At 41.1% G+C, this 124,633-nt stretch overlaps 1 protein-coding gene across 1 annotated transcript; it reads left to right on the top strand.

Annotated features, from left to right (window-relative positions):
• The first annotated feature begins 34,783 nt into the window (after nucleotides 1-34,783).
• On the top strand, nucleotides 34,784-117,588 carry LOC126100542 (RING finger and transmembrane domain-containing protein 2). Its single transcript, XM_049911160.1, has 7 exons — nucleotides 34,784-35,132; nucleotides 64,382-64,720; nucleotides 79,941-80,057; nucleotides 90,838-91,015; nucleotides 115,712-115,865; nucleotides 115,952-116,167; nucleotides 116,947-117,588. The coding sequence occupies exons 1-7, from the start codon at nucleotides 35,006-35,008 to the stop codon at nucleotides 117,178-117,180; spliced, it is 1,365 nt and encodes a 454-aa protein (XP_049767117.1). The 5' UTR covers nucleotides 34,784-35,005; the 3' UTR covers nucleotides 117,181-117,588.
• The last annotated feature ends 7,045 nt before the right edge of the window (nucleotides 117,589-124,633 follow it).

Genomic DNA, 124,633 nt, shown 5'->3' with positions numbered 1-124,633 from the left:
GGCCGACAAGAGGTTCAAGAACTTACACCACATATAGCTCGAACAGCCAGTTTTTGAGCCAAAAATACCCTTTTTGAATCAGAAGAATTACCCCCAAAAAATAATACCATACGACATAAGCGTATGAAAATATGCGAAGTAGACTACTTTTCGTGTTGAAGTGTCAGTTATTTCAGATATTGTTCTAATGATAAATAAAGCAGCATTTAGTTTCTGAATAAGATCCTGGACGTGGGCTTTCCACAACAGCTTACTATCTACCAGTACATCTAGGAGCTTGAACTGTTCCGTCTTGCTTATAATATGACCATTCTGTCTGATCAAAATATTGGTTCTTGTTGAATTGTGAGTTAGAAACTGTAAAAACTGAGTCTTACTGTGATTTAGCATCAAATTATTTTCCACAAGCAACAAACTTATTTCATGAACTACATTATTTGACACTGTTTCAATATTACACACAAGATCCTTCACTATCAAGCTGGTGTCATCAGCAAACAGAAATATTTTTGAATCACCTGTAATACTAGAAGGCATATCATTTATATAAATAAGAAACAGCAGTGGCCCCAGCACCGACCCTTGGGGAAAGCCCCACTTAACAGTGCCCCATTGAGACTGAACATCACTACCACTCTCAATATTGCGGAGAATTACCTTCTGCTTTCTGTTCTTAAAGCAAGAGGCGAACCAATTGTCAGCTACTCCCCTTACTCCATAATGGTCCAACTTCTGCAGTAATATTTTGTGGTCAACACAATCAAAAGCCTTCGTTAAATCAAAGAAAACACCTAGCGTTCGCAACCTTTTATTTAATCCGTCCAAAACCTCACAGAGAAAAGAGAATATAGCATTTTCAGTTGTTAAACCATTTCTAAAACCAAACCGAACATTTGACAGCAAATTATGTGAATTTAAATGCTCCAGTAACCTTGTGTATACAACCTTCTCGATAACTTTAGCAAACACCGATGGCATAGAAATAGGTCTAAAATTGTCAAAATTATCAATGTCTCCCTTTTTATAAAGTGGCTTCACTACCGAGTACTTTAATCGGTCAGGAATCCGACGACTCCTAAAGGAAAAGTTACAGATATGGCTAAGTACTGGGCTAACATACATAGAACAATACTTCAGTATTCTGCTAGATACCCCGTCATATCCATGAGAGTTCTTGGTCTTTAGTGATTTAATTATTAACTCAATCTCCCTCTTGTCAGTATCATGGAGGAGCATTTCAGGTAACAGTCTCGGAACACTTTTTTCTAAGAGCGCTATATGATTCCCTGTTGGGACTAGGTTTCTATTTAGATCACCTACTATATTCAGAAAGTGATTATTAAATACTGTACATATATGCGACTTATCAGTAACACGGACATTCCCACTACGCACTGATTCTATATCCTCTACCTGTCTCTGCAGACCAGCCACTTCCTTTACGACTGACCATATGGTTTTAATTTTATCCTGAGACTTAGCTATTCTATCTTCCTACCACATACTTTTTGCCTTCCTAATAACATTTTTAAGCACCTTACAATACTGTTTGTAATGGGCTGCTGCATTTAGACTTTGACTGTTTCTAACGTTTTGATATAATTTCCACTTTGTTCTACAAGATATTCTTATTCCTGTAGTCAGCCACCCAGGCTGCCTGTTTGTGCTAGTACCCTGTTTTGAACGTTCTAATGGAAAGCAACTTTCAAAGAGCTTGAGAAAAGTCTTGAGAAAAGCATTATATTTATCGTCTACTGTGTCAGCGCTATAAACATCTTGCCACTCTTGTTCCTTGATGAGGTTTACAAATGTCTCTACAGCAACTGGATCAGCTTTCCTAAACAGCTGATGACTATATTTAACACGTGATGCAGCACAAAAATCTTTTAGAGTTAAAAATTGTGCATCATGATCTGAAAGGCCATTCACCTTTTTGCTAACAATGCCCTTCTAGTAATGAGGAATGAACAAAAATGTTGTCTATGGTTGTTCTACTATTCCCTTGCACTCTCGTTGGAAAGAATACGGTTTGCATAAGATTATATGAATTAAGGAGGTCTACCAGCATCCTCTTCCTTGCACAATCACTTATACAATTAATATTGAAGTCACCACATATAACTAACTTTTTGTATTTCCTATAAAGTGAACCAAGAACCTCCTCTAGCTTTAGCAAAAATGTTGTGAAATCAGAGTCTGGGGATCTATAAATAACAACAGTTAGAAGTTTAGCTCTGTTAAATTTAACCACACCTGCACAACATTCAAACACCTTTTCAGTGCAGTACTTTGAAACATCAATTGACTCAAATGCGATGCCGTTTTTCACATACATGGCTACTCCTCCACACCGCAAAGAGCTCCTCGAAAAGCAGCCAGCCAACCTGTATCCTGGTAAAGGAAGCCTCTGAATCATCTCCTTATTTAAGAAGTGTTCAGATATACCAATAATTTCAGAGTCAACATCTATAAGCAGTTCACTAACTTTATCTCTAATACCTTGTATATTTTGATGAAATATACTAATTCCCTCATTACTCGGATACCTAAGCTTTGTCAAAAGTGGTTCCTTTGTTAGAGAGACTCCCCTTAAGCAGGAATACCTATCAGCTGACTTCAATCTAAAAAAGGTGCAGCTCTAACACCCACTACTGCAGGAACTTTCCAATGAGTGATCCCACCAACCCCACCTATGCTGTCACCTATAAGCTTTGCCAACCTCCCCTTCCCATACCTGTTGAGGTGCAGGCCGTGTCTAGTGAAACCCATCCTGCTGATAGACTCCACCGACACCACTGAAATGTGACCCGTGCTTTCTGTCATTAGCGCACTCCCAAGTCTCATGTTATTACGCCTGACGGCTGTATTAAGATGAGGCCGATCGTGACGCTGAAACAGTTCCACGAAATTCACATTCGTGTTGCCAGTCTGAGTGGCTATCTTTTCCAGGTCACCATCTATGTTATACTCCCCATCCCTATCAATACTATTACCAACCCCACCCACAATCACTACCTGCTCCTCTTTAGTAAAATCCCTACATAACCCCCCTATGTTAACAGTCACCAGAGCCAACCCTGCATTAGGCTTCACAATGCTGGTGGCCTGGTACTCACTCCCCAGCACTTCCTGCAACTGCTGGCCTACACCTCTGCCATGAGAACTACCTAACAGCAGAACCTTCTTCTTCCTCTTCGACTTTGCAACTGTTCTAGGCACAGTAACTGCTGAGGTCTGCTGCATACTTCCTACATCTACAGCTACTAGAGATTCCTCTCCACTAGACTCTGACAGTTGGTCATATCTATTGTAAACACCAATAGTAAAACTATCTGAAAATCTTCTTCTCCTAGCAGATCTCTTGCCAACAGCCAGCTCCCATTCCCCAACCCCCTTCTCCCTCCTCATCCTATCTAGCTCCTCCTGTGCGTTTTTGAACTGCACCTGAAGGGCACAGATCTTACGCTCCTGCTCCTCTATCAACTTACTCTTGCTACATAACCTGCAGTTCCAGGAGAGGATCTCACCAGAATGTCCACTGGCTTCCCCACTGCATTCCCCCCAGTGAAAATACTTCGAACAAGTCTCATACCGCAATCCACTACTTACAAACCTATGGCAAAGCCCACACTTCTCACTTCTCCCTTTCTTGTTCCAGTCGCATAGTTTGCCGGAAGAACGACTGCCGGAAAGCCTCCGTGCGTGCTCGAATCTCTCTAATTTCACATTCGTGATCTCCTCGGGAGGTATAGGTAGAGGGAAGCAATATATTTGATATCTCATCCAGAAACGCACCCTCTCGAAACCTGGACAGCAAGCTACACCGCGATACAGAGCACCTCTCTTGCAGAGTCTGCCACTTGAGTTTGCTAAAAATCTCCGTAACGCTATCACGCTTACCAAATAACCCTGTGACGAAACGCGCCGCTCATCTCTGGATCTCCTCCCTCAACCCGATCTGGTATGGATCCCACACTGATGAGCAATACTCAAGTATAGGTCGAACGAGTGTTTTGTAAGCCACCTCCTTTGTTGATGGACTACATTTTCTAAGGACTCTCCCAATGAATCTCAACCTGGCACCCGCCTTACCAACAATTAATTTTATATGATCATTCCATTTCAAATCGTTCTGTGAAAAGCAATGGTCCCATAACACTCCCCTGTGGCATGCCAGAGGTTACTTTAGCGTCTGTAGACGTTTCTCCATTGAGAACAACATGCTGTGTTCTGTTTGCTAAAAACTCTTCAATCCAGCCACACAGCTGGTCTGATATTCCGTAGGCTCTTACTTTGTTTATCAGCGACAGTGCGGAACTGTATCGAACGCCTTCCGGAAGTCAAGGAGAATGGCATCTACCTGGGAGCCTGTATCTAATATTTTCTGGGTCTCATGAACAAATAAAGTGAGTTGGGTCTCACACGATCGCTGTTTCCAGAATCCATGTTGATTCCTACAGAGTAGATTCTGGGTTTCCAGAAATGACATGATACGCGAGCAAAAAATATGTTCTAAAATTCTACAACAGATTGATGTCGGAGATATAGGCCTATAGTTTTGCGCATCTGCTCCACGACCCTTCATGAAAACTGGAACTACCTGTGCTCTTTTCCAATCATTTGGAATCTTCCGTTCCTCTAGAGACTTGCAGTACACGGCAAGGGGGGCAAGTTCTTTCGTGTACTCTGTGTAGAATCGAATAGCTCTGCCAAATAGGGCATTCCTGGCCAAGAGGAATCTACTAATATCAAACATAAGCCTTTAATCTGAGGAAGAAATTTCTAGGAATGTAGATTTGGAGCACAGCATTGTATGGTAGTGTGACGAAGCAAGCTGGGATGATTTTAATTCCCCTCGTGTTTTGACATCTGCCTCCTTAAATTAATTTTTTTAACTTTTAACAATTTACCATTAACATACGTGAGTATAATCTGCATTTTAATAAAAGAGAAAGGTTGACCCTCAGTTTTAAAGAATTTAACACCAGATCAAATTTTGTGCTTAGTTTTATGTGTGTAATTGAATTTCTTATTTATTTTAACTATTCCTGGTTAGTATCTTTTGTTACAGGGTGAAATCAGTAATTGTTTCGTAACTTAAATTCTATTGTTGACATACAAACAAATGTAAATTCTGTAATAATTGTAAACATTTGGAAGAGGAAATGCTAGTAATCTTAAAGTATCTATTTGGATATATTCGAAAACATGTTAGCAAAGCCATCCCTTAATTAATTCCAAAGTAATTAACAGTTTTGTCAAAAGTATTGTTTGTGTAATGATATCTGTTAGTTTCATCATTTAAACAAATAATTCAGCTTAACCCTTGCAGTAGAAGAAACTGTTGAAAAGACAGAATTTTTCGATGTATTCAGTTAATTCAATAAATTACGTTTTAATTGTAATTTCTGTAAATTTAACATTGAACAAAGTGTAGTTTCAGTACATATTATTGTGATGATATATAAGGGCCCGAGTTTTGGTCATGAGACTGTCAGTCCGTGGATGAGTTTCAGATGAGGAACTTGCGTTGCTTAGAACGATGACAATGTATCAACTTAACAGTGAAATAAGTGTTAAACCAATAGGTCATGTATTAAAGCGATGACAGTGACTGTTCAATTTATTTGAAGGGCTGTCAACTATGTGGTTATGTTTTTGCTGCTCGTAGATGTTCAACAGAAAGCTATTGTAGCAGTATGTGGAGGTTCACCTGCAAACTATTAATGAGGCTTATTGTGAGTTTAAACAATAGTGCACTGGCCATACATATATAACTGTGTATTATTGGGGGGTTGTGCAAAGTGAAAGTAAACCATGGTGAAACACAAATGTGTACCTGTTGGCTACATTATTTACAATAGACAGTGTCCAAATTACAAACCCCATTTTTCAGCCAGTGTAGCAATGCAGTACGTCGACACTGAGGACAACAAATGAAATAAATAATGCAGGCAGAACCGCTACAGTAGTGAAACTCGGACAATGGGAAACCTGGAACAGAAGAAAAATGAAGCATATGAGATGTGATGCTACAGATTAATATTGAAAATTAGGTGGACTGATAAGATATGGAAATCAGAGGTTCTCCACAGAATTAGCCAGAAAAGGAATATGTGGAAAACACTGACAAAAAGAAGGGACAGGATGACAGGATATCTGCTAAGACATCAGGGAATAACTTCTGTGGTACTAGAGGGAAGTGTAGAGGGTAACAACTGTAGAGGAAGACAGAGATCTGAAACATTGTTTTTTGAAGTCTGTTGTCACGTACATCAAGAGGTCACATCTCAATCACATGATGTTCAGCTCAATTATACTAACCAGGACGAATAAATTGCATCGACATGTGGGTTTTAAAGGTTCTGTTTGGGTATTCCACAATTCTCACTTTTATGTGGGAGAATACTGAGTAGTGATTTATTCTGTATTACTCCATTTCCAACTTGAATTAATTATTGTAAAACAGACCACCATGGTGAGTTTGCAGGTTTTCAGAACATCAATTCATCCCAGTCTGTAGCAATTGATCAAACCCAGTGCCGCTTCCTGAACTTTGACTTCACAGAAAGTGCCCATGCAAATTTGGAGTGTGTATCTATAATCATTGGGATATATTTAAACCTTCCATTCGGTCATGAATATCCTCTAATATCCATGAGATCAGCCTGCCATAAATCATCTGATCCACATATTATGACTCATTTGCACGGGAACACGAGCAGGTCTGTGGAGTTCATGGACCAATGTCTTCATTATTATTCAATAATGCATCTCTCTCAGAGCTCCAGAATGATTGATATTATTTCATTTATGTGAGCTGCATTCCCTGCGGTGACTGATGCTGTCAGTCTTTGCAGTCAGTCTATGATTTCATTAGGATAATTGTGATGTGTCAGTGACTAATGTCCTGTTGCACCACAAAATAACAATGTAGTTAGAAGCAGGTGTTATGAGTATTATCTAGATGGTTATTGTGAACATTATAAAATGTGCTGTGGGCAGTGTACATAGGAAGATCCATTTGGACAACTAGGACCTGGTTGAACTTCTTGTATAATACTTAAGATCTGTCATTTCACAGATATATTCAGGTGCTGAGGTATTTTTTGAAGTTGCTGACCAAAGATTAGGAAAAGAGTCTAACTTGTCTGTCATCTTTTGTGTGACCATTTGCTGCACAGCTTCTGCTGATGTTTACAACATGACCATTAGTTGTCTACTAGTTTCGGCTTGTGCCACCCTCATCCTATCCAGCACCCTAGCCTGGATCGTACCAATTGGAACTTCACATTTGGTCAGACCTGATTCTCTGCATTTTTAGATGATACACTGCCGTGCATATGCAGGAGTCAAGTGATCATATGTAGGAATAATAGCAGATTAAAATAGAAATATGATGTTTTTCTAGTAGCTGCAGAACCACTTTTCCAGTTAACCTCCATTTTTCTCGGCTGTAGGAATCTGTGATGTTACGCCACTTCGTCTGTAATAATGTACCTGTAATAATGAAATATTATTTTAACCACTGAAAAAATTGCTCGTTGTAAATTACAGCTATAATAGTGATATGCTGGATGAGTTTCCACATGCCATATCTGAAAAAAATTGGTGGGACATATGCTAATTTAAAAATAAATAAATAAATATTAGAATATTCCTGCTTAGTTGATTACCTTAGTAAAAAGTTTCAAGAAATTTTGTTCGAAGAAGGGTACCTGAAATATAACTTATTTCTCAGATGTGTGAATTAATTTAGTAATTTCTCCAAAATTATGAAATAGACAGTTTCTGCTCACCTTGTAGCAGAGATGCTGAGTCGCAGATAGGCACAACAAAAAGACTGTCAGAAAATGAGCTTTTTGCCAATAAGGCCTTTGTCAGAAATAGAACATGCATACACATGCCCACAGTCTCTGACTGCTGAGACCACACTAGCACGCGCACACGCGTGTGTGAGTGTGTGTGTGAGTGTGTGTGAGTGTGTGTGTGAGTGAATGTGAATGACAATGCGAGCTAGACCTCCATCATGCCTTGTGGATATATACACTGATCACAGATTCTGTCAGCTGCAGACCACATGGGTGAAGTACAACTCGAGCTCCCTGCCGATGTATTTGAGTATTTGAACAGATGCTGATTGTTCATCCCATCTTGTCAAGTCCACAAATTAAATGGTGCCCTGCGAGGAAAGAGGTAATTTTTCTGTTTGGCCTGACGTGCATCCTTTGTTCTCTGCAGCTGTGAGACCATACTGTACACTCGATCAGTGAGGGGTGTGCACCCTCTGGGATCAGTGGTCAAGCTATTTACCGCAGTCATACAACTGCAGCATGTAATCATTTCAGAGAGCACCTCTGCAAGAATTTTAGTGTACCAACCATTGTCAGTAAATGTATTATTATGTAATAACGTGTTCAATCAATTACTGTCGCCTGAGCTTATACCCTGAACTTTGTGCTTGGGTATGCCAGTAAAAACTAGCTCACTACATGACAGACTTGAAAGCAGTAAAAATCACCTGTTTCCTTGTTCAGCACCATGCATTTAGACTTGAAGTAACAGCAACCAGAGAAATTGTGAAAAGAACATGTCCATCAATATGGACTATCTTGAAAGATGAATGTGTGTTAGAAATGATGAAAAACAACTGAAAAATATTTTGAAACTAAGGTCAATTTTTCAAACTATCTCAGAGATGTTGATGGAAAGCATGGGCAACTGGTGAAACCAGCAAACAATGCATCATTGTTATTTAACTATAAGAAATATTTCTCTGTTGTATTAATGGCTGTTTGTGATGCAGACTCTAAATTTGTCACCATGGATGTGCGATTGCATGATGAATGTGCCATCTCAACAGTATTTCAACAATCAGTGTTCTATAAGCAAATATTCTCTCAACCTGAACAGCCTACAAGACAAACACATACAAAAATGCCTGTGTTAGTATTTATTGCTGATGGTGCATTTCTGCAGTTGTACAGAATTGTAAGTCCATACTTTGGTCTACGACTTGATACGAAAAAAAAAAATTAGTCAACTATCGTCATTCTCGAGCAAGACATTTCGTAGAGTGCACATTTGGGATAATGGAAAGTAAGTGGGAGATCTTTCACAGGCTTCTGAATGTAGACATTGGTTTCGCTGTAGACACTGTTGAGGCATGTTTTATTGTACACTACTTCATGTTTTATTGTACACTACTACTTATGAAACAGAGTTAGTGTTCAATTTTTAGACAAATTGTTTGTATATCCACCAATTCATGAGGATATTCCACAATGAATACTCAGGTAAGGATCCAATTTACACTACAGAAATGTTTTTACTGGATACTTTGTACATGAAGGCACTCTTCCATGGAAGGTGGATTATGTTCACCAAATTCAATGTGCATGTTGTGTTAATTAAATACAAATAAAGGTAAACGAACTTACACAGTGTGTTTTGTTCCTGTGGTGTTGCACATTCTCCGCCCCTGAACACTGTAGTCTCTTCCTACCACATTGTCTTTTCAGATTTTTGTCAGCATATTCTTCAGATGTAAGTTCCACAAAGCAGGCCTCTCCCTAATTTCTGTAATAAATTTCTCCATATTGAAGTCCATTTCGGCTGATAGATCCTTTTGCATAAACTCAGCATTGTACAAATAATGAAATTAAAAGATTCTACCTGGAACCGATTCAATGACTGGCCGCAAACTGGCAATCTAGCGTGCATGCTGCTACTTGTAGCTGCACATAACTTTGATGACAACATCTCACTGGCTGGAAGCTGGTCACAGCACAAAGTACTGTCTGGATGGAACAGCTGACCAGTCAGCTGCATGTGTGTTGCTTGCACAGTATAAATCCACACCAGGTAACTGAAACCTCTGTGACTATTACACTGTAACTGTTGAGAGGCCACTGTGCACATGCAGAGGTACTGTTCAGTGCTATGCTTTTGGCTGCCTTCTGTTTGCCACATGTGTCCATTGTAAGTATAATACAAGTTTATGTGTCATTAATGTTTTTCTATGTTTTTGTCACTAGTGCACAGTGACTTCAGATTGAAAGTATGATGCCTGTTAGTACTTCAAAATTGAAAAGCCAAAAACTGAATAGTCAGTCTTGGGAGATTGTACGTAATGTTTCAATGTTTGTGGAAGATGAGTCCTCTCAGGGAAGGAACATTCTACTGCAGCAAGTTCAGCTGACAGTCAAAGTGGGCACAGGTGGTTCATGTAGCACTATCCAAAAAAATTAAGATGGAAGACAGGCCATCAGACCTGGGTAGAGGAAGGGAATTTGTAAATTCCGATAAAAAACAATAGTAGACATTGATAGTTTTGATGAGGTTGTTGTTAGGAGATTTGTTTACAACTTTTATGTAACTAAAAACTGGGTGCCTACAGTGGAATGAATTAAATAGAAGTTGAAAAAAGGTATTGATTGTCAACAAGCAGGCTCATATTATTAGAGAGATGTGACATCTGAGAAGAAAGAATTGTGTTTTTGAAGTAAATAAAAATTATTCAGGGAGGGAAACATGTAAGTGGGAAACCAGGGAGTAATAATACAATCCATGATCTCATCAAACTGTTATCAAAGGAACAATACCTAATAATAACTCATGCAGGCACTGAAAATGGTTTTATTCCAAATGCACTTGTTATGTGGAAGTCAAATAAAACAACTGGAAATTACCTTGACCATATGAATCAACAAAATTATCAAAAGTAGTTGACAGAAAAGGTGATTCCCAATTTAAAGCTTAACTCTATACTAATTCTTGACAGTGCTCCATATCACAACATTAAAATAAACCAAGCTCTAACATCTAATCCTACTAAAGATGATTTCAGAAAGTGGCTAACAAATGAATGTGTGGCATGTGCAATGAGTGCAGTAATAAACAACCAAGATAGGTTGAATTACTGAGTGTACATTACATGTGTGTCATTTCCTTGAACTGAGGAGTCATTGCTTTGTACCTACTTGTGATGCTTGCTGTATATGTGCATCTCTTCTCTTGATTATACTGAACTGTGTTAAATAAAGAAGGTATGTTAAAGGGCATATTGCGTGACTTGTCACCCCACAGTGGTGACCTTGATGTGCTGACTTCGGGCAGAATTTCTCTTCCAAGCCTTAATTATGATCTGATGTAACGACGATGATACCTGCACCCATCAAGACGGAGCAGCAACTGCCGACAATAGGTTCTGCTCTGCAGTTGCCTATTATGCCTGTGTCACCTCCTGCCTCTCCCAAACACCACATCAAGACGGGGTAATTAAATCTACAGCCTTTTTGGCCTAAGAGGCCACAATTGTGATTTGCAAAATTTGACACCATTTTTCAATTGTGCACATTACTAAGTAGACAATATTCTGCCTCACTGCTCTTGCCATGTTTAGGGAGACTTGTCTTGCAGTGATTTCTTGTCCCTCCAGAATTTCATTTGAAAAATGTTATGGACGATGATTTTAGTTTCAGGAAATCCCCATCTCAGCTACTATCCTTGCTCTGGGCCTTTGTGGGTCGAGAACTCCTTTCAGACAAGTCTCTGAAATTATTTTGGTTTCAGTGGCTCCTGCAGGCTTTTTGCAGTGTTTTATCCAAATTTCCTGAACTATCTGTGAATGAATTGGCTCTGAAACCAGTCGATGAGGCACTTTGATGTGGCAAAACTTAGTTTATGTTCAGCAATAGATGAGGTTATGGGTCCCTGTCCGAAACCACTCGTGTTCAGCCCAGCAAGTTATGTTTCGTGCTCTGAGCATTCAGGCGAGCAACCAGCATAACCACCTAGGGAGTGAATTGTCACTGAACTGGCAAGACTCAACGCCAAAATGACAGCCCCAGTAGCGGACAACATGCTGGCAATCTGCCTCCATTCCATCTCGAATGGTATTGGTATCATAGGCACATTAGAGGCAATGTTAGACTATATTCACCACCTTGCGGGTTCCCAAATGACAACAATAGACACATACAGAGAGAAGCATTGTTTCACAGGATGCAAAGGATAAGCATCAACTTATAGCTTTCCTATTTAACAGTCTATAAGTAAGACATATTGATAGAGGCATATGATTCTGACTCTACGGGATGATTTTCCCCCCTCCATGGCATTTCTTAATCATCAACATTACTCACCCCATGCTGGGACTGACTTTCTTAAATTTTTCTCATTGTTTACAAGCTTGTACAGTCTCCTGTAACCACACTCCCTTCTGTGTCGGACACCAGATGCCATTACACTGGCACAGAAGACATGAATTCTGTGCCTCCTGCATCTTCTACATCTCAGCAATTTCTCCCCATCCTGTGCTCACCTTGTTACAGAATTCACATGCATGCATTGTGCAAGAAGAATGCATTATGTCATTACCACTTACATGCAGATCTGTCTTCCCTTCAGAAGGACTGCACTAAGTTAAAGGTAGAGGTCGAACATTTCACTGCCACTGCGGATCGAGCATAGGCACATTGCCAGCAGAAACGTTCTACCGTGCATCACAGTCACACATCTGGAAAATCCGCCACACGCCACCCGTGGCGACTAATACCACAAAATTTAAGAGTGGCTAAAGCTGCCTTCAAAGCAATGCTGGCAGATGGAACAGTGTCTCGCTCTGACAGTACATGGGCAGCCCCATTACAGATGGTTTTTAAGAAAGACGATTCTTGGCATTAGTGTGACGACTAAAAAGGACCAAACTCACCACACCAGACTGTGACCCAATGCCGAACATGTTATGTTTCACAAGCTGCTTAAAGGGAGCCCTGTATTCAGCGTTATTGACTGTACTAAAGCTTTTCTGTAATCCCAGCGACAGAAGCTGACAACAATAAGACTGCCATAACAATGACTTTTGGGTTATTTCAACATAATGTCATGCCTTTGTCTCCACAATGCTGCCCAGATGTGGCTGCATTTTATGGACAAGGTTCTGCAAGGTTTAAATAACGTTTTTTTGATATGTGGATGATACTTTTTTTGTGAAAATATGATGGATCCTGTGTCCCATTTGTGTGCTGTATTCTCCCATTTGAAAGCATACAGTGACAAAATTAATAAAGACAAATGAGTATTTGCCCAAGGAAAAGGGTATTTCTCACCATGTATCCAAAGAAGGTATTTCTCCTACCCCTTAGAAGGTGGAAGATATTTTGCATATGCCCTTTCCCATCACATATAAAGACTCACGCAGGTGCATTGGAGTGATTAATTATTACTGGCAACACCTGCCGAGGCTTGTGGGAATTATAGAACCCGTAAATAACCTGATGAAAGACAAACGCACTTTCGTTGTCGGGAAGCTTTTGTGGACAAGTATTGCCAGGGAGGCCTTCAAAACCTTGATGTTGAACTTAACAAATGTTGTATTATTGGTTCATTTTGTCCCCCATACTCAGGTGGCAATTTTTTTATGCTAGCCAGTCTGCTGCAGGTGCAGTACTTCAGCAGTGGGCATCAGGAGCTTAACAGCCACTAGCATTCTTTTTGAAAGGTCTATCTCCACAGTAAAATGATTGGAGTGCATTTGATGCAGAGCTACTTTCTATATATCTCTTTAACATTTTTGACAATACTTGGATGACGTGGTAAGACTACAAATGCTTAACTTCACTTTTTCAGCAGGTTTCTGGATTAAATTCCCCATATCAAGTATATTATGCAGAATTTATCGCCAAGTATTCTACTGATGTCAACCCTGTCTTGGGGTCTGACGATGTTGTTGCAGACTGCTTGTCATGCAATTGAGCAGCACTGACGTGTGTTGACTGGACAGCTATCGCAACAGAAGAAGACTCCAATGCATTTTTGCAACAATGCCACCTTGATCCTGCAGCTACCAGTTCGAAACTTCAATATGTGCAATTACAGGACTCTCAGTGCCACTTATAGTGCGACGCATCTCTCAGTATGTTGAGACCTCTTATTTCATTTCATTGGTGGCAAGTCAGTTTTGATGTTTTACACACCTTGTCACATCCTGGCATTAATACTTTGACCTAGTTAGTGGCCTCCAAAGTGATATGGCTGGGAGTATTCAAGGACTGTAGAAGGAAAACTTTCTAAAGAATTTGAGGTCAACCAAGTGTTAAGACAGGGTGATGTGTTATCCACACTACTCTTCAACGCAGTGTTGGAGAGAGTGATGCGAAGGGTGGAGATTGGTAACCGAGGTGGCACTCTGTTTTACTGTATGCACCAAAATCTAGCTTATGCCGATGATGTGTGTATGCTGTCTAGAAGTTTGTAAGAAATGGAAGAAGGATTTGGCAGACTGGGAAAGGAGGCAGAAGAGTTGGGACTTAGAGTAAACAACACAAAAACACAGTATCTCTATGCTTCCAGGAAAAATGTTGTTGTTAAAGAAAACTATATTAAGTTGAACAGAGGCAATTATGAGAGATGTGAGAAGTTATAATACCTGGGAGTGCTGGTTACAGAGGATAGCAGAATAAGAGAAGAAATAAAATCTAAGATTGCTGCAGGAAATAGAGCTTACTGGGCCGTGATGAAGATCCTTCAGTCACGTAGCCTGAGCAGAAAATCAAAGGTGACTGTTTATCGAACAGTCCGGTGGTAAAGTATGGCTCAGAAACATGGAAAATTATTGTAGCATAAGAAGTGCTCTTGAGAAGATGGGAGAGAAAAATATTAAGGAAGATTTTTGGAGCTGTGTTTGAGACGGGGCAATGAAGGATAAGGAGAAACAAGGAATTCGAAGAACTGTATAGAAATCCTAACTTGATGACTGAAATTAAGTGTAACAGATTGAGATGGCTGGACCATGTAGAGCGAATGAAAGAGGATCAAGCTGTCAAAAAGTTTTACACAGGAAATCTAGGTGGCAAAAGGAGCAAAGGGAGACCCCGGAAACAATGGATGGAGGATGTGGAAAATGATATGAGAAAGACTGGAGTCAGGAGACCGAGGAAACTAGCAGAAAATCATCAGGACTGGGCTGTGATCATCAGAGAGGCCAAGGCCCTAGAAGGGCTGTAGTGACAAGGAGTAAGTAAGCAAACAGTATGCAAGGATTGTCAGCATTGGGCCTGAAGCTGCAGTCCATGTCAGAAAAATAAAGTACACGATCACACGAATTCTCCTGTGGATTCTTCCCCCTCACCTACAGGTCAATTTCCTAACATTCATGTTGACATCATAGGACCCCTCCAGTGTTCGGTGGGGTTCCATTACGTCATCACTGTAATTGACAGATTTATGAGGTGGCCTGAAGCTTGCGCAGTATTTTACATTTCTGCTTGCTCCATTACCAGGGCTATCATATCCACATGGTTTTGCACAATTCAGTATTCCAATGGCAGTCACTTCTGACAGAGTTCATCCATTTGATTCTCAATTATTTCATGGATTAATACATCTGCGAACTATGAGCTACCATCCCTGTAAGGGTGCACTGGCCCATCATGGAGAAGCTCAGATGGCTGCCCTATCGGTGGTTTTGCTGAGACTACATAGTACATTAAATGAGGATGCTAGATGATAAGTGGCACAATTGGTCTATGGTGAGGGCTTAAAGGTCCCAGGTGAATTTTTCATCTCATCCCCTCTGCATGATTGGGGAAAAGTTAAATAGTCACAGTTTCTGCAAAAATTAGAAGATTCCATGCACTTGCTGCATCCTCTTCCCCCATTGTGGCAATAGATTTCAACCACTCTTTTTTCCCAAAGACCTCACCTGTCCTAAGTTTTGGATCAGGGATGATGCTGTAAGGCGCCCATTGGCCCCCTTTTTTTCCCAGACCATTTACTGTGATCTCCCTCAACCACAAGACCTTCATTATTGATAAAAACAGAAAAAGTGTCACAGTCTCAGTTGATCATCTGAAGCCAGTGTTTACTGAGATGCAGCAGCTGCCTCAGTTCATGGAATCTCCAGCCAACCCACCTCTGCTGCCCTTACCATTTCCACCTCCACCTTCTGCACCCCAGACCTGTTGTGGCAGATATTTCAAGTGTGTTTGCCCTGAGGTCCGAGGTGCTCCAGGCTTCTGTCATGATAAGGTCTCTTAAACGTGTGGTCGAGCATAACTTTCCCAAAAAAGGGAGGGGGGGTGTTAAGTGGCATGTGCAGTGAGTGCAGTAATCAATGATGTAGATAGGTCGAATTAGTAATGAGAGTACATTATATGTGTGTCATATTTTTGAACTGAGGAGTCATTGTTTTGCATCTATTTGTGTTGTGATGCTTGCTATATATGTGCTCCTCAACTATGAGATTAGAGTGAACTGTGTTAAATAAAGGAGTTGTGTTAAAGTGTTTGTTGTGTGTCTTGTCACTGCACAAATGTATCCCATTCTTATATGACAAGCTGAAACCTGTTCTGCACGAGATTGTTCTAAGAGCCGAGCCAAGGACTGTCGAGTATTCTATCGATAATACACTACAAACTGCTGGTCACATTGCTTTACACCTTGCTCCTTACCATCCAAAATAAAAGCAACAGAGAATATTTGGTCTATTGTGAAAGATTGGGTGGCCTCAAGGAACGTTCTCTGCAACGTAACATCTGTGAAAACAGTTGTGCAATGAGAAATTTAATTCAGTAACTAGAGAAGATTGGAATCACTGAGCGACAATACATGCAGCAAGAAATCTGTTTCGACGATGAAACAGGTAAAATAACAACACATTTAGATGGCGTAGTTGGGGTAGTGAAAGTTATTATGGTGATTCTCACTCTGAAGACGATGGAGAACTGGGGGGAGTAATTGTGCTGCAGTGACTGAAAGTGAGGACTCACACTCAGTGGTTTCTGTTCAGCATGCATAAGCTTGATCTGAGCTCCATGGCAGCTCTCTGCACGACTTCGCCCACACATTGAGGTGTCTGGCACAGAGTGTACCCTTCCATGTAAACTTGGCAGCATTTGACAAGCTGCAAGTCTGGCCATTGCCACACTATTGTGCCATCACCCTTGTCTTTGCTCACATCACCTCAGACGAAACTAAGTATAATTGTATGGTTGCTACACTTAATGAGCAGATGGGTGTAGAAGTACAAGACATCCTAGCTGAGCAGCCAAGCACTGCAAAATACTTTTCTGTCAAGCATGTACTTCTGTGCACGGGCTAAAGAATGTGATCAAGAAATTTTAAGAAACTGGTGAATTAGATGGTGTAGCAGGGAGAGGGAGGCAACCAATTTCCAAGTTGTTGATGCAGTTGCTGTAGCTATAGCCAACCGTGCAGCATACACCTCACATTCTGCAGCCAGTGCTCAAGCTGTATCATGAGAACTGTCTCTCCCCAGGTCAACAGTTCAAAAGCTTTTGCAGCACATTTTACTCTGGTATCTGTACAAGAATCAGGATGTGCACCAGATCAATTCCCAAGATACGCAACTAGCAATGACTTTGTCGTTTGTCTTGTGGCATGCGTGGAAATGGATTACACGTGTCTGCAGATATTCTTTGGATGGACAAGGCACATTTTACTCTGCATGGTGCTGTGAGTGCACAGAAGTGTTGCATTGGGGATTCTTCTTCGCCACAAGTTGTGAGGGAACATCTACTGCACTCATCTTGTGTGATTATGTGGTGCAGTTTCCAAAGCTCCTTCATTCTCTGTCCATTTTTCTTCGAGGACATGACAGCTTGTGGCACTGTTAGGTGTACAGTGACATTTACAAGTTATAAGCATCTCCTTGCGCAAAGCGTGATTCCACCTTTGCATGAACACAAATGTGTCCACACAAGTATTTTCATGCAAGATGGGGTGACACCACATGGTGCTTGCCAGATGAAACATTTGCTCTGAGAAACCTTCGGTGATGACTCTATCATCTCTAGGAAATTTCAAGATGTGTGGCCTACTGAATCCCCCAACTTCAACCAATGTGACTTCTGGTTGTAGAGGTATCTGGAAGATTATGTCTATCAGGGATGTACCCAGACTCTTCCTGATCTGAAGGATAGCATATGATGACGTATCACTCTGATTACAATGGGCGTGAGCAACTTTGACCATGTTGTGTTACAGATGCAGCATGTAACAGAGTTGGGAGACCATATTGAACACATGTTGTAACCTGTGACCATATCATAAAAAATGTTCCAGACCCACTGTTATCACATGTTTGATCATTCCACCTCTATTTTCCTGCACCTACACCACATTCTGACATCTTATGACACCGTACTGTCACTAGGTGGCAGGAAGTGGAACTATTATTAGTTCAGCACAACCTGCAAGCGCACTGATTGATGAAATACCTGCAATGTGTGCAGCCCACACTGCAGCACTCACAACACAATCAGTTTGATAATAACCACCCATCACTAATGTTGATCAGACCTAACCAAATGGAGTTTTGTCTGATGACAGAACTTGTAGACATAATTTTTGTGTATGAGCAAACAAATGGAAGCAGCAGAGAAGTGGAAAGGCTGTATAGGATGAAATGTATGCACAGAAGACATCCAGCTGACACCATTTTTCCAAGATTGTTCCAAAAATTAAGACAGACGACTGAGGAGGACAATGAACTACACGGGCTCCCAGCTTAGAAGATACAGTGCTTGCCTGAGTGAGTGAGCTGCGTGCCAGCAGCACTTGATCAGTTGCAGGTGAAATGAATCTTTCTCACAGAACTATGTGGCAAGTATCATGGGAATTGCAGCTACACCTCCATCATCCACAGAAATTTCATGCTTTGACTCGCGTCATGTTCAGCCAGTGGTTCTTGCAGCACCTTACAGTCATTCTTCACTTTCGTGCTTACATAAGTTTCACAGGATAAGCCTGTTCCACCAGAGACAGAATGTTAAATAGTCGCAATAGTCATGTTGGGGGCAATGAGGATCCCCGTGTTACAATTGTGAAGAGCCATCAACACAGATTATCATCAACATGTAGGCAGGCATAGTCAATTATTATGTACTAGACCCTGTTGTGCAGTAGAATAATTTTATGTACATCTTTAAAAAGTTCTACCACAAGAGCTCAGAAAAAAGAAGATTAACTCTGGGCCTGTTTGCCAATCAGAATGTCAATAAGGTGTACCACCAAAGTAACAGATGTTAGGGCATGAGGTAAGCACAGGCACACAACTTCAGAAAGAGGCATACAGAAATACATACATTGTCGTGGTACATAACAAGGCACTGTGAGGTAACACTACACAACTTTACCATCTGAGCACCACTGCAAAATCAAACATAGGCAGAAAGAATCGAGTTAATCAGTCTGGAATAATTATTGAATTACCACAGGAAGGCTAGAAGCACTGATAGGTCTGATAAAAGAGGACAAATACAGTGCATAAACACGGACCCACCGAGTCATAGGCAGGGGCACAATTCTTTAAATAACAAGGCTTTCGGAGCTCAGGGACACATTTTGTCATGTTGCCATTCTGTCCATGTTGCTGGAAACAGAGAGGGTGATATTCTACTGAGTTTCAGGGAAACCAAAGCAAGCTGGTTGATGATGGCCAGCCAGACACCTGCTTGCTGACTTTGACACTGAGATTTAGCCAATCTGATGCATACTGCAGCCATAGCCTGGCGTTGCTACCTGCTGAGTCATTGTGGATGAAAAGACTGGTGTGCAGCCAGACCGCCTACGCTGCGGATCATCACAGTTGATCAGCAAGCTGTTATCTCCACACCGATCAGGTGCGGTTCCTCCACTCAGCCTCGTGGTCAACTCACCAGTGTCTGTTACCATCTTTGTACACCCACAGTGGATGGCCAGGTCTTAGTCTTCATGACAGCTGACTCCTGAACCACAGTCAAGTCTCCACGTGAGCAGACAGTGGCCTGTCTTCGAGAATGCTGAGGTGGAAGCATCATTGGGTGACAGAACACCTGGGCAGGCAACGCCTTCCTTGCCCCTCTACCACCACCATCACAGCACATGTCCACGGCACTCTCCTGTGAGAGCAACATCACAACTCACCAACAAGGGAACGGCACTTGTCATAATACGTGCATTTACACTTGGCTACTGACCACAGGTCTGATGACACTTATAACTCTGTACACTTTGCACGATAAATAAATGTTATTGCAGATACAATTGTGTCCACACTCTGGACTCAATCTCCTGTTCACAATGTGGCCCCAGTTCTCTGGGTCGCAACAGCCTGTATCAGTGTATACTGTGTTTATCAGAAACATATTACCCAGCTTCTTGGAATGTTGCTTACTTTTTATTTGTCAGTGGATGGGTTTTCAACATGATGGAGCCCCACCTCAAATTGGGCTGAGAGTTCTTGAACACCTGTATCAGACTTTCACCAAAAAAGTGCAGACAAGGTCCTGTTTCATGCTCAGCATGTTCACCTGATCTCATCCCACTTGATTTCTTCTTACGAGGTCATGTGAAAAGCTTTGTATATGAGATGCTTTCCGAGACTAAATAGGATCTACTAGCAAGATTTCTCGCTGCCTGCGACCTGTTCAAATGACACGGAATATTAAAAGGGATACAACAGACCTCTGTGTGGCAATGTCTGCATTGACACTGGGGGACACCATTTTCAGCAACTTTATAAATACAGCAGCTTGTGAAACTTGTGCACATAAATTTTATTCATTATTAGCGCACTGTAAGTTTAGGGTTTTCGGTCTCTGACATGAAGTTACGTGAGGCATTAATAATCTATCAACAGGACACTGAGGACTATTCAGTAGGAATTATTTATGTCATGATCGCATTCAGACATTGGAGCCCCTTAGTTTGAGCTCTGTTGAAGGCAAAGGTGGAACTTGAGTAGATTTGTTATTATATCTTTTGACTTTGTTGTCAGGTATTTTACTGTTACAAAAAGAAATGGACTAAAATATTTCCACGCTTCATGTTGTTTATTTAAATATATGTTTGTGGCTGGCTTAGTTCTTGTGAAATAGCTCTGAATTGTGTGTGAAGCAATTTAGCAAGCGTCATTGGTCAATATTTATATGGTTTCACTAACCCCATTTCAAATAAAGCACTTGAAGTATTAAAAGCCAAATACAAGACGTAAAGAAAACCTATAAATCTTGAACAGAAAGGTATTGAGGGAGACGTGACTATTGTACAAAAATTTGCACTGGAAATAAATAAAATAAACTTTAAACAAACCAATTTTTCGTTGGATGAGATGGCAGCTCGTAACACTGTGTTCCTTTTAGTAATTCTGGGTGCAATTTGACGTAACGTATGAAAAACATTATGCTTCAGCTTCCTAAAATATAAAAGGAAGAGTCGTCTTCCTTGAGCTCTTTATATAGTGCGTGAAATTCCCCTTTTGCCACTTAATGACTTTTTTTCAGGCCCACACGCTTCCCCACACCCCCACCCCCACCCCCTCTAAGTCTGTCTTCTTTCTCTAATATACATGCTATCCCTGCAAGCTGTAAGCCATATGAGTCCAATAAATGTCATTTTTGTATGAATGTGGATTCCTTGATCCATGTAGGTGCCTAGAGGTGCCAACTTGATTTTATTAGGTACTACATTTGACAGATAATCTTGCGTTTCCATCTAAATGTTTGACACTCCAAACCACTCCTATTTGCAGATGACATCACTGTATTGATTGAAGGTGGAAATAGAAAGGCTCTTAGGCTGTATGCTGAAGTCACGAATGAAAAGATTTCAGAGTGGTTTGTGAGGAATAAGCTACTGATTAACCCTTTTCTTCTTTTTTAAAAAAAAAAAAAGGGCCACTATACAATTCCACACAGCAAAATTTAAAATCTATTAAAAAATTTATTTGGCAAACCAAAAGAATTAATTGTCACTGAAACAGAATTGCTTTGTTTACTTACAAGACAATCTGAAATGGAATTCCCACATCACATTCTAAATTCTAAGCTACCTGAAATGACCTATGCAATGATAAATATATGGAACAACACAAGTGCTGAAGGAGAGAGGTATATTATGCACACATACTTTCCCTTTTGAGTTATGATGTCATATTCTTGGGAAATTCCCCTCACAGCATAACAACTTCCAAGAAACAAAAAAAGATTGTGAGGATAGCTGAAAATCATGCAAACCACAATTGGCTGGTGACTAGCCCCTACCCCTTGACTCGCTGAAACGTCAATCACAATGTCATTTCAGTCGGAGTATAGGTCATTAGTGGTACAAAACAAATACATAAATAACGTTGAAGAAACATACCTTAATTTTTGATGGCAAATGTACACCTCTTCGGATCATTCCTGCATATGAACTTGTCACATATGGCATCAAGGTCGAGTTTCATCGATTCATCTCTATGGGTGTTGAGAAGGGCGATGGCATTAAGACGATCCTGCCTCATCAGAGAACAAAGAAACGTTTTCACCCTCTGTAGACAAGAAAACGATCGCTCAGCGGTGCAGGACATTACTGGAATTGTCAGCACTACACGTATGAATTTCCCTAGTTCAGGCAGTAGGCCAAACTGGTGGTTTTCCTGTTTTAGATATTTCACTATGTCATCCAACGAACTAATATTCGCAGAATCACTACTTTGGAGAATCTCATGAAACATGCTTTGGTGGAGAAGCAAGTGTTCTTTGTCTATATTTGATTCGCAGAAAGATAAAATATCGAATGAATGTTTGTTATCACCAAGAAGAAATTGTTCAATTTGATTTACAAACGTGAATGATTGAGTTTTGAACCGTGATTCCAAGAAGCTGATGGATGTATCCATTGTTTCATAGTACAATCTTCTATATTTGTCACATACTTCAGTGAATGTTTCTACAGATGAATTGGTGGATTCATCATATTTCTTAGGGACTATTCTTCTACAGGGTAATTTTGGGGAATCAACATCCATATCTTGACATTTTGAAGTTACTTCACCCCAGAATGATTCAAAATTGTTTCTCATAAATTTAATAGAAGTTACAAGAGTGGAAATCATCTTATTGGCCTCCTTTGAGTGTAGGGATTTCCTCTGTAGTGCTATGTTTACGGTATCAATGTGACCAAACAGTTTTACCAAAAGTGATAACATGAAAAAGAAATCATATGTCTGCATATTAATCAAAAAGCCATTTGCTTTGACCCCAGTGTCTGAATTGTCATTTCTTGAAACATTTATAAAAAATTTCTGAAGTTCTGTATAGTTGGACAAAACTGAAGACATTGCCAAGTATCTTACGGCCCACCTTGTAGGACAGAGTGGTTTCAAATTTGTAGAGGCATCTGCATTCAGGTGAGCAAAAGGATCTAATCTTTTAGGTGAATCTCTAACAAAGTGTATTAAGTCCTTCATAACATCCAATACATTTTGACATTCTGGAACTGCTTTCACAGTGTCTTGTAGTGTTAGATTTAAACAGTGTGCAAGGCAGTGCACAAATATAGCTCTCTTCTCCATTTCCGTAAACTTTGCCTGGACACCATTATATAATCCGGCCATGTTAGCTGAACCATCAAAGCATTGGCCCCTACAATTTGATGTAGGCAAATCAAATTGTCTTAAAATGTCAATAATAATATCAAACAGGGCCAGAGCTGTGGTACTTTGTATTGAGTATAGCCCTAAAAAATATTCATTTATCTCTAGTGAAGTATCAAGAAATCTTATACAGATACTAAATTTCTCTTTGGTGGCTATGTCTGTTGTTTCATCTGCTATTATTGCAAAATACTCTGCACTCTTGATAGCCTCCAATAATTTTCTAAGAAAATATTTAAAATGGCCAAAATTTCGTTTTGAACATCATGGGGTGTCCATTTGTAAGTTTCGCACTGTAGCCATATTAAAAATAGCTGGTTATCTTCACATCAAAGGCGTAATAAATTGTCAATGTTACTTGTTTCATCAGTATGCCCACGTACTGCAAGCCCCGGCACTGCTAAATAACGGAGGAAAGATATGATTTTTAGTAAACACGCTCGGTTTTCATTCATTTGTGTCAGCTTATCTTTGGAAATCTGGCTAAATACATTTACAATCCATTTTAAGGATCTGAATTTCAGTATAGCTTCTTTGTGGCAGCCCAATGCTTCATGCACTCTCAACTTTTCTACCCCTTCCTTCCAGTTCGAAAAACCAGTTTCCATGAAAGTTTTTTCCATTTTGTGAGAAAACTGAAAACGATTTTCTTCAAACATTTTTATGCAAATTTTGCAAAAAAATAACAACTTTTACCTTATTGTAATCAATCCATGCCAATTGCTGTTTCCACGAGGGCTGATAACAGCGTTGTTCTTCTCTTTCTCCCCTCCCCCCAGTTGCCACTATCTGTGTCTTTGTTGTCACACACAGCACCACTAACACTGAGTCTAGCTTCACCATCGCTAACACTTGCCACATTATCACATTTCTTCCTAATTATAAACTTGTCCATTTTAAACTGGACAGTAAGGGACGAAAGATTAACAACTGAACCGAGTCACAGTAAGACTAACTGACCACTGGCGATGCCCAGCTCCGGAATATTTACGTTCGCTGCCAACATTAGCTGCGTCCTGCGTAACAGTATTGTGCGCCTGACAAGAAGTAGCCATGTAACAATAGTGTTGATTATTGTCAGGGCCGGCTCTAGGGAGGGGATGGGGGGGCGGGGGGAAGGGCGAACAGTGCCATAGCCCAGGGCGGCAGATTTTTGGGGGCGGCAAATCCATCTTGCGTAAATGAAGGAATGTGAGAATAAATTGGAAATACAAATTATTCATAAAATCTAGGGTCTCATTGAAAATTAACTATGGTACAGAAACAGTGTGCTCCGATTTACCATAGAAATGTTTCCTCCAACAAAAATGGTTTAAAATGTATTGCACTGTAAACGTATCACTGACTGCTGCTTTGATCTTAAAGACATATTCACAACAAAGAGATGAATGAGTGTGATATGTGAAAATAAGGCATCATGTATGAAATATATTGTGGGAAAAGTTGACTATGTCGAAAAGGTGGGGGGGGGGGGGGGGGGGGGAGGCGCTTGACATGTTTGTGCAGGGCGGCAAAATCCCTGGAGCCAGTGCTGATTTGTGTAGTGTTGTACCTAGTGATTGTCAATAGAATTTACAAAAATGAATGAAGGGTCTTTAACGTTACAAAGTCCTTCTAGGGATTGCCATCAAATTCAGTGTCACCATTGCTCATTAGTTTCTTTTACAAGCTGCCAGCAGGCTGCTGTGGGAGGAAGTGGAGCTCGTCCTAGCACCCAAAGCACTGCGAGCTCATCGTGAGCTTTCGTTCCCCGCATACCTCTGTACAGTAAAAGTGTACGAATAGTACAGATGCAGGGGACAAACCCTGTCGTAACAGTTCGTCATATGCAGAGGTTGGAGGAGTAGCAGAAAGGAACAGCTCGTAAAATTGGGATTTTTTTCCTACATAATCATTACATACTATTATGCAAAAATGTATGTGCAAGTTTTAACAGATATCCCAGTAAAGGATGAGGAAGGGGGAGAGAGCGGTGAGAAATGCATGTTTGAATATTGGAGGGGGGGTGGGGGGGAGGGGGGCAAGCCCCTACTTTTAACTTGTGGCAACACTGATGTGCCATAACATCTGTGGCGCGCAAAAACTCTTTTGGGCCAAGGCGGCCATTATGTTCTGTCTATGAGATACTTTCGATGTGTAATGACGTATATCTGAAGTGTGACAATAAATGCGCTAATTGTTTTAACAAGTGGATCAACGGGGTGTTATTTATAATGATAAGGACCCAAAATCCCCACACTGGTGACCCCGACGACAGTTTGTGAGCTCTTCCCGTGTTCTACGTGAGTTCAATAACAATAACAATCGTGTGTGTACAAGAGAACCTCTTGTATCGTCATGCGGCCTACACTATGAGGTGTACCGCCGTAGGATTTCTACGGTCAGAATCCGACCATGCCACCCACCTACACTATGCATGGACTCTATACATCGGACATTTTGAGGTCCTTCGACCTGCGAGTGGATTGCAGTACAACAACACTCACAGACGACGCATACGTACCGCCCGCCATCTTGCCTCAAGATCGCTCTTTCAAACATACAGGACAAAGTGTGAAAAGATATCCGGACATTCCACCGCTAACATCGCACGCTCAGGGGTGCGCAACACCCCTCAGAACTTTGCACCAACTGTCAGAGCAGCTGCTACATCATCCACGCCACAAATCGGTTCCACGCCTGGCTACGCACAGCCTCTAGTTTCTAATTGAACTGAACAGTGTATAGTGAATGTGACCTCTCCTAGTACCTCACCCACTTTTGCTAGATATCAGACAGCAATAACGACCGATCGGATGGGTGTAACAGTTTACGGGCCCCCGGGACTAACCCCCCCCCCCCCTCCCACCTCCCCCGGTAGACGCCATATTGACTGCTCCCGCACCTGTGGCTCTTACACACCCAGTGGTCATGGATTCCAAACCAACTAGGTTACCTAAACTGCCGACTTTTGCAGAAACATAGCCCAACACATGGTTTGCGTTAGTCGACTATTTTTGACGCCACAGGCAATGACTCAGAAGAATCACGCTTCGTGTGTTTTGCGGGACATTTGCATGACAATTTCGATTTGATCAGCCAGCCGCCTTCACCATAATATACGAACGCTCATTTGTGGAATGAGAAATGAAATAAGAAATGAAAGAGGAAGCCGCCTGGTAGAATTTTGCACAGAGCACAACTTAATCATAGCTAACACCTGGTTTAAGAATCATGATGGAAGTTTGTATACATGGAAGAACCCTGGAGATACTAAAAGGTATCAGATAGATTATATAATGGTAAGACAGAGATTTAGGAACCAGGTTTTAAATTGTAAGACATTTCCAGGGGCAGATGTGGACTCTGACCACAATCTATTGGTTATGACCTGTAGATTAAAACTGAAGAAACTGCAAAAAGGTGGGAATTTAAGGAGATGGGACCTGGATAAACTGACTAAACCAGAGGTTGTACAGAGTTTTAGGGAGAGCATAAGGGAACAATTGACAGGAATGGGGGAACGAAATACAGTAGAAGAAGAATGGGTAGCTTTGAGGGATGAAGTAGTGAAGGCAGCAGAGGATCAAGTAGGTAAAAAGACGAGGGCTAGTAGAAACCCTTGGCTAACAGAAGAAATATTGAATTTAATTGATGAAAGGAGAAAATATAAAAATGCAGTAAATGAAGCAGGCAAAAAGGAATACAAACGTCTCAAAAATGAGATCGACAGGAAGTGCAAAATGGCTAAGCAGGGATGGCTAGAGGACAAATGTAAGGATGTAGAGGATTATCTCACTAGGGGTAAGATAGATACTGCCTACAGGAAAATTAAAGAGACCTTTGGAGATAAGAGAACCACTTGTATGAACATCAAGAGCTCAGATGGAAACCCAGTTCTAAGCAAAGAAGGGAAAGCAGAGAGATGGAAGGAGTATATAGAGGGTCTATACAAGGGCAATGTACTTGAGGACAATATTATGGAAATGGAAGAGGATGTAGATGAAGATGAAATGGGAGATACGATACTGCGTGAAGAGTTTGACAGAGCACTGAAAGACCTGAGTCAAAACAAGGCCCCCGGAGTGGACAACATTCCATTGGAACTACTGACGGCCTTTGGAGAGCCAGTCCTGACAAAACTCTACCATCTGGTGAGCAAGATGTATGAAACAGGCGAAATACCCTCAGACTTCAAGAAGAATATAATAATTCCAATCCCAAAGAAAGCAGGTGTTGACAGATGTGAAAATTACCGAACAATCAGTTTAATAAGCCACAGCTGCAAAATACTAACACGAATTCTTTACAGACGAATGGAAAAACTAGTAGAAGCCGACCTCGAGGAAGATCAGTTTGGATTCCGTAGAAATACTGGAACATGTGAGACAATACTGACCTTACAACTTATCTTAGAAGAAAGATTAAGAACAGGCAAACCTACATTTCTAGCATTTGTAGACTTAGAGAAAGCTTTTGACAATGTTGACTGGAATACTCTCTTTCAAATTCTAAAGGTGGCAGGGGTAAAATACAGGGAGCGAAAGGCTATTTACAATTTGTATAGAAACCAGATGGCAGTTATAAGAGTCGAGGGACATGAAAGGGAAGCAGTGGTTGGGAAGGGAGTAAGACAGGGTTGTAGCCTCTCCCCGATGTTATTCAATCTGTATATTGAGCAAGCAGTAAAGGAAACAAAAGAAAAATTCGGAGTAGGTATTAAAATCCATGGAGAAGAAATAAAAACTTTGAGGTTCGCCGATGACATTGTAATTCTGTCAGAGACAGCAAAGGACTTGGAAGAGCAGTTGAACGGAATGTATGGTGTCTTGAAGGGAGGATATAAGATGAACATCAACAAAAGCAAAACTAGGATAATGGAATGTAGTCAAATTAAGTCGGGTGATGTTGAGGGTATTAGATTAGGAAATGAGACACTTATAGTAGTAAAGGAGTTTTGCTATTTGGGGAGCAAAATAACTGATGATGGACGAAGTAGAGAGGATATAAAATGTAGACTGGCAACGGCAAGGAAAGTGTTTCTGAAGAAGAGAAATTTGTTAACATCGAGTATAGATTTAAGTGTCAGGAAGTCATTTCTGAAAGTATTTGTATGGAGTGTAGCCATGTATGGAAGTGAAACATGGACGATAAATAGTTTGGACAAGAAGAGAATAGAAGCTTTCAAAATGTGGTGCTACAGAAGAATGCTGAAGATTAGATGGGTAGATCACATAACTAATGAGGAAGTATTGAATAGGATTGGGGAGAAGAGAAGTTTGTGGCACAACTTGACGAGAAGAAGGGATCGGTTGGTAGGACATTTTCTGAGGCATCAAGGGATCACCAATTTAGTATTGGAGGGCAGCGTGGAGGGTAAAAATCGTAGGGGGAGGCCAAGAGATGAATACACTAAGCAGATTCAGAAGGATGTAGGTTGCAGTAGGTACTGGGAGATGGAGAAGCTTGCACAGGATAGAGTAGCATGGAGAGCTGCATCAAACCAGTCTCAGGACTGAAGACCATAACAACAACAACACATTTGTGAAAGACTTTCTCGAGCTCTGGATGAGATTATTCATCATATCATTCACGAGGAACACCTGCACAACCTCACCTCATCGGGACTATGGCGACGACTCTGCGCCTTTGCACCTGGGGATTTGCTACCCGATACAGCATTATGGTCAATGTGGCTCGTCAAAATGTTGGAAGCATTACAACTACAGCTCCTGCCACTCACCAACAGCACCTTGGACGAGAAGCTTTCGGTTGCGGATCGAGCTTTCAGGATTACTAACAGGCGAGAAAACAGCATGAAGAGTCAGGGTAGTGATCTCAACAGCACGCCACCCCCCCCCCCCTTCCCCCTCCAGGATTCAGGCGAGCTCGTTTCCTCAGCGCTCACACTACGACAGTGGTGACATCTTCCCGCCGTCGCGGGGAACCACATACAGCCTCCACGACATCCGCCATGACAACCGACACTGCACTCCAGCGCTCCACAACGGACACAGCTGATACCAGGAGCTCTACATCACCCCCGCCTAACGCAGCCTGGCCGCTGTGTTGGTTCCACGCCAACTTCGGCGACGCGGCCACGAAATGTCGCAGCCCTTGCGCGGCGACAAATGCAGCTCGCGAGGCGCCATAGGCGTAGCATCTCGTGCACAGGAAAAAAGACGCCTTACAGTAGCAACAGCATCTAACACGGTAAGCGCCGATGGTTGTCTATTCGCTCTTGACCTCGTCTCAGGAACTAAATTCCTCGTTGACAGTGGTTCTGATATGAGTGTAATACCCCCAGCTCTCACACCTACCATGTTAACTTCCTCGCCCAGACTGTTACACATGGCTAATGACTCTCATATCAAAGTGTTAGGTACGGCACCTTTAACGCTCAAACTGTCAAAAGACTTGATGCTTTCGTGGACTTTTCATGTGTCACAGGAGACCTGTCCGGTCTTAGGCATTGACTTTCTGCGACACCACAAATTTTCGCTAGACGTTCCACGAAGTACATTAGTCCTCCAACCTTCACAAAAGACTATTGCCCTTACGGCCACTTCATCTGTATCACCCATTCGGTCAACTAACATTGACATATCACTATTGCAGACCGAATGTGCTCTTCTTGCGGCCAAGTTAACTAGTAAAAGTTGTAATGTGCTACTACAACGACAAGAAATCAGTGAACTCAAGCAAATGCAGGCCAAGCTCACCTCCCTTATCGAGCGTACCAAACAGACATTACAGAGCACAAAAACCGAACTCGCCTCACTTCGAGGTATTCACTCTTCGCACAAACCGGTGTGCGCTCAAATCATTGACTCATTGCACGAGTGTTCGAACGCTAACGACGCACCCCGCGCGCGAAGCATGGTACCAATCACGAGCGGCGCATGTCACAAACTCATTATGACTGAGGACCCTCCGGTCAGACACCGACCAAGACGCTTGAATCCACACAAACTCAAAGCGGCGAAAGCAATCATCTCGAACCTATTAAAATCAGGCATTGTACGCCCATCCTCCAGTGACTGGTCATCACCGATTAATCTCACACCGAAGAAGGATGGTTCCTACAGACTCTGTTGTGACTGTAGACGTCTTAATGACTGCACAATCATGGACAATTATCCAGTACCGAACATTCAGGACTTCGCTTCTCAGTTGGCAGGCACTAAAATTTTCAGAGTGTTGGACTGTGAGAAAGTGTATCACCAAATACCAATGTACGAACAAGATATCCCTAAAACGGCCATCACCACACCATTTGGCCTCTTCAAATACATTTACATCCCTTACAGATTGAAAAACGCCGCCCAAACCTGCCAGACGTTCTTACATACAGTGTTACGACCCCAGCCTTTCTGCTACGCGTACCTGGACAACATTTTGATCTTTTCTTCCTCTCGGGAGGAACACGAGCTTCACATCCGGACGCTGTTTGACACATTACAATCTCACGGTGTGATCGTCAACAAAGACAAATGCAAACTGAGACAGGATTCTGTTGTTTTTCTGGGACACATAGTTTCAGCCAATGGTATCCGGCCCACACAAAAGAAAATAGACATTATCAAACAGCTGCCGATACCAGAAACATACCATGAACTCCGCCGGTTCTTAGGAATGATCAGTTTTATCCGCTGCCACATTCCAAGAACCACCGAACTACAGGTCCCCCTCACAGACGCACTGCGCGGGCCACAAATGTCAGGCGACAGGCGCGTGCCGTGGACAGAGGTCACGCGTGCGTCTTTCAAAAAACTCAAAACCACACTCTCGGAAGCCATCATGCTTGCCCATCCACACCCGGATGCAACACTTTCGCTCACCACGGATGCTAGTGAAATATCTATCGGCCCAGTATTTCAACAACACAGAGGAGAGGTGGCGCAACCTCTTAAGTTCTTTTCAAAAAAACTTTCTCCCTCTCGGTGCAAATGGCCCACATTCGACAGAGAGCTCTTAGCTGTCTATGAAGCCATTAGATATTTCCTCGAAGACGTCGAGGGACGCCACCTCACAATCTTTACAGACCACAAACCTCTCGCCCAAGCACTCACAAACCCTTCAGCCGACCCACCTCCTAGGAGGTTCCGTTATTTCGACCTCATTTCACAACTAATGTACAAAACGTTCGAGGATCCGACAACATAGCCGCTGATTATTTCTCCCGGATCTCGGGCACATCTTCCTCGATCGACTTCGATGCTCTTGCAAACAAATGATGACTCCTTGGCGAGCATTTTATCTGACAATAATCACTCTCTGTGCCTGGCGCGCAAGACGATCCCCGGCACATGCTCGGAGCTATGGTGTGACACCTCCACTGGCGTGCCACGCCCCCTCGTCCCCTCCTCTTTGCATTGCATCGCTCGGTGTTTGATGCACTGCACGGTCTCGCCCACCTGAGCATTCGCGCAACTACGCGCATCATCACCGAGCTTTTCGTATGGCCTTCGTTTCACAAAGACTGTCGCGACTGGTGTCGCACTTGTATTTCGTGCCAGCAGTCCAAAGTTGGACGCCACTGCACGCCCCCCTCAGGCATCTTCTGCTCTCCTTCTGGCAGACTCTGCCACATCCACATCGACATTGTCGGCCCCCTTCCCCATGTGGATGGTTACCGATACTTGCTTACTTTTATCAACAGAACAACTAGATGGGTAGAGGCAACCCCTCTAGCCGATTATTTCAGCCGAAACAGTCGCCAACATTGTCCTCTTCACATGGGTCGCACGTTTCGGCTGCCCCGAAACCATTACTACAGACCGAGGCCGTCAATTCGAGGCTGTCCTCTTCACAAAAATGTGCGAGCTCTTCGGTGTCGGCCGCATTCGCACGACAGCCTACCACCTCCAATCAAACGGCTTAGTGGAACGATGGCACCGCACATTAAAGACAACGCTAATGTGCCACAAGGAACAGTGGTTGCACGCCCTCCCGTGGGTACTGCTAGGCTTGCGTTCCTTATATAAAGATGACCTGCAGTGCTTGGTGGCCGAACTGCTCTATGGCGAGCCGTTCACCTTACCAGCCGAGTTCGTCAAACCTTTACCGCTCCAAGATACCATTGAATACCCCGTGCTAATCGAGAACATACGACAGACGATACGAGCACAGAGAGCACACACTCCGAAAGCACACACTCTGCCTAAAACATTCGTGCACCAGCAGTTACACACGTGTGAAGCTGTGATGCTTAGGAACGATACACTGCGTGCCACCCTGCAACCCCCATACACAGTCCCTTATAGGATACTTAGGTGCTCGTCGAATACATTCGACATCTGTATCAAAGGTAAACCCTCGACAGTTTCAGTGTCTGGACTCAAGCCGGCGTGGTTCACTGCAGACAACAACACCTCCAGCAACCCGACGCCACCGACCACGACGGACGACGACCTCCACGCCGCCGCCTTCTCAAGGGACAACACGCCGGCCACGCCCCCTTCCCCAACGCCGGGAACCCTCACTGGGCAGACTCCAGGATCCACACCCTTCACCCCACCCTCTCCTGCTATGCCCGTCACACAGTTCTCCCCCGACATTCAACAACCCATTACCGTCTCCATCGACGTCTCACACTTTTCACTGTCTGACATCCACACTCCCCCCCGCTCCGCCGACGATGACATCTTCCAACTTTCCATTCTCATTCTCGACTTCTCACCGATCCCCAATTCCTTAGATCCTTCCTTCATTCAATCTTTCATTTCCAGCATGGGGACACTGTACGTGATGTACCTCGTGTCTCGATGTATTCCCCCCACCCCCCTCTGTCACCTCACGAACCGACTGCCGCATACTCCCACTGGTGTGGCACCGTGATTACATTTTTTCATCCAAAAGAGCTCGAACCCCGGCCCCGCCCCGCCCAGTTCCCCCTCCGGACGAAGATAGCGCGACACGTGCACCCTCCCCCCACTACAGCCAGAGCCTCGTGCTCCGCACTGCGAGGGGGGGGGGGGGGGGGCTCTGTGGCAACACTGATGTGCCATTACATCTCTGGCGTGCAAAAACTCTTTGGGGCCAAGGCGGCCATTATGTTCTGTCTATGTGATACTTTCGATGTGTAATGACGTATATCTGAAGTGTGACAATAAATGTGCTCATTGTTTTAACAAGTGGATCAACGGGGTGTTATTTATAACGATAAGGACCCAAAATCCCCACAAATTATTTGGGGGTGGGGGGCAAGGCACTGACCCCTTAAGGCAGCGCCACTGTACGTGCCCGTTGTGTATATGCACTTCGAGCGTCAAAAAAGTTGAAAAGCATTTTCGCAATTCCCGCGAAAAGAACAGTTGAGGACAGCCATCCGAGTTGAGATCACGTGACTTGAACTGATTTGAAGTGGCGGACAGTGACAGTGTGAATACACCTTGACGTGACGGACAGTGTGAATCGGCCCATAGATGTTACAGTTACACGGGGCAGTTAGTAGCTTATGTAACGTGAAACAAATAAATTACATTTATATACGACACAACCATACCTGTAAGCTTTCTTCTGTAGTCACAATTCTTTTCCAGAACGTTGTTGTTATTTGTTAAATAACAATAACATCTCTCATCGTTTAGCCAGAGCGAATCACTCAGTTCATGAAAGAAAACAGCGAATACCCACAAATCAAAATCTAATCTTGTGGGTGGAGAGGGAAAACCATACCTTGTTAGCACGAAATGAAGTACAATAAAATATCTGTAAGCGGACACAATGGGCACAAGACCTCTACAAAACCGCCACTTGTTTGCGCTGTGTGTGCTAATATCGTAACAAACTGCTATAGCCCTTATAAAAGTGTAATAGAAATGCCTGGAGAAATGAAATCTAAATCCTTAGAAGAAAAGATGTAGTTCTCGCGAAACCTTGATGGATCAATTTAGAGACTCTGTGTTCTAAAAAGAGAGATTATGGTGCGTACCAAGGTATCGAGACAGTCGTTTATCTCGCGCTTAGTAAGAAAATGTTATAGGACAGAATGGTTATAATTTTGGTAGGCTGTACCTTCCCCCATGCACTGCATAGGGGCTCGTGTAGATTAAAAGTTATATGTTTTCTTGAAGCAGTTCCTGTGTGACATGCTGACCGATTTTCCCTATGAGCCCCGTCATTATGTTATAGTGCGTTGACGCCCATTTTACTGCAAAGGATGAAAAATTCTCTACACATGCAAGATGAAGAAAGAAACGAGAAAATTCACTTGTTGCCTAAAGTATTTTACATCCCTTCGATAACTCTCATTAATCAAGGTCTCGTAAAAAAAGAAAAACTGGCATGATGGTGGTTACGATTTTCGGTGTTTTCTTATTAATTTCTTTGCAACAAGGATGCCTTTAGTAAAAAAATCGTGGAAAATATGATTACCAGCTACTCTTCAAATCATCGCAAATTGGGCAAGAATTCTGTATCAATCTCTGACGCACATAGTAAATAAAAGAGTCAGAGATAATATGCGATTGCAGGATTTGACACAGATGGAACTTGGTAATGATGTTTTTGTGTGTTGTGTGATGTGGACTGAAAGAGTGTTGTGTTCCACAAATACCGATCAATCAAACACAATGAAACGACTTTCCTAACACCTTAACAATGGCGCAGTCCGGTGACGGCAGAGGACCACCAAATATTAGCAGCAGATTTGGAGTGCCGTTTGCAATGTTTGGACATAGACAGGCACATCACGGTTTATTAATGACACATTCCGTAACGCCACTGGGTAAGAATAAAAATAAATATTCGAGAAAAATACAGTTCCTTTCTGCAATATAAATGTGATTTAACTGATGTTATCGAGGATACTTTCCTAAGTCGTGGATTGTTCAGTTCAGTTACGTATTATGGTTTGTTTATTTTGAAGGGTTTCGTTCACACTAACGGAACCTTTTCACATTGGCAAAAGTGATGCGTCGTCGATTTAGTTGACTGCATTTTTGTGTGTTAAAAACTATGTCAAGTGTTCAAAACCAGTTCTCAGAAGAGACATAGGACTTTTACACAATGAAGTGTTTTAGGCAATGACTCATCGCGCAGTATTCATTATACTGGATACAATACTTTTTTTATTTGACACTGTAATCCAATAGAGACCTAAAAACATTTTTTGCATTAATAACAGTAACCCTGGCCTGTAGTGACTAGTGTGATGCTGAACCATTGGTTTTATTATTATTATTATTATTATTATTATTATTATTATTATTTCTGTTTCTTTCTTTCCTTCTTGTACATTAATTGTAAAAATGACAGCAGCAGCAGTATAAGCAAAGGGCCTCATTATATTCAGTTTAAAATAGTTACCTTCATGACATTATTTAGTTACAATGTTTGTTTTATAAACCATTAGCATTTCCTCACAGGTGTGAAAAATGTCAGAACTTTTTTTTATTTTCTTCTACATTGAATCTCATTCACAATGTCGTATTATGAATGTAGTAGTCTTGTGTCTATTAATACAGACCATATAACAACACATTTTCTCCTGTAGCCCAAATGTAACCTCCAAGAACGTTCTGCACATTAACAAGAGAGATTTTTGCTCTCATTAAACTCAGCTTAGTTTATCACGATGTACACAAGCGAAAATTCCAAAAAATCTACGTCACAAATGAACAAACTTGCCCTGTTTGAATTGCTACTGAAGTTTGTTAGTATTGTTAATTCACTAAGAAACGATAAAATGTTTTTGCAGCTTGATAATTTGCTCCTCTCAATGCCAGCATAATGTTGCTCTTTAAATTCTTGTGCAACTGGATTTGACTCACTCACCTTGTAACGTGAAGTGTCCCTTTCCACCATAATGATGGCAGGTCAAGAGGAATATTCGATAAAGGTCATTGGCTATGACGAGTAACGTAATGCTAATGACTGCTGTGACATCACATTTTTGTGTTTATATTCACAGTTTTGTTGTTAGTTGACAAAGCCGATGAATGTGAAAAAAGCCTGTTTGTGGTGACAGATTGATCTGTAGCTTACCCTTTTTGCAAAAATCACCACTGATATCATTCTATAGTCAATGTGTTGTTAGCACCATTTGTTGCTCATTTTCTACATCACTGATCTAAGCTGACAACCTGTACCAGATATTCCTGTTTATCCATGATGGCAGCAATATGTCCTGGTCTGGACTCCACGAGATAGTGAAGCATTAGGAAGCCATCTGGCTCCACGACTGTTCACCCTTTGCCCAGAACTCATACAGATGACACAGAGCAGGCTCTAAGGAACCTGTGTATCTCTCTGTGGCATCACAGATGGGTATTAGCTGTCCATTCCCACAGTTTGGGAACAGTGAGACAGATTTACTTCCCGAAAGTAAGACACCTGCCGAGTGCTATGGCTGTATCTGCTGTTACAATCCACAATAGTTGATAGTGACTCCTGCCTTCAATGTTACGGCAAATGGCAGTTGTGAAGTGGTTTGCTCCACTGTAGACAAATAGACTTTTGTCGTAGAATTTATGCAATCCTAAAAGCTGCGGAATGGGTGTGGTGTGATCAGTGCGATAATTTACTTTTTTTCTGATTTGATAAGTACCCTTCCAAACATTACACAGATGAAATATTGCAGACCGTACAAGACACCCTTCATATACTAGAACACAAGAGGAAAGCATGCATTATTGTACTGGGTGCCAGTAGTGATGGGTACAACCAAATGAAAACAACAGAGTCAGTTGGTTGTTGGAAAACAGGCAACTCATTCGGTTGTAGTTTTAAGTAATGATTGAATTAGGCCTACTCATAAGAAAACTTATCTGCTCAAATTTGTAGCCATTGCTGAACTTTCAGGCCCACCAATACATCAGTTTAATTACGTGCATATGGAGCCAACTAATACACAGCAATATATTAACCATTTTTGAATGATGAAATGAAGAATCAGTCTATTCAGCACATACTTAAATGAATATGTATGTATAATGTTTTCTTTAACTATGGTGTACAGCCTGAGATGCCTTCACATCTAAGCTGTACCTCTGGGGGTTTGTGTGCCCTGGTTGTACTCCTGTTATAGTTCAACTAACAAAAGCGCTGCAGACTTCAATTGGAAGAATGAATGGAGAGCTCCGCCAACTAATACACTGAAGAATGATTTCAGTTGAAATAGCAGGTACATGGTTCAACTGACAGAAAAACTGCAGACTGGTTTCACTGAAAAGAAAGAAAGAATAATTCAGTCAACATGCACAACTGCAATGGACTGGGTCAAATATATTCATATGGTTTGTCTGATACACTGGTTTCTCTCAAAATGATGAATGAATAGCCATGTGGAAAAAAAAATGAATATTGGGAAAATTTAGCAACTGTTTTCATTGCATCTCACTGTGATGATTTCCAGTAATTACAAACACTTTGAATTTAGCCCTTGCCATTTGTTTGTGTGGGAAGTAAATATACTACGCAGAAAATTCCATTACCAACTATATATATAGGCCTACATGTCTTATTCATCTACACAAACCTGTTTACATTTAATAGCTTTTGAAAAGTAGCAGATATATTTCATGAGCATGATGAAATACTATTCATAATCGTATCTTGATACTTTAGTCTCGTTGTTAAACCATTACCGTAAACAGTCTTGACACCATGTTTGTACCCCTCTGATCGCAAGGGGCAACGTGGTACATCTCACATCATGTGCGCTGCCACCCAGGGCAGCAGGAACTGTGGAGAGATGGTGCAGGCTACAGCCACCTGTTACCAACAGGCATTCGCTCCCTCTTGTGTTCAGCTGCTCTCCTGACCATCCAGGAGGCTGGCTGTGCTCCTTTCTGTGCAACAGGCACAAAAATTGCTGGAGGAGGTGGGTGAGTGGGGTTAATACAACCTCTGATAATAAAGTTCGATGAATGAAGTCGGAACGGTCGATCGGACAACACTGGCAACTCACAACGCTGCACCTGTGTACCGGCCAGAGTTGACAACCTGTCCCCACCGCAGTTCAGTTGAGCATCGTGTGTGTTCTGTGTTAGACCTGTTGGACGAAGTGCTTGTTTACTGCATTTATTTTGAACTGAGAACAGGACAATGAACAAGTAAAGGATCAATTTAAAGTTTTGTTGCAAGCTTGGCAAGACACCAAAAGAAATGCATTCAATGCTGGTACATGTTTATGGGGATCAAGAACTGTCCATGAAGTGTGTGTACGAGTGGTACGCCCTTTTTCAAGGAGGCCGGGAAAGTGTTTCTGACAATCCCCGTGGCAGATGACCGGTGACTGCCTTCAGTGACAAAAATATTGAGAAAGTGAGGACATTAATCACGAATGACCGTCGATTAACTGTGCGCATGATAGCGGATGAAGTGCAGATGAACCGTGAATCCATGTGACAAATCCTTACCCGGGAGTTAAGGAAGAGGAAAATGTGTTGTAGTCTTGTGCTACATCGCTTGACTGACGATCAGAAGCAGGCACTTTTAGAGGCTTCACAGGATTTTGTCAAAATGGTGGATGCGACACCCAATTTCTTGAACTGTATTGTCACTAAGGATGAAACTTGGTGTCTCCGGTACGACCCTGAAACAAAAAGGCAAACCATGGAATGGCGTTGTCCAACATAACCTTGTCAGAAAAAGGTCAGAGCCGGAAAATCATGCATCAAAATAATGCCCATCACCTTTTCCAATAGTCAAGGAATTTCTACCTGAGGGAATGACTTTGAATGCTGCACGGTACATTGAAATTTTAACCCGTTTCATGCAATGTCTACACAGGTTACGACCTCAGTACGAACAAGGTTCTGGTTTTTGTTCACGACAACACTCGCCCACGCAGCCAATATTGTCAAACAGTTCCTGGCAAAAAACGGTTCAACTTGAACAACCACCATACTCGATGGATCTCAATTCTCCAGACTTCTTCCTATTCCCTCAACTGAAACTTGCTTTGAAAGGAAAGGGATTTAATGATATTCCTGACATCCAATGAAACGTGATGCGGCTTTTGAATACCATCCCAAAGGAAAACTTTGTGCAAAGTTTCCAGGACATGTATCACAGAGCTCAGCAGTTCATAGTTATGGGAAGGACTATTTCAAAGGGCAGTAAGGTAACTTAAATTCATAGTTCATCTACATTAATGTTACAGGACTGTTCACCGAACTTTCTTTTCAGAGTTTGTCTAAGTAGTAACCTTCTTTTTTCAGCACATCAGTTGGTATTCACAGATTGTACAGAATCCAGTAATGGTCTGCCAAGAGTTCCTTAGTGTGAAATGTGTAAAATGATATTTTCTTCAAACAATCTTAACATTTTCAGAAATATACTTTATATTCACCTCTCCTTGAAATAAGGTATGTTATTTGTCTCTCAAAATATTGGCAACCCTAATCATGGTTCCGGTATAATCATGAAGTCTGATCATTCAAACCAAGAGATTGGGTAAAAACATTCATATAACAGATGTAACGGTGAGAGACATGTCTATCAGTTGTCTTATATTAAGTGAAAAACATTCATATAGCTGATGTGGCTGTGGTAACTAGTTTCATTTGTTGGTTTTGTTCAACTGAAAAAACTGACTGGGTGAAAAACCAGTTGATTGTCTTGTCACTAGGTATCAGGCCATATAGGAAACTGCGGAAATGAGACGTGTGAACAAGGGCTTCTTGCACTGCAACAACACACCATATCCATTTAGGTGCTATTGGCTATTGTGAGTGGGGATAATAGTGACTGGAGGAACAAAATGACAAACTACAGCAGATTAACTAAATCTTTCTGTCATGGCAGATTGCGTTTTGTACATTGATGACTTTAAATATGCTCATTTAAACCTTGTCTGAGTTACAGACTGAACTCCAGGTGGTTTGATGCCAACTGAATATGAGCATTATCATGTGTCACAGCATATAATGTAACTCATTTCACCTTGTGTAACCATACTACACACACGAATGTCTCCACAAGTTGCCTCAGTAGTGGTTCTCTTGGAAAGCAGATGTTTCTGTTCCCAAGCTAATCTCTGTGACGTGTGATGGATCGATGTACATGTGTGGTGTAGTGCTGATGGGTTGTACAAGGTCTGTGATAGGGTCAGGAGTAACATTTGATATGAGTTGTCAGCTTTGGCCAGTGACGTAACGTTAAATGCTGCTGTCATATCACCTTTTGGTGCATGTATTAACAGTTTTGTTGTCTGTTGAAGCCAGTGAATATGAAAAGATAAAAAAACTGGTTGTGGTGACAGGTAGATATGTAGCTTGGCCCAAGGTACAGGTTAGGTTGGGAGGTAATAGTTGGGTTGTGAATTGGTGAAGGCAACAGTTATTTAAAAACAATTGGTTGTGGGGAGAGACTGATCTGTAGCATAACCTCTTTGAAAAAATTGCTAGTGTCACATTATAGTCACCGTATTGTTTACAGCATTTGTTACATGCTTCCTATGTCATTGGTCAAAGCTGATGCTCGTATTTGACATTGCTCTAAATGCTCTAAATCCAGTTTGATGACATCCAATTCCGCAGTTTTTATGTGGCTTCATGTATTCAGATAGTGACTTAATATAAATAATTGTTACATAAGAACTGGAACTCTAGACCACATTAAAGTTTTCACTCATTTTTGTGCATTTAATACTGTGATACTTTGGCTTCGGGATATTACACAATGACACTAGTGAATGAAAATAGCAAAATGAACCAACTTAATGAGCCTTTATCATCAGAATCAGCAATTGCAAGTAGAGGAAAAAAATACTGCATTCTAGCTCTTTAAAAAAAGTGCTGCAAAATACTGTTTTTCTCATTACTCCCTCTTAAGTATGCACATACAAAATTTGAACATTATGTTATGTATGTTAACCTTATTTTTAAGTTTTGGTATTATTCAGCAATTTTAGAGGAAACTTTTTTGACCATTCCTTTTGTTTGTGCCTCTGATCAATTTGCTCGTGTCCTTGTATAGGTTGTTTCTACTTTGGGAACAAACAGTGTGATTGACATGTCCAGACTACAGGGACAACAAGATCCACTGCGGATTAATAGAAACTGGGATACCACTGGTCTGCTTTGACCAATGATGCCATCACCATGCCGAAAACCCCTACTTTAAGCATATCCGAAACATCGAATGTAACACCGACAAATATACAAATACCATGCGAACCAATATCCGACAGAACTCAACAAAAGTTAGCAGAACAACTGCAGGATAAAAGAGAGTTTTGGTCAGGGGCAAACCAAAAATTCATTAATAAAAACAACACTGCCGTTCAAGGTGCAACAGTAAAAAGAACAAGTCACTTGAAACTGCCAAAAAATAAAACTTGACAAAACCATACAAAATATGCCATAAGATCATGGTATCCTAATCTCCAATTAACCCTAGACCAGGATGTGAGGAACAACTACAATAGCTTTTACCCAATCTCCAGTTCACCTATATAGCTCAACTCTACACCAGGATATCAGTAAAGCCCCCCTACAACTACAGAAGCCTATGTCCCATTCTCAAGTTCACCTATATAGCTCAAAAGTAGACCAGGTTATGAGTAACCATGCCTCCTCCCACTTCCAACTACAAAAGCCAGCATCCCAATTTCCAGCTCAGCCATATTGCTCAGCCTTAGGGTAAAAGTGCACTTACGGTGTCAGTGGCTGCTCTGTAATGTGTTTCAGTTGGTAACAGTATGTGTGGTGAATTATGGGAAGTGAACATGATGAATGAGGAGTCAGATAGCACAAGACAGTGGAACCCATGAGAAAATAAAGAACATCATAAGTGGATCAATGCTTTTTAATTAAATTGTGGGAGAAGGTAGATGAATCAATGTTTTTAATGAAATCGTGGGAGAAGATAGAGAGATCAACGTTTATTAATAATAGAGTAACATGTCCAATATGTTAATAAAGATTGAGCCACCACCCTTCTCTCATAATTTAATTAAAAACATTGATCTGCTTACTCAGTGATTACTCAGGCACCTAAGAGTACAGTTTAAATTTTACACCTTATATTCTGTTTTATGCATAACATATTCCATTGTGCCACCATGTAATTTTGTACACTCCACATCACGTCGACTGTAGTGCACTAAATGACACAGTAACATACCTCATCAGAAACACATTGGCACTACAAGATTAAACCGCTAGAGCACGCCACCTCTTCATACACCGCACCCTCTACAGCATTCCACTTCACTCAAAAACACACACATTGGCTTAGTGACGTCACACAACACGTCACGGCACAATGCAAATACATCATGGGTCAAAACAGACGGGTGGTATACCCGATCACTAGTACATTAACCAGCATAGACTGTTGGTTTGAAATATTTCTGATGTTCCATTGAGTGTTATAGAGAATGTAGCCCCAGTCTTGAGTAACTAGCATGTTCTATTTTCTTCTGTTTTTTGCAGCAAGATAATATAAATTCTGGTAACATTAGCTATAAATGACCGTATGTGTCTTGTTAATTGTGAACAAAGATCATCATTTTTGAGATATTTGTAACCAAAGCATCTTTATAATGAACATGTTGAGGTTTGGTTTTGAGGAGGCTAGATCGCTGCTGTACATGGTCTGTGATTTCATCTCTGGCTTAGTGTGTAATCTGTATTTCATGAATAGTGACAACTGTTTACAGAATACGTTATTGTTAATTGTTGAATTGCTTTAGGAATGTTGAAATAACCATTTCTGCTTGTGTTCAGTATTTGAGGAGGGGGGGGGGGGGGCAGCCGAATGGAAATCCTTCTCTTTTTCAAATAATCTGTCAGAATTTGAAATAGGACATACCACATTTTTGACGTTCTTATTGTCTCAAAAAATTTCACACTCATCACAGGACAATCTTATGCCATAGTGTTTGCCTTAAATTTGAAACTTTTTGAAACAGTTCTTTTTGGCCTTCCCAGTCATGATTTATACCTGTGTAGCCACTATGGAATTGAATAAACCAAAACGAAACTATACTTCAATCCAGTGTTAATTCACCATAAACTTTGTTTAAATTACATTGAATTTCTTTCCTGCTTTAGCAGTTTTCAAGTTAAGACTTAATTTATGACCTTTCACATTACCAGAGAGCCCTGCAGGTTCCATGTCAAGCTAGCATTAATTAAAATGTTTATACTGAATGTTAAACAACTCACTCATTTATTCCCCAAACTATAAACTTAAGTAATTTTTAGTTTTGTTGCATCACCCAGTATTTGATGTTGCCAACCTATGCAGTATTAATGAAATGACAAATGTAAATATAATTAAACTCTCTTTACATACACCTCCATGAACAGGAAATTCTGTGTATGACAATGAGTATCGTACTCGGTAGGAATAACGTAAAGGTAACAGACATGAAATTTTCACAGTTCACTGCTTATATTAGTACCATCAAATTAGAGTAGTACCTAAGACACTGAAGTAAATTTAGGAGAAGTAATGTTGAAATCCCCATCTTGTTAACCTAATTTAAGCTGACAAAGTAGCTGCTGTTTTGGCAGACATCTCTGTATTCAGCTACAAGTTGTCAACTAGGGAATCAACAGTGTAACAGAAATTGACACATTGGTGTTCCACTGTAAAGGAATTATGTTGAAATTTCTTGTCATTACACCCGTTAAAAATATATGCTGCAGAACAAATTTTTGGTGATGTGTCACTTCTCAAACTGTGCGTTAGCAAAAGAAAAGTGGCTGTTAGAAACTAAATAACTAACATGACCAAACTGCTGTCAACTACTTGTGGTTACATGGATTAAGTTTAACACAGCAAAAATAGGAAAGGAAGTACTTAGGAAAAAATGATAAAACATTGAAAACAGTTATTGTTTGTTGTCTACTATCTGAGTAAATAAAATAAATAAATAAAATAAAAATATTGAGTGTCATGTAATATTTTGTGTACTGTAATATCTTGTATAGACACCTTTTATTAACCTGACACGTTCCACATCATTACGAAGTGTCGTATTCATGATCTATGAAACAAGTACTAATCTAATCTGTGTAACAGTATTGATATTTATCAAAGAATAACAGTTCATGACATTTGCATAAATAGATGTTTCATTACAGTGGATATTATTAACTGTGATTCACCAAACAGACCAAACTATTATGTTGGTAGATGATACCAGTATATTGGTACATGGCTCAAACAGACACAGCCAAGACAGTAGTGACACATGATCACAACTGCTTCACAGTAAACAGCTTAACTCTTAGTCATACTGAGACTCTTGTTATTCAAGTCCAAAACAAATCAAAATTACTTAGGGCCTACAAGTACCAGAAATACAGATCAGTGGGCACATGCTAACTGAAACTCCATACCTGAATTTTTGTGATTGAGATGGATAGCAAACAGAGGTCATGCCAGTGTGTGGTTAAGTTAACCAAGCAGCTTTGTTCTGTCGTAGGAAGTTCGGACACAGAAATTTCTCTCACTGTGTTGACATGCGGGTGGGATTGGTAGTATATTTGCATTCAGTACTGTCTTATGGCATAATCTTTGGTGGAATGCAGCTAAAGTCAAAAACACATTTATTTTACAGAAGTGTGCCATAAGAATATTGAGCAAAGTTCATGGTTGAACATCTTACAGAGGCATTTTGTTGGACATTCACGTACCAATACATTTACTTCCTATTGGTATATGTGTTTAATGATAAGAATGAAATTAGGATGAACTGTGAAATTCAACTAACATAGTGAAGTATAAATCATTTCTGGATTGACTACACACTCCTATCTGGCTCTCAGATAAGATTTTCACATTCTCATGCAAAAACCTTAAGTTGCCAGGAGACATTGCACAGAAAATTGCAGATCTCTTAACATTAAAACTATAGAAAAAGATTATTTTATTAGCCACGTTTTGTCAATGCCTTTGGAGTCAAAGATGTAAATTTCATTTAACCCAATGTTCACATCACTTTTCTTGTATACAGACACCTAATTATGTTCTGTATAAACATTGCTTAGTTTGAAATATTGTGTAAAAACCACAACCAAGTAGTGCAACAGGGTATAAATGCCTCAAAAAAATGTTTTGCACAACTTTCACGACTATGATTGCTTGTGGGCAAAGGTTTGAGGGAAGCAGGAAATGAAAGAAAAACCCTTCTGAAGCCCCATCAGGTGCATTTTAACATGTGCTTGTGTTCTCCTTGGCCTGCTGTCTACAATGTGGTTGAGATTATGCTACTCTAGCCTGACCTGTCTGTGACTGGCACCTTCCTGAAGTCCACTTGTTTACAAGGAGAGGGGAGGGGGGGGGGGGTCTTCCTACAGTGGTGCACTGCAACTTTTGACTGGTCACAAGCGTCATCAGTCAGATTCGTGCTAGCAGGTACAATAGGACATTCCATTTGGTGAGATTCCTGCCTCCTGGAGGAAGGTTTTCACAAAATGGGCATAATGTACTCATACTTTATTGTCTCAAAAGAACAACCCATTACTGAAATATTGACTGTATGGCAAGGTAATAGGTTGGAGGACCCTCTCCCAATACTACACAGCCCTCAAATTCTCCTCCATTGTGTTATAGGTGTTTGACCTCTGCATGTGATTCTAATCCAAAACAGGACTGAGCTTCCTCCCAGCTGAACCTGTTCTAATGCATGTTTGTGTTGTGCATTAGTATCTGGCTGCCTTCACATGCTTCTACGACGGGCACGAATTGTCTGGCAAATCCTGCACTCATCAATGTAGTGAAACTGACATTACAGATGCAGATCCATTCCAGGTGTTTCTGTATACACCACTGTACTTAGGTTTGTACTGTTCCGTGATGTGTGCTTAGTGGGACAAATGATTGTATGGAGAGGGTGACATGCTTTATGGGTCAACAGGGCCTTTGCAGGTGTCTCCTTAAAGGCAGCACACAGTTCTACTGGATTTTCCTCAGAATGCTTACAAACCATAATTTTGTAGGTAGTGTTCGGTAGCAGTGATGTTCTGGACCACGAGTGACTACTTGTGTCTCACGGTAATGGTTGAATTTTTGAACAATATTACTGTGGTGTATACCAATTTGGCAAGCAACTTCTCATGCTGCCAACCCCTCTGTTTCTTAAATGACATTAAGTGCACAGTCTAAACCTGAAATGATCCTTTGAGGAATATTGACAGACTGAACACTCAACACGAGCTGCATTGTTCTATTCACAACTGGAGCCTCTGAAATGCACTGAGAATGCAAGTTTACTTTTACTTCAATTACACATCAGTTTTCTGCACTCAAAAGAGTATTGACCCCTCAGGGGGCTCGCCACTCTTTGGCAGGTTCGTGCTCGGCTACCACAGGGCCGCAGCCTTTGCAGCATCCTTTCCCTTCCATGCTGCATGTCTATCCTTTTGCTATTCTTTTTTTCCATCCCTTGGGTAACATGTCTGGGGTGTTATTGAGAATGTTCCCCATTGTCTGTCGCCAACATAAGAACAGTCTCATTACTGTTTTTCGTTCCCTTTTCCTTTCTTTGTTTCCCTTCTCCACTCGTTCCCCTGCTTCAGTGTTTAGGTTCCTCTTTTTAGTATTCCTCCCTGTGTGCTCCTGAAGGCTGGCCCACACACAGATGACTGGGTAACCTGTAATTCCCAGTCCTGGGTAGACAGGTAGGGTTCACACGTACCCCCTGGTACAGGCCAGGCCCACGGAGGGATGACTGCCTGAACTGCAAGTTCCCAAATTGCCGATTGGTCCCTCTGTCAGGTGTTCGGGAGGTGTGGACAATCACCTAAGGTGGGTGCCTACCCTCGTGGAGGCCTGTTTACACTAGGCTGCTTGACAATCTAACCGAGCCCGAAATCCAATCTTACCTCTCTGACAGGGCGTCATTGCCGTCCATCAGATGATGAAAAAGAATAGATTCCACCTTAGTGCCCACCCACACTCTTTTTCTTACCTTTGATAGAGTGGTCGTTCTGTCTAAGATCAAAGCAGGCTATGAAACTAACTCGGTCCGACTGTACTCTGAACCCGATGCACCGCTACCAGTGTCATTATTTCAACCACAATAGAACATCTTGCCGACACTCAGTCAAATGTGTAACCTGTGTTAGGGATGTGCACTAGGGTGATTGTCCGCCTTCTTCTCCCCACTGTATCAACTGCAATGGCAGTCACACCACCTCCTTTTGGGATTGTCCCATTTATCTTGATGAGCGGGCTGTCCAAGAGACCTGGGTAAAGGAAAAAGTGCCTTACTCAGTCACTCTAAAGTTATTGGCTAGTCGCAAACTCTGCATTCTCCCGTCTGGCACCTGTAATTCTGTTCTTGTTACCCTTACTCCATGAAGGGATGGCCACGCAGACATGCTACCTCAGATTCAGCTCTGAGGTTGTGAAATCGCCCGGTGTCAAGGTAACATCGCCATCCCCCCCCATCCAGTTGTGCAACAAGCCGTCAAACTCTCACCTCAAGGAGCGCAGCCACCAGCTACACACCTGGCAGACAGAAGGAGTACTCTTGTGAAAACTTCCTACATCCCTCCAGCCAAACAACACCCGAGTCTTCCTCTGCTAACCAGAAAGGCTCGAGGAAGTCCACCAAAGGCAAACGGTATTCTCCTTCGCCGACTCGAAGACCCTCTTCGATGGTGTTGCCACGTGATACCTTAGCCCGGCTGGCCTCTATGTCGCCGGTGCACCCCACCAACCGTTTTTCTGCATTGGACCAACAGCACAAGCAAGCTAATGCTTCTGTGTACCTCTTGGAGCAGAATCCTGCTTCTGTGCCCTGCAGCAGCGACTATTCGCAGGCTGTCACTTGGCAGTCGCTGAGGTGACACCCGTTCATCTCTTCGTCATCATGACTCTCCTCCAATGGAATGTTTGCAGCCTTTGGTCCCACAAAGAGGATATATGGCTGCTTTTAACATCACAGCGTCCCCTTGTACTCTGCCTTCAGGAAATGAAATTGTGTGCTCACAACCGCTTTCAGCTTTCACATTTCTTCCTGGTTTGTTTTGACCTTTCCCCTGAGGTCGACATTCCAGCTCATGGGTGCGTCATGCTGCTGGTATGGGATGATGTTCATAGTCAACCCATCTCCCTGACTACCCATTTTCAAGCTGTTGCAGTTCCTCTTTTCCTTCCCCACCTGACTTTTTCCCTCTGTACCATTTCTGTCCCTCCCTCATTTGATGTCTCCAGGGCAGACTTCCTTCAGCTTATTGGGCAGCTACCTCCCCCATTTCTGCTACTCGGTGACTTAAATGCGCATCATGCCCTTAGGGGTTCTCCTAGAACCTGCCAGAGAGGTGCCCTCTTGGTTGATCTTCTTAATCAACTCAACCTCTTCTGCCTTAACACTGGAGCACCCACATTTCTTTCTGACGCCTCGCACACCTATCCCCATTTGGACCTATCCTTCTGCACTGCCCAGCTTGCCCAACGTCTTGAGTGGTATGCTCTTTCTGACACTTATTCGAGCGACCATTCCCCATGTGCTATCCATTTGCTGGCTCCTATGCTGCCTGCGTGTACACCCAAATGGCAGCTTACTAAGGCTGACTGGCAGCCTTTACTCCTCCCTGAAACAGGATTTCCCTAGTTGTGATGAGCAGGTGGAAAATCTGACAAACGGGTCCTTTCTGCTGCAGAACGTTCCACTCCTCACACTTCCTCTTTACGATGTCGTGTCCCAGTTGCTTGGTGGACTGAAGCATGCCACGATGCAATTCGCACACGGAGACGTGCTGTCTGCATTTTTAACTGTCGCCCTACGATGGCAAACTGTATTCATTATAAACAGATGCGCTCAGAGTGTTGTCACGTTCTTCGGGACAGCAAAAAAGCTAACTGGATTTCATTCACTATTTCTTTTAACAGTTCCACCCCTTCCTTTGTCATGTGGGTCAACTTCCAACAGCTCTCTGGGACCAAAATCCATTCGCCAATTTCCAGCCTGACAGTAGCGGACGATGTTATCGTGGACGCTATTGCTATCACCAACACCGTGGGCTGCCATTTTGCGGAAATTTCGAGCTCTTCCCACTATCACCCTGCCTTCCTCCATTGGAAATGAGCGGCAAAGGCTCAGGTGATACCCTTATCTTCTTAGAATCGTGAGTGCTACAGTGCCGCCGTTACTATGGGGGAGCTAGATCATGCTCTGAGTTCACCCTGATCCTCTGCTACAGGGACAGACACGTCCACTTTCAGATGTTGCAGCACCTACCTCTTGCGGGCAAGCACTTTCTGCTTAACACACACAACTGCATCTGGGCAGAGGGCACATTTCCCAGACATTGGCATGAAGCCACCGTCATACCCATACCTAAGCCCAATAAGGACAGAAACCTTCCTTCTAGCTACTTCCTCATCTCTCTCATCAGCTGTGTTTGCAAGGTGATGGAACATATGATTCATGCCCAGCTGGTATGGTGGCCTGAGTCTCACAGTTTGCTAACGACTGCACAGTGTGGATTTCAAGTGTTAAATTGTGCAGTTGACCATCTTGTTACTTTGTCTATCCATGTTATGAATGGTTTTCTGTGGAAATATCAGCCTGTGACTGTGTTTTTCGATTTGGAGAAGGCCTACAGCACCTGTTGGAGGACTGGTATCCTCTGTATTTTCTACATGTGGCGCTTCTGTGGCCACCTGCCCTTTTTCCTTCAGGAATTTTTAAAAGACCTAGTTTTCAAGGTGCATGTAGGTCTGCCTTGTCAGACACCTTTATCCAGGAAAACGGTGTGCCTCAGGGTTCTGTCCTGAGTGTCGTCCTCTTTGCTATCGCCATTAACCCTGTAATGTCGTGTCTCCCGTCGGGAATCCCTGGCTCCCTTTTTGTTGACGATTTTGCCATCTATTGCAGTTCTCCACAGACATGTCTCACTGAGTGGTGTCTTCAGGATGTCTTGATCATGTTTACTCCTGGAGCATCAACAAAACCGTCTGTATGAATTTCTGGCAGTGTAAATGGTTGTCCCACCATCTTTACATGTTGGGGCTGTTGCCCTTCCGTTCATTGAAACTGCGAAATTCCTGGGGCTCATGCTCAATAGGAAACTCTCTTGGTCCTCACATGTGTCCTACCTGGCAGCAGTCCACTGTATGCAGTTCCTCAATGCCCTACATGTCCTCAATGGTACTTCCTGGGGTGCCGATCAAACCACCCTCCTCCATTTGTACTGGTACCTTGTCCATTGGAAACTAGACTATCAGTGCTTTGTGTATGTGTCTGCAAATCCTTCCCTCTTACACTGTCTCAACATTATCCACCATTGTGGCATCCGTTTGGCCACTGGCGCCTTTTACACTATCCCAGTTGAGAGTCTGTATGCTGAAGTTGCTGAACTACCACTGTCCTACTGCCGTGACTTTCTCCTCAGCGTGTATGCATGCCATTTGTCTGCCATGCATGGCTACTCATTGTATACCTCCTTCTTTGATGATTCCTTTGATCGCCATTATGGAGCGCGTCCCTCTTCTCTGTTACTTCCTAGAGTCTGCTTTCAGCACTTGCTTCAGCAGCTTAACTTCATACTACCTGCAACTTTTACTGTGGGTGTGATCCCTTCACCACCTTGCCTTCTTGAAGTGGCCCATGTTAACCTTGGCCTTCATTCGCTTCCTAAGGACACTATTCCAGCCTCACTCTGTGGCCTTCAGTTTCACGACCTTCGCATGGAATTTCGCGATAGTACCTTTGTGTACAATGATGGCTCTCAGACTGACCGTGGCGTTGGGTGTGCCCTGGTCATTGGTGCCCACATCTTTATATATTGGCTTCTGGCACACTGCTCAGTATTTACAGCCAAGCTCTTTGCCCTGTATCAGGCCACGGAGTACATCTGGCGACACAGACTTTTCAATTGTATCCTCTGCTCAGTCTCTCTGGGTGCCCTTCAAAGTCTGTGTGCTGTACACCACCCATCCCTTAGTGCAACGGGTCCAGGAAAACTTTCACTTGCTCACTCTTGGTGGAACCACTGTGAAATTTATTTAGGTTCCTGATCATGTTGGTGTGCCAGGAAATAAAGCTGCTGCCAAGGCTGCAGTCCTCGTACCTCAGCCTACTAGTTCCTATATTCCCTCCAATGACTCCGCATTGCCATCTGTCAGGAGGTGGTGTCCCTTTGGCATCGCCATTGGTCCTCCCTTCGTGGGAATAAGCTCAGGATTATTAAGCCTCTCCTAGCGGCTTGGACAACCTCCTCTTGGCCCTCCCGCTGGGAGGAGGTCATTTTATCTAGGTTGTGTATTGGGCACTGCCTTTTTAGCCATCATCATTTGATAAGTGGCACTCCCCCACCATTTTGTCCACATTGTGCCCAAGTTTTAACTGTCTGCCGCTTCCTGACATAATGTCCATTTTTTAACCGTTTATGTTCTCACTTGGGTTTGTTGTCTGAGTTATCAGCCATTTTAACAAATTATGTGTGGGCTGTCGGCTGTGTTTTAGTTTTTATACTTCAGAGCAATAAGGTGAAGGCCATTTAATTTTTAGTTTTGGACCTCCATTTCTGTATGGTGTCTTTAGTAGCCCTTTCTTCAAGTCCGTTTTTAGCTGTCCTCTCTTCTGTCAGTTGGGATTGACGTTTAGTCATTTTTTAACTCCTCTCTGTTTTCGTGTTCTGTAGTTTTGGCGTGGGCATGTATGACCCCATTTGTTTTTTTCATCCTAAAACAAAATAAAACAAAAGAGTGTTGAAAACAGGTTTCTAATTTTTTTTAAAAAGCTTTAAAAAGTAAAAAAAAGGAACTATTGAAGTCAGGAGAAAAACTTTTTGGAGCAAATTTTGTAGATAGTGAGTTCCTTAATAACGAATGTTAGTAGATTAACGCAAATTGCAATTGGTTTTTAGTATACTTTACGGAAGGGGCCTGCCGTGGTGGCTGCTTCTGCTGATCTATGTATAATTTTACTCATTCCACATGCCTGAATGCTCTCTTTCATGATGAGATTTATGGAACACAGTCTGTAAATGAAAGGAATCTTCAGTCCTTAAAATTACCAAATCATATTGTTATTTTTTAAGAGCAGCGGGAACAAAATGCTTTTGATTTTGTTTTGTACAGGATCGCTGATTTCATGTTTTGTCTCATGGTGAAAGCAGAAGACCCGTTGCATCAGAATACAGAACCCCACCCCGAGCCTTAGAAACGAAGCAATACCTACATGTAAATTTTGTATCTTACATTGTGGTTGTGTATGTTGCAGCTAATCCAAAACAGATTTGTATTATTAGCAACAAACACTATTAAGGATAGTGTATTTAGAAGTGAGTGTATGAATTTAAAGATGGCTTCTGCATAGTGAGCTGTTATGTATCCTACTTTAAAAAGTATTCCTACTATTTGTTTGTGTCGGATAATTATATTATTTGCTTTAGCTGCTTAGTGTTGAGGGCAGTTCCATTGAACAGTGGAAGATGAATGTATATAAAATAAGTTAACACCATGTCTCCAAGGTACTTGAGAGAATAAAACATGCCAAACTGTATTGCTTGATAATTTTACCTTTAGCTTGACTACATTTTATCATGCTACCTGGTTTGACCTCAAGGAATTTTGCACATATTATTTCATTTAGTATACAACCAATAATTCCTATTTCCAGTACCTACAGGGTATTTTTATTTGTTTGAAATGATTCAGTACTTGCCTTTGTGGAATTTGTTCTAATTAGGAATACAAGGAAACACATGGCCGTAAAAGAGAGAATTTTTATTGGGTCACAGTGTGATATCAGTAAGAATACAGTGAATGCATTTTACATGTATTAAACACATTAACAACTGAAGGTGCAGGAGCCTGTACTTGCACTTATGAAGTCACTATCCACATCAGGTGTCACTGGGGTAGTGCTGTGCACACACAGCGGACCTGGTGATAGTGGTCAGTGACTAGGCTGCCCCTGGTAGCCAGCTCGAGTTGTTCTGGGCATTCTGTTTGATTGTCAGCTTGCACTAATCTTGCCACAGTGATCCAGTTTAATGTCTGCTGGGAGCCGTAAGATATAGCAGCTGGCAGTTTTACTACATTTCTCCTTTATGGCAGGGGTGGACACCAGGCATTGCCATCCACAATGCTGTGACTGAAAAAACATTCTGTGGTGGTGCTGGGGATAGCAGCTAAAGTCACGAGGAGTTCCCGACCTGCCCAGACTGGTGCATACGAATGAAAGTGAACGGGACGAGGGCACCTCTGCCGCCCCTGTGCCCTGTGGTGGCTGATGGACAGGACCAATGATGGGGGCGGAGGTATTGGCCAGGGCAGTGATGGCGACGGACTGGAGAGGAGAGGCTCTCAATGACAGAGACCTGATTTGTCCCTACTGACAGCGGCAGCAGGTAATCGCAGTGGGTGGCACTGGTACCAGACACAGGAACCAAACCTGTTATCGGTATCGATGAAGCTCCAACCACAGGGGTAATCGGGCACAAGGAGGATAGCACGACCGCCAGCATGGCCAGGACCGACAAAAGACAAGGCGTCAAGTTCACGACCTGCAGAGGGTCCCTGCACCCGTCCTGAGATAGAGCTGGTTCTGGTGGTGTGCCACAAGTCGATCTTCAGTGAAAACTATGAAGAAGCTGCACCTATGCTGGCTGTGGGCCATCCAAACATCCTGGTCCAGACTTGTGTGCCAGGTGTGAATGTTGACAAAACTGGTGCTGCTGGGGAACGTCTGCCCAGCAGGAAGAGGTTGAGCAGCATCCGCAGCTGATGACCGTACAGCAGCTCATTGGTACTCTCGGCCTCAGTTGGCGTCTTTCTCCGAGACCTAAAAAAGTGTGAGAGCCTCCTGAACCGGGATTCCTGCTACACAATTGCACGTCTCTGTCTTAAACATTTGGACAAGGCATCATGTCTCACTGTTCATCTGTGGATGAAAGGCAGATGTCACGACACGGCAAATGCCACTGTGTATGCGAAAGTCCTGGAAAGATTGTGCCACGAACTTAGGACCGTTGTTGAAAACCAGGATGCGAGGCAAGCCTTCTATAGAGAATATCTCTGACAGGAACTTGAAGTCACATCTTCTGTCACAGGTGGACGACAAGGCAAACAAGAGAAACTATGAATTGCCAGTAACCAAAAAGCGTCTAAAAAGGACGAGCAAAATCAATGTGGACTATTTCCCAAGGCCACGTAGGGGCTCCCGTGGCATAAAACAGTGCACAGCACCACCTGCTGATGAAAAAATTTCTAGCGGGCCCTGGCAAGGTGTAACACATCCTGATCGATGCCTGACCAAAACACGTGGTCGTGCGTCAACAGTTTTGTGCGGCACTTTCCCCAGTGACCGTCGTGTATTAAGTAGAGGGTTTCCTAGCCGCAGAACTGCTCCGACCGTGACACGGGGAGAAAACCTTTCCGTCGATGGGAGAAAAGCGTCACCCGAGAGGGAGAGGCAGTGGTGCTACACGAAAAATTCTGAAGTGAGCCGAATGCCTGGCCCAGCGAGTGGTGGGCCACCCGTGTTGTATCGAGTGTACGACATGCCGGAGCACCAGGTCTGCCACCACAGCAGAGGCAGTACAGGCACTAGTGTGGAGAAGCCGTGCACCGTGTGCCTTGCTTCTGTATCCAGTTGAAAACAAAAGCAGTTACTCCTGCTCGTTTGAGGTGTCAGAGCCCGTGGGGAGACTTAGCAACGTTAGCCCACGGCCTGTAGAACAATGAACAAAGACCAGAGGTTATGTAAGTGATTCTCCGTGGTAGCCCCTGTCTTGACGGATATCATCGAGATAGTTAATGCTGTGAGGGGCAACTGTTGTAACCTGTTGTAAAAGACGTTGAAAGATGGCAGGTGCACTAGTCACCCCAAACATTAGCTGTTGATTCTGAAAAAGGTCAAAAGAAGTACAGCTGAACTTTCATATAACAACATTGATTACAACAATTTGGCTGTAATGTCACGATTTCCGTTGTACGGCCATATTCCATGTAAGGAACATACTTCTCATCCTTGCTTAATACAACAAATGAATATGCATGTACGCAGTATACAGGGTGTTACAAAAAGGTACGGCCAAACTTTCAGGAAACATTCCTTACACACAAAGAAAGAAAATATGTTATGTGGACATGTGTCCGGAAACGCTTACTTTCCATGTTAGAGCTCATTTTATTACTTCTCTTTAAATCACATTAATCATGGAATGGAAACACACAGCAACAGAATGTACCAGCATGACTTCAAACGCTTTGTTACAGGAAATGTTCAAAATGTCCTCCGTTAGCGAGGATACACGCATCCACCCTCCGTCGCATGGAATCCCTGATGCGCTGTTGCAGCCCTGGAGAATGGCGTATTGTATCACAGCCGTCCACAATACGAGCACGAAGAGTCTCTACATTTGGTACCGGGGTTGCGTAGACAAGAGCTTTCAAATGCCCCCATAAATGAAAGTCAAGAGGGTTGAGGTCAGGAGAGCGTGGAGGCCACAGAATTGGTCTGCCTCTACGAGTCCATCGGTCACCGAATCTGTTGTTGAGAAGCATACCAACACTTCGACTGAAATGTGCAGGAGCTCCATCGTGCATGAACCACATGTTGTGTCGTACTTGTAAAGGCACATGTTCTAGCAGCACAGGTAGGCTATCCCGTATGAAATCATGATAACATGCTCCATTGAGCGTAGGTGGAAGAACATACTGACGAAACTAAAATGAGCTCTAACGTGGAAATTAAGTATTTCTGGACACAGGTCCACATAACATCTTTTCTTTATTTGTGTGTGAGGAATGTTTCCTGAAAATTTGGCCGTACCTTTTTGTAACACCCTGTATAATGTCGTTTTCAGCCTCAGTTAGCAACAAGATTATCGAAGAATCGGTGTGCTGTAGAAGGAAATATGTTGTAATATGGCAGCCTGGCACATTCTTTTTTCTGCTCTTCTGTCAACAATATGTTCAGTATAGACTCTTCGCCTCATTGTTACCCTATTGCATTCATACTACTGTATGACAGTCACAGAACTCCTGAACAGTACACACAATGTTAAGTGCACGCATTTTAGAACAGCATGGTCAGTAAAAGAAAAGTCTTAATGGTGGAAGAAAAAGTGAAAATGGTTCATGAAATCGAGAATGGAGCTAAAAAGGTTGACTTGTGTCATCAGTATGACTTTGTAAATTCCACAGTCGAAATGGTTTGGAAGAACAAGAGGATAAAATTGTTACTGTCTTTGAATAAAATGGATCTAAAATTAAGCAGTTACGAAAAGCTGAATGGAGCGAAGTGGGTGAAGCACTGCATAACAGAGAAGCATCCGTGTATCCCTTATTGGACCCCTCCTTATTGTAAAAGCAGAATAATTTGCCAAGAAATTAAAACATGAGGAATTTGTGTGCAGCAGTGGCTGGATTGACAGGTTCAAACAATATCACAGCATTATTTTTGGCAAAGTGAGCATTGAAGTCAACAGTGTGAATAGTGGAACACTCCAGCAGTGGCTCACTATTGTGTGGCCTACAATTCGTGAAGGATATGCGGACTGTGGCATCTTTAATGCAGATAGAGTGGTATTTTCTTTGGCTTGACACCTGACAAAACTCTGAAATTTAACGACCAAAAATGTGTTGATGGCAACTTGTCTAAAGAATATCATTTCTGGTATGTGCTAACACAGATGGAACTGAGAAAAAATAATTGTTTGTGATCGGCAAATCAAAAAATCCTAGGTATTTTAAGCATGTAAAAAGTCTGCCAGAGCACTGCAGTGCTAATAAAAAGGCCTGAGTGATATCCGAACTCTTTAAACCCGAAATAAGGTGTTGCGATCAGGAGCTTAGAAGTCAGAAAAGGTAAACACTGGTTTTTGTTGACAACTGTCCAGCACATGCTGCACTCTCTGTTCTGGAGAATATTAAGCTGAAGGTACTAATATAATTCTGATTGTTCTAGACGGCTGCAGGTCATCAGTGGTGTCTGTTCTTCCAGACATGTCCGAAAGGACAGACACCATATCCATATAAGTATAAGCTTGTTTTTCTGCCTGAAAATATGGCAAACTTATTGCAGCCCTTGCACCAAGGAGTAGTTAGGAGCCTGAAATGCCAGTATTGCAAGCTCATATTACTTAAAATGATACGATGTGTTGAGAAAAAGCAAAATTATTCTATTACACTGATGGATGCAGTCAGATGCATTACTGAACCTTGGAGCCTGGTGACATCCCAAACCATCAAGAAATGTTTGTCATGCAGGATTGGTAACTGAAGGAATAAATGCTGCCAAAACTGAAGCCTTGTTTGATGACAATATAGCCCGATCCACAACCGATGGTGGTTTGTGCATATCGAGGCACAGACAAGGATTTTATTGTTGACAATTCCAAGTGGCAGTTGCGATATGCACATGCGTTGATTTCTGCCTGAAGGAAGCGTATATCCTGCAAATTATGTCTCTCACTTGCTTATGCAGAATTTATCATTTACGACCACGATCAGCGATAAAACTTGCAACATATGGAATTTAAATTGACAAAACAACTCGCTACGATCATGTTTAATGTTCACATTAGCTACGGGATTCACAACAGAGCACTCAGAACACTACTGAGAACTCATTGGCTGTCGGAGAATATGTGACGTAGTTGTGCAGAACAAGCCTAAACTTGACCACCGTTGCTCTTGGTTCCAAGTATAGTGATCTGCCACCATCTGCATTGCTGCCAGAAATCAACTGTGAAATGAGTGCAACAGTTGGTGGTGATCTTGTGACAACTAAAAAGGGAACTGAAGATGAAATTGCAAATGAAGTGAAGAATCAGGACCACAGTGTGACTATGAACTGGGTGAGGGAGATGAAGAAGAAGAGGAAGAAGAAAGAAATAAAGTGTGTTCTATGTAGCTAGGGGATGGAACAATGAAATTGCAAATGAAATAATGAACAGAGAACATAATGTAGGAAGTGTGTGTTGGACAAATAGACAGCAGAGCAAAATGACTGAGTAGTTCACTCCTAAATAAATAAGTTTGGTGCGTACTCAACATACTGCTCCATATACTGTATTCAGAGTGTATCAAGAGGGAATACTGTACATAAAATAAAAAAAAAAGGCTAAATAAATTTATTCATTTCCATTTGCCACCACAATAGACTGAAAATATGAATCTTGGTTACGATGACACTTGTTTATAACAACATAATTTTCAAGGTCTTTTGAATGTTGGTATAGCCAGTTTCCATTGTATTAACCACAAGCAACTGTTTTGATGTCTCATTCAATGGAATTTGGAGTAGGCTTCGGCCAAGTTGATTTTCAAACAAAATTGACCCCCAGCCAACTTTGTGAACAACTTCCCTGGGACAAGGCAGGGGGTAACTGTCAATGACTGACGGAGCATTAATAGTGACCTCGAGGTCTCCACTGAGCCAAAACCGAACAGCCAACTTCTTTATGATCACTAAGGGTGTAGCCCATTCACATGAAGAAATCTGTCTAATCTCTTCACTTAACCTGGTCACATAAAACTACTGGCACTGGCTGCAGCCGAAGAAAGCAAGGGCAGCTGGAGAGTTTGTTGGTGTTGTGTACTGTGAAATTGTTTGCACAGTCTAACCCTGGGACAAACAGATCTGAAAACTCAGAACACAAGGGACCCAACTCACGATGAAACACCTTGACACCAGATGCACCACATCCACAATAGAAAAGTCAAAGCCGGGAAAGGCACCTAATACAAACAGGTTTTCAGTACCCACATTGTTAATGCCCAACAGTGTAACGGGGCAGACAGCTGACTTGTAAGTTTTGTCGGCTGTGAATTGGCTGAGAGGAGGAATCTGCTATTTGTTATAGCTTACCAATTGACACCCGATGCATGCCAACAATGGGGACCATAGCCTGACATATGTCTGAGAGTTGTGTAGGCACGCGGCAGCTCCCATGTCGACTTGTAGGGTGAATGGCATATCCGTCACCCGCACTTCAATGAAAAGTTTGTTCTGGCATGCAGACAAAGGTGACTGCAATGAAAAAATGGTTGTTGTTGTGGTCTTCAGTCCAGAGACTGGTTTGATGCAGCTCTCCATTCTACTCTATCCTGTGCAAGCTTCTTCATCTCCCAGTACCTACTGCAACCTCCATCATTCTGAATCTGTTTAGTGTATTCATCTCTTGGTCTCCCTCTATGATTTTTACCCTCCACGCTGCCCTCTAATACTAAATTGGTGATCCCTTGATGCCTCAGAATATACCCTACCAACCTATCCCTTCTTCTAGTCTCTACTTCAACCATCATCAGTTATTTTGCTCCCCAAATAGCAAAACACATTTACTATTTTAAGTGTCTCATTTCCTAATCTAATTCCCGCAGCATCACCCGATTTAATTCGACTACATTCCATTATCCTCGTTTTGCTTTTGTTGATGTTAATCTTATATCCTCCTTTCAAAACACTGTCCATTCCATTCAGCTGTTCCTTCAGCAGGCCTTTTGCTGTCTCTGACAGAATTACAATGTCGTCGGCGAACCTCAAAGTTTTTATTCCTACTCCAAATTTTTCTTTTGTTTCCTTTACTGCTTGCTCAATATACAGATTGAATAACATCGGGGATACGCTACAACCCTGTCTCACTCCCTTCCGAATCAGTGCTCCTCTTTCATGCCCCTCGACTCTTATAACTGCCATCTGATTTCTGTACAAATTATAAATAGCCTTTTGCTCCCTGTATTTTACCCCTGCCGCCTTCAGAGTTTGAAAGAGAGTATTCCAGTCAACATTGTCAAAAGCTTTCTCTAAGTCTAAAAAAACTAGATATGTAGGTTTGCCTTTCCTTAATCTATTTTCTAAGATAAGTCGTAGGGTCAGTACTGCCTCACGTGTTCCAACATTTCTACGGAATCCAAACTGATCATCCCTGAGGTCGGCTTCTACCAGTTTTTCCAATTGTCTGTAAAGAATTCGTGTTAGTTTTTTGCATCCGTGACTTATTAAACTGATTGTTCGGTAATTTTCACATCTGTCAGCACCTGCTTTCTTTGGGATTGGAATTATTATATTCTTCTTGAAGTCTGAGGGTATTTCGCCTGTCTCATACATCTTGCTCACCAGGTGGTAGAGTTTTGTCAGGACTGGCTCTCCCAAAGCCGTCAGTAGTTCTAATGGAGTGTTGTCTACTCCCGGGGCCTTGTTTCGACTCAGGTCTTTCAGTGCTCTGTCAGACTCTTCACGCAGTATCGTATCTCCCATTTCATCTTCATCTACATCCTCTTCCATTTCCATAATATTGTCCTCAAGTATGTCGCCCTTGTATAGACCCTCTATATACTCCTTCCACCTTTCTGCTATCCCTTCTTTGCTTAGAACTGGGTTTCCATCTGAGCTCTTGATATGCATACAAGTGCTTCTCTTTCCTCCAAAGGTCTCTTTAATTTTCCTGTAGGTAATATCTATCTTACCCCTAGTGAGAGAAGCCTCTTTACATTTGTCCTCTAGCCATCCCCGCTTAGCCATTTTGCACTTCCTGTTGATCTCATTTTTGAGACGTTTGTATTCCTTTTTGCCTGCTTCATTTACTGCATTTTTATATTTTCTCCTTTCATCAATTAAATTCAATATCTCTTCTGTTAGCCAAGGATTTGTATTAGCCCTTGTCTTTTTACTTACTTGATTCTCTGCTACCTTCACTATTTCATCTCTCAAAGCTACCCATTCTTCTTCTACTGTATTTCTTTCCCCCATTCTTGTCAATCGTTCCCTAATGCTCTCCCTGAAGCTCTCTACAACCTCTGGTTCTTTCAGTATATCCAGGTCCCATATCCTCAAATTCCCACCTTTTTGCAGTTTCTTCAGTTTTAATTTACAGTTCATAACCAATAGATTGTGGTCAGAGTCAACATCTACACCTGGAAATGTCTTACAATTTAAAACCTGGTTCCTGAATATCTGTCTTACCATTATATAATCTATCTGAGACCTTCCAGTATCTCCAGGCTTCTTCCATTTATACAACTTTCTTTTATGATTCTTGAACCAAGTGTTAGCTATGATTAAGTTATGCTCTGTGCAAAATTCTACCAGGCGGCTTCCTCTTTCATTCCTTAGCCCCATTCCACATTCACCTGCTACGTTTCCTTCTCTTCCTTTTGCTACTATCGAATTCCAGTCACCCATGACTATTAAATTTTCGCCTCCCTTCACTATCTGAATAATTTCTTTCATCTCTTCTTACATTTCACCAATCTCTTCGTTATCTGCAGAGCTAGTTGGCATATAAACTTGTACTATTGTGGTAGGCGTTGGCTTCGTATCTATCTTGGCCACAATAATGCGTTCACTATGCTGTTTGTAGTAGCTTACCCACATTCCTATTTTCCTATTCATTATTAAACCTACTCCTGCATTACCCCTATTTGATTTTGTATTTATAACCCTGTATTCACCTAACCAAAAGTCTTGTTCCTCCTACCACCGAACTTCACTAATTCCCACTATATCTAACTTTAACCTATCTATTTCCCTTTTTAAATTTTCTAACCTAGCTGCCCGATTAAGGGATCTGACATTCCATGCTCCGATCCATAGAATGCCAGTTTTCTTTCTCCTGATAACAACGTCCTCCTTTCTCCTGATAACAATGCTGTCCTGAGTAGTCACCGCCCAGACATCCGAATGGGGGACTATTTTACCTCCGGAATATTTTACCCAAGAGGACACCATCATCATTTAACCATACAGTTAAGCTGCATGCCGTCGGGAAAAATTATGGCTGTAGTTTCCCTTGCTTTCAGCCATTCACAGTACTAGCACAGCAAGGCTGTTTTGGTTAGTGTTGCAAGGCCTTATCAGTCAATCATCCAGACTGTTGCCCCTGCAACTACTGAAATGCCCCTCTTCAGGAACCACACGTTTGTCTGGCCTCTCAACAGATACCCCTCCGTTGTGGTTGCACCTACAGTGGCATACCACTGCTATGTGACTTTTTTTTGTTTTGCTACATTTATGTCAATGAACCCACTGCTGGAATCAGACCACCCACTCATGCTGTTCAAAGCAAGAGAGGCACAAAGAAAGTGGCATTTGCTGTTCCTGCTGCTGACAACATGTTATTCCATGTCACCCTGGTTGGCTTCTTCTGTGCTGCAGCTACCCCCTCTTTCCCCAATGTGTTAGCCTCCGTGTGCTAGGGGCTGCATGCTGTCAACAATGGCGACATGATTCCAGGCCTCTAATTAGCAGCCCACACTGCAGGAGACATCAAGTGACTATCCCTTATTTAAAACCTCTCCTAACAAAGGGTCCTCAAACAGAAGGGTACATTGATGTACCTCCTTATCTGGGGCCAAACAAATTATTGCATCTAAGACTACGGTGTCTGCATAAGACTCCTGAGACTTGACCTTGACGAACTGTCACTTACAATTGAGGGCGTGAAACTCAGCTGCCCAAGCTCGGTACAATTTCTGTGGCTGTTTGCGACACTCATAAAAGACTCATTTCTTCTAGCCCACAACATCAGTGGTTAGAATAAACATTTGTACTCTAATAATTTTATGTCCAAATGTGACTCACTTTGCAATTCACAGCATCAGTTTGCTGTAATTCATTTCCTACTGCTTTTCTTAGCTGTGTAGATGGGTTCACAGAAATATGGCTTTGTCAGCAATTTTTATAGGGAAAAGGGGATTATAGAAAATCAGATTATAAGCTATAGCACAAGATTTAGGTTCAGATACCAGTGATGACGTGTGTTGGCGTACACCCAGGTTGTGAAGCGTAGAGAGCAACAACAGGTTGTATTTTATACTTTTTACATATGTATTTTGTCCTGTGAGTGCAAGTATTGCATCATTTAAGCAGTAGTTCCTAACCTAGGGGTAAAATGAAATTTTTTGAGGGGTAAAAACAAAAGGGCTCAACTGTGTTTCAGTCACAACACTAAATTATTTTTAAAAGATTGTTACTATTATCACCATATCTTGAGAGTGTAGTACTGACTCCATTATTTACCAGTAATTACATTCTTTTATTTCAAATGCGAGCAGTAACATGTGACAGTGTGGCTGAGGTTATACCTTGTGAAATGAATGCATGGACACCTTATTCATATACCGACCCACTACAAATACCGTATAGTTTGTACGATTCATTTATGCAGTAAAATTGAAACACGTATATCACATATTCTTAAATATCTCATTAAAATGTCTTCACCGAGTTGTAGGTAGTTCCTGCAGTAGACAATAAATTGTTTCATTATTTGCTTTGCAATGGTAAACAAACTTAACTGGTAACGTGATACAACATATAATGCTACTTCACTGCTGTAGGGTATAATGCTATTTCCCTGCTGTAAGACCTAGACATTATTACTATTATTATTATTATTATTATTGAGAGTGGTCAGATACAAAGTATTGGTGACCTGAATTCTTCCAATTTCTGCCTGTTCAGGAATCCAGCAGTTAAGTGATTTACAAACAATAAGTATAGTGTACACATTTGAACTTGGCACTGTTTGAAAGGGTGTGTCGTTGGGTCTCTGAGTGGTACAGAGGAATTCTACCCTCAGTATGGATACTTTTCTGAGGAGGCGTTGTAGGTAGCAGTTGCAATGCACTGAGAATTGCTTCAGCATTGTACATAAAAAAAATATTGTTTTAAGTAAGCAGCACCAGTTGTCTAAATGACTCTTTAGTTCATGGTTTAGTGAGACACCTAAAAAAATGGTATTATTTATGATGTTGATAATGGTTGGGGGGGGGGGGGGGGTTAATAGCTAACATCTGATTGCACACGGAAGTAATAGTTTCGAGACGGCTGGGGACTATTGATCTACAGGACAGCCCTACTTACCCGAGAAGTACAACACACATTGATCTGAACTTATGAGAATTATTCTGGGAGTAGTAGTTAATACAAAAAGGACTATAACTGACTGTGAGGCTTTAAAGCATCCAAAGAGAATTTAGCAGTGGATCATAAGCAGGGAAACTGTTTTACTATGTCAAGATAATATCACCAGAAATTCTGTGTTCTTATTGTATGTATTTTTATGTTCATTTGATTGTGATGAGATCGTATGTTTACTTTTACAGGGGCCACAACAAGTACACCTCGACTTATCCGAGAAAACTTGCGTTCTGTATATGCTGAGCTGACACGTACAGCTCAAGAAGGTGGCCTGTCATCATGGCTCCATGGTCCTGGTGATAATGGTGAAGGAGTCAGTGCTATTCAGCAAAGACCACAGCCAGTAGTACAAAATGATCCCACGAACTCAACAGATAGTATTGCAATTTCCATTGATGTAGGTGCCCCAAATGCAAGTCATATTGGCAGTGAACAGAACATCCCAGAGACTGGTGGCCATGTCCACACCCACATAAATAGTGGAAATAATAACAACAACAACAATAATAATAATATTGATGAAGGTGAGTTTTCTTTTAGCTAAGTGGAAAATAAATGTGCTCACTTTTTGTGTTGCCACTGTACTGTAAAATGCACAGTCCTCAATATGTGGAGCACTTTTGAGTGTTGTTTGGTTGAAAGCTACGTTGGTTTGGGGGCAATAATGACTGGAAGAACTTTAAAAATGGCTATCCATGCTCCTACTTCGCATGTTGGCGACAGCAGTGATGAATATTTAATATGATGGAGCAGAATGTGATTGATGTAACAATGACATGGTATGCGATGCAGCACAAAAATAAATGAGATTGTAATTTTAAACAGTAGCAGTCAGTGTGTGCACAGTTTCATTCTTGAGTAGAAACACATTGTTTGGTCTCCAAAAATAAAACTAACATCTTCTAACCAGTGTTACGCTAAATGTCTTTCATCACAGTAAATAATTTGTCCCATCATCAGCTAGTTCAATAATTTGATGGTATGACCTCGAATTGGCAAGCAACAGAGGATCCCTGCAGGTTCTTCCATTTCTGCTGATCTTTAGTTTCCTGTGGCCATTTCAATCCAGCTGCCCCTCTTAACTCTCTGTCCGATGGTCTTGCCCTGGGTCTTTTACGGTAAACTGGGCTCCAATCTAGTACCTGTTTTGAGCAGTTGCCATATTTTTTTCAAGTGAAATGACTGTCACTGGCATTTTGATGTGATACTGTTACTTTTGATTGGCTCTATGGGAACCACATTTTTGTTTGATTTTACTTTTTATTTTTAGTTTATAATTTGAACGTATTCCTATACCATTGGTAAGTGCACTGTATGCTATCTATAAGATCAACGTTTTGTTAATCAAAATACATTTAGGGAGTGTACTCAATTATTAAGTGCTCTGATGTATTTATTTATGCAGAATGTCATTTGATAAAAGTTTTTACAGATTATCGAAACAGGTCACTTAGAGTTGCAGTTGTAGCCAGTTATCATGTGCTAATGTGCTACAGCACATAGTACATATTACACTAAGATTATGCTATTTTTCTTTAAATGCAAGCCAGATATCACACTAGAATTATGCCATTTGTCTTTGTGAGCCAGAAACGGCACTAAAATCACAACATTTCTCTTCAAATGCATGCTGACATTCAAATTAAAGTGGACAAAACAAGGCTTTGTAGTGCTCTTTCTTTGAGAACTAGAAACCAGTGTTGAGTGCTGAAATGATGATCAGCCATGCTACGATCATCTCGGAGAAGGGACACAGGTGTCTGTTTTCAACTACACATGCTCTGATGTGATGACATCCCTTCCAGCACAATGCTTGCTACATTGCTCACAGCACCAAAACAGTAATTTTCATTGCATGGCAATGTAAAATATTGTGCAAGCATAGAGTATGAACGATTTTTAAGGAGTAGTTGACTTAGTGATGCTTTAGCCTGTTGTCAAGCACACCGACTGGCAATTTGTTGGCTTAGGTTCAATTCCTACTGTTGGCATCATTTTTTTCCATTCCTGCCAATGTTAAATGATAAATTGTAAAATTGAAATATATTTGAACAGTTCAATCTATATACATAAAATTAACATATTCAGTTTAGTTACAATTATTATCCTTGTACGTTAAAAGGCTATAGGCCAACACATTGTAGCTCATTAGTAAAATTTTGCATGAGCCACCGCTGACTACTTGTATCAACTGTTTCAGGGCTTAACAATTTTAGCAGCTCCTCGTGAGGCTTCTTATTATGCACATTTGTTTTAGAAAGTGTAATACCTCTATTTTTGATTCAAGTTTGCGAGTTATGATGGGTCTATGTTTTATCACTCATCATAAATACAATAAAAAATTTGCTACTTCTTGTTTTTAGCAAGTAAAAAAGACCTGTGTGAACGCGCATATGTATGTATGCATGCGTGCACATGCATGTGTGTGTGCGCGTGTGTGTAGTATATATATTTCTCCATTGATGCTTGATTGGCACTTGTGAGAACCTTAAGGTTAAATTGTGATCAACCTTGCTTTGGTCACACAGATGGGTAGCAATTGCCACAATCCTGCTTAGCATGGATGTCTTTTTGCATTGAAAGACACATCGAAAACCATGTTATTGGATTGAACAGGAGTATGCCCTAAATTTTAGGTTATAGTAACAGTAGTATCTGTTCCTCACTAAATGGGAAGAACGATTATTTTACTTTATTATGAATTTCATGTATCTCAACTGTAATACGTTACCAGGATGGGTATGAGTGAAGGGAGTCTCTCTTCTTCACTAGATTTACAGTAATGATTTTTTTTTACAGATTTTACAATAATTAATAGAGAAGGTATACAGTTTATTTATGTTTATTCTCACACTGACTGTTGTAACATATTTATACATGAAAATAAATATGATGTATTTAGTATTGGAGGGCAGTGTGGAGGATAAAAATAGTAGAGGGAGACCAAGAGATGAATACACTAAGCAGATTCAGAAGGATGTAGGTTGCAGTAGGTACTGGGAGATAAAGAAGCTTGCACAGGATAGAGTAGCATGGAGAGCTGCATCAAACCAGTCTCTGGACTGAAGACCACAACAAAAACATTGTACAATAAAACATAAGAATTTATATTTATGCACACAATGAAGAGATGTGCATGTTAGCTTTCGCATCAGCCAAAGTAACATCGTAGTACATGAAAGTAAGTATGGTATGCTTCACAATAAAACAAGCATTTATATTTATACTGTCACTAATGTGACAATCAAGTCGTCTTCTTCCTCCTCGAATGTTTTTGCCTATACAGGTCATTCGCAGAGCCTCTTCCAAGCTCCTGTTTCCTCCCACAGTCTCTCATTTAGCACCTCCTCCCATTGCAGTTATCTTTGGTTCACATTATTCATCCCCTAGTCTCCATCTTGTTCACGGTCGTCCATTTGGTCTTCATCCAGATTTTCAGGGTTTGATTTGCAGGATGTTTCGTACTGTTTCATTCCTTGTAACTCCCTTGTCATCTTACCCAGAATCCCTCGTAGAAAGCACATCTCTGTTGCTTGTACTCTGCACAGATCTTTTTCTGTCAAAGTCCAGCATTCTGATCCATAGGTCAGTATGACTTGTATATCATATATTTGCTTTGGCAGTTACTTTCCAATTTCTAATTAAGCCCAATAAACAGTAATAAAATTTCGAACTGTTTTCTATTCTCTCTGAAATTTCATTCCTGATGTTTCCGTTCATGGTTAATTTACTTTCTAGATACTTAAAGCATCTACGTCTTTACTAATTTTTCCATTGCAACTTAATCGTTCAGTTTTCTGTTTTCCTGCCAATTTTCGTTACTTCACTTTTTGCTTGCATTTTCAATTACTCTCTGCCAGTTGTTCTTCCAATTTCTGCTCATTTTCTCCCCAAATCATATTTCGGGCGTATGCTACGATTTTCATATTGTCTGCTGTTGGCCCTTCATGAATTTTCCTTATGATGTTGTCCATGACTATACTAAAAAGCACTGGTGAGAGCACGCTTCCCTGCCAAGCCCCTGTGTCTGTTATAAACCATTATGATTTTTTGCTGTCTATTATAACACAATTTAGGCATTTTTGTACATATTTCTGATTCTCAGTTGCATTCCTTTTGTCAGTTCCAGTCTGTTCAGACCTCTCTTCCCTTCTTACAGTCTCATAAGCCTTTTTTATATCTATGAATGCAACTTCAATATAACTCCCGTTTCTTTTCTACATCCTGTTTGTCTGTAAATATGGCATCTGTAGTTGATCTTGCAGGTTGAAATCCTTGTTATTCTTCTCTTAACTGTGGCACTATCTTGTCGTCATTTTCTGTAGAATTACTTTTTCATAAATCTTGATGCTGGGGCACAGTAGTGTTGTTCCTCAGTGATTCTCAAAGAGTGCTTGTTACCCTTCTTAAGGATAGGTGCAATTACTCCCTTTGTCCAACTGTCGGGAATCTTTCCATGTATCCATGCTATCCTCATTCAGTGCACTCACTGAATTCTGACAGGCCCTGCAGTTCTGATCATTTCCTCTGTAATGTACAGAAGCTTTGCCATTTTTCATACTAGGTACAGAAAGCTGGTTGAAACCTGATAGCACTGCGATTTTTAGGAAAAATTTAAGTATATAGTGAACGGATAGGCTAATGGAAAATGGAGGTAGTGTACTTGTCACAATAGACAAGAAACTCAGATCCACTGAGATAGAAATTGAAGTTGCATGCGAGATTGTTTGGGCAAGACTCAGTATCAGGGATGGGCGTAAAATGGTAAATGGATTTTTCTGTCGCCCACCAGACCCATCTCGTGATATAACCAAAAACTTAGGTAAAAACACAGTTCACTGTATGTAAGATCCCCAATTGTACTGTAATGATTGGTGGAGATTTTAATCATCCATCAATCCATTGAGAAAATTAAAGTTTTGTTAGTGGTAGATGTGATAAGACATCTTGTGAAACATTACTAAATGCCTTCTTAGAAAACTACTCAGAACAGATATTTCAGAACCCCACTCATGATGGAAATATATTGGCTCTAATGACAACAAAGAGACCTGACGTCTTTGAGGATGTCCACATTAAAACTGGTATCAGTGATCGTGTAGTGGTTGTGGAAACATTGATTACCAAAGTACAAAGGATAACTAAACCAAGCAGAAAGATACTACAGTAAACTAGATAAAAAATCAGTAGGGTCATATCTTAATGATAAACTTGAAACTTTAAGCACAGGGCAGGAGCATCTAGAGGAACTATGGCTCAGGTTTAAATGAACAATTGACCATTCACTGTGTAGATAAAACCCAGTAAAACAGTTCATAATTGGGGGGGGGGGGGGGGGAGATCAAGAGACCCTTCATGGTATACAGCCAATGTAAAGAAACTTCTAAAGAAACAGAGACTGTTGCATAATAAGTGTAAAACAAAGCATAGGATTATAGACAGAGAGGCTGAGTAAAACACATTTGGCTGTCAAGAGAGCAATGTATGAAGCCACGAAACCAAAAGAAATTCTAGTCATATGTAAAGACTATTGGTGGCTCCAAAGTCAGTGTCCAATCCCTAGCGAATGAGACAGGAACTGGAATTGAGGATAGCAAAGCATAAGCTGAAATGCTTAATTCTGTTTTCAAATGCTCCTTTACAAAGAAAAGTCCTGGAGAATTGCTCCCATTTAATCCTCATACTGCTGAAAAGATTAGTGAAGTCAGTATTAGTGTCAGTGGTATTGAGAAAGAGCTGAAATCGCTAATATTGAAAAAAGCTCCAGAGTTCGACGGAATCCCTATCAGCTTCTATAGTGAATTTGTTGCCGAGTTAGTCCCTCTTCTAACTATAATATATCGTAGATCCCTCAAACAAAAAAGTGCTCAGTAGTTGGAAAAAAGCACAGGTCACACCCGTCTACAAAAAGGGTAGTAGAAGTCATACACAAAATTGCTGTCCAACGTCCTTGACATCAGTTTGTTGTACAAATCTTAGAACGTAATCTGAGCTCAAACACAATGAGTTATTTTGAACAGAATGTCCTCCTCAATGCCAACCAGCATGTATTCCAAAAACATCAATCGTGTGAAACCCAACTCATACTTTTCTCACATGATGTATTGAAAACTTTGAATCGAGGCAGTCAGGTAGATTTATTATGTCTTGATTTCTGAAAAGCATTTGATTCATTACCACACCTACGCTTATTGTGAAAAGTTTGATCTTATGGGGTACCAAGTATAATTTGTGACTGGATTGAGGACATTTTGGTAGGGGGGACACAGCATGTTATCTCAGATGGAGAATCATCACCAGATGTAAAATTAATTTCAGGTGTGCCCCAGGGAAGTGTGTTTTCTGGCCTCTCAACAGATACCCCTCCATTGTGGTTGCACCTACCGTCTGTATCGCTGAGGCATGCAAGCCTCCCCACCGACGGCAAGGTCCATGGTTCGTGGGGGTAGGGTCAGGTATATAAATTCTCAAATTTACTAATGAAATTGCTTTCACTTAATTATAATAAATATTGAAAGAAAAAAAGAAAAAGAAATTCTTTTAGTCATGTACCTTAAACATATTGCTAATTTTTCTTTAGTAATTGTGGACTCTCTCAAGTTACTTGGTTTTCCTTTTTGAGTCTTCTTCTATCAGCATGTGAATCTCTCCAAACTGGTGGTTGTGTAACTGGAATCTTTCCCCAAATAATTGATCAGGAACCTCCACAGACAACATGTATCCACCCTATATACTTGTGCTTATACTTGTTATTCCACAAAAACCTAAAATTGAGTTCCAAATCAGACTCGGAATCTAAATCTCAGTAGATTTAGGGGTTTACAGTGGACATTGCAGGACATGCTACACTATGCACTGAACTGCCAAAGCTGTGCTGCTCTGCCATGCCTCTTTGTCTCTGTCGAGTGCAATGTGCACCTACTTGCTGGGGTGCTGCCGCTGTGTCTGCTGCTTGCAGCGGGCCACGCTAAGAGACAGATGGATTGGTGGAATGAAAGACTGTGAGAAGAGGAGAAAAGAAGACTGGGAAGAGGGGGGGGGGGGGCAGGGAGTGAGAATTGTGGTGGGAGAAAAAGATGGAGAGGCTCATGTTAGAAACAGCCCCTTCCTGAACTGTGAATGATGATGATTTGCAGCATAGTCGGCAGGACCGATTGCTGACCTCTGGTACAGAGCCGAGTGGAGGCTCACATGGTTGTGCGACTGTGTAGGCTGCAGTTTCCTTGACTTGCGCCAAAGGGTGGTTGGGTTTCGGGTTCCGCTGAATAGGTCAGGTGTCCACTGTATGCAGGAGGCGGCTACATGGGTAGCAGAGGCTGTGTGGCATGAACTGGGTGGTTTTTTAGGTTAGAGGGTCTCAGGAAAACACAAGACTTTGTCTCAAAACCTGGCAGAAAATCCAAAGAGATTCTGGTCATATGTGAAGTATGTTAGCGGCAAGAAACAATCAATGTCTTCTCCGCGTGATAGCAGTGGAAATACTGTCGAAGACAGTGCTGCCAAAGAAGAGTTACTAAATACAGCCTTCCAAAATGCCTTCACAAAAAAAGACAAAGTAAATATTCCAGAATTCGAATCGAGAACAGCTGCCAAGATGAGTAACATAGAAGTAAATACACTCAGAGCAGTAAAGCAACTTAAATCATTTAATAAAAGCAAGTCTTCTGGTCCAGACTGTATACCAATTAGGTTCCTTTCGGAGTATGCTGATGCTTTAGCTCCATACTTAACAATCTTATACAACCGTTTGCTCGACGAAAGATCCATACCCAAAGACCAGTATTCAAGAAAGGTAGTACGAGTAATCCACTAAATTACAAGCCCATATTGTTAACGTCGATATGCAACAGGGTTTTGGAACATATATCGTGTTCAAATATTATGAATTACCTCGAAGAAAACTGTCTATTAACACACAGTCAACATGGGTTTAGAAAACATCGTTCCTGTGAAACACAACTAGCTCTTTATTCACTTGAAATGTTGAGTGCTATTGACAACGGACTTCAGATCGATTACATATTTCCATATTTCTGGATTTCTGGAAGGCTTTTGATACTGTACCACCACAAGCGGCTTGTAGTGAAATTGCTTGCTTATGGAATATTGTCTCAGTTATGTGACTGGATTTGTGATTTCCTGTCAGAGAAGTCACAGTTTGTAGTAATTGATGGAAAGTCATCGAGTAAAACAGAAGTGATTTCAGGCGTTCCCTGAAATAGTTTTATAGGCCCTTTGCTGTTCCTTATCTATATAAATGATTTGGGAGACAATCTGAACAGCCGTCTTAGGTTATTTGCAGATGACGCTGTCGTTTATCGACTAATAAAGTCATCAGAAGATCAAAACAAAGTGCAAAACAATTTAGAAAAGATATCTGAATGGTGCAAAGATTTGCAGTTGACCCTAAATAACGAAAAGTGTGAGGTCACTCACATGAGTGCTAAAAGGAATCCGTTAAACTTCGGTTACACGATAAATCAGTCTAATCTAAAAGCCGTAAATTCAACTAAATACCTAGGTATTAGAATTACGAACAACTTAAATTGGAAGGAACACATAGAAAATGTTGTGGGAAAGGCTAACCAAAGACTGCATTTTATTGGCAGGACACTTAGAAAATGTAACAGACCTACTAAGGAGACTGCCTACACTACACTTGTCTGTCCTCTTTTAGAATATGGCTGCGCAGTGTGGGATCCTTACCAGATAGGACTGACAGAGGACATCAAAAAAGTTCAAAGAAGGGCAGCTCGTTTTGTATTATCGCAAAATATGGGAGAGAGTGTCACAGAAATGATACAGGATTTAGGCTGGACATCATTAAAAGAAAGGCATTTTTTTGTTGCAACGGAAGATTCCCATGAAATTCCAATCACCAACTTTCTCCTCCGGATGTGAAAATATTTTGTTGACACCGATCTACATAGGGAGAAACGATCAACACGATAAAATAAGGGAAATCGGAGCTCTATGGAAAGATATAGGTGTTCGTTCTTTCCATGCGCTATACGAGATTGGAATAATAGAGAATTGTGAAGGTGGTTCGATGAACCCTCTGCCAGGCACTTAAATGTGATTTGCAGAATATCCATGTAGATGATGATGATGATACGTAAGGATGAAGTTTGTTTGGCTGCTTTGCAAGTGTTAGACCTCAGATTGTGACCATGACATGACCTACTGGTTTTGAAGAGAATTATATTTGTTAAAAAAACATACAAGTGAGAATAATTACTGTGATATTGTAAAAGGAAGACTGTAGTATATTTTGAAATAGGTTCCGGTTTTCATTGTTGATCCAGCTGTTATCTAACTGTTCATTTTATAAATAAACCTGTTTCTGAACCATTTAAGCTATGTGGGATGTGGGTTGACACTACCATACTTCACACTTTGCACTAATAACAGATTTTTTAAAGGCTGTAGTGGATGTCTTTCCTGTCTCACATGTAATGCATATTGACATTTTCACTCCTTTTGTAGAGAGGAGGTTCTTTATTACAAAGCACATAAGAAGGAAGCGTTGGAAAGTGGGAAAGTGTTCTCATCTGCCAGAACAGTTTATGGCAAGAGATTATTGACTCTTGCTAATGATTATGATCACTATTTTTAGGGCAATGAAGCTTTTTCCTTTTGGAAAGGGAAGAGAGTCCCCCAAAAAATTGTTACACGACACAAAATGGAGGGGAGCAGTCATCTGATCAACTTTGTCAACAGTGCTGTTAATATAGTTGTTATTAAAATTTATTTTTTGCCTTCTGTAAATTATACTATCTACCCTTTTCTTTCCTTTTGTTTACTGCATCTAGTGAAAATTTTGTGATATAGTTCAGACAATGTTGCTGTGATGCGGTAGGTGCGTGTGTTTACTGTTGCTCACATTCTTACATAGCTCTCTCTCTCTCTCTGTTGCTTTTCATTGTTGTTGTTGTTGTTGTTGCTGCTGCTGTTGCTGTTGCTGTGGTCTTCAGTCCTGAGACTGGTTTGATGCAGCTCTCCATGCTACTCATCCTGTGCAAGCTTCGTCATCTCCCAGTACTTACTGCAGCCTACATCCTTCTGAATCTGCTTAGCGTATTCATCTCTTGGTTTCCCTCTACAATTTTTACCCTTCACACTTCCCTCCAGTACTGAATTGGTGATCCCTTGGTGCCTCAGAACATGTCCTACCAACTGATCCCTTCTTCTAGTCAAGTTGTGCCACAAATACCTCTTCTCCCCAATTCTGTTCAGTATCTCCTCATTAGCTATGTGATCTACCCATCTAATCTTCACCATTTTTCTGTAGCACCACATTTCAAAAGCTTCTATTCTCTTCCTGTCCAAACTATTTATCGTCCATTTTTCACTTCCATACATGGCTACACTCCATACAAATACTTTCAGAAAGAATTACTGTCACTTAAATCTATACTTGATGTTAACAAATTTGTCTTCTCCAGAAATGCTTTCCTTGCCATAGCCAGTCTACATTTTGCATCCTCTCTATTTCGAACATCATCAGTTATTTTGCTCCCCAAATAGCAAAACTCCTTTACTACTTTTAAGTGTCTTCTTTCCTAATCCAATACTCTCAGCATCAAGTGATTTAATTCGACTACATTCCATTATCCTCATTTTGCTTTTGTTGTTGTTTATATTATATCCTCCTTTCAAGACACTGTCCATTCCATTCAGCTGCTCTTCCAAATGCTTTACTGTCTCTGACAGAATTACAAAGTTTTTATTTCTTGTCTATGGATTTTAATTCTTACTCCAAATTTGTCTTTTTTCCCTTTATTGCTTGCTCAATATACAGATTGAATAACATCAGGGATAGGCTACAGCCCGGTCTCACTGCCAACCACTGCTTCCCTTTCATGCACCTCGACTCTTACAACGGCTGTCTGGTCCCTGTATAAATTGTAAATAGCCTTTCGCTCTCGGTATTTTACCCCTGCCACCTTCAGAATTTGAAAGAGAGTTTTCCAGTCAGCATTGTCAAAAGCTTTCTCTAAGTCTACAAATGCTACAAATGTAGGTTTGCCTTTCCTTAATCTATCTTCAAAAATAAGTTGTGGGGTCAGTATTGCCTCACATGTTCCAACATTTCTCCGGAATCCAAACTAATCTTCTCCATGGCCGGCTTGTACCAGTTTTTCCATTTGTCTGTAAAGAATTTGTTAAATTAAAAGGAAGGTTGCATTGGTCGTAATATTGATGTTTTATTAATAGCAGAATCGATTTTCGATCACATAGTGATCATCTTCGGTGCTGGAAGTTAAAAATTTTTACATAGCGATCAGATTCAATAACATCAGGGGTAGACTACAACTCTGTCTTGCTCCCAACCACTGCTTCCCTTTCGTGCACCTCAATTCTTACAATGGCTGGACATACAACCCCAGATTTGACGTCTCAATTGAAGTTGTTGCGTAAGGGTGAAATGGGACACTTTCTCAACCTTATGGAAGAGATGGAGATTTTTTGCCATCATAAATCTCCAGATATAGCGTTACTTAATGAACAAATGATTTCGAGAAGTATGCACTCTTGGGAATGCTTCCCTGCTTTCCTGTGTAAAAAAGCTGTCACCTAATGACCAGTCATCACAATTGGCGATCTGAAATCAATCGCTTGTAAATCCCTCTTATACAACATTTCACTCAAAGTCATTATGAGAACACGTATGTTAGTTTCTATTTTAGCAATCTTAATGCTTAGACGCATATGTTCTGGTTTGCACCAATAAAGTTTACTAATTTAGTTTTTAAAAATAGTATTCTCCATTTTGTTCTTCCAATTCTGGAAGTTTAGGATGCCTATTGGAACATAGTTTTCAATGTAGTCGACCTCTCTGAGGTGCTAACACGAAGTAAATTGTAACTATTTTCACTTATATGTAATTATTTTCATGTATCCTTTTAATTCCTTTGCCGTTTGAATGAGTTTACATTAACGTGTTGTAATAAGGGTTCTGATACAGCACATGTGTATATATCTCATAACTGCATTACAGTATTTTATTGTGTTAACATTGTTCTCACATGCTAGATAATACGTGTGAATCAGTTAGCTGAACCGTATTACCCATAATTTTCATTAGCTAACATATTTTAATGTACAGCATTTTTGAGGTTCTTTATTGAGATTAAATGGCTGGTACTTTAGCACTAGTTTTGTAGTAACCTCTGTTAACTGGTGGTCCGGTTACATAACTGACAGTCATAACAGGGCATAACAAAAATCCATGCAATACTACACTTTAAGCGTTCGGTTATGACAATCTATATGGTTTCCCAATTGACAAGCGATCAAACCCTCATCGCTTTTATGTAGTTATTTATGTTGCTAGTTTGTCACTACATTGTAATTGCTTTAGTAATTGGGAAAATGTGCGTAATCTGGCTCTAATTCACCTACAGTGCGATGTATTTTTTGGCAATAATTTGTACTGTTACTTTTCCTACCGTATGACGTTTTTTCTGGATATACGATGTATATTACCATTTATCGACTACTTGCATTTTAGGTTAATTGTTATGGCCTATTTTGGATATATGTTTTTTTTTTTTTAAATTAGCTTTTATGTTATAAGGGGTCCCACTGCTGCTATAATCATGTAATAAAATTATCTCCTTTATATGAGTATCCAAAACCGTTTGCTTGGCAGTTTTCATTTCTGTTTTATCAACTGTAGAGGTATGATAGGTTCTGATCCAGTGCTTGTGCAAAAAAAAAAAAAAAAAAAAAAAAAAAAAAAAAAAAAAAGAGAGAGAGAGAGAGAGAGAGAGAGAGAGAGAGAGAGAGAGAGAGAGAGAGAAGAAGTATAACTTGAGTGCGATGTATTTATTTGGGACAAAGCTTTTATACTTTAAAGAGAACACTGTTTCCTTATACCCAAATCTGTTTATATCATATGATAAATTGTTCTATAAATAACAGGTGTGATAGTGGAGGTATCTACTAAGCTAACGTATTTCGTACACTTGTCTCTATCCAACATATAATTTATTCTTTGTAATTTGTAACAGTAGTTTTCACTCACGAATGCGCTAAACAATCTCTGCATCCACAATGTGCTTTTAAAACATTCTGCTTTCATAATTATGATGACTTTATAATTTATATAAAGTGCTCACATGTCCCAACAGGATAAATGAGCTGTGTGTTTCATCACATCATTAAAAACGATAAAAAATTGTTAATCTGCACCTTTTTAAAAAAAAAAAATTTATAACACGTAATGAGTTTCATGGCATTCTGACATGCTATATTGTGACATACATGGTATAATTACATTTATGTATTTGACTTATTGGTTTCAATGTAATATTTAACGTAAATTTAGAACCTTATATCTCTGACTTCCTATGCCAGTCGGCAGTTACTGCAACAGTTGGTTTATACTCAGGTGTATTTGTGGTTTTTGTTTTTACTCACTGATCACTATGTAAAAAAAAATTTAACTTCCAGCACCGAAGATGATCACTATGTGATTGAAAATCGATTTTGCTATTAATAAAACATCAATATTATGACCAACGCTGACCTTCCTTTTAATTTAACATACATGGTCGTTGTGCACTCAGCACCCCATGGAGTCGCCAATCAATAAAGAATTTGTGTTAGTAATTTGCAGCCAGAACTTATTAAAGTTATAGTTTGGTAATTTTCACGCATGTGAACACATGCTTTCTTTGGGATTTGAATTACTGTACTCTTCTTGAAGTCTGAGAGTATTTCGCCTGTCTCATAGATCTTGCTCACCAGATGAAAGAGTTTTGTGATGGCTGGCTCTCTCAAGGCTATCAGTAGTTCTCATGTAATGTCGTCTACTCCCAGGGCCTTGTTTCGACTTAGGTCTTTCAGTGCTATGTCAAATTCTTCACACAGAACCATATCTCTGATCTCATCTTCATTTATGTCCTCTCCCATTTATATAATATTTCCCTCTAGTACATTGCCCTTGTATAGACCCTGTATATACTCTTTCCACCTTTTTGCTTTCCCTTATTTGCATAGGACGGGTTTTCCAGCTGAGCTCTTGATATTCATACAAGTGGTTATCTTCTCTCCAAAGGTCTCTTTTATTTTCCTGTATGCAGTATCTATCTTACCCCTAGTGAGATAAGCCTCCACATCCTTACATTTGTCCTCTAGCCACCCCTGCTTAGCCATTTTGCACTTCCTGTCAATCTCATTTTTGAGACATTTGTATTCCTTTTCACCTGCTTCATGTACTGTGGTTTTATATTTCCTCCATTCATCAATGAAATTCAGTATCTATTCTTTTACCCAAGGATTTATACTGGCCCTTGTTTTTTTACATACTTGATCCTCTGCTGCCTTCACTATTTCATCTCTGAAAGCTACCCATTCTTCTTATACTGTTTTTCTTTCTCCTGTTCTTGTCAATCATTTCCTAATGCTCTCTCTGAAACTCTCTACAACGTCTGGTTCTGTCAGTTTATCCAGGTCCCATCTCCTTAAATTCGCACCTTTTTGCAGTTTCTTCAGTTTTAATCTACAGTTCATAACGAATAAATTGTGGTCGGAGTCCACATTTGTCCCCTGGAAATATCTTACAATTTAAAATCTTGTTCCTAAATATCTGTGTTACCATTATATAATCTGTCTGAAACCTTCCAGTGTCTCCAGGCCTCTTCCACATATACAACCTTCTTTCATGATTCTTAAACCAAGTGTTAGCTATGGTTAAGTTATGCTCTGTGCAAAATTCTACCAGGCAGCTTCCCCTTTTGTTCCTTAATCCCAATCCATATTCACCTACCGCCTTTCCTTCTCTTCCTTTTGCTACTCTCGAATTCCAGTCACCCATGACTATTAAATTTTCGTCTCCATTTACTACCTGAATAATTTCTTTCATTGCATCATACATTTTTCCAATCTCTTCATCATCTGCAAAGCTAGTTGGCATATAAACTTGTACCACTGTGGTACGCCTGGGCTTAGTGTCTGTCTTGGCTACAATAATGCGTTCACTATGCTGTTCGTAGTAGCTTATCCTTGTTACAATTGTTACAATTTTTTTATTCATTATTAAACCTACTCTTGCATCACTGTAATTAGATTTTGTATTTATAACCCTGTATTCACCCGACCAGAAGTCTTGTTCCTCCTGCCACCGAACTTCGCTAATTCCCACTATATCTAACTTTAACATATCCATTTCCCTTTTTAAATTTTCTAACCTACCTGCCCGATTAAGGGATCTGACATTCCACGCTCCGATCCATAGAACGCCAGTTTTCTTTCTTCTGATAACAGCGTCCTCTTGAGTAGTCCCCGCCCGGAGATCCGAATGGGGGACTATTTTACCTCCGGAATATTTTACCCAAGAGGATGCCAACATCATTTAACCATACAGTAAAGCTGCTTTGGTTGATATTACAAGGCCAGATCAGTCAATCATCCAGACTGTTGCCCCTGCAAATAGGCTGCTGCCCCTCTTCAGGAACCACGTGTTTGTCTGTCCTCTCAACAGATACTCCTCCATTCTGGTTGCACCTATGGTACCACCATCTGTATCGCTGAGGCACACAAGCCTCCCCAACGCCAAGGTCCATGGTTCATGGGAGGGGGGGGGGTGTTTCATTGTTTATAGTAATAAATTATGAACTGAGCTTCTTTGTTGATGCATTATTGTATTTTTAAAACTGTCTTCATTTGCTGTATTGTCACATTAGATTCAGAAGATTGGAAAAATTACTCCTACGTTAACCCCCCCTTTTTTTCCAGGGCCTGCTGAAATATTGCGACAGAGTCCAGAAACAAGAGAGTTCCTATCCATTCTACAAAAATACATTCCATTTGTCCTGATACTCTGCGCAAAAGGATTATATGATCATCGAGCAGGTAATGCTTGGACTGCCGATAAAACATTATACATTGAAATTTTATTGATCATGTCATTGTATTTGTATTCACATATAGAATGTTTCTGTCATTGTGATAAACATTTTGTGTTTGTAAATATACTGAAAATAGTGTTAATGAAGACTTTTTTGTCAGTGGAATTTATTGTAACGTTGAAAAGATGAACAAGAGAATATAAATTCTGTTTGACAATGAAAGGATTATAAAAGTTTAGAAGAAAATCTATATGCCATCAAATTTAGATGCTTGATGTGAATGGTGATGTAGTAATTATCCACAGGCTTGAGATCAAACTAAGTGTTCCATCAGACTGTAGGCTTCTCCCCCCTTTTTTTCCATTCAGAGCTTGAGGCTAGTGTTAATTTATGTACTGTAAAATAACTACTGCCACTTCGTTGTTTTGCTTACCATTGTAATACGGCTAATGTTTTCCCGGCTGACGCCCACAATTGAAACACGGCAAATGTTTTCCCGGCTGAGACACAAATTGAAAATATGCTCACTATTTTTTATTTACTTAAATTTGCCATATTTCGTGACAGTACCTTTTCCATTAGACGTTTACACGGCGATATAGTCTTGGCTTCAGTTGTCTAAGTATGATTCCACAATGCATCTTTGTTGGTTGCAGAATTGACGTGGTTCAACGTGTTTCTCTCATTTTGGTGTTTCAAATACAGTTTCTTCAAATGTAGTTTCTTCTTTTTAGTTAATACAAAAATAATAGTAACATACTTCAAAATTATTTATGACGGCGACCTTCACATTGTTCTTCCGTCAACACCATGGTCAACACACACCAAGAGTTAGCTGCCGACTAAATACAGTCAAAGACGACTCCAACATCAAAGATGTTTTACACCACACACAATCTTCCAGTTATAATCAGTCTCTTTGCTATTCTTCGATACATTTTCTAATAGTAATCAATATGCTTTTACTCTCAAAAACAGAAGTAAATTAACATATAATAAGACAAATTATAATAAATCCTGACAAAAATATAAGAAAACATTTACAATTCGGTATCGACAAATACGGTAAAAAAATTACATCTCCCAGATCCATTACACCATCCAACTACATGCTTCTCAGTTTACTGCCAGGTATCTTCATATTTTATCCACTGTAAAAGATAAAATACAAGGGGAAGGCAACCACTTACATATAGAGGAATGGTGTATAGTGCACAGAAACATGTAATAGAAAACAATTAATACTTGCTTTTGAGCAGTGCTCTTTTTCTAGTAAGAGTACCCACAATCACACACTACCTTACAGGCACCCAAACATACACACTTGTGGTATCAGCGATGCTGATTATTGCATATTGATTATCGAAAGTAGGTGTCTGCATAGGTGGAGGTGGAAAGTGGGTAGGAAAGGATGCATGAGGTAAGGACGGGATAGCAGGTAGTGTGAGACAGGTCATTCGCCAGGTGACTCGGAGCCTGCACGAAAAGACAAAAAGCGCTCTGAGGGTAGTGCCTGTAAGGGAAATAGATAGAGAGGGGAGGAGAGGGAAAGGTGGTGGTGAAGAGGGAGACAGGAAGGGGAGAGAATAAGGGGAATGGCTGGGGGCTGGGGAAAGGGGGGCAGAGGCCTGGAGAGAGAGAGAGAGAGAGAGAGAGAGAGAGAGAGAGAAGTTGTGGTGGTGGGGGGGGGGGGGGGGAGAAGAGTAGTGCGAGAAGGAACTGCCTGCATAGTTCAGAGAAACTTGAGCTGGAAGAGAATATCCAATTGGTCCATGTAGTGAAGCAGTTGTTGAAAACATTTTTGTTGTGGTACATGTCATGTCGAGCAGCTGGATGCTAGAGTTAGTGGCTTCCCACATTTTGGCTGTGACCGTTCATGCAAGTGGTGGACAGGTGATTACTTCTCATGCACACATGGATTGCTATGCAGTAATCACATAGCCGATATATAACACGGCTGGTTTCACACGTAGCTCTGCCTTTTGTTGGGTAGGAGATGCCTGTGACTGGAGTGCAGTAAGCAATGATGAGTGGACATATGGGACAGGTCCTGCACCTGGGTCAACCACAAGGAATGATCTGTGAGTTGTAGGATTGGGAGCAGGATTAGAATAGGGATGGACAAGGATATTCTATAGGTTCAGTGGGATGCGGACCACTACTTTGGATGATATCTGAAGTATGGTTGAATTGAGGGTTTGGGTTGAAGGTGAGGGCTTCAGAAAGTATTGCGACTTCACAGAGATCAAACTTTTGGCAGAAATCTATAGTAAAATACTTGACACAATTTAACTCCCGGTGTAACTGTAAAAGAATTCTGCTCAGTACATTAAAAAGAGAAAGATCCAAAGCTAGAAAGAGCAGACTCATTAGCCAAGAAGTCAAAAAATTTATTTAAGAATAGGAAAGATACCAGACTAAGTTAAACAGCAAGTTCAACATGTTGAATAGTAAAACTAATACAGCCGTAGATGAAATGGACACTCATTCAACAAACATACTTGTGGAAACATCAAAATATATTGCAGGTAAAAAGATAGCAAAAGAAAAATAAGATTAGAGTTCTAAGTAGATGATAATAATAGGACCATGATGGAATAGGCTGCATTAAACAAAACTATTCAGGAATTGTGTAAAGAGAATGCAGAAAGCTACAGTAAAAATGTAGTAAGGGATTAAGTCAAAATATTAAAAGTATGAAAAAACAGAAAATAAACTGCAAGTACACTTCTCAGATTTGGCATGGATAACGTTGTGTAAGTCCCACAACATTTCATCGAAGCAGCTGTTCATCACATGTAGATGTTTACAGTAGTTACTGCTGCAAGACATGACTGGTGATTTTTGCGAGGCAGAGCACATGTACCATCAGTCGCATCTTGCAGCAATAACTACTGTAACCACCCATAGGCGTTGAATAGTTCTTCAATGAAATATTGTGGGACTTATACAAGTTTTGGAAGTGTCTACAATAAGTAAGCTGGGAAAACTCGAAAAAATTATAAAAGAGAAAGCTGTGATGTATAGACACCATTTTATTATTTAGATGAATGATGATGCAGTATTTAACAGTAGAGAGAACGTTGTGCCCACATTTGCAGATTGGAAAAAGAAATCTGTGGTCGAAGAGATGAATCAGAAGCGCATTTATCAAATAATGATATTGAAGAAGTAATACTGACTGGAATGTAAAAAGCTACTGGAAGTATGGAGAAAGGAAAGGTATCTGGAGACGATGTTCCAATATAAGTAATTACATCCAGTCAAAGAAATATGAAAAAAAACTTATGAAATTATTTACAGAATGTCTGCGGAGAAAACAATTCTCAAAACTGAGATAGTGTCTTTATTCTACTTAACTAGGAAGAAGGCAGACAAAATACTCTAAAATTAACACAGACTTTATAGAGAAAACATCACATCTTAATCAGACAAAGGAATGAGATGGCTTTAGAAATGGATAAAGCACAATGGACTATTTGCAAGTTGTGAACGAATTAATGGAATGTATAGTGACTGTCTATTAGCACTTTTTCTGGAATTCTTAGATTCTAAGAAAGCTTGTGACTTGGTTTCGAAAAATGTTTACTAACATTCTGTGAGTTATCAGTCCTAAAGGATGCTTTCACTTTTTTTTTTTTTTTCCATCAGTTTGATGCGGCCCGCCACGAATTCCTTTCCTGTGCTAACCTCTTCATCTCAGAGAAGCACTTGCAACCTACGTCCTCAATTATTTGCTTGACGTATTCCAATCTCTGTCTTCCTCTACAGTTTTTGCCCTCTACAGCTCCCTCTAGTACCATGGAAGTCATTCCCTCATGTCTTAGCAGATGTCCTATCATCCTGTCCCTTCTCCTTATCAGTGTTTTCCACATATTCCTTTCCTCTCCGATTCTGCGTAGAACCTCCTCATTCCTACCTTATCAGTCCACCTAATTTTCAACATTCGTCTATAGCACCACATCTCAAATGCTTCGATTCTCTTCTGTTCCGGTTTTCCCACAGTCCATGTTTCACTACCATACAATGCTGTACTCCAGACGTACATCCTCAGAAATTTCTTCCTCAAGTTAAGGCCGGTATTTGATATTAGTAGACTTCTCTTGGCCAGAAAAGCCTTTTTTGCCATAGCGAGTCTGCTTTTGATGTCCTCCTTGCTTCGTCCGTCATTGGTTATTTTACTGCCTAGGTAGCAGAATTCCTTAACTTCATTGACTTCGTGACCATCAATCCTGATAAGTTTCTCGTTGTTCTCATTTCTACTACTTCTCATTACCTTCGTCTTTCTCCGATTTACTCTCAAACCATACTGTGTACTCATTAGACTGTTCATTCCGTTCAGCAGATCATTTAATTCTTCTTCACTTTCACTCAGGATAGCAATGTCATCAGCGAATCGTATCATAGATATCCTTTCACCTTGTATTTTAATTCCACTCCTGAACCTTTCTTTTATTTCTATCATTGCTTCCTCGATGTACAGATTGAAGAGTAGGGGTGAAAGGCTACAGCCTTGTCTTACACCCTTTTTAATACGAGCACTTCGTTCTTGATCGTCCACTCTTATTATTCCCTCTTGGTTGTTGTACATATTGTATATGACCCGTCTCTCCCTATAGCTTACCCCTACTTCTTTCAGAATCTCGAACAGTTTGCAGAATTTTATATTGTCGAACGCTTTTTCCAGGTCGACAAATCCTATGAAAATGTCTTGATTTTTCTTTAGCCTTGCTTCCATTATTAGCCGTAATGTCAGAATTGCCTCTCTCGTCCCTTTACTTTTCCTAAAGCCAAACTGATCGTCACCTAGCGCATTCTCAATTTTCTTTTCCATTCTTCTGTATATTATTCTTGTAAGCAGCTTCGATGCATGAGCTGTTAAGCTGATTGTGCGATAATTCTCGCACTTGTTAGCTCTTGCCGTCTTCGGAATTGTGTGGATGATGCTTTTCCGAAAGTCAGATGGTATGTCGCCAGACTCATATATTCTACACACCAACGTGAATAGTCGTTTTGTTGCCACTTCCCCCAATGATTTTAGAAATTCTGATGGAATGTTATCTGTCCCTTCCGCCTTATTTGACCGTAATTCCTCCAAAGCTCTTTTAAATTCCAATACTAATACTGGATCCCCTATCTCTTCTAAATCGACTCCTGTTTCTTCTTCTATCACATCAGACAAATCTTCACCCTCATAGAGGCTTTCAGTGTATTCTTTCCACCTATCTGCTCTCTCCTCTGCATTTAACAGTGGAATTCCCGTTGCACTCTTAATGTTACCACCGTTGCTTTTAATGTCACCAAAGGTTGTTTTGACTTTCCTGTATGCCGAGTCTGTCCTTCCGACAATCATATCTTTTTCGATGTCTTCACATTTTTCCTGCAGCCATTTAGTCTTAGCTTCCCTGCACTTCCTATTTATTTCATTCTTCAGCGACTTGTATTTCTGTATTCCTGATTTTCCCGGAGCATGTTTGTACTTCCTCTTTTCATCAATCAACTGAAGTATTTCTTCTGTTACCCATGGTTTCTTCACAGCTACCTCCTTTGTACCTATGTTTTCCTTCCCAACTTCTGTGATGGCCCTTTTTAGAGATGTCCATTCATCTTCAACTGTACTGCCTACTGCGCTATTCCTTATTGCTGTATCTATAGCGTTAGAGAAGTTCCAACGTATTTCGTTATTCCTTAGTAATTTCGTTATTCCTTAGTACTTCCGTATCCCACTTCTTTGTGTATTGATTCTTCCTGACTAATGTCTTGAACTTCAGCCTACTCTTCATCGCTACTATATTGTGATCTGAGTCTATATCTGCTCCTGGGCACACCTAACAATCCAGTATCTGATTTCGGAATCTCTGTCTGACCATGATGTAATCTAATTGAAATCTTCCCGTATCTCCTGGCCTTTTCCAAGTATACCTCCTCCTCTTGTGATTCTTGAACAGGGTATTCGCTATTACTAGCTGAAACTTGTTACAGAACTCAATTAGTCTTTCTCCTCTTTCATTCCTTGTCTCAAGCCCATATTCTCCTGTAACCTTTTCTTCTACTCCTTCCCCTACAACTGCATTCCAGTCGCCCATGACTATTAGATTTTCGTCCCCCTTTACATACTGTATTACCCTTTCAATATCCTCATACACTTTCTCTATCTGTTCATCTTCAGCTTGCGACGTCGGCATGTATACCTGAACTATCGTTGTCGGTGTTGGTCTGCTGTCGATTCTGATTAGAACAACCCGGTCACTGAACTGTTCACAGCAACACATCCTCTGCCCTACCTTCCTATTCATAATGAATCCTACACCTGTTATACCATTTTCTGCTGCTGTTGATATTACCCGATACTCATCTGACCAGAAATCCTTGTCTTCCTTCCACTTCACTTCACTGACCCCTACTATATCTAGATTGAGCCTTTGCATTTCCCTTTTCAGATTTTCTAGTTTCTGTATCACGTTCAAGCTTCTGACATTCCACGCCCCGACTTGTAGAACGTTATCCTTTCGTTGATTATTCAATCTTTTTCTCACGGTAACCTCCCCCTTGGCAGTCCCCTCCTGGAGATCCAAATGGGGGACTATTCCGGAATCTTTTGCCAATGGAGAGATCATCATGACACTTCTTCAATTACAGGCCACATGTCATGTGGATACACGTTACGTGTCTTTAATGCAGTGGTTTCCATTGCCTTCTGCATCCTCATGTCTTTGATCATAACTGGGAAAATTGAGGAATATATGTTCATGGAATATCTGAAGTACCTTTGTTCAGGGATGGCATTGTATTATTTATGTCTTGTGCAGATAAACTTCAACAATAAATCGTGTATCTTAATAGAGTAGGTTTTAAACTAGTCCTGAAGGTAATTTTAATAAGACAAAACACTGCACAACTAGTGTACAAAAAATAGGGTAATACAAATTAATAAAAAAGTCGTAAACGCTATAATGGGGCTTTTCTTTATTTAGAGTCACTGAAGACGTAGAAAAGATGAACAGAGAGAGTAACAAACAGAAGAGTGGAACTGACCTGGAGTACTTTTCATAAAGTTTGTCAAAACTAGGCTTGATAATGTCTCTGAAAATGAAAGTTTACAATCATTGTGTATTAATAATTCTTATTGATGGCACTGAGACGTGGATTTTTAATGGAAAAAAAAAAAAAAAAAAAATACAGTTACAAACTTGAGGGTTGCTCAGTGATTGGAGGAGAGAGATGCTCATTGGGAGTTACTGGGAGAAACAAGAAAAACACACAGATGCATCAGGGAACAAACAGGAGGGGAGTATGTAATGGTGAATTTAAAGAAAATGGAATGGAGGATTTCAGGACATACACATAATTTGATTATAAGTATCTGGACACCCCTATGTAATGTGGAATTGAATAGTAGATGTCACAAGAGGCAGATCTGCCAGTAAAAGAGGTGGTAGGATAAATGTGCTGTCAGCAGAGCAGCAGTTAACAGCAGAGTAGGTCGGACAGGATAGCTCGGTGACTTTGAATGTGAATTAGTTGTTGAACGTCACCTGAGTAACAAATTCATCAGGGACATTTCAGCCCTTCTAAAGCTGCCTAAGTCAGCTATTGTGGTGATTGTGAAGTGGAAATGCGAAGGAACAACCAAAGCTAAATCGAGGCCAGGGAGACCTCGTGCTGACGGGTATGTACTGTCAAGCATTGCAGAGGGTGGTTGTAAAAAAATTACATGAAATCAGAGGAGGGAATCACTTGTGAGTTCCAAAGAGCTACCAGCAGTCCAGCTAGTGCAATGATTTTGTGTATGGAGTTAAAAAGAATAGGATACAAAGGTTGAGCAGCTCCTCTTAAGCTACACATTTCTGTAGTCAGTGCTAAGCATTGCATGAATTGATGTAAAGAGCAGTGCCATTGGACAGAGGATGACTGAAAACAAATGATTTGGAGTGATCACCTGCACACCCTGTGGCAATTCCATGGAAAGATTTTGATTTGATAATACTTGGAGATTATTACCTGCCATCATGCATAGTACCAGCAGTGAAGTATGGAGGAGGTGGTGGTACGGTATGGGGTGTTAGTCATTTTTAGGGTATGGTGCATAAGAAAATGCTTAATTTGATGTGATAGGAACACATTTTGCAGCATTATGTACTGCTTACAGTAACAGAATGGTTCAGAGGCTGATAAGTGTGTGTATCAGCATGACAGTGCACTCTGTCATAAAACAGTATCTGTGAGGCAATTGTTTGTGGATAACAACATTCCTTAAATAGATTGGTCTACTCAGAGTCCCAACCTGACCCCAGTTAAACTCCTCTGGGATGAGTTGGAACATTGACTTCGCTGTGGACCTCAGCATCCAACATCACTATCTTCTCTGGTTTCGGCTGTTGGAGAAGTATGGACAGCCATCCTGCCAGTGACATTCAGACATCGCGTTGCAGAGCTCGAGCCATCATAAAGGTGAAGAGTGGAGACACACTATACTAATGTCCTCTAATAGGTTTCTGGATGCTTTGATTAGATGGTGTATTCACAGGAATGTGTGGTAGAGGACCAAGATAGCTCTTTATTGGATTCCAAGAGATATGAAAACTCTTGAGACTATGACTTAATGGATGGTGGGTAGATGACATTAGAAAATAGACAGGAGCAATTTCAGTGCATTTAACTAGAGACTGTAATGCATTGAAAAATACACTGTGTGGTCAAAAGTATCCGGACAACCCCAAAACATACATTTTTCATATTAGGTGCATTGTGCTGCCATCTAGTGCCAGGTACTCCATATCAGCGACCTCAGTAGTCATTAGACATCGTGAGAGAGCAGAATGGGGTGCTCCACAGAACTCACGGACTTTGAACGTGGTCAGGTGATTGGGTCTCACTTGTGTCATATGTCTGTACGCAAGATTTCCACACTCCTAAACATCCCTAGGGACACATACAGCACAAAAACATACAGACCAACCTCATCTGTGGACTGACAGAGACCGCCGACAGTTGAAGAGGGTCGTAATGTGTAATAGGCAGACATCTATCCCGACTATCACAAAGGAATTCCAAACTGCAATCCTCTGCAAGTACTGTGACAGTTATGCGGGAGGTGAGAAAACTTGGCTTTCATGGTCGAGCAGCTGCTCATAAGCCACACATCATGCCGGCAAATGCCAAACAGTGCTTTGCTTGGTGTAAGGAATGTAAACATTGGATGATTGAACAGTGGAAAAACGTAGTGTGGCATGATGAATCACGGTACATAATGTGGCGATCTGATGATGGAAGGGTGTGGGTATGGCGAATGCCTGATGAACGTCATCTGCCAGTGTGTGTAGTGCCAACAGTAAAGTTCGGAGGCAGTGGTGTTATGGTGTGGTTGTGTTTTCCATGGAGGGGGCTTGCACCCCTTGTCATTTTGCGTGGTACTATCACAGCACAGGCCTACAATGATGTTTTAAGTACCTTCTTGCTTCCCATTGTTGAAGATTAATTCGGGGATGGCAATTGCATCTTTCAACATGATTGTGCACCAGTTCATAATGCACGGCCTGTGGCGGAGTGGTTACACAACATCCCTGTAATGGACTGACCTGCACAGTGTCCTGACCTGAATCCTATAGGACACCTTTGGGATGTTTTGGAAAGCCGACTTCGTGCCAGGCCTCACCAATCGACATCAATACCTCTCCTCAGTGCAGCAGTCAATGAAGAATGGTCTGCCATTCCCCAAGAAACCTTCCAGCATCTGATTGAAAGTAAGCCTGCAAGAGTGGAAGCTGTCGTCAAGGCTAAGGGTGGTCGAACACCATATTGAATTCCAGCATTACCGATGGAGGGTGCCATGAACTTGTAAGTCATTTTCAGCCTGGTCTCTGGATACTTTTGATCACATAGTGTTTAGGGAGGTCTTGCTCCTGCAGATGGTTTAAAATTACTAATAATGAACACACATTTTATTGCACATAACACTAGAGTAGAAGCATTCACTGTTATTTTTTATTAGTTTTTTAATATATATGTTATTTGGTGGGATGTAGTTTTTTGAGTGAATTTCATATAACAATACTTAAATAAACAGTCCCATACTCAGGATATGAGGGGGTGAGCAGATGTAGGAAACCTGTCACTGCCACTCACAGAAAACCCTTAGTGGAGGTGGTGTGCATTGCCTTCCTCCAACCTGTTACAAAGTGTCAAGCATGTATCTGTGTCTTGTGGATGACTGTGATGAGTATTTGTGCAGTGTAGTGTTGGGTTTGTTTCGTGATGGATGAAAGGAAGGGAGAGGGTCGAACCCAGTGCCAGCACATAGCCTCCTCCTCATGAATAGCACAAAGGGGGCTGCTACACTCTACTTCTCCGTACGATGGATGGATTATTTTCAACAGTGTCACATGTCCTCACTTCATGAGACACTGCAGAAAGGTTTGAAATTTAATCCAAGACATTGGCACAAAGACTGGCAATCGGGAAATTTGCACCACCACCTCTCCTCCCCTTGCCGGCCAAATACTATGCAAGTGAAAATTTCATCCAACACAAAGAGTTGAACTGGCTTACCTCAGAGTCAAGGACCACTACACAAGTGGGCATTAACAGCCTCAGCTATGGATGCGGATAAATTTCATATTCATTGTATTTTATTTTTTTGCTCTTAGTGCACTGTGTATGCTTTCTCCATGTAACTATTTTTGTAATACAAAATTTTATGTTTATTCATAAATAATTTCTGACAGATATGACAGCATTAAATAACATGTAATTTGGTATTTTAACTGAAGCCTGAACTGTTTCAGGCATTCTTATATTTCTGGCCTTATCAATAACGGCATGCTATAGCAACACAGTTCTAAGGAGAGAAATTGGGAAACAATCTCGCCGTAGCCTTGGCACTCTTGGTCTCGTTGTAACAAACTTACTTGTTTGTATCCTTGGATTGTATTATTTCTTTGAGGACCAAAAGCTCTATCTCAGGTATGTATTCTTCTCAATTGATTATTAGTTATGTTGTAATGCCACCCACTTGGCAAGAGACTGGGAAGTTAGTTACATTTGATAATATTTGTGCAAGGTATTTTCTAAGAGTAGGAATGAAAAGCCATCAGGCATTCACCAACGTCTGTTGTAGAAAAATAAAACAAGACCAAAATCACTTGGCCCAACAAAGTATGCAAGGTTTCCTGTAGCACTTTTGTGTTGTCTCATTTTGTACCTACAGCTACACCAAATTGCCAATTGCAGTATTCCTCTGTTTCACTGTTATCATTTCTTGTTATTTCCTGCTGCACTATATTTAACTGTTTCAAAATATGAACTTTTTAATATTTTTCTGGAGATGAGTCAGCCATAAATACAATTAAGTCTTCAATATTTCTGTACACAGCTATTGATTTTGTATAATATTACAAAGAAACAGAATGGCTGCACAGTACTTACCTCCAGAAGGCGAAACTCCCAAGTACTGCCAACAGGCACATTTAAACTGGAAAGGAAAAAAGTGAAACCTCGAAAACTGAAAGATCCTCTTCCCAGTAAGGAGGTATAGGTCACTTAGACCTCAGTTTGAGAAGGATCCACTTGTTTTGAAGACAAGGGGAGACTCAGAGGTAGGGGAAACATCCGAGTAGGAGGTCAATGATAGATTCATGTATTAATTTACATAAAATAAGGAAAAGGCCACGACTTACCTTTAGCAGACTGGTGCGCAGAAATACATAACAGAAAACTGTGATCACAATAGCTATTGAGCTCTTCCTCTTTTTCTGCTAAAAGTACACAAATTCACACACAGGCATCCAAATACACTCACTCCTGCAGTCACAATGAGACTGACTGGGGATTCCGCCTCCATGACCTCTGTGTCAACAAGATGTTAATCCCTGATCTTCCTTTGTTATTATTGATTGTAGATTATTGAGAGCAGTTGCCTGGACAGATGGAAGTGGGAAGGGGGGACGGAAGGACACGAGGCAAGGAGGGGGTGGTAGGACATTGGGAGGCAGGTCTTACAGCAGCTAACTCAGCTGCTGCACAACAAGACAAAAGTAATTCAGAGGTTAGAACATGTAAGACAGAGAGTGGGAGAAAGGGAGGGAGGGGAGGAAAGTAATGTGGAGATGAAGAATGTGTGTGTGTGTGTGTGTGTGTGTGTGTGTGTGTGTGTGTGTGTGTGTGTGTGAGAGAGAGAGAGAGAGAGAGAGAGAGAGAGAGAGAGAGAGAGAGAGGGGGGGGGGGGGGGGCACATGGTGATGGGGGTGGGGGGAGAAAGCAGTACATGATGTGGATGGTGAAGGAGTGCTGTGAGCAGACGAGAGAAGGGGAAAAGGTAAGGTGAGGCTATGGGAGACAGGTTGCAGAAGTTTGGGCCATGGGGCTGCAAGAGTGCAGAATATACTGGAGAGAGAATTTCCACGTGCATAGTTCAAAGAAAGTTGTGCTGGAAGGCAGTATCCAAATTGCCTGCGCAGTGAAGCAGCAGTTGAAGTCATTTGCATTGTGGCGTGTATTGTGGGTGGGTGTTGGGTGGGTGTATGGGACAGGTCTTGCAGCTAGGTCGACCTCAAGGAAAGGGCCATGAGAGTGCAGGGTTGAGAGCAGTCTTGGAGTAGGGATGGACAGGGATGTTCTGTAGGTTGGGAGGATGACAGAACACAACTTTGGGTTATGTGGATAGGGTTTTGGACAGGATAGACCTGAATGAGATTTTCACTCTGCAGCGGAGTGTGCGCTGAAATGAAACTTCCTGGCAGATTAAAACTGTTTGCCAGACCGAGACTCGAACTCGGGACCAATGCCTTTCGCAGGCAAGTGCTCTACCAACTGAGCTACTCAAGCACGACTCACGCCCCGTCCTCACAGCTTTACTTCTGCCAGTACCTCGTCTCCTACCTTCCAAACTTTACAGAAGATCTCCTGCAAAGTTCTGCAAGGTTCGCAGGCCATAAGTACTCCTGTTACATGAAAAAATGGTTGCAGCACGCTTATAAATATATTTATTCATCTATGTCTTTGTTTATAACCAATATATACTAGTCATGAAGAAATTGGGTAAATATTTACTGTGTTTTGGAAAGCACAGAGACATTAGGCTACTGGCCTACCTTTTGTTCTATTCCTTTGATATATGTTTATTTAGTTTGTTTCTGTATCTAATAATGTGTGTTAGAGTGTGTTTATGGTCCAGCTATAGGAATATGTATTTAATTTCAAGTTATTTAAATGTAAATCCAGCATTTCAAATGTGTTTCAATATATTTGTGAATGTACGTTGGCTTGGACATATGGAGGGAGCGCTCTAGCCAGTCGCAGCGCTCATTGCTAAGAGAGATGTATGGAGGTTGGGGAGGAGCATAATTTCTGAAGACAGTCAAGTACGGCACAGGACACGGAGAGCGCTGGACGCAACAGTGCGAGGGATGCACATTCACGAGAGGGACTTGGAGGGTGTGGAGCGGCTTGCGCGTGTTCGTGGCAGATAGAAATACTTCGTAGTGCTGACTTTTGCACTTGTGAGATTTCCGTGGCTTCTACAGTGAAGCCGTAGTGTGCTTTTACAAGTAAATATATCACAAGCTATGGTGCTGTTCGTAACTAATTACCTGCAGTAGGAATCTATTGTTTCCCTGTTATTCAATTTGTATTTTATTTAATTGCTGGACCATCGACACCAATAAGTGTTTTGCAGAAATATACCGCATTCTCAAACGTACTTCTGCTGTCATACTCATCATTTAAAGTCGTTAAGAAAGTACCTGCAGATTCTTTTTTTTTTTTTTTTTTTTTTTTTTTTTTTTTTTTTTTTTTTTCCATTGCAATCTTTCATTTATAAATTTATATGTTTCTTTCATAATTCACAATTGCCGAGTGATAGAAACCTTTGACCATTCGATTCATGTGTGTATTCTTATCATATACTGAAGACTCAGCAGTATTTGGCCTTTAATGTGGCAACTATGTAACCCAGCCCCCAGACAACGAAACCAGCCAAAACTTTTAATATTGCAACTCTGAGTCGGAGGGTACATAGTTGAGGGCCACCATACCACCACCATTTCATTTCCATTTAATTTGAAAGCCTGCATTATGTTCTTGCCTTTCATGTTAGAGCCGCTGACATAGACCTGACCCCTCATGTCCCCCAAAAGTATTTTCATTTCTTCTAACTATTTTAAGACTACCTCGTAAGCCTCAAACCAGACATATCTCGTACACGAACAAATCCAAGAAAATGTTTAATAATATTTACATCACTCGTGTCAAGGTTGGTAGAAGTCACATTCACAAAACACACTATCATTGTCGTTTGCTCAACAACCGAAATATTTGGTGTACAGTCCAAAATCAAAGTATAATATTTAGCAGATCTCAATTGAGACAATATTTTGTTTTTAATTTTTTGATGGAGAAAGTGAATTATTTCACTTTGTATGTTTTTAGCCACATAATGACGAGACTTATTTTCACCATGTGTTGTCCTCCCCATATATTCAACAGAACTGAATCAAATTTACCAAATAATTCAACCAGTTTTAAGAAATTCCCATCTTTGTGAGTGAACAGTTTGTCAGAAGTTCCTCTGAAGGGAAGAGACTGCCTAGCCAAAAACTGGATAATTGTTATAAGGCGTTTGATTACATCTTTCCAATGCTGGGTTTCTGCATTTAATATCTGCCAGGATTCTGGCATTGACAGTATTGCCAGATTTTAATCTTCTGGCGAGGTCCACTCACTTTTGGTGCGATTGTAAGTGCACTTGGGACCTACTGTGGCTAGCTAATGTCTCAGAAATGTGCTGTCAGTCACCTGAAGTCAATAATATTTTAATGTTACTTATAATAAGTCACATAACAGTCGCTGAGTGCACCCACTTTCCGAATGGAAGGTAACCTGCAGGAATATTTTAATGTTTGAAAAGAGTTTACAACTGAAACAAGAAACAGCATTTGCACTTGTTGAATAAACTAACAATTTCCTCTGTAGAATTTCACCATTGCACAAACTGTGATTGTAATTTTTAGAGTGAAGCAATGATTAGAATCGTCTTTAGGGCAGCTTTCAAATTCTGTTATGTATTCCAGAGGCCCTGTTTCGACTAACGTTGTTCTAACAAAATCATCTATTTTGTCAGGCCATTTTGTGTGTCTGAATCAACTAATCACTGACAGTTTGAGTATCAAGCAAGGACCTGCTAGAATCAGCTGGAACAGCTTCACATTCATCAGAGAGGTTGCATACAATGTCATGTTTATCGTGCGACATTGAAGGTACATCTTCATCTACTGAAGGCTTACCCTGATTTATGTCTATATCTGCATTTGTGCTTGGATCATTCTGATCAAAATCTTCTTTAGGTTGGAAAAATTTATCTAATGAAAATTTTAATTTTTTGTGTACATTTTCTCTGCATGCAACAATATTAGAGAAGGAAAGTTGCTACTCACCATATACTGGAGATGCTGAGTTGCGATAGGCACAACAAAAAAACTCAAACAATTATAGTTTTCGGCCCTTAAGGCCTTTGTCATCAATACACACACAAACACGAACGCGACCATGCGCGCGCACACGCACACGCACACGCACACGCGCACACACACACACACACACACACACACACACACACACACACAAAAATGCAAACGCAACTTGCACACATGTCTGCAGTCTCAGACAACTGAAAACTTTTTGCTCATCCTTTCCTATACTGGCTGCCTGAAAGGCACTTCCAGTTGTCAGACATTGCAACAGTTTATAACATTCGCAGTAACTTACAGCCTAATGAAAATGCATCACGTCACAGTGAGAAAGTGTTTCACACAAAACTTATATTATGTTGGCACTGCTAACTGAATGTATTGCACACGCAAAGAAAGTTGACACTCGGTGCAGTGGCTGATGGGAGCAACCGTAAAGGCATGTACCATTTACAGTTGCTCCCATCAGGCACCACGCTGAGTGTCAAATTTGTTTGCGCGAATATTATAATTATCAGCTTTTAACACAATCGTTATTGTTTTTACTGAACAGCCTCCAAAAGGAATAATACGGCCAGTGATAGAACTGTCTTTACCTACATCGTTATTGTTCAAAGTTAATTGACGAAAGTAAATTGTGTCTGGCAAATAAAATATGTTTCTAATAATTGCACTACAAACAGACCTATATTGGCACCACAATCTAAAATTCGACCACTATATCAAACACTTAACTCGCTACTTAGCTATTAACAATCAAGGCAAGCGACCATTGTTGCTATATAATGCAACTGCAAAGTGAGAGTGGCGTATCCACTGTGCACTGGTGCCAACTCTCAAAAATATTTGCCCTGTAAACCCAAATCAAAACATCCCTAAGACTCGGTATTTTCATCTAAAACCTCTAGAAGAAAATATTCATATTTTTCTGTTGATTTTTACTTATTTATTTGCAAATTATTCAACATTTCAAACATAATTTCAGCTTTTTATGAAGCATTCAAAGTTTTAATGCCAATGTCAAACATGTTTATCATTTTGATGATATGAATATAATAGAGGGAAACATTCCACGTGGGAAAAATATATCTAAAAACAAAGATGATGTGACTTACCAAACGAAAGCATTGGTATGTTGATAGACACACAAAGAAACACAAACACACACACAAAATTTGAGCTTTCGCAACCCATGGTTGCTTCATCAGGAAAGAGGGAAGGAGAGGGAAAGACGAAAGGATGTGGGTTTTAAGGGAGAGGGTAAGGAGTCATTCCAATCCCGGGAGCGGAAAGACTTACTTTAGGGGTGACCAAACAGCCCTTATCAAAGATTTACTGTCCTACACTCGTACTCTCTGCTGGAAATATCACTTTGCCACGAATAAAAATAATCCTAAATCCTACTCCTAATGATCCAACTCCCCAAGACAATATGCAAATTGAACCCTGCCTAGAACAGTTCCGTCCTCCGTCACAGCGGGACCCACCTCCTCTTCCTCAAAATCACCCTCTCCAAACCTTCCAGGAATTTCTGACTTCCAGCCTTGCCTCTCAATCCTTCTTGAAAAACCTTAATCCTACTCCCAACATCACCACTGCTGAAGCCCAGGCTATCCATGATCTGAAGGCTGACTGATCCATTGTCATTCTTCCGGCGGACAAGGGTTCCACGACCGTGGTACTTGATCGTCGGGAGTATGTGGCTGAAGGACTGCGTCAGCTTTCAGACAACACTACATACAAAGTTTGCCAAGGTAATCCCATTTCTGACGTCCAGGCGGAGCTTCAAGGAATCCTCAGAACCTTAGGCCCCCTACAAAACCTTTCACCTGACTCCATCAACCTCCTGGCCCCACCGACACCCCACACCCCTACCTCTACCTCTACATCTACATCGACATCTACATCTACATCTACATCCATACTCCGCAAGCCACCTGACTGTGTGTGGCGGAGGGTACCTTGAGTACCTCTATCGGTTCTCCCTTCTATTCCAGTCTCGTATTGTTCGTGGAAAGAAGGATTGTCGGTATGCCTCTGTGTGGGCTCTAATCTCTCTGATTTTATCCTCATGGTCTCTTCGCGAGATATACGTAGGAGGGAGCAATATACTGCTTGACTCTTCGGTGAAGGTATGTTCTCGAAACTTTGACAAAAGCCTGTACCGAGCTACTGAGCGTCTCTCCTGCAGAGTCTTCCACTGGAGTTTATCTATCATCTCCGTAATGCTTTCGCGATTACTAAATGATCCTGTAATGAAGCGCGCTGCTCTCCGTTGGATCTTCTCTATATCTTCTATCAACCCTATCCGGTACGGATCCCACACTGCTGAGCAGTATTCAAGCTGTGGGCGAACAAGCGTACTGTAACCTACTTCCTTTGTTTCTGGATTGCGTTTCCTTAGGATTCTTCCAATGAATCTCAGTCTGGCATCTGCTTTACCGACGATCAACATTATATGATCATTCCATTTTAAATCACTCCTAATGCGTACTCCCAGATAATTTATGGTATTAACTGCTTCCAGTTGCTGACCTGCTATTTTGTAGCTAAATGATAAAGGATCTATCTTTCTGTGTATTCGCAGCACATTACACTTGTCTACATTGAGATTCAATTGCCATTCCCTGCACCATGCGTCAATTCGCTGCAGATCCTCCTGCATTTCAGTACAATTTTCCATTGTTACAACCTCTCGATACACCACAGCATCATCTGCAAAAAGCCTCAGTGAACTTCCAATGTCATCCACCATGTCATTTATGTATATTGTGAATAGCAACGGTCCTATGACACTCCCCTGCAGCACACCTGAAATCACTCTTACTTCGGAAGACTTCTCTCCGTTGAGAATGACATGCTGCGTCCTGTTATCTAGGAACTCCTCAATCCAATCACACAATTTGTCTGATAGTCCATATGCTCTTACTTTGTTCATTAAACGACTGTGGGGAACTGTATCGAACGCCTTGCGGCAGTCAAGAAACACGGCATCTACCTGTGAACCCGTGTCTATGGCCCTCTGAGTCTCGTGGACGAATAGCGCGAGCTGTGTTTCAGATGACCGTCTTTTTCGAAACCCATGCTGATTCCTACAGAGTAGATTTCTAGTCTCCAGAAAAGTCATTATACTCGAACACAATACGTGTTCCAAAATTCTACAACTGATCGACGTTAGAGATATAGGTCTATAGTTCTGCACATCTGTTCGACGTCCCTTCTTGAAAACGGGGATGACCTGTGCCCTTTTCCAATCCTTTGGAACGCTACGCTCTTCTAGAAACCTACGGTACACCGCTGCAAGAAGGGGGGCAAGTTCCTTCGCGTACTCTGTGTAAATTTGAACTGGTATTCCATCAGGTCCAGAGGCCTTTCCTCTTTTGAGTGATTTTAATTGTTTCTCTATCCCTCTCTCGTCTATTTCGATATCTACCATTTTGTCATCTGTGCGACAATCTAGAGAAGGAACTACAGTGCAATCTTCCTCTGTGAAACAACTTTGGAAAAAGACATTTAGTATTTCGGCCTTTAGTCTGTCATACTCTGTTTCAGTACCATTTTGGTCACAGAGTGTCTGGACATTTTGTTTTGATCCACCTACCGCTTTGACATAAGACCAAAATTTCTTAGGATTTTCTGCCAAGTCAGTACATAGAACTTTACTTTCGAATTCATTGAACGCCTCTCGCACAGCCCTCCTCACACTACATTTCGCTTCGCGTAATTTTTGTTTGTCTGCAAGGCTTTGGCTATGTTTATGTTTGCTGTGAAGTTCCCTTTGCTTCCGCAGCAGTTTTCTAACTCGGTTGTTGTACCACGGTGACTCTTTTCCATCTCTTAAGATCTTGCTTGGCACATACTCATCTAACGCATTATGTACGACGGTTTTGAACTTTGTCCGCTGATCCTCAACACTATCTGTACTTGAGACAAAACTTTTGTGTAGAGCCAACAGGTACTCTGAAATCTGCTTTTTGTCACTTTTTCTAAACAGAAAAATCTTCCTACCCTTTTTAATATTCCTATTTACGGCTGAAATCATCGATGCCGTAACCGCTTTACGATCGCTGATTCCCTGTTCTGCGTTAATTTTTTCAAATAGTTCGGGTCTGTTTGTCACCAGAAGGTCTAATATGTTATCGCCACGAGTCGATTCTCTGTTTAACTGCTCAAGGTAGTTTTCAGATAAAGCACTTAAAAAAATTTCACTGGGTTCTTTGTCCCTGCCACCCGTTATGAACGTTTGAGTCTCCCAGTCTATATCCGGCAAATTAAAATCTCCACCCAGAACTACAACATGGTGGGGAAATCTACTCGAAATATTTTCCAAATTATCCTTCAGGTGCTCAGCCATAACAGCTGCTGAGCCAGGGGGCCTATAGAGACATCCAATTACCATGTCTGATCCTGCTTTAACCGTGACATTCACCCAAATCATTTCACATTTCGGATCTCCGTCAATTTCCTTCGATACTATTGCACTTCTTATCACTATAAACACGCCTCCCCCTTCATTGTCCAGCCTGTCTCTGCGGTATACATTCCAATGTGAGTTTAGGATTTCATTACTGTTTACGTCTGGTTTCAGCCAACTTCCTGTCCCTAGTACTATATGGGTGTTGTGACCGTTTATTAATGAGAGCAGTTCTGGGACCTTTCTATAGACGCTCCTACCTACTTCCTAAAATTCACAAACCCAATCATCCCGGCCGCCCCATTGTAGCTGGTTACCAAACCCCCACAGAACGTATCTCTGCCTACGTAGATCAACACCTTCAACCCATTACAGGCAGTCTCCCATCCTTCATCAAAGACACCAACCACTTTCTCGAATGCCTGGAATCCTTACCCAATCTGTTACCCCCAGAAACCATCCTTATAACTATTGATGCCACTTCCTTATACACAAATATTCCGCACGTCCAGGGCCTCGCTGCGATGGAGCAACCTCATTTCACGCCGATCACCTGCCACCCTACCTAAAACCTCTTTCCTCATTACCTTAGCCAGCTTCATCCTGACTCACAACTCCTTCACTTTCGAAGGTCAGACATACCGACAATTAAAGGGAACAGCCATGGGTACCAGGATGGCCTCCTCGTATGCCAATCTATTTGTGGGTCGCTTAGAGGAAGCCTTCTTGGTTACCCAGGCCTGCCAACCCAAAGTTTGGTACAGATTTATTGATGATATCTTCATGATCTGGACTCACAGTGAAGAAGAACTCCAGAATTTCCTCTCCAACCTCAACTCCTTTGGTTCCATCAGATTCACCTGGTCCTACTCCAAATCCCATGCCACTTTCCTTGACGTTGACCTCCATCTGTCCAATGGCCAGCTTCACACATCCGTCCACATCAAACCCACCAACAAGCAACAGTACCTCCATTATGACAGCTGCCACCCATTCCATATCAAACGGTCCCTTCCCTACAGCCTAGGTCTTCGTGGCAAACGAATCTGCTCCAGTCCGGAATCCCTGAACCATTACACCAACAACCTGAAAACAGCTTTCGCATCCCGCAACTACCCTCCCAACCTGGTACAGAAGCAAATAACCAGAGCCACTTCCCCATCCCCTCAAACCCAGAACCTCCCACAGAAGAACCCCAAAAGTGCCCCATTTGTGAGAGGATAGTTTCCAGGACTGGATCAGACTCTGAATGTGGCTCTCCAGCAGGGATACGACTTCCTCAAATCCTGCGCTGAAATGAGATCCATCCTTCATGAAATCCTCCCCACTCCACTTAGAGTGTCTTTCCACCGTCCACCTAACCTTCGTAACCTCTTGGTTCATCCCTATGAAATCCCCAAACCACCTTCCCTACCCTCTGGCTCCTACCCTTGTAACCACCCCCCGGTGTAAAACCTGTCCCATGTACCCTCCCACCACCACCTACTCCAGTCCTGTAACCTGGAAGGTGTACACGATCAAAGGCAGAGCCACGTGTGAAAGCACCCACGTGATTTACCAACTGACCTGCCTACACTGTGAAGCCTTCTATGTGGGAATGACCAGCAACAAACTGTCCATTCGCATGAATGGACACAGGCAGACAGTGTTTGTTGGTAATGAGGATCACCCTGTGGCTAAACATGCCTTGGTGCACGGCCAGCACATCTTGGCACAGTGTTACACCGTCCGGATTATCTGGATACTTCCCACTAACACCAACCTATTGGAACTCCGGAGATGGGAACTTGCCCTTCAGTATATCCTCTCTTCCCGTTACCCACCAGGTCTCAACCTCCGCTAATTTCAAGTTGCCGCCGCTCATACCTCACCTGTCATTCAACAACATCTTTGCCTCTGTACTTCCGCCTCGACTGACATCTCTGCCCAAACTCTTTGCCTTTACAAATGTCTGCTTGTCTGTATATGTGCGGATGGATATGTGTGTGTGTGTGCGAATGTACACCTGTCCTTTTTTCCCCCCTAAGGTAAGTCTCTCTGCTCCCGGGATTGGAATGACTCCTTCCCCTCTCCCTTAAAACCCACATTTCCCTCTCCTCCCTCTTTCCTGATGAAGCAACCGTGGGTTGCGAAAGCTTGAATTTTGTGTGTGTGTTTGTGTTTATTTGTGTGTCTATCCACATACCAACGCTTTCGTTTGGTAAGTCACATCATCTTTGTTTTTAGATAAACTTATCATTTTGAATTAATTGAATTGTTGAAAATGAATAACTCCACAGTGAACGTATTGTCATGTTTATAATTGCTTCATGTCATAAACAGATTTGTGGAAAATTGATAAAAATACTGTTAAGTAACTAAATAGTAGCCAAATAGTTAAAACTTCAAGTCTGTTTTTTTAATATGCAAACAGGGGTGCAACCCGGCTTCACCTACTTCACGGTACTGTTATGGGAACAAGACAACTAGTGGTGTTCTACGTGTGATGTATGAAATGTCTTTTTTGTGGGAGTCAACATTTCTTTCGTAAATTGGAGCACACTGTTTCTGTACCACAGATAATTTTCAAAAAGACCTTTGATTTTATGAATAATTTGTATTTACGACTTATTCTCACATTTCATTATTTATGTGTTGTGAATTTGCTGTCTCCAAAAATCTGCCGCTCTTGGCAATGGCACAGTTCACTCCTCGCCCACCCACCTAGAGCTGGCACTGTGTGATGTGTGAAGGCAGGTACTGTAGAGGAGAACAAAGGAAAGGCATATTAAGGAATAAAGAATGGACAAATGAATTATAAATAACTAAAGGAAGAGAGTAACGAAGGCTAAAAGGAAAAGATCCAAATCAAAAATGTATAACAATAATAAAAATTCCTGGATGGAAAAATGCATAAGATACAGGAGGCCGATGCAGGGTGCACAGCAACACACAATAGAGAACAGTATCCACATTAGCTTTTGCCCTCTCTCTTACAAAAATACACACATTCATGCACAAGCCACATATACACCCAAACACTCATTCCCATAGTCAGTGTGATACTAATTATTGAGTATTGATTATTACGAGCAGTTGCCTGGGCAGATGGTGGTAGGGAAAGGATACAGAAGGCACACGAGATGGGGAGGAGCAGGATGGTGTGAGGCAGGTCTTTCAAGAAATGACTCAGCACAACAAGGTGAAAGGAGTGTAAATAGTAGAACATATAAGAACCTGAAAGAGGGAGAGGAGGTTAATAATGCTTTCATCGAACCGAGGACAACCAGTACAGGGCTGGCCTAAGGATCATTTCATTCCTTATTGTTCAACAGTTGTACCTGTGACCACCAATGCATCTTGTCAGGTAAAATTAGCATACTCCAATATGCTGACATTTCGTGTATTTATTCTATTGAAGCTTCCTTGGAGGCTGTTGAAAATAACATAAACATGACAGTACACCACTCCAGGGGGACACTGGTTACAGGAGTATGGAGAACAGATTTAACATGACACTTGGTAAGTCGGCAGTCAGTTTATACAACTGTCAGATTCAAAGTGATTGAAGCCGTACGACTAGGTGACTTTCCTATTCCCTTTAAAGAACGTGTTAAACGTCTAGCCCTTTGTATAGACAATATACTTTGGTGGTTCCATGATATAGACAATAGCAAAAGGAAGCATGATAGCTTTTTGAATATACTTCATCCCCGGACAGGAAACGCATGCGATATATATATATATACCGTAATAGCTTAACATACATATTGCAAGCTGCTCTTGACTCCCCTAGACTGCAACTGCATTTTGTTTAGCATGACACCGAGGCTGTTGCTGCGGACACTCGACAGGTACCAATACAAAGCTTTGCGATTATGCTATGCATAAGAACACTTGGCCAACAGTGATAAATGCACTGGAAATTCCAGGATGGACAGTAACAATGTTATGAAAAAGATAATTGCTACTCACCATACAGCAGAGATGTCAAGCTGTAGATAGGCCAACAAAAAGACTGTCACAAAATGAGCTTTTGGCCAACAAGGTCTTTGTCGAAAATAGATCACACACACACACACACACACACACACACACACACACGAGCGCTCGCGCGCCTTTGTATACCGACTGTCTAAATATGACATCTCCACCAGCTATACCTGTGTTGATATTAAAATTAATGAAAGCAAACTGTTTCATCTACTGAGAGAGAAATCAGTTTATATAGTTGAACTACTAACCATAGACAGAGCAATAAGTTACAGCATGACCATAGTGGCTGACCATTCTTGTCTTACTCACGGAGTTGGGCTCTGCAGTGAAAGCACTTACATTAATTGGTAAGGACGAAGGGAGGTGTTACCTTACATTCCAAATAGCAGCTCCTGTGTCAGAGTTGTACCGGACCGTTATGGGAGTCTCATTTCTGTTGCTCTGTTGGAATTGTGGGGAACAAAAAACCCAACTGATTAGCTTAGGATTCTGTGATGACTGGCATGCACAAGTGATACACTCCTACAGAAGATTTCATTGCTGTGGTTAGGGGCTTGACCAAAAGTGACTGGAGCGGGGTGTGGGAGACTGAAGATCTATGCTAGGGCATCGGATACAGACAAATCCATCTGCGTTTACCGAAGGCCAATTGGTATGCTGCAAAGGGCTCTGAACTGCAACTTCCATGGCATAGGGACTGCAAGACAGTTTGTGAGGATCATTGCTAGGTTGACTTTGAATTGTGGCCACCATTCTCAACATCTTTACAGTCACCATCTCATACGATTGCCATATTGCAACTGTTGGGAGCTCCAGGGCATTAATGATATCTTCTTCGGCTGCCCTCGATGCAGAAGGGAATCCAATTGGCTAATTATGGAGCTGGTCTGCAAATGTCAACCATTTCCTTCTATATGTTAATCCTCTTGTTTATGAAGAATTTAGATGTTTATAAATTATTAGTGGTATTTGTTGTAAAAGACGAAATTAAATTGTAACCATTAACTGTGTGTGTGTGCATGCGTGCGTGTGTGTATGTGTGTGTGTGTGTGCGCTAAGTTGTTCTTTTGCACTGTGTGAAATCTGACTGTTAAGGGGCCAGTACATTATTTCAGTATTGTTCCAAGACATTGTATATTTAGCTGGCTGTATGGGTGCAACTGAAGCCCAATAAACACAAAAAGCTGTTTTCTATCTTGTGCTTCCAAAGGTTTAATTTACGAGAATTTTATATTTCAGTACAAATATATCATTCTAGAGAGGCATATTTACCTCGTTGAGTTTGTCAGATATATCTAACAGATAGTGTAATTTCTAACAATGGAAACTTCAGGTAGGAATATCAACAATGTAGAAAAGATAGATTGCTACTTACCATAAAGAAGACACGTCAAGCTGCAGACAGACACGACTGAAAGACATTCACATATAGCCTCCGGCCACAGCCGTAGTCAGTAAAAAGGGCACACACACAAGGAAGCACACCTCATGCTAACACAGCCGCCGACTCCAGCATCTCGGGCCGGAAAGCAACATCATGTGGAATTCAAGCAGCAATCTGGAGATGGTGGGGAAGGGGTAATAGTGTACGGATGATGAGAGAGACGAATGCTGTCTGGTGGATTGTGCAGGGACTAGACTGCCGACAGGTGCAGTGTCAGGAGGTTGTGGGCCAGGGAGGTGCGGGGAAAAGGAACAAAAAAGGAGGGTAGTGGGGAAAGACGGGCGGATGCATTGGCAGAGGGCTGCAAATAAACAGTGTGGGAGATGATAATGGGTAGGAATGATAGCACAGAGAGGTGGAAACTATTGGGTCAGTATGTTACCATAGGTTGAGGCTGGAATAGTTATGTAGTGACATACTGACCCGACACCCTCCACCCAACAGTTTCCACCCCATCTGTCCTATCATCTCCTCCCCATTTTCATCTCCCACCCTGTTTATTTGCAGCCCTCAGCCAAGGCATCTGCTTGTCTTTCCCCACTAATCTTCTTTTTTGTTCCTTTTTTCCCCCCAGCTTCTTGCCCCACAACTTCCTGACACGGCACCTGTCGGCGGTCTAGTTCCTGCACACTCCAAGAGAGAGCATTCACCTCTCTCCCCACCTGTGCACTAACTAGTATCCCTTACCCTTACCCTTCCCCTTCCCCTTCCCCACCCCTCTAGATCCCTCTGCATCCCATGTGATGATGACGATGATGATGCATTCCAGCCTTAGATGCTGGAGTTGGCAGTGTGTGTGTGTGTGTGTGTGTGTGTGTGTGTGTGTGTGTGTGTGTGTGTCCTCTTTAGTGATGAAGCCTGTGGCCGAAAGCTTTATGTGAGTGTCTTTTAATCATGCCTGTCTGCAACTTGATGTGTCTTCTTTATGGTAAGTAGCAATCTATCTTTTCCTACACTGTAAATAGTGTAATTTGAACACCCAGTTTTTATTGTGGAAGAAACTGATGTATTCAGAATTATTTTGGGATAAAAATGCACGCGCGCACACACACACACACACACACACACACACACACACACACACACACACTGATGGAATAAAAGAAGCCCATGATAGGACTAGAATAGGATGTGTTGATGGGTGTATCATGCAGGTCTTGTATCTGGATCTTCCACAGGGATATGAAACCTGTTGCTGATGTCAAACTGTGGTGAAGAACAGAGTTGACCACCCAGTGGCAGAACACACTGCTTAGCACAACATGCTCAAGATCATTGGTAACATAACCTAACCTGTGCCATTTGGAGCCTTCCCTCTAGTATCAACTTTTCTTAACTACACACCCTATGCTCCCATAATCCTCCTGGCCTCAATCTCCACTAATTCACTTCACCCACACCTTGATCCCAACAGTTTCTCCTTCCTCTGTTCTGTTACCACCACCTCCCACAAATCCATACCTCCACATCATCGTGTGCAACTCAAACACACTGTGCCTGCAAGTTGTATTCCTAGCCAGTTCACCTGTGACCACTTCCTCGCAACTGCTACCTCCCTCAGAGCCACGAGCTACCCTTTCATCTACACCTATACTCTGCAAACCACCGTGGGGTGCATGGCAGACGGTACTTCCCATTGTACCAGTTATTAGGGTTTCTTCCTGTTCCATTCACGTGTGGAGCACAGGAAGAAAGATTGTTTGAATGGCTCTGTGCAAGCAATAATTATTCTGATCTAATCGTCATGATCCCTATGTGATTGATGCATAGGTGGTAGTATTTTCCTAGAGTAATCATTTAAAGTTGTTTCTCGCAATTGGCGAGGGGGGGGGGGGGGGGGGGGGTTCTCACAGTGAGCCATTCACCATCTCAGTCTACATCTACTAAACGTAAATGGAATGAGGCTAAAGATTCTAAGACTCTGCCAGCTGTGCCTCGGTTCCTCATGGTATCACATACTGAAGGAGTTCAGTCATTTGCTATGGTTAATCCGTTTATAATTCAGGAAGGTGTTGATGCAGTTGCCGGCCCTGTGAAATACTGCTCACGTTTTTGTAATGGCACTATGCTTTTGGAGACGAATTGTGATTCTCAAGCCCAGCAAATGTCTGCAGCTTCACTCCTCCATGGCCATCCTGTTCATGTTGAGGCCCATCATATGTGAAGTCTTCAGGTACTGTTATCTACACTAGGCTGCTCAATGGACTAATGGAGGAAGAAATCCAAACTTACGTCTCTGCGGCACTGCAGTCCATCGGCTACTGAAAAAGGTTGATGCAACCTAAGTGCCTACATGCACTCTTTTTCTCGCGTTTGATAGAGTAGTGCTTCCATCAAAGATCAAAGCAGGCTATGAAGTCATCACGGTCTGACTTTACATTCCAAACCTGATGTGCTGCCACCAGTGTCAGTGTTACAACCACACTTGCTTGCCCTGTCGAAACATGGCCAAATGTGTTACTTGTGGTAGGGATGCTCATGAGGACAGTTGCCTGCCTCCTCTTCCCTGCTGTTTCAATTGCAATGGCCACAGTGGGAGCTCATCTCGAGAATATCCCGAGTATCTCAATGAGCGATCCATCCAGGGATCCAGGTGAAAGGAAAAGTGCCTTACCCTATTGCTCACAAGTTGTTGGCTGCTGAGAGCCCTGCATTTTACCATCTGGCACTTACAATACTGCTCATGCTACACCTGCTTCACGAAGGATGCAGCCAAGCAGAATTGCTACCTCAAATTCAGCACCATGTTTGTAAAAATGCCCAGTGTCATGGTAACATCCCCATCTCCTTTTCCAGATATGCAACAAGCCACCACATCTTCACCTCCGGCGCTGAAACTACCTGCTACACAACCGGTAGGCTAGAAAGGACAGAAGGAATACTCCTGCGAAGACTTTTTACATCCCTCCAGCCAACAAACATCTGAGTCTTCATCTGTCAACCACAAAGGCTCCAAGAAATCAAACACAGGCAAACAGTCTTGTCTTTCACTGACTCTGAGATCCTTTTCAGTGGTGTTGCTGCATGATACCCTCTCTCAGCTGAACTCCCATTTTGCCAGTGCGCACTGCCAACTGCTTTTCTGCCCTGGAATCCACAGGCCAACCCAGTGAGAATGCTGACGCCTCTGTAGATCTCAAGGAACAGTATCCTCCAGCCTCTGTGCCTGTGTCTGGCACGTGGCAGCCACGGAGGTGACAACCCTTCTTTTTGTCCCTCCTACCCCTTTCCTCGTCATGACTCTCCTCCGATAGAACATTTGCGGCATTAGATCCGACAAGGAGGAATTATGGTTGCTCTTGGAATTATAGTGTCCACTTGTTTTCTACCTCCAGGATACAAAACTGTCCTTGCGACCCTTTTGACCTCTTGTATGTCTCTCCGATCCGCTTTGACCTTCCCCCCTGAGGTTGGCATTCCATCTCTCAAGGGAGTCACGCTCCTGATCTAGGATGATGTTCATAGTCAAACCATGTCTCTGAACACCCAGCTGCAAACTGTCACAGTCCACGTAATCCTTTCCTGCTTCACCTTTTCTCTTTGTAACATCTACATCCCTCTGTCATTTGGTTTCACCATGAAAGACCTTCTTATTTATTGGTCAACTCCCTCATCCCTTTTAACTGCTCAGTGGCTTTAATGCTCACCATCCCCTCTGGGGCTCTTGCAGAACCTGTCAGAGAGGTGCCCTCTCGGCTGACTTCTCAATCAATTCAACCTCGTCTGCCTTAACACTGGAGCACCCACATTCCTCTTAGACTCCATGCACATCTATTCTCATTTGCCCGCCATCTCAAGTGGTCCATTCTCACTGATACATGCTCAAGGGACCACTTCCAATGTGCTATCTGTTTTCTGACTCCTACCTCAGCTATGTGTAAACCCAACTGGCAGCTTTCTGAGGCTGACTGGAGGCTTTACTCCTCCCTGGTGACCTTTGCTGAACAACATTTATCCAGTTGTGATGAACAGGTAGAATGCCTTACAAATATTATCCTTACTAGTTCTTTTAACAATTCCACTCCCTCTTCCGTTGTGTGGGCCAACCTCCGGTGGCTCTCTAGAACCGAGGTCCATTCCCCAATTTGCAGCACGTGCGTAGCAGATGATGTCACTGCCGGCCACTGTGGCTGAGAGGTTCTAGGCACTTCAGCCCGGAACCGCGCTGCTGCTACAGTCGCAGGTTCGAATCCTGCCTCGGGCACGGATGTGTGTGACATCTTAGGTTAGTTAGGTTTAAGTAGTTCTAAGTCTAGGGGACTGATGATCTCATATGTTAAGTCCCATAGTGCTCAGAGCCATTTGAACCATTTGATGTCATTGTGGACCCCATTGCTATCTCCAACATCTTAGTCCACTGTTTTGCAGAGATCTTGAACTCTATCCACTTTCATCAAGCCTTCCTCCATTGGAAACAGTGGAGAAGGCTTGGGTGACATCCTTCTCCTCTCAGAATCATAAATGCTACATGCTGCCTTTACTATGAGGACCTAGATCGAGCTCTCACTTCATCCCGATTTTCTGCCTCAGAGCCAGATGGTGTTAACATTCAGGTCTTACAGCACATTTCTCTTGCAGGCAAGCACTTTCTCTTTCATTTGTACAATCACATCTGAGCAGATGGCACAGTGTCCCAGACACTGGTATGAAGCCACTGTCATACTTGTACCTAAGCCCAATAAGGACAAACACCTCCCTTCTAGCTACCATGTCATTTCTCTCGCCAGCTGTGTTTGCAAGGTGAAGGAACATAAGATTCATGCCTGTCCGATATAGTTGGTCGAGTATCGCAATATATTATAGTTGGGGTCACGAACAGTGGCAATCCAGTTTAGGCTTTTTCTGCGACTTTACATCACACATTCTTCAACAACCAATGAGCGTTCAGCAGTGTGCTGAGTGCTCTGCTGTGAATGTTATATGCTGTGCGGCCATTTAAAGTGATTGAAGCAAGTTATTAAGTGAATTTTTATTCCGTTTGTTGTGAGTTGTCACAGCTGATTGTGGTGGTAAGCGAAAAATTGTACATTAGCAAGCGAGAGACATAACTTGTGGGATAAACGCTTCTACAAAATGCAAAGCACATGTATGTGCTTATGTAGCTGTCTCCTGGAACTGGCAACAGTGCTCTCCCCATCCTTGTCTCGACCTGAATGGCCATTGTGCGTTGATCGGACTGTAATCACTGCACAGTGCGGACTTTGAATGTGCCATCCGTTTGTCAACCCATGTCATGAACATTTTTCTGTGGAAGTACCAGACTGTGCTATGTTTCTTGATTTGGAGAAAGTCTGACACCTGCTGGAGTACTGGTATCCTCCATACTCTCTACACATGGGACTTCCAATGGTGCCTTCCCCATTTCTACATCTACATCTACATCTACATCTACATCTACAACCATACTCCGCAAGCCACCTGATGGTGTGTGGCGGAGGGTACCTCGAGTACCTCTATCTGTTCTCCCTTCTATTCCAGTCTCGTATTGTTCGTGGAAAGAAGGATTTTCGGTATGCCTCTGTGTGGGCTCTAATCTCTCTGATTTTATCCTCATGGTCTCTTCGCGAGATATACGTAGGAGGCAGCAATATACTGCTTGACTCTTCGGTGAAGGTATGTTCTCGAAACTTTGACAAAAGCCCGTACCGAGCTACTGAGCGTCTCTCCTGCAGAGTCTTCCACTGGAGTTTATCTATCATCTCCGTAACGCTTTCGCAATTACTACATGATCCTGTAACGATCCGCGCTGCTCTCCGTTGGATCTTCTCTATATCTTCTATCAACCCTATCTGGTACGGATCCCACACTGCTGAGTAGTATTCAAGCAGTGGGCGAACAAGCGTACTGTAACCTACTTCCTTTGTTTTCGGATTGCATTTCCTTAGGAATCTTCCAATGAATCTCAGTCTGGCATCTGCTTTACCGACGATCGACATTATATGATCAATCCGTTTTAAATCACTCCTAATGCGTACTCCCAGATAATTTATGGTATTAACTGCTTCCAGTTGCTGACCTGCTATTTTGTAGCTAAATGATAAAGGATCTATCTTTCTGTGTATTCGCAGCACATTACACTTGTCTACATTGAGATTCAATTGCCATTCCCTGCACCATGCGTCAATTCGCTGCAGATCCTCCTGCATTTCATTACAATTTTCCATTGTTACAACCTCTCGATACACCACAGCATCATATGCAAGAAGCCTCAGTGAACTTCCGATGTCATCCACAAGGTCATTTATGTATATTGTGAATAGCAATGGTCCTATGACACTCCCCTGCAGCACACCTGAAATCACTCTTACTTTGGAAGACTTCTCTCCATTGAGAATTCCTTCAGGAATTTTTAAAGACAGAGTTTTCAAGATCTGTGTGGGTTCTGTTCTGTCTGACACCTTTATCCAGGAAAACTAGGGTACCTCAGGGCTCTGTCATGAACATCGTCCTCTTTGCTATAGCCATTAGCCCTGTTATGATACGTCTCCTGCCAGGCATCCCTAACTCTCTTTCCATTGACGATCTTGCAATCTAGGTGTCTTCAGCAATGCCTCCATCATCTTTACTCATGGAGCACTGACAATGGCTTTCACTTTTCGACTGACAAAACCGTTTGTATGAATTTCTGGTAGTGCATTGGGTTTCTTCCATCGTCTTTACATCTTGGGCCTGTTGATCTTCCATTCGCTGAAACTATGAAATTCCTCAGCCTTATTCTTAATAGGAAACTTTCTTGGTCCTACTACGTGTCTTACCTGGCCGCCAACTGTATGCAGTCCCTCAGTGTCCTACGTGTCGTAAGCGGTATTTTCTGGGAACGGATCACACCGTCCTCCACCGTTTGTCCCAGTTCCTTCTTCATTTCAAGCTCGACTATGGAAGATTTGTGTATGCATCTGTATGCTCATCCATCTTACGTCATCTAAATACAAATCACCATCATCGAATACAGTGGCCCTTATTCTGGTGCACTGTCCCACTTTGACTGCCCAGCGATGAAATTTTGGGTTACCGGACTCGTTGACGTTCAGTTTATCTGACAACGCCTTATTGGCTGATTTAGTTTTACATTTTATTAGTGAGGGTGGGTTTTATCATTTGATCTAAGTTTTAGCGCATGTCCTTTGTCCCTTTGTGTCCCCCACCCTAGTGCTTGTAGGGTGGTGGTTTAAATATGTTGCAGAGTGGCTGGCTTTTCCTTTTTATTCTCGTGGTTGGCGAGCTACAGTAATCTGCTTTTTTGTTTTACTCTCTTCTGTTTCAAGCATCTCTCTGTTGTTTTCTTGTCCTCTTTTGTTCCATTTAGTGTTTGTTGCCTTTCCACTGTTCTTGTGGTTTCTGCTTTCTTTCCATTTTGTGTTATATTTCTTGTCTGTTTTATTCTCATACTTGTGACATTGTTTTATTAAGAACAAGCAACCAATGACCTCATAGTTTGGTCCCTTCTCCCCTCTTTTAAACCAACCATACAACTAACCAACCAAACAATCATGGAATCCGTTTGGCCACTGGAGCCTTTTACACTAGCCTGGTTGAGAGTCTCTATGCAGAAGCTGCTGAACTACCGCTGTCATACCAGCACGGTGTTCTACTTAGCAGATACACGTGTTGTTTGTCTGTCACGCCTGGCCATCCATCCTATGCCTCCTTCTTCGTTGACTCCTTTGACTGCCAGTATGCGACGCGTCCTTCTTCTCTGTTATCTCCTGGTACTCCCTTTCGAATTTTGCTCCGGCAGCTTAACTTTATGCTGCCTACCTCTTCCCCGATGGAAATGAACCTTTTACCACTCTGGATTCGTACAGCGGCCCGTGTTCACCTCACTTCATTTGCATCCTAAGGAAACAACTCCAGATTCAATCTATCATTGTAAATTTCTTGAACTTCGTATTGTACTTAGTGATAGTGCCTCTGTATACACTGATGGCTCTTGGACTGACAGTGATGTCAGGTGTGCCTTCTTCATTGTCTCTAATGGTTTTTGGTATTGGCTTCCGGAACACTGCTCAGTATACACAGTACATCCAGTGACACGGGCTTTCCAATTGCCTCATCTGCTTCGACTCGTTCATTGCCCTTCAGTGTGCTGTACACCGTCCATCCCTTAGCCCAAAGGGTTGAAGAAATCTTCCTCTTGCTCACTCTTGAGGGAGTCACTGTGATGATTATGTGGGTTCCTGGTCACGTCGGTCTGACGCGAAATGAGACCACTGATGCTGCCAAAGTTCTTCCACCCCCTCTGAGGATCTCTGTGTTGCCGTCACACCTTGTATCACATATATATTTAACATCATGTCATGCTCCAGTAGGTATATAAAAATGTGTGTATTCAAATGCAATGTTCCGTTAAAATTTCAAAGCAGTCAGTGAAGAACTTTTGGAGATTTAACATTTTGAACTAACATACATTTACATTTTTATTTATGTATTTTATAGATTACTTGACAATATCTAAATCTGAGTGGGTAATGACTGTGTTTTATTGGTTACTTATTCAGATTAGAACATTCCATAAAGATTTGTTATCTGTCACAATTTTCATAAAACTATTTCACACCAAATATTTAGCTCCAAAAAAGTCTCCAAAAGAGTAAGACAACACACATCCACATCTTTGCGGATCTGTTCAAGTAGTTAACTAAATGTGCATCACCCATACATTGCTCTCGCGGGACCCATTGTTAGCAGCAGGAGTGATACTTTCCTTATTGTTGTGATAGTCTGCCTGCCTTTAAGTGAATAAATAAACAAATAAATAAATAACAGGATTAAAAAATTACGTGTCAGAATATGGGATCATTGTAATTTCAGTCTAAATCTTGCGTGTTTTAATTACATCCTACAGTGTTGATAATGTATTGGCAGAGCTGAACCCTAATGACATATGATTCGTTTCAGCTGTATTAATTCAACTGTAGAAATGACTTTATGAAGATGAAGTGGGTGGATGTTAGAGAGCAATGATAACAAATTAACTGTTGCCAATCTAATAGTTTTATGGCAGTTATGGCAAGGCTTTTTGTTGAATTGGTTGCTGAGATATCAACCTTTTAGTGTATGAGCATTGTTGAGGTACACTGGACTAGAGTATTCAGCTACCAAGTACACAGTTGACATTGCTGTTTTTTGGAAAGCTACTGTACTGGTCTTCCAACCAGTACTAGTACTTAAAATTTTAGTGGAGGATGTTATTTCTCATAACTTCAGCAGCTGTTTCATGAAGATGTGGTCTGTATGATAGTGAGTAGTGTAGTATAATGCCTATGTACTTTGAAAAGATTATATTTCAACTGTTAGCCATCAACGTAGTCTAGCCACCCTGCATGATGTTGCATTACTGGATGCAGATTTTGCCCCATGTCAGTCTTACTCAGTGTGTTGTTCATGACATTTAACATCAGTTTTTATCTCTTCCACACTAATTGTCCAAGTATGGAGTTTAATAAATATGGGAGTATATGTCACAGATGTATCTTTATATGACCTCAGGGATAATAAGGGACCTGTAATATAGACTCTTTGGCCTATCCGTCAGTTCCATGTTTATGTTCTATGACAGTATTGGCCAATGTGACCAGGAAATGTTGCCTTTTAACATTTGACAGCTGAACATGTTTGCACAATGGCCTCCGTACTGTGACAGTACAGATTAGATACTATTATAAGCACATAGACGTGGTTATAACTAGATTTTAAGTATCCATGGGGTCCTATATGTATTAGATCAACTGATTTTGACACCATAGAAAATTTATGATTTACACACACACAGCATTTGATATAGAGGTATGTAATATCTAAGTAAACATATGTTTCTACTGTTATGTATAGAATGTTGTAAATATCAATATGTGTACAATGGTTTGTTTGTCCTCTGTATCAGATGCCGCTGAAGATGGGTTGTATACCCAAAGACTGGTCTGACGGTTAAAGATGTTACATGTAGTTCTTGTTGTTAACAAGATGTCTTTTAACACACAAAAGCCTTAGAGCACCAAATGTACAAGAGCAGATTTTTTACCAGCTCATTAGACTTATTACTTTTTACTTCAACCCAACTGAAATAATTCCACTTTACATATGATAAAACGTATCTCCAGTTTTTTGATTTTTTTCCGTCTCCTCCATACCCTTACAGTGTTATTAAGCATGATTTCTGTAGCCAGTATTTTAGACCAAAGCTTCCAGTAGCTGGGCAACATACGATTGGTACTTCTGATCTTACTGCAAACTCCTTATAACTAACTTCAGTGTTTTGTTAAATGTAACGTAATATAATGTTTGTAGAAATTACATTCATGATGTCCTTTATGGTGTATTAAGTGCACTAAATTAACTGATTTATCTATTTTCCTTTTCTCTAGTTTGGTGTTCATACCTCCCTACTCTCAGCCTCTGAGTATGTGGGATCTGCTTTGGATAGTGGGTATCACTGACTTTGTACTGAAGCTTGCAACAATAATATTCAAAGTGTTAATTGCAGCATTGCCAGCATTTGCAGTTCCATATCAGAGGAGAGTGAGTAAAACACTTTTGCATCCTATAAAACTATCCAGAATACTTATTAGCAGATTTGTCTATTTACTGTCTTCTCTCTGTATCAGGGAAAATATTATCTATTTGTGGAAGCAACATCACAACTTTACCGTTGTTTGGCACCTATCCAGCCATGGCTGTACTATCTTCTGGAATCTTATCAGGGTCCAGAAAAAGTTGTAGGTGTCTTCCTGTCTGCTGCATACATGGTTTCAAAGGGCACAGACCTTATGGTGAAAGTCCGCCTGTGGAGAGCTGCCTTCTGGAAGCTGTTGCAGAATGTGGTAAGATGCACTTGTTGTGTTTTACCATAAGGCACTGAATTTATCGTGGTCTAGTATCACCACATCTGCCAAGGAATAAATTGCATTTTAGAATGACACCTCTATCAAAACTTGTATGTATTCAGTTAATTAAACCTCTTTCAACTTCATCTGAAGTGAGGCTTCTGTAAATGCATACCCATGTTAAAAGATGGCACAGTGAAGAGCCAGCAACAAAATTCTGTTTTATTAGTTTAGACCTCTGCTAATTTTTAACATGTTTCATTGGATCAGATTGTAAACAATCATGTTTGGTTATATATTAAGTCATTTTTAAAATTTAGTGTATGGCAGAGTAAAATTACTGAAGGAAGAGCATTAACAATTCTACTGTTGTGCTTCCCTAAATCTACATCCTTCTCTCTCTCTCTCTCTCTCTCTCTCTCTCTCTCTCCTCCCCCCACCCACCCTCACACACACACACACACACACACACACACACACACACACACAGAAACCTTCAACTAACATAGGTGCCAGAAGACTAAAGTTTTAAAAAAAAAAAAAAGAATACGCAGTATTCATATTCATAATTTTAAGCTTTCCAATTGTCACATTTCACACATGTTGTGTAGGTTCCCTACACCTTAAACTGTTTTTATTAACTGGCTTGCATAAAAGAAAAGGAAATTCGAAAAGGATACTTGTTGAAAGAATATTAAAATAATTCCATGTGTATTTTGTGCCTTTTTTCCTTCAGTGGGAAATGTCAATCAATGGATGGGTGTATTATGTTACAGAATCTTGGTATGAGCCCCAGCAAGGAACAACTACAGTCAGCAGGAGGGCAGTGTCCCATCTGCCATGATAATTACGCTGAGCCCGTTCTTCTCCAGTGCCGACATATCTTCTGTGAGGCTTGTGTTTCTACTTGGTTTGATCGTGAGCAGACATGTCCTCTGTGTCGTGCACGTGTTGTTGATGATCCTGCCTGGCGTGATGGGTCCACTGCCCTATTTGTCCAGTTGTACTGAAAAATGTTGAAGAAAACACACACACACACACACACACACACACACACACACACACACACTTCATTTTTATCACTGTCTGTCATTCTAAAGGAATTTGTTAGCATTTTAGCTAGAATATATTTTCAACATTTTACCCCATCTTTGTTATGCACAGCATATTTTTTACCAAAACATAACTCATTGTCGTAAACAGCGAAGGTAAATATGTTACTTGGAAATTTTTGAGTTTTATGTACCCAAAAGAAATATTTATTATGTTAAAAATTATTGTTGGTGTAAGAGACTTGTTTTATATCACCACATAGCTATCTAAAAAAAAGAAAGAAAGAAAGCTCTACTCAATAGAGACTTGTTTTATATCACCACATAGCTATTAAAAAAAAAAAAAAAGAAAAAGAAAGAAAGAAAGCTCTACTCAATTGTGAATAATTGGATTGTGTAACAGCAGCTACAATACTTTGAATTTCTTTTCACAGAAATTCACTGTTTGCATGGAACCCCACAATGTTTGATAATGTTAAGAAAGAAGAAAAGAAAATGTAAGACTTTTAATCTATCAGCATTACTTACTCCAAGTGTATGTTGTTTAAAAAGACTACTGATTAATCAGACCTCTTGCAGAGACGATGAAGAGACATGAACCTGTTAAAACTATGGGCACTGCTGAAATGAATCCACCATTGGCTGTATCCTCTTATCATCAAAACTCTGTCACAGTATGGGTTTTAAGATTTTCTGTTACTGTAGGAGAATAATTAAGTGTAATATCATTATCCAGGTAAAGGAGAAAGTATTGCAGCCTGTGTGTTGGAGCACTTTATGTGATAAACTATTGAAACTGTGATAAAGATATAGTGAGAGACTTAGTACGTGTGGACATTTGTGGTTATTCCTGCCCTTAAAATCAGTTTATTATTGTCCATTATTTTCTTTACAGAGAGAACTGTGATAGATCATTCTATTGCTTATAATATTTTTTACTTTTGACGTACAGATTTTAACTTTTATCAGAGTAATTATAATTTTAGAAGGTTTTTGTTACATTTTGAAAACTCATTTGAACAGTACTGTGAATAAAGTATTGACAATTTTGTAGAACATAACTTTAGTCCAATACTGTTACACATTGCTCAGTTCACTTATGATATGGGAGTGACAGATACCAGAATCTATTTGCTTTCATTTCCTCAGTTATTGTGTTGTAAGTTTACACTTACCTTTTTATGTGATGAGAAACATTGTCTGAGTGACCATATGCTGAATATATATGTTTTTAAACCAACTGGAATAAAAGTTACAGAAAAGACTGCTTCTCCAGAATTTATAATTGTTCTGTTACATTAACATTAAACACTTTCCAGTTTTATTTATGGGTGTGCTTGGGACGAAGTTATTAAGTTTAATGTTTGAGAGAATTGCAGTTTTGTGCCAATTGTAGAACATCTGTAACATATTGAGTGGGTATTTTCTTTTGGGCACATTACAGTGACAAAAAGGAGGAAGTAAAACTTGGTTGTCAGAACTGTAAGAGATGTTTTTACTGATTTGAGTGATGTATAATTGTACTGATGTTGCCTGTAATTCCATAATGAGGAATATTAAACATATTATTATTATTGTGTTTTTACCATTCAGGATGATTTGAGTTAAGAACTGCATCTTTTTAATACCCTTTGATCCCACAGATGATGATATTGTTATAGGTAGTCATATTAATTGAGAGACAAATAGAAAGGTGTAGCACACACAGATCGTAAAAGGGAAAAGAGAAACTTGTTACAAATTGAAAAACAGTTGTATCAGACAAAATATAAGATTAGTAAAATAGAAAAAATGGAGATGAGGAGAGGTTTGGTAAGAGGAGCCTTGTCAGTCCACCTTTTTAAAAGTCTCAGGTTACCCAATAAATTACTTATCTTGATCATCAGTTTTTTTTACTCGTATATCTCAATGGAGCACACAGTATCTAGTCAGTTGTACAACTACATACATACCATTATCTCTTTAAAGTCTGACGATGCTGAGAGTGAAACATGCTGTAAGAATGAAAAATAAAAAGAAATATTGATAGCAAAGACAAGGCTGATTTATTAGTGCTAATATGACTAGTAGTGTAAGGGGTAGTCATTAGTGATCAACAGAACACAACTAGCGAAGCAATAGATCTTAAGGCGTTTGGCGATGGTCTTATCAAACTGCCTCTTATACAAATTTCAAAGGCCTCTCTCTCTGCCCCTCTACTATTCTACTATAATTCATGTTATATCCTACTTTTCATACCCAGTTCTTGTTGCATTCTTTCCTCCCCATCTTCCTCTATGCTAATTGCTTTGTCTCATGTTAGGAATTGGATTGTGACCTTGTTAACTTTAATACAATTTTTTTTCTTTTAATTTGTTACTAAATGAGTAACTGTCCTTTGAGGGAGAGACATAGCGAAACTGTGATCCGGTCCTGGCAAGAGGGGAAAGTTGCTGTGTCATTCTAGTCTCATGTACTTACCCTTTACATATTTGTGGCCTGGCAATCTGATGTTGTTGTTGTCATTGCAGTCTTCAGTCCAAAGACTGGTTTGGTGCAGTTCTCCGTGCTACTCTGTCCTCGTCATCTCCAAGTAACTACTGCAGCGTACATCCTTCTGAATCTGCCTAGTGTATTCATCTCTTGGCCTCCCTCTACAATTTTTATCCTCCACATTTCCATTCAATACTAAATTGGTAATCCCTTGATGCCTCAGAATGTGTTCTACCAGCCAATCCCTTCTTTTAATGACATTGTGCCACAATGTCCTATTCTCCCCAATTGTGTTCAGTACCTCCCTATTAGTTACGTGATCTACCCATTTAATCTTCAGCCTTCTTCTGTAGCACCACATTTCAAAAGTTTCTATTCTCTTCTTGTCTAAACTGATTATCGTCCATGTTTCATTTCCATACATGGCTACACTCCAAACAGATCCTTTCGGAAAAGACTTCCTGGCATTTAAATCTATATTCAGTTTTAACAAATTTCTTTTCTTCACAAATGCTTTTCTTACCATAGCCCGTCTGCATTTTACATCCTCTCTACTTCAACCATCATCGGTTATTTTGTTCCCCAAATAGCAAAACTCATCTACTAATTTAAGTGTCCCATTTCCTAATCTAATCCCCTCAGCATCACCTGATTTGACTCGACTACATTCCATTATCCTCATTTTGCTTTTGTTGATGTTGATCTTATATCCTTCTTTCAAGACATTGTCCATTCTGTTCAACCGCTCTTCCAACTCCTTTGCTGTCTCTGACAGAATACATCGGCAAACCTCGGAGCTTTTATTTTTTCTTCATGGATTTTAATTCCTACTCAAAATTATTTTTTTGTTTCCTGTACTGCTCCTGAATAACATCAGGGGTAGGCTACCCTATCTTGCTCCCTTCTCAACCACTGCTTCCTTTTCATGCCTCTTGACTCTTTATAACTGCCATCTGGTTTCTGTACAAACTGCAAACAGTCTTCCACTCCCTGTATTTTATCTCTGCCATCTTCAGAATGTGATAGAGAGTATTCCAGTCAACATTGTCAAAAGTCTATGACTGCTATAAACGTAGCTTTGCATTTCTGTAACCTAGCTTCTGAGATAAGTCGGAGAGTCAGTGTTGCCTCCCGTGTTCCTACATTTCTACGGAATTCAAACTGATCTTCCCTGAGGTCGGCTTCTACCAGTTTTTCCATTTGTCTGTAAAGAATTTGTGTTAGTATTTTGCAGCCGTGACTTATTAAACTGATAGTTTAGTAATTGTCAGCACCAGCTTTCTTTGGAATTGGAATTATTATATTCTTCTTGAAGTATGGGGGTACTTCACCTGTCTCATACATCTTACTCACCAAATGGAAGAGTTTGTCATGGCTGGCTCTCCCAAGGCTATCAGTAGTTCTAAAGGAATGTTGTCTACTTCCGGGGCCTTGTTTCTACTTAGGTCTTTCTGTTCTCTGTCAAATTCTTCATGCGGTACCATATCTCCCATCTCAGCTTCATCTACATCCTCTTCCATTTCCATAGTATTGCACTCGAGTACATCACCCTTGCATATACCCTCTATATACTCCTCCCACCTTTCCGCTTTTCCTTGTGTACTTAGGATTGGCTTGCCATCTGAGCTCTTGATATGCACATAGGTGGTTCTCTTTTCTTGAAAAATCTCTTTAATTTTTCTGTAGGCATCCTTACATTTGTTCTCTAGCCATTCCTGCGTACCTGTTTTGCATTCCTATTGATCTCATTTTTGAGACATTTGTATTCCTTTTCACTTGCTTCATTTACTGCATTTTTATATTTTCTTCTTTCATCAGTTAAATTCAATATCTCTTGTGTTACCCAAAGATTTCTACTAGCTCTCATCTTTTTACATACTTGATCCTCTGCTGCCTTCACTATTTCATCTCTCAGAGCTATCCATTCTTCTTCTACAGTATTCCTTTCCCCTGTTCTTGTCAATCATTCCCTAATGATCCCTCTGAGACTCTCTACAACTTCTAGTTCTTTCAGTTTATCCAGGTCCCATCTCCTTACATTCCTACCTTTCTGCAGTTTCTTCAGTTTTAACCTACAGTTCATAACAAAGAAATTGTGGTCAGCCCACATCTGCCCATCGAAATATCTTACAATTTAAAACCTGGATCCTAAACCTCTTTCCATTATATAGTCATTGGGACCCTCTGGTGTCTCCAGGTCTCTTCCATGTATACAACCTTCTTTCATGGTCCTTAAACCAACTAGACTGCCAATAGGTGCAGTGTAGGGACGTTGTGGGTTGAGGCAGGGAGATAGGCAAAATAGGAGCAAAGAAGGAGAGGAGCAGGGAAAGACAGGCAGATGCGTTATAAGAGGACTGAAAGAAACATGATGGGAGATGAGAATGGGGAGGAGATTATAGGACAGGGAGTGGAAACTATTGAGTGGAGGGAATGGGGACAGTATTTTACCATAGGCTGGAGCCAGGATAATTATGGGAGCAGAGAATGTGTTGTAAGGACAAGTCCCATCTGTGCAGTCCAGAAAAAGCTGGTAGTGGAGGGGAAGGTCCAGATGGCTTGGATAGTGAAGCAGCCATTGAAATCAAGTGTGTTAGGTTCAGCTGCATACTGTGCCACACGGCTGCCTACTTTGCTCTTGGCCACAGTTTTCATGTTAAGTCTCTCCTGATTAAGTGTTAACAATCAAAATCAATTTCTGTGGTTATGTCTAATTTTCTTGCTGGGCTTAACATCCTACAAGAAACTTTTGAACTGTCCAGTCAAGGCCTTATTTTTTCCTCTGACAGGAGGTCCTTTCCCTCTCCCCCCTCCCCACCAAGGAAAACATGGTGCAGATCTTTTGTCTATTCTCGAAATAATCACTGTTGTTTTCTTTAGACTGTAAAAAAGTCAGATGCTCTTAGTTAACTGGTCATTGTTTATTCTCTCTGTGGTATAATAGTCTTCAGTTTCAATTATGATATTGATTCCACCATTCTTTATTAGATCGTAGTCACGTGCATCTATTTTTTCCCAGTATTTTGTGTTCTGTTTTTATCACTTGGTTGAGCGGTACTTTTGTGCTCTTATTTAAGGTTTGTAATCCTAAATTTATAACCAACCTGTAGTGTCTTAATTTGCCTCCATTGATAAGAGCCTCATATTTTTTTTTTTTTTTTTTTTTTCGAAATATAGCCTAACATTGATTGTATCCTGTTTTAGCCCATTCTCCTGGATCACCTGGTGGCAACATCACTAACTCACTTCACCACCACAATGAATGGCCAAACCTACTACTAACTATATAAAACAAAGTCAACTAGAACCAATCAGGCAGGCCTAATTTGTTGTTTTATTGCAGAAAAAAACTGGCAATTGACTCTACGTAATGAAAAGTGTGAAGTCATCCACATTAGTACTAAAAAGAATCAACCAATTTTGGTTACATGATAAATCACACAAATTTTAAGACCGCAAATTCGACTAAACACTTGGAGATTACAATTATAAATAACTTAAATTGGAATGATTACTTAGATAATGTTGTGGGAAAAATAAGCCAAAGACTGTGATTTGTTGGCAGAACAGGTCTACTAAAAAGACTGCTTGCACTACTCTTATTCGTCTTCTCCTGGAGAATTGTTGTATGTTGTGGAATCTGCATCAGATAGGACTGGTGGAGGACATCAAAGAAGGGCAGCTTGTTTTGTATTCTCATGAAATAGGGTCGAGATTGCTCTGGAGAGGACATCAAAGAATGGCAGCTCATTTTGTATTATCGCAAAATAGGGTTGAGAGTTTTGGTAAACATTTTTTGGAATACAGTGATCAATAGATTATTATATTTTGACTAAAGTTCAGTCTTGATCACACCATTCATGTTTCAATGATATAGGTAACCGGTTTAGGTTACTTTTACATAACCATAATCAGTCCTGTGGATTAATTTTAGGAAATACTAGAAACCAATCTGTAAATAAAATGAAAGTGTCTAATGACGTCAAAATTTAACAAGATAAAATAAAATTAATTATACCCATGGCTCCGTTAGGATGGTAGGCGGAGCTCTCCTCAGCTGCTACGAAGTTAACTGATGGTTATGAGTGCTGAGCACGAGCTTAAATATGCAGAATCGTCTTACTTTAACTGTAGTTTTCATAGCAATATTCTTTATAGCAATAGGGTAGCAGCCAAGAGTACGTTCCGCATTATGTATGTCTGAATAACTGATGAGACCGCTGATTAAATTTTTTTTAGAACTCATCGATCTAATAGTTTTTATAATAATCAATGTCAATTTAATAAAATTTTTATATGTTGTACAGCATATTTTACACACACAGCTTTTGCCATGGGTATAACTAGTCTTATATTTTAAAACAAAAGAGTAGGTGCTTTTATTATAAAATTTCGTCAAAAAGGTCGTAAAAATATTTTTCGCGAAAATCTAATTGTTCATTGAGCAGCATTGATGATTTGGTTATCAAATGAGCATATATCTCGATTTCTTCTAAGATATTCAGGACTCAGCAGGACTCAGCAGGCCAGAGGCCACAGGAGATGGATTTCAGAAATTTTGACTGTCTCACTGCAAGGTGTGGCGTTCTGTAGACATTTTATTTACTCTAGTACATTTTGGCACTTCAAAAGTATTTCATATAGTAGAAAGTGCGGATGATAAGAAGAAGGAAATTGTGGCCGTCACTGGCAGTTTGTACACTAGTACTCAAATATTTCGTGAAAGAAAAAATAAAAATCACATGATATCTGTAAAATAATAGATGAATACAGTGGGAAATAACCGACAGTAATGAACATAGTGAACCAACATTGTATTGGCGGCCACCTATATTGTTGGTTTACACAACTCTTCCCCACCTTATACACTTCTTTCAAGAGGCCTATTCTTTCTGTGGTCATTTCTGAAATCAATGAAGCTATTTTAAACCTGTCTTGC

This window comes from Schistocerca cancellata, chromosome 9 (assembly GCF_023864275.1).
Source record: "Schistocerca cancellata isolate TAMUIC-IGC-003103 chromosome 9, iqSchCanc2.1, whole genome shotgun sequence".
NCBI lineage: Eukaryota > Metazoa > Arthropoda > Insecta > Orthoptera > Acrididae > Schistocerca > Schistocerca cancellata.
This window is presented reverse-complemented; position numbering and strand designations above follow the sequence as displayed.

Excerpts from the sequence above, each read along its gene's own strand:
- LOC126100542 (XM_049911160.1), top strand. The coding sequence starts at position 35,006 with ATGGCGCAGTCCGGTGACGGCAGAGGACCACCAAATATTAGCAGCAGA. Across the intron at positions 64,721-79,940 it reads TAATAATAATATTGATGAAG|GGCCTGCTGAAATATTGCGA; the intron begins GTGAGTTTTCTT and ends CTTTTTTTCCAG. Across the intron at positions 116,168-116,946 it reads GGAAGCTGTTGCAGAATGTG|AATCTTGGTATGAGCCCCAG; the intron begins GTAAGATGCACT and ends ATTATGTTACAG.